Here is a 116,145-nt window from a genome sequence, read left to right as displayed (position 1 = left end):
TTCTGAGTGACTAAAATGCCAATGTCCTGTTCTTGTATGCATATATTTTTTTTAAAAGTGGCTTGTAGGACTTCATCTTTACTGCTTTTATATCTTTTAGCAACATTTTTTGCCATGCAGTTTCAGGCTGAAACAAGCCAAGTACTAAATGAGAGTCAACATCTTCCTAGGTTTATATCTTTAATAATAAGGATGACTGATACCTGAAATATATATATACACAGTACATTAGTAAATGATTAGTTATCTCCTCCCCCGGGGACAAGTTTTTTTGTATACGAAAAAAAAAAACTTAAACAAATAAAGTCAAGTCTATTAGAAAATAAATCTTCAGGAATAATCTGTTAAAGTCTTCCGGACGCGAACAAGATTAAACGTATGATGTCCTTTCACAATTTTAAACGCAAAGTCTCTAGATTCACTTATCAATGTCTATGCATAATTCATTAATCAGTTCCTGATTCATCAATGTTATGCGCAGTGCTCACAGTTAAGGCTGTCAATAAACTCCGTTCAGACAAAAAGTACGGGAAATGTGCATTATGACATCACAGTATATTACAAACCTCGAAAGTACTTATTAATCTATTTATCAGTAAAATTAACTTATACTAATCTTTTAATTAAAAACAACAAATGCTATTACTTACAATTTTGATGTCCGTTATATCGTACACACTGAAAAATAAGCGAGATGTCGTTCTCGCTGTACTACAAAATATGACGTCATATGCTTCAAAATGACGCATTAAGTTAAATCATTGAAGGCTATCGTGCAGTTTTATAGCGAAGAAAAATAAATGTCATACATTAACGGAAAAGAATACGTGAATATTTTGTTTAAAACTAGTAGGAGTAGAATGTTACCTATATAGTCTTATTTTTATTTTGTTAAAAGTATGCATCGTATAAAGAAGCTACCTCGGTTTTGTATAAAATATCGTATATCTAAAATCTGAGTACCTAAATAAATCACTTAATTGCAAGGGCATACACTTACCTGATCCCGACAAACTTTAACATGTGAATTTGAAATATGCTATGTAGTTTAAAAACTTCTACGATCCTTGTAAAATCTTACAAATTAATTATTTTTTAATGAAATTAACCCCGTGACCTTCAAAATTATTCAACATATGCATTATAAATTACGGTTTCTACTAACAAATATTCTTATCTTAAAAAGTTCGCACCGATTTTCAAAATCTACGATATAACATCAAGTTATTTCGTAATTCAGTTGTGAATTTTGACACGATTATGCCCTTGCAATATTGAATGACCTCAAAACCACAAATACATCTGCTTGTACCATGCGACTGCCATATCACGTGACCACTATGAACATAAAATATTGTACTGTTATATATATATTTTAGAAATATATTGCATTTGAGTGACTGTTATTGATTTTAAAAAGGACATGCCAGTTTAACTAAAGTATACGTGTTTTCATCACAAAAATTTGCCCATATTTTTATTGACCGCCTTAACTGTACTGCGTGTTCTGTTGTGTTGCGGCGGGGCAGTCTTCGTGGTGTCAATAGTTCGTTTTCTCCAGCTTTATTGTGTGGCTGAAGACGGGATAGAGCACGTGGTATCCTAGACTTAGAAGGTACATCTGGTTCAGGGGTGTGGTGGAATGACTGGTCCAAATCTATTTGTGTAGGCTGTTGAATTGTCTGAGTCTGAGTCGCCTGTTTTTGAGTGTGGACTATAATAGGTGTCTCATTCAATGCAGCTGGTTGACTTAAGATTCTTGTTGGTGATAAAGACAATGGAATCTTGGGCACTTGTGGCTGTGTCGTCTTGGGTGTAGTTGGAGAGCTCAAGATCACTTCTTGATGTTGAACTGCAGTTGGTGCCATCAAAGTACCTTGTGTTTGGTTGGTTTGAAAAGGAGTGAACTTTCGTAAGTGTTGGCGGTTGCGGATAGTTACTCGGCCTGTGCCATCTACACGTATAACATACTGGTGGTATTGGCGTACTTCAACAACTGTTCCTGTACGTTCCCATCTCCTGGGATGGTTGCCTACCAAGTTTTGAATGTATACATGATCTCCAACCTGTAGTGTTGGCAGGTGATGAGTGTGTTCATTCCACCGTTCATGTTCTCTTGAATGACGTTTGGCAAGAGCCATCTCTCGATGAGACATTAACTCAGTCCATGTTTCATGTGGAGAATATCTACCCATCAGTATGGGAATGGCATCACGAATGGGTCGTCCAAACAGAATCAATGCTGGTGATGCTTTTGTCTCTGGGTCAATCGAATTTCTGTACATCAGTAAAGCTCTCTGGAATTTGTCAACATCCAGAGATCCAACAGCAGAAATGTTGTCCACCAGCATGCGTTTTACTGTCTTTACCGCAATCTCAGCCCTGCAGTTAGCGTGTGGGTTTGCAACTGATGAAAGTCTATGACGAACTCCCCAGGCTTTTAAAAACTCTCTTCCCTGCTGTGAACTGTGGACCTCCATCAGACGTCAACTCCTCTGGGATGCCAAATGTCACGAAAGTCTCACGAAGTCTCTTGACAAGTCCTTCTGCACCTGATTCAGACTTGTATACCATTGGCCAGTTTGAATACCTGTCAACAATAACTACATAGTCATTACTGTTATATGTGAAGTAGTCACTGCAAATCATCTGGAATGGATAATCTGGAGGTGTTATGTCAGATGGTGGCTGCATAGGGTTTGACTTGGTCATCTGATGGCAGTGAACACACTGGTCTCTCACCCTGGCAATATCTACTGTGATCTCAGGCCAATATACAGAGTCCATAACCCGTGCACGCATAGCGCTGACTCCTTGGTGGGCTGCGTGTAAAGCATCGAGGACTGGTTTGCGAAGAGCTGGAGGTATAACAATTCGTTGGCCCATAAGAACTACACCATCAACGGTGCATAAACTGGATGCAAAGCGGTGGTAAGGAAGCAAGTCTGTTGGTAGCTCCTTGTAGTCTTCTGGGAACCCTGCTTCCATCTGCCTGATGAGATTTACAAATGTAGGGTCTGATGCAGTGGCCTCACGAACCATGCTCCAAGTAACAACTGTGATAACAGCATTCAAGGCACAAGTGGCAGCAGCAACTGTGGAGGTGTCATTAGCTGTATCATTATCCTCTGTATGTAGACATAGACTGGTAAGTGTATCATGATAATGAGCAGTCATGTTAACTAAGGAATCAAGTTCAGGTGCTTCACCAGGTAAGTTCAGACGATCTGGTGGTCCAACAGGATACCGTGACGCTGCATCTGGCCCAAGGTTCTTTCTGCCTAGTACATGAAGAATCGTGAACCTGTACCCTAAAGTTTTCTCTTTGAGGTTGAGGAGTCGTCTGTTGTCGATGTCCGTGAGCGATCGATCGTTCAGAATCTGGAGTAGTGGCTTGTGGTCAGTTGCAACAAGAAGGTCTTTGCAACCAAGAACATAGTAGCGTGTTTGGTGAAGTGCATACACAACAGCCAAGGCCCCACCTTCAATAGGAGCATATCTGCTTTCTGCTGGATATGTGAATCTGCTGCCAACTAGACATAGTTTCCAACCGTCATTACAGCAGGTAGGGGTTTTACTTGAGCACTGACAGTACTTCTGCATCAAAAAGAATCCAATTCCGTCAACAGACCAGTCGGTAGCTAGGCATGTCATACGAGCAGGGTCAAAAAGACGAACACCGTCCTTCATCTCCTGAATAATGATCTCTTTAGATTTGTGAAATACTTCATCTAATTCATTTGTCCAGCAGAATGTTGTGGATGGTTTCAAAAGAGCACGAAAAGGTTTCATTTGTCTTGTCATGGCAAATGCATATGCTCCTTGGTTTATAAGCCCAAACCAAGCTCTTGCACCAGTAATGTCAGTTGGTGTTGGGAAGTTGCTAATTGCATCTAGGAACTTAGTACTTGGTCGTATGTTTGTTAGAGTGATTGTAAGTCCTGCAAAATTGACAGTGTCTTGAGCAAATTGAAACTTCTTTGGGTTTAATGTAATGCCATTACGAGCACACAGGTCGAGCCATTCACATGCCTGAAAAAATGCTGCTTCAATGGAGTTCGCCCACATACATGTGTCATCCACACATTTAACCTTGTCGTTGAAATTTGATATAATAGCATCAAATCGTTGATTGTAAGCGTCACCGCTGGCCATGAATCCCTGTGGAGCAACTTTGTACCTGTAGCGCCCCCATGGTGTGATGAATGTTGTAAAGTGGCGATCTTCGTCACGAATAGGCACTGAGTGGTACCCATTCCAAGCGTCTGTCACTGTTTTTTTCATACCTTGAGGGACACGGTCAGCCAGATGAAAAGGACTTGGGACATGATGTGTTTGTCGAACTGAATGTCGATTTTGTGGTTGCAGGTCTACTGTCCGCCTTGGAGTGCCATCAGCCTTGTTGGTTATCACCATTCTTGAGCACCAAGTTGTAGGTGTGTTTTGACTTACTTGTTCCAGTACACCAATGCGAACATCCCTCTCAAGATCAGCATAAACTTTATCCTGCCAATGGATAGGAACAAGTGCTGGTTTGTGGACGGCTACCGGTGTGGCATTAGGATCAACATGGAGTTGGAGAGGCTCACAATTCATAAGTGGTAGAGGTTGATGTTCACATACATTAAATGTTGTAGCACCATAGTAATCAAGAAGCCACTCATTTAGTGACTCTACATGTTCCTCTGTGGCCTTCAGACCGGGTGGTAAAGATGTGGGAACAGGTGGTGGTGAAGGTCGACGTCTAGGACAAGAGCAGGGTACATCTTCAGAGTTTTCCATAGATGCAGCAATGTTTGGAGATGTGACTGTTGATACATTAGGAAAGTTAGTGTGAATAATTCGCAGAGATATGAGTGCTTCTCTGCAAATGAAAGCTTTTTCCATGGTATCAGAGACATAACACAATAAACGTGTTGACATGGCACTGCTAGTAGCATCTTTTGTTGTGATGCTTACTGCGACTGCTCCAATTACACCAAGGTCTTCATTTATAGCTCCACGCATTACAAGTTTGACTGGAAGGAGATCCTTTTCTGTTATTCCAAGATTGTTTGCAGATTGTAAAGGTATGATTGAACTCTGGCATCCTGTATCAGCCACCATGGACATAGTGATTGTCTTTAGCTGAGAGGTGTCTTGAATGGGATCGCGGGGGTGTTAAGGAAGCATATGGAATCTGAGTTACATGTAATTCCGTGAAATCACAAATCTTAGTTATTATGTACATATTCAAATATATAAGCAACGAAACGTAGACCAAAAACAAATAAAAAATACTGAAGACAATTTTTGCCAGAAATTAGTTTGTATTACGTAGATTTACACATTGATGACGTCATGACTAAAAGTTGAATGTCGTGTGAATTTGATCGGAAAGCATTGTAAACATATTCAAAATATAACTAATCTAAGAACTCTAATAAAGTATTGTGGTGTGATTTATTGAGAATTGAACATAAGAATACTGGGGGAGATGTTAGTTTTATCAATCATTCGCTAAAAGGTATGTAAATTTGCTTTTATTTCTCGGCCAGGCTTTCCTCTGTTGTTGTTTACGATATAAAAATCCGACTAGAACAACACTACCCCGCGTATACTGAACTTGAAAGTTTATACGTATCGTTAGTTTGATCAATGCTTAAATTGAAAAGTGCTGCTAGAATCCCATGTTGTGTGTTGTTTGAATGCAATTTGCCGTTTTCCGTGCAAACTTTATAAAAGTTGGGAAGGTTTTACGAGAACCGGATGAATAACTGTTTAATAAGGAAAAACATAGGATTCTAGCAGCGGTTTTGATTAAACTGAGATGTTTTGCCTTCACTTGGTATGTTTATTTTATTTTGGAAACCGCGGGGTAGTGTTGTTCTATCTCATTTTATGTTAAGGATTATACGTGAGCTATTTATAGTTGTCACGTGATAATGCACCAATGTGGCAGTGATGTACTACCCGATTTTATTGCACTGACATCTATTTTAAAGGATAACACTAAGTTTTTGATCTTATTCAAAATAATTATTTAATTTCACGATTTTGAATACAACAGTCAAAATAAGGCGGCATATTGCCCATATGCTTCCTTAACACCCCCGCGATGTCCAAACGATGCATGGTCCTTAGGTAGGGGTGTCATGTTCACCAGGAGCATTGGGTGTGGCTTTGAAGGTCTAGCCACCCAGTGTCCATCAAATATGTGATGTTCAAGACGTGATACTTGGTTTGTCTGTTCAGATGTAGTGCACAGCTGCTCATAGATATAACCAACTTGTTCTTGTTCTGGATCTTTGGTTGATTTCCCTTGATTGGGCGGGTTCCTGTGGCCCTTGCCTTGAGCGCAGATTCTAGAAGATGCATCACGGTGGCCCCATACTACACAGGTAGTGCACTTGCTGCATGATTTGGTGTAATGACCTTTGACTGTACATTTAGCACATGTGAATGTCCAAGCTTCACAGTATCTAGACCTGGCCTTGCGATCATTCCTCTGTCCGTGAGCAGGACCACCACAAGCCCAACATTTGGCTCCAGCTGCTTGCGGTCTTTTTTGAGTATTACATGTGGCACTCATGGCACTAGCTGAATCTCCTACTGCACTCCTTGTGACTTTACCCTGCTCTTTCTGAGCAATAAATGATACAGTCTCTTCTAGTGTTCTGTCTTGGAGTCACCTAGCAGGTCAGACATAATTTCTGGGTCTGCAATACCGCTTACTAAATTGTCCTTGATTATCTCACCACTGTAGTCAAATATATGGTTGCAACCTAATTCTTTACACGTTACTTTATACTGGCACAATGACGCTTGGCCTCTGAGACTGGTCAAAAAAGTTCTGATATTTGAACCAGGTGATTGAGTCATTCTGTTCAATTTTATGCGTTGGACCAGTGTGCTTTCTTCTTTGACGGCCAGCCTTTTGATTGCCTTTAAAAGATCTGTCTCTAGCATACTGGCAACATCACCTTGAAGGTCAAGCATAATATATGTACGCAGATAAGGGTCACAGCAGTAGAAAAGGGCTGTAGGCAAGACATTGTCTGTGATCGCCATCCCTGTTTTGTACATCTTCCACTGTCTGGTGAATGCAGACCATTGATCTGGATCACATCCTGTGGCTATAGAAGGTGGGTCTAATTTTAACTTGTGCGTTGACGGTTGAGCCAGAGGTGGGTGGACGGTTCTGTCATGAATCTGTAGAGCAGTGGTTAGAGCAGCGGCAAATGCTTCATCCAGGTCCTGAGATTTCCAATTACAGCCGTCTATAGGGCACTGTAGAACTGGCATTGTAAATTAACTGTGGTTAAGCTGTTAGTTGAGTATCAGTCATACATGAGAGTCAACATCTTCCTAGGTTTATATCTTTAATAATAAGGATGACTGATACCTGAAATATATATATACACAGTACATTAGTAAATGATTAGTTAAGTACATTCTTATCCTCAAATGTACATTAATATGGCCACACATCCCCCTTCAAATATAAAGATGATTTGTGCAATGAAATCAAAGCGTGAGGAGTGGGATATCTTAAATGTGCTTTTTCGTTATTACTTATAAGAGGTTCTGAAAACAAATACTAGTGCAGAGCCTAAACAAATCAACATTTGCACCGTCTTATTCGCCCATGTTCTTTGTAGAAATAAACATCATTCTGCCCACGTTATAATGTAAATGATTCTGTTCAACATACATTTCCTATTATATTTAGCATTTCTTACTGTTAGTTTTCAACTATATACCGGTAAAATCATTTATCATGACAAACCAAAATACTTGTACATAACTATAATTGCACAAATAAGGACCATGTCATGAACTAAAGATACGATATTTCTGTTAGTCCTCGGTCATGAAAGTGCTGATGCACCCACTTAAGGCGTGAGTAAGATAAAAAAAAAAACCAAACAAATAAAATGATAGCAAACCTGATAAGGCGTTTTTGATCTAAGAAGACACAGGCCACATTAATGTAAGGTTTTTCTAACCGGCCTAAAAAGGGCAAGTTTTAAACTTTATCATTTTTACAATACACATTAAATTTTATAGAGTTGGAGAGAGTAACGAAAGGCTGGTTTCTGCTCTTAATGTTTGTGGGAACACAAATAGCTAACTGTATAGCAAATATTTGAAGAAGAAAAAAACATCGGAAAAGGCTAGTTTTTGCAGATGAGGTATAACAATTAGAGATTAAGCAATAATTAACATATTATGCCTCTGTTTGCGAAGAAAGCTGAAAAAAACCCAAAATAATGAACAATTGTAGGAGTTACAGATTTATTAATTATGAAATTAATAAATCCATAAATAAAAGTAATTAATTTATTGATAATTAAATTAATATAATGATGTATTTATTATTGTACAAATAAATTCAATAAAACGTGATACTAAAGTATCTAATAAAATATTTTATAAACTCAAAAATCTGGTCATGGTCAATTGAATAGAACAGGCAGCTATCTTGACCATGATATAAATTGCCTTAGGGTTGTAATTAAGGTTCTGACCAAATGTATAATGTATATAGGTATTCATTTGGTTTTTAGTTTTGTCTTCTTTGATTTTATTGGTTGTTGAAATTTCCCTCCAAATGCTTGGGGCTGGTTTGTTATATTTCTATGTCACATCAAATAGAGTGGAGGTTATTGATAATTTAAAAGCAGACTGTTGAAATGTAACAAACTTTACCTCTTGGTAAGTTAACGTTCCTAATTATAATAATTTTAATTAATACTTCAACATTTCATTAACAGTGAATTCTATAATTTTGCCAAATTAAAACAATAGCTCATGCATGCACAACAAAGATTTTCTTAAATTTATAAATAAAAAATTGAATAAGCATGGAGTTGCACCCCCCCCCCCCCCCCCCAATCCACTTTTCTGTGACCATGTAAAAATTGAATTGAAAATAAGGATATGGATATAAACACTGAAAAGTATACATCCCCCCCCCCCCAACGGATTAGGATTTTCAGGATTTTGGAAAGCTTCCCCCCCTTTTGATTTTGCTTGTGAAGAATTTTTGGATGAGTCTGCCCCCCCCCCCCCCACTTTAAAAAACGATGCTACGTGTCTGTATCGGAGTGTCAAAGGTTGCGAGGATAAATGATTTAATGAAATATTTTAAGTTTTTTTTAGAACAGCTACAATAATAATGACACAATAGCTTTCATTTAAAAACAATTAAGCGTACGGAAGTTTTAGCATATATATCTGCAACATTTTCACGTTACAACCATTTATTGGACGATTACTCTGGTTCACAAGCCGTTAACCATTTATTGGACGATTATTCTGGTTCACAAACCGTGAGTATTGGAGTCATGCGATTGCAGTTGATAGTGGTAGAGGTTAATTTGAAGTAAGTTGATAATAAAGTGGATGTACCTTAATTGTAAAGCTTGGTAACTCGTCCATTCGACTTATCTACGACTGAGTTTATATTGTCTTGACTGTTCATGTCGTATGTCCATCTTATTATTTCATACGCAAAATACAGTATCCCTACGTACGACTAAGTAAAAGTAGTAGCGGACGCTTTCCTCATATCAGAGGCCGCTCTCTCAATTTCTCTCATTTTTATTGTAATAAATCTCATAAGCTCAATAGTGCACTGTGAAATACAAGTTAAATAACATGTAGATAATTAATGTAGATGGGATAAATTATTCAATTGTTTCTTTTTGATTTTTCACATGTCACTTTTAAATACATTTATGTAGGTGAATTATGCATAGATCCGATTTTATAAGATGTTCTCAACCTAACTGCTGTGAATTTGTACATATAACGGCTCCAAAGGACATCAACATCACGAGAATTGAACTTGGTTCTTGCTACACAATACAGGATAAACAGCTTTATACGGTTTATTACAACAATAACCAATCAAAGCAGACTCTGTATGAGGACCGTTGCTGTAAAGGCGACATCTATGTGTATTATGGTAAGTATTATCGGTACAAACATGTTAACATCCAGATACATTGTATTTCTTGTTCATTGATTTATTTGATGTTGTCGAGTCAATTTTAGAGATGATAAATAATTATACAAGATTTGAGTGATTACTAGTTTGCATGATGAACATTTTCATTTAATACATAAATATTATAATCATCATAAAGGTACACTTGAGAAAAAAGAAGATATAAATATCTATTCTAATGACCATTTTAACCATACTGGCACTGTGCCAGTTATTGGCTAAAATTTAACGTTTTGTTTTCGTATTTCGTTATTTCGTGATATTTTTGGATAAATGTTGACATACTTTAAATGGTGATTTCCTTGTTTGTCCATCATTTAAATTATTAATTATACTCAAAACATGTTGTTTTTGTGCTTTTAGCACGCTCCGAATTTACCATGTTTTACGATTTACTGTAGATCTACCAGTTATCGGCTTTGCGATAATAACATAATAAAATCCCTATACATGTTGATTCGATTTGCTGCTTAATGTAATTTAAATTAGTATGCCCCTTTTTGGGTCAGACTAAAGGTAGTAGCTAAGGGTTATGTTACATAAACAAAACTCATAAAATGTTTTGTTTGTTATCATACGGTAATACACAAAATCGAAGACTTTTCAATACACAATATTGTGCAGTCAGGTGTTTAACTGCGCTTTGGATCTCATAGAGTTCCTTTTGTTTCTACATGTTTAATATATGAATTGATATTGATATAATGTCAAATCGAAAGAAGTCCTATTCTAGTTTTAACTTTTCACGTCACTTACCCCACTGATGAAAGTGCAAAGATGTAAATCAGCGGTAAACAATGACCATTCAAGCTCATGGTTAAATCATATTTAAGAAAGTTTTTAAGCAAACTTATAACCTTGATTGATTTAAATTACAACCCAATATTTCAAAAAATTCAAAGTACTTTGAAACAATGGAAACGCAGAAAACTAACACCTTTTGGACGATTAGTGGTTTTGAAAAATTTAATTATTCCAAAATTTAACCACCTTATTCTTACCTTACCAAACCCCAACAATGAAATGTTAAAAGAAATTGATAAAGAACTATATTATTTCCTATGGGGTGGCAAAGTCCACAAAATAAAAAAAAATATTGTCATCCAAGATTATAGACTGGGGGGATTGAAAATGATTGATTACTCTGATTTTACACTTGCTTTGTAACAAATTTTGGTCAGAGGTGTTCCTAAGTTACATAAAAATAAGTGAGACAATCTCCCAAAACACCAATCCACTTTTTGAACACATATGGTATAACCCAAGGGTAAAGATAAACAAGGAAAGTATATTTTTGAGAAGTTTTTTTAATGCTGGTTTTGTTTGCATCATTGACCTTTTTGATATAGATGGTGACTTTAGAAGTTTTGAATCTTTAATTGAACTTGGTATTAAGACTAACTTTGTTGAATATAATGGTCTAAAAAAGAATATATTAAAACGAATAGGTGAATGCAATATAAAAGAAATTAAACCAACAGTTGGACCATATATCCCAAACACATTAGCCATATTTTACAAAAATAGAAAAGGATGTAAAGATATGTATAATATATTGATAAGGGAAAAGAGGGTCCAAAATAAAGCAATACTAAAATGGGAAGAGAATGACACAATATTTAATGAGAATGATTGGTATAAAATATTTGAACTTCCTTTTAAGAAAACCCAAGAATCTAAATTCCATTGGTTACAATTCCAAATTTTACACAGGATATTACCAACAAATTATTACTTGCATAAGCTTAAACTTATTGAATCCCCTAAATGTTCTTTTTGTAAACAAGATTCTGAAACAATCAGCCATCTTTTTGTGGAATGCCCATTTGTAAAAGAATTATGGAGTGACATTGAAGAGTTATTTTTAAGAAACTACAGGGTGTCCCTAATGTTTGATAAGCAAAGTATACTTTTTGGTAAATATAAAAACTACCATATGTATAGAATACAAAACCTGTTAAGTTATATTGTAAAACAGTATATTTTCACTTGTAGACTTAAAACTTACCCAACTTTAAATGTGTTGGAACTCAAAAGGAAAATTGAAAACAGGCTTCTTGTGGAAAAATATTTACTTTTAAAGAACTGTGAATTTGAAAAATTTGAGAGACACTTGGAGAATATTATTGAAAGAATTTAGCAAGTCTTTACTATATCCCCAACTATTTGTTATTGTTTAAAAGAATGTATGATGCTTTTTTAAAAAATCTAAATAAATCTTTTTGATAAGCAATCCCTGATAGACAGCTATGCTGCAAAGCAACCATTGCCCCGTCAGCTTTTTCTCTCCGCCTTCTTTTCTCTCATAAATAAATATATGTACATGTACGTGCTAAATATTATGTTCATGCTGTTGTTTGTGTATATTATAATCACATATTGGAAAATCCTTAAATTTAGAGCTGTCAATTTATAAGTTGGTGTGCATGTTATATTTTTTATTTGCTTTTCTTCTTTTGTTTCTTTTGGTTGTGTTTATATGCATATTATTTCACTCAATGTTTTCTGTCCTTTCTCACCCCCACTAAAAACATAAAAAACAAACTTTCACACCATTGTGAACTATTATATATCTATTCTTGCATGTATATTGTATGTAAAAAAATGTTGAGATTCCAAAAGAAATGTATTATGTAAGAAAGCTGTGAAAGTCATGAATAAAAAACATAAATAAAAAAAAAAAACAAACTTATAACTTTTCTTTATTCAAAACAGACGACTGAATATTAAAAATCTCGGATAGTCGCGTGCTATTAACCAGAACTCTCAGTTTAGCCGATAACTGGCCTTAGCCGATAACTGATAATGTTTACAAATTATTGTCTAAGGTTTGCAACCAATCTGTCGTTGTAAAAAGCATGAAATTAAAGCACGCTAGGTTATGCATTATTATCCATTTGCATGAATATTTTAAACCAAAGTTGTCAAATTCAAAGTATCTGTCCGATGGTTAAATCGCCCTACACTCTCCGCCATGATGTCAATTAGTAAACTCGTTTCTGGGCACCCCGTTCTGGAATGTTTTTTCTATTAATACTAAAATCGCATTTAATTTTATTAACTTTTTTTAAATCAAAGTCTGATCCAAGGTATCTGCCCGCGATGCAAGATGAACTCGCCCTACACTTTTCGTTGATTAGTCAAATATTAACTTCTATGCAGAAGTACATGTATATACACCTCTGCGAATGTTATTGTCATTCAAATTTTAGACCACGTGGTTTTATTTGACCCTTTCAGTTTCGCAGTAAAAATCGTGCCTCGCGTTTATAGCTAGTCTATTTCACAGAATCTAGGTTCTTGTAGTCAATTATAAAATCTAGAGGTTTATTGATTTTAAACTTTATCTTCATTAAATGGCGAATAAAAAGTAGTCTAGAAATGTGACAATACAAAAATTAGTTTTTGTCTGCTGTTGCAACAACTAACATGATTAAAAGAGATCCCTTCTGAGGATTAATTTTCAATCCGCGCCTGACCTAGTGATAACATCAATAGTGAAATAGACTATACTATTTTATGCAGAATGTTCTTTGAAAATGTTTTTTTATGCAAAACAGATACCTATTATTTTTTTTAAACATGATATTGCACAATACAAGCATCAAACATTGCTATGATTTTATTTTTTATTAAACAACCCAGTGTTTATATTTTCAATCACTCTACACGTGTTTGAACACGAACGATAACTCTGTTCTGAATATCATCGTTTAATATAAATAACTGTTAGATGGTGGAATAAGACATACATCTTAAAAGCTTTCCTATTTTTAACATAAATTAAAGTAGGATATGATATGAAAAACGACCAGTACTTACATATTTTTCGATTTTATTCCGCTCGAAATTTCACAGGAATTGAACACATATCGGTGAAGTCTCGTGAACTTTCATTCGAGCACCTCTCGATTTATTACGTACTTAGCAACGATAAAGAAAACATTCCGAACACATTCGCAGGGGTGATATATTTTGATTGCGACTATCCATGACTTGGATCCGCCAAAGCGTGTTCACCACCTTACTCTCATTTTTGCTATTTCGGGCTTGTTTATCGAAATTGAAAGTAGGTTTTTGATTAATTTAACAATAACAACTCATTAGTTATAATTCAATTATACCTTACAGACATCATCACATAATAATGTGTTGAAATACCAAAGGTGTAAGCAAGTACTCTGGTGAAAATGCATTAATTTATAAGTAAAGATTTGGGTTAGGGTGGCATATTGAAACATTAATTTGGATCTTGTACAATTAATTAAACGTTAGTGTCATGTTTGTGGTATAATAAACTTAGGAGGCGTTTAGCAGTTATATTGCTAATAATGCAATTTAATAAAAATATATGCTAAGATAGGGTTCTGGAGCTGAACTGAATATAAAAAAGGGAAGATTAATAAAGGCTGAAAGAGTTACTATCATACATCATCACGTACGGATAAAAATATTGGCTGAGTTGAGGGATTTGATTTGTCGTTTCTAAAAAGTTTATAATTGAAAAAAGTCTACATAGGGATGGCGAAATATCAGACGGAAACAACTTGCAGTTTGCCACAAAGGGACTTAATTGACTTTAATTTTTTTAACATGACATTAAAATTTTTTTGTTTTGTTTTCATAATACTCATTTTTTATTCATACAAAATATTTCTGTAAAGATTATCTTCCCCACGAAAGCCCAAGAACAACTTTGCCAACAACCAGAACAGGAATACGAGCCGCGTCTTCAACCCATTCAAGGACTCCTCTCTCCACTGGTCCTCCAGAAGTGTCCATTCCCTCGGATCCCAAGAACACTTTTGTACTGGTCATCATTTTTGTGAGTTTAGCATTGCTAATACTCCTGGGAGTCTGCGCACTGCTGTATAGACGCTTCAGGTACACGTCACACATTGCGTGCAATAATAAATTATTGGCTGCAAAATAACCATCAGGCAACATTGCTTAAGTTTCAGTGCTCTCTCTTAAGCTATTTGAAAATGTCAAATATTAACTTTTAATTATGGTAGATAGCTGATATATTTAGTTTGTTTAACAAATGATTTTAAAAGAGACCACCAACATCCAATCTTGAGTATCCTTCTATGAGGTAAAAAAGCTAATCATCTAATCATACTGTGGTACATGGTTCAGTAAAAAGGATTAGAAATGTTAACCAAATGTTAACAGTAAATTTTTTATCGTTTTATCATTATAGCACGTGGTCCAGTAAAACTTATTAGAAATGTTAATCAATTGTTAACAGTACTAATTTTATTCATTTTTAATATTTCAAGGAAATCAAGGTCGGCACCGGTGGAAGAGGTAAGTACATTTGTAATGAAAGACACGAAACGTGTTTAAAGTTTAAAAATCACTTTTGTAACTTTAGGATATTTCTTGCAGTTTACAGACCATTGCGATTACTTAGTCATTGACGAATCTCGAATCACCACACACAATTACAGTGTTATTGAGGCGACAAACGGATCCTATCCACAACAAGAACACAATCCGTACACAACAATCCTGAGTTCAACTACAACTTCCATTCCTTGTCAATCAAGTGAATACGAAACTGTTCAAATAAATACTGAACCCGACAATCTGCGTGGTTGGGTACACGTACCATAGGCTGTCTAAAGATCCAATTTCCACCACCTTCTGCATAATATTCAATTTATGTTTGTTTAAGGAGGTTGGCACCTGAAATAATAGTAATGTCAATCATCCAAAAACCACTTGGATATAAAGATGAGTACCAAAAATGTTCATTTATTTTATTTGTGATCCATGTCACATGCCATTTTTTGAAAATACAGGACCCAAACAAGAATTGATAATTTTTCTCAAATTTTTGCTTAAATCTAACATGTAAATTGATAATTTGAAGAAATCAAACAAATATTTATAGTTTGAACTATTATTTAGTTATGATTTTAATACAGTATGAAGTTGGACACATGTAGTGACTTAAAAAGTAAATCCAAGTCAAAGTTTAAAAACTCTTGCTTTACTTGTGGCTTCAAAGGCCAGTACATGTATAATGAACACAACAACAGATGTTACAAAATGTTGGAGTAATCATGCAAATAAAATCAAAGTACTGAAGTACTAAAAGCCGGGCTCTTTTGGTGTGTCTTCATGCATATTGTGTAGTAAAGACTGAAAATCTCTCTCTCTCTCTCTCTCTCTCTCTCTCTCTCTCTCTCTCTCTCTCTCTCTCTCTCTCTCTCTCGTGCTTTTAATGTCGGCAAAGCGTCAGAGAGCGACCAAATTTTGTAGGCGTCTATAAACAAAAAATATGTCTGTCTAGAAGAAGTTAAAAAGTTCATCAGTTTTTTCAAATAATAGTTTGTTGGAAGAATTCTGTGAAGAATTCTGTATTGTAGCCATTGTATTGAAGTATCAGTAGTTGTCTTAAAACAAACTTTAAAAAAATCTTTCACAGAATCATTTATATCTAAGTGAATTGATAGTTCAGTGTTCCATTTTCCATTAATGTTATTTCATATGATGCATGTGCTTTTTATAAGGACAATGTGGAAACAATTCAGCACGTATTTATGACATGTTCAGAAATACCTCCTATATGGAATAATCTTAGTATGTATATTTATAGAAAAACTTTAAATAGAGTTGGCTTTAATGTTAAAAATGTACTATTTGGTGAACTTCCATTCAGTGGTTACAACAAAGTAGTTAATTTTATAATTCTGTACTCCAAGCAATACATTTTTAATTGTTCAAAACAAGACAAAAAACCTGACATTGTTGGAATGTTAACATCATCTGTCATTCAAATATAAAGTTGAAAAATATAAAGCTATCAAATCATGTGATATAACAAAATTTAATAAACTCTGGGTAAATTGGAAAAACATATTTGAGATATAATTTTAAACTTGGTAAACAACTGTTCTTATTATATATGTGTGTGTATATGCTTGTATATATATATCCTTTATGTTTGCTCTGAAGAGAATGTAGTATGTAAGGGAGAGAAAGAGTGTGAAAGTGAGAATGCCAAAAATTCTTATATATATTACCTTCTTTATGAAATCATATATGATTGTGAAAATGAACACAAAAAAAATGAATTATAAAAAAAAAAGTTCAACAGTTGCTGCCTTGAATTTTGCAACAAGCATTATATATTCAATCCCCATTTCTTCATCGCGCAGCAAAGTAGTTCATGGAAATTCATGCGCATTGTATGGGTCCAAAATGCATAGTAATGTCTTAAAAACACATTATTAATAAGAAAGCTAAAAAAGACAACTCATTCGAAATTTCAAAAAAAAGAAACAAAATGTCAACACTTTTGACAAAACGTGGCTTTTTGTGTAACTATTTGGTATAGCGGAAGCTTTACTTTGACGCTGTTTGGTTTTTTGTTTACTTTTAAGGTTGTGCTATTTATAGTAACATTGGTGATTTGCCTGCCTATAGCCAGGACACTGCTTTCAGCAGAGCCAGGCTAAAAATTATAGTAATGTCATCTTTCCAAAACTTTGCATACAAATAGACATACATTTAATGTCTCATTTAAGAATAAAACAAGCAATTTGAGATATAGCATGAAATAAGCTAATTTTAGGCCAAAATTGGAGTTATTTTTTCTTGATTTCTATGCAATATAAGCTAAATATGCCAAAATATATATATTGATAGAAATATCAAAATATTGTTTTAACATTTTTTTTTAGAACATCATGAATATATCGTAATACACAAACTATCTAGAAATTTGGTCTGCGACGAAAATTAGGAAGCTTAAGTAACAGTACTCTAAAACTACTGAGTTATGAAAATTGTTCTATTCCTTTTTTTAAAAACCTTCCACCAAAATTTGTGATTTATACTACTAGAATTAATATGTGATGCAGAATTTTCAGATTAGAGGTGCCCCAAAATGACTACCCTAAACCTAAGGAGCGAACCTCTTAAAGATGAAAAATGAGAAAAAAATATGAGGGTGGCTAGACTCCACAGCCCCCTTCCCTCCCATGCGACTTGCCTGAAAGATAATACTAATAAATAATTATACATGCATTTCAACCCTAGAGGAATGAAAATTTACTTTATTTTGACATGTCCCTATCTAATAACCGAGCAGACGAATTTTATGATTCTTGTATATTTTGAACTGCATAGTATTACTCATTTAATATAACATTTAAAACATTGTGTACATAATAAATTAAAAGTTCTTCCTTATATACGGCATTTCCGTTGTAAAGGATGACATTTAAACACATGAAAACGGCCCCGTTTTAAACAATGAATTATAGAAAATATACCATGCTTTTGATAAAATTAATCTATTACAAGAGTGAATAAATATGACACATCCTGATTAGTGTTGAGAGCTTGGGTTGTTTTTATTGCAATAAATGACACATTACCGATGATTTTGTACACCCTGTAACAGTGAATTTTGTTCTGGTTTGTGACCCTGTCGTTCCAAATAAAAATGAACAGAATGGGTGGACCTTGGTACAATAGACGATAAGTACATGTTTATGAAGTCAAAAATTGTACACTGTATTAATATTTATTGATTGCAAACAATGACAAAACTGAAATGCTATTAAAGGTGATTTGATATAACGATGTTAATTACAAATCATAATCCTCATTCAATGATAAATAATCATTTAATAACTGACTGAAAATTTGACATGTCTGAAATTGCTTCATGATACCGAGGCCTGATCTAGAGATATACACCGTTTTACCAGAATCTCTGACACAGATATTATACATTTTTAACTTTATGACCAATTAACCACGTATGCCAAAACCAAAAGTTCACTAATTTCATAATTCTGGATAGATCTTTCGTGCGTGCTTATGCACTTCTTTTCAACTAGAAACAAACCAAAAAATTAAAGATTTTATAATTTGGTAAGCAGCACAATACTGCAGCATGCCGATTTATGAACTTTCATTATTTTAAAGAGGCTGGGAGGTCAACAAATTAGCCAGCAGAATTAAAATGTTTTATTCATGTATATTTTTAAACACAGCCCTTTTTCATTACCTTGGGAGATTTATATGTTGTAAAAATAATCCAACATCTCTCTCTCTCTCTCCCAGCGTAGACAATCAAATGTTTCTTCGTCAGATGACACACACTGATACTGTAGCAGTTAATTTCAATCTCTATATACGGTCTGTCCTCGATAATGAAACTATTTATATGTTGATGCATCCACTTAAAGTGCGAGTATGATGTCAAAAAATATAATAATAGTGATGGCAAATATCTCTTTTCCTTCCGCGACAAGCTCCTGCTAATCTAAGAAGACAGAAACCACTTCAATGTGAGGATTATTTCAGCAAAAGGGTAGAATTAAAACTTTTGTTACTTTTATGATAATTTACACATCTGTAGAGCTGAACAGACTGTCGTAAAACTTGGTTTTGCACTTGATATGTTTATAGTAACACAATTATTTACATATTTATCAAAAGGTTATTATTAGCTTTTGGCCGTAGGGGTATAACAATTAATGAATAAGCTATATGTCTGTGTTTGCAAAGAAAGCTTAAATTAAATTTAATGATATAACAATGAACAACGGTGCAATGACTTTGTTACATCATGTACAATCGCCTATATATCAATCAGTATCTATCATGCAATAAATGAATATACAAAAAAACCCCCACGAAATTGATGATAAAAATTCAAATAAAGGGAACACAATTGAAAAATAAAGACATACGTCTTTGCAAGCAGAGAGTTTCCTGTCGGCATAGGTTGCAAGGATGAGTGACATAATGAGATATTTTAAGGGTTTTTTTTTTAGAACAGCTACAATTGCTACAATAATAATGGCATGAACACATTTATTTGGAAATAATTCAGCTTACGGAAGTTTTGGCATATTTGACATAATCACTAAAAGCAACCTATTATCGTGTAGAAAAACCTTATCTATAAGAGTCATGCAATTGGTAGAGGTTAACTTGAAGTACCTTGAAAGATAATGCAGTATATGAACATTAATATTACGATTTCGTAACTCATCTGTTCGACTTACCTTAGGACTTGGTTTATGTTGTCTTTACGACTTATTATCTCGTTATTACGATTTATTATGTCGTATGTTCAGCTAATCAACTCAAACGCAAGTTTGAATCTATTACGTAAGATTTAAAATAGTTGCAGATCTCTCTCAATTTCGCCCTTCTTATTGTAAAAAGTGTTTCAATCAACACTTTTTTAAAATGTACAAAAATGTCCATAAGTATATGTATTAAATATATCACTTTTTTCATGGAACAGCTACGGATACATTTGACATATTGCTATAATAAGTATAAACTTATTATGGAATATGTAGCAAGTTTGATCTATTGGATAGAGTAGATATGTAGATATGAGGAATTATTTCACGAGGAACTGTTTTTTAAAAGTTTTTTTAAATACATTTATGTAGGTGAATTATGCCAAGGTCCAGTTTCAGAAGATGTTCTTTCCCCAGCTGCTGTAAATTTGTATATATGACGGCTCCAAACGACATCAACATCATGAGAATTGAACTTGGTTCTTGCTACACAATACAGGATAAACAGCTTTATACGGTTTATTACAACAATAACCAATCAAAGCAGACTCTGTATGAGGACCGTTGCTGTAAAGGCGACATCTATGTGTATTATGGTAAGTATTATCGGTACAAATATGTTCATATCCAGATATATTGTACATTGTATTTCTCGTACATTGATTTATTTGATGTTGTCGAGTCAATCTTAGAGACGATAAATAATCACAAGATTTGAGTGATTACTAGTTTGGATTATGAATCAAACATTTTCATTTAACATTTGAGAAAAAAAGATATAGATATCTATTCTAATGACAATTTTAACCATACTGGCACTGTGCCAGTTATCGGCTAAAATTTCTTGATATTTTTGGATAAATATTGACATACTTTGAATGGTGATTTCCTTCTTTATCTATCATTTAAATTATATCATTATTAAATACTCAAAACTTGTTGTTTTTGTGCTTTGTGTTAAGCACTTCCCAAATGTTTTACGATTTACTGTAGATAGCACTTATCGCCTTTGCGATAATAACATAATAAAATCCATGTATACATGTTGATTGATACTCTGCATAATGTAATTTAAATTATAATATGCCCCTTTTTTGGTCAGACTAAAGGTAGTAGCTGGGGGTTATGTTACATAAACTAAACTCATAAACTTATTTGTTTGTTATCATACGGTAATACACAAAATCGAAGACTTTTTAATACACAATTTTGGGCAATCATGCGTTTAACTGCGCTTTGAATCTCTCAGAGTTTACTGATGAATTCCTTTTGTTTCTACATGTTTAATATATGTACTGATATTATTTCAAATCGAAAAATGTATATAATAACGTGTCACAAAGAGGTCTTATTCTAGTTTTAACTTTTCACGTCACTTCCCCCCACTGATGAAAGTGCAAAGATGTAAATCAGCGGTAAACAATGATCGTTCAAGCTCATGGTTAAATCATATTCAAGAAAGTTTTTAATTAAGCAAACTTATAACTTTTCTTTATTCGAAACAGACGACTGAATATTAAAAAATCTCGGATAGTCGCGTGCTATTAACCAGAACTCTCAGTTTAGCCGATAACTGGTAATGTTTACAAATTATTGTCTAAGGTTTACAACCAATCTGTCGTTGTAAAAAATGCATGAAAATAAAGAAAGCTAGGTTATCCAATTATTATCCAGCTGCATGAATATTTTAAACCAAAGTTGTCAAATTCAAAGTATCTGTCCGATGGTTAAATCGCCCTACACTCTCCGCCATGATGTCAATTAGTAAACTCGTTTCTGGGCACCCCGTTCTGGAATGTTCTTTCTATTATTACTAAAATTGCATTTAATTGTTCCATTTAATTAACTTTTTTAAATCGAAGTCTGATCCAAGGTATCTGCCCGCGATGCAAGATGAACTCGCCCTACACTTTTCGTTGATTAGTCAGATCTTAACTTCTATGCAGAAGTACATGTATATATTTTGATTGTGACTATCCATGATTTGGATCCGCCAAAGCGTCTTCACCACCTTACTCTCATTTTTGCTATTTCGGGCTTGTTTATCGAAAATGAAAGTAGGTTTTTTAAAATTATTTTTCACAATAACAACTTATTAGTTATAATTCAATTATACCTTACGGACATCATCACATATGTGTTGAAAAACCAAAGGTGTAAGCAAGTACTCTGGTGCAGGCATTTTGTATTTTATTTGCAAAATGCCTTAATTTATAAGTATAGATTTGGGTTAGGGTGGCATATTGAATCATTATTTTGGATCTTGTACAATTAATTAAACGTTAGTGTCACGTTTGTGGTATAGTAAACTTAGGAGGTGCATAGCAGTTATATTGCTAATAATGCAATTTAATAAAAATATATGCTAAGATAGAGAACTGGAGCTGAATTAAATATAAAAAGGGAAGATTAATAAAGGCTGAAAGAGTTACTCTCATACATCATCACGTACGGATAAAAATATTAATTTAGTTAAGGGATTTGATTTGTCGTTTCTAAAAAGTTTATAATTGAAAAAAAAAGTCTATATAGGGATGGCGAAATATCGGACGGAAACAACTTGCAGTTTGTAACAAAGGGACTTAAGTGACTTTAATTCTTTTTTTGACATGACATTAAAAATTTTTGTTTTGTTTTCATAATACTGATTTTTTATTCCTACAAAATATTTCTGTAAAGATTATCTTCCCCACGAAAGCCCAAGAACAACTTTGCCAACAACCAGAACAGGAATACGAGCCGCATCTTCAACCCATTCAAGGACTCCTCTCTCCACTGGTCCTCCAGAAGTTTCCATTCTCTCGGATCCCAAGAACAATTTTGTACTGGTCATCATTTTTGTGAGTTTAGCATTGCTAATACTCCTGGGAGTCTGCGCACTGCTGTATAGACGCTTCAGGTACACGTCACACATTGCGTGCAATAATAAATTATTGGCTGCAAAATAACCATCAGGCAACATTGCTTAAGTTTCAGTGCTCTCTCTTAAGCTATTCGAAAATGGCAAATAGTAACTTTTAATTATGGTAGAGAGCTGATATATTTAGTTTGTTTAACAAATGATTTTAAAAGAGACCACCAACATCCAATCTTAAGTATCCTTCTATGAGGTAAAAAAGCTAATCATCTAATCATACTGTGGTACATGGTTCAGTAAAAAGGATTAGAAATGTTAACCAAATGTTAACAGTACAAATTTTATTCATTTTTAATCAATATCTTTTTTCAAGGAAATCAAGGTCGGCACCGGTGGAAGAGGTAAGTACATTTGTAATGAAAGACATGAAACGTGTTAAAAGTTTAAAAATCACAATGTTACTTTAGGATATTTCTTGCAGTTTACAGACCATTGCGATTACTTAGTTATTGAAGAATCTCGAATCACCACACACAATTACAGTGTTATTGAGGCGACAAACGGATCCTATCCACAACAAGAACACAATCGATACACAACAATCCTGAGTTCAACTACAACTTCCATTCCTTGTCAATCAAGTGAATACGAAACTGTTCAAATGAATACTGAACCCGACAATCTGCGTGGTGGGGTACACGTACCATAGGCTGTCTAAAGATCCAATTTCCACCACCTTCTGCATAATATTCAATTTTATGTTTGTTTAAGGAGGTTGGCACCTGAAAAAATAGTAATGTCAATCATCCAAAAACCACTTGGATATAAAGATGAGTACCAAAAATGTTCATCTATTTTATTTGTGACCCATGTCACATGCCATTTTTTAAAAAAATATAGGACCCAAACAAGAAATGATAATTTTTCTCAAATTTTTGCTTAAATCTAACATGTAAATTGATAATTTGAAGAAATCAAACAAATATTTATAGTTTGAACTATTATTTAGTTATGATTTTAATACAGTATGAAGTTGGACACATGTAGTGGCTTAAAAAGTAAATCCAAGTCAAAGTTTAAAAATTCTTGCTTTACTGATGGCTTCAAAGGCCAGTACATAATGAACACAACAACAAATGTTACACAAAAGTTTGGAGTAATCATGCAAATAAAAAATTATAGTAATGTCATCTTTCTAAAACTTTGCATACAAATAGACATACATTTAATGTCTCATTTAAGAATAAAACAAAAAATTTGAGATATAGCATGAAATAAGTTATTTTTAGGCCAAAATTGGAGTTACTTTTTCTGAATCTCTATGAAATATAAGCTAAATATGCCAATATATATATATATTGATAGAAATATCAAAATATTGTTTTAACATGTTTTTTTTAGAACATCATGAATGTATCGTAATACACAAACTATCTAGAAGTTTGCTATGCGATAAAAATTAGGAAGCTTAAGTAACAGTACTCTAAAACTAGTGAGTTATGACAATTATTCATTTCCTTTTTTTAAAAACCTTCCACCAAAAATTGTGATTTATACTACTAGAATTAATACGTGATGCAGAATTTTCAGATTAGAGGTGCCCCAAAATGACTACCCTAAACCTAAGGAGCGAACCTCTTTAAGTTGAAGAAAAATGAGAAAAAATATGAGGGAGGCTAGACTCCACAGCCCCCTCCCCTCCCATGCGACTTGCCTGAAATATAATACTAATAAATAATTATACGTGCATTTCAACCCTAGAGGAATGAAAATTTACTTTTTTTGACATGTCTCTATCTAATAACCGAGCAGACGAATTTTATGATTCTTGTATATTTTAAACTGCATAGTATTACTCATTTAATATAACATTTAAAACATTGTGTACATAATAAATTAAAAGTACTTCCCTATATACGGCATTTCCGTTGTAAAGGAAAATGGCCCCGTTTTAAGCAATGAATTATAGAAAATATACCATGCTTTTGATAAAATTATTCTATTACAAGAGTGAATAAATATGGCACATCCTGATTAGTGAGCTTGGGTTGTTTAATTGCAATGAATGACGCTTCGCCGATGAATTTGTACACCCTGTAGCAGTGAATTTTGTTCTGGTTTGTAACCCTTTCGTTCCAAATAAAAATGAACAGAATTGGTGGACCTTGGTACAATAGACGATAAAGTCAAAAATTGTACACTGTATTAATATTTATTGATTGCAAACAATGACAAAACTGAAATGCTATTAAAAGTGATTTGATATAACGATGTTAATTACAAATCATAATCCTCATTCAATGATAAATAATCATTTAATAACTGACCGAAAATTTGACATGTCTGAAGTTGCTTCATGATACCGAGGCCAGATCTAGAGATATGCACCGTTTCACCAGAATCTCTGACACAGATATTATACATTTTTAACTATATGACCAATTAACAACGTATGCCAAAACCAAAAGTTCATTAATTTCATAATTTTGAATAAAGCTTTCGTGCGTGCTTATGCACTTCTTTTCAACTAGAAACAAACCAAAAAATTAAAGATTTTATAATTTGATAAGCAGCACAATACTGCGGCATGCCGATTTATGAACTATTATTATGTTAAAGAGGCTGGGAGGTCAACAAATTAGCCAGCAGAATTAAAATGTTTTACTACATGTATATTTTTAAACACAGCCCTTTTTCCTTATTTATTTGATTTATTAGATTTATATGTTGTAATAATAATCCAACATCTCTCTCTCACTCTCTCTCTCTCTCTCTCTCAGCATAGACAAATAAATGTTTCTTCGTCAGATGACACATTTTGATACTGTAGCAGTTAATTTCATCGGCAATCTCTATATACGGTCTGTCATCGGTCATGAAACTACTTATATGTCGATGCATCCACTTAAAGTGTGAGTATGATGTCAAAAAATATAAAATTAGTGATAGCAAATATCTCTTTTTCCTTCCGCGACAAGCTCCTGCTAATCTAAGAAGACAGAAACCACTTCAATGTGAGGATTATTTCAGCAAAAGGGTAGGATTAAAACTTACTTATGTTACTTTTATGATAATTTACACATGTGTAGAGCTGAAGAGACTATCGTAAAACTTGTTTTTGCACTTGATATGTTTATAGTAACACAAATAATTATATACATATTTATCAAAAGGTTAGCTCTTGGCCGTAGGGGTATAACAATTAATGAATAAGCTATATGTCTCTGTTTGCAAAGAAAGCTAAAATTAAATTTAATGATATAACAATGAACAACGGTTCAATGACTTTGTTACATCATATACAATCGCCTATATATCAATCAGTATCTATCATGCAGTAAATGAATATGCAAAAAACAACCCCACGAAATTGATGATAAAAATTCAAATAAAGGGAACAAAATTGAAAAATAAAGACATACGTCTTTGCAAGCAGAGAGTTTCCTGTCGGCATAGGTTGCGAGGATGAGTGACATAATGAGATATTTTAAGGGTTTTTTTTTTTAGAACAACTACAATTGCTACAATAAATTTAGCTTACGGAAGTTTTGGCAAATTTGATATAATCACTAAAAGCAACCTATTATCGTGTAGGAAAACCGTATCTATAAGAGTCATGCAGTTGGTAGAGGTTAACTTGAAGTACCTTGAAAGATAATGCAGTATATGAACATCAATAGTACGAATTAGTAACTCATCCGTTCGACTTACCTTTGGACTTGGTTTATGTTGTCTTTACGAGTTATTATCTCGTTATTACGATTAATTATGTCGTATGTTCAGCTAGCTCAAACGCAAACTTGAATCTATTACGTAAGATTTAAAGTAGTTGCAGATCTCTCTCAATTTCGCCCTTCTTATCATAAAAAGTGTTTCAATTAACACTTTTTTAAAATGTACAAAAATGTTAAAATTAAGTTTATGTACTAAATATATCACTTTTTTGTGTCCGATACGGATACATTTGACATTTTGCTATAATAAGTACACACTTATTATAGAATAAGTTTGATCTATTGAGTAGGAAAGATATGTAAATATGAGGATCTTTTTAATGAAGAACTGTTTTTAACGTTTTTTTAGAAATACTTTTATGTAGGGGAATTATGCCAAGTTCCAGTTTCAAAAGATGTTCTATCCCAAGCTGCTGTAAATTTGTATATATAACGGCTCCAAAGAACATCAACATCACGAGAATTGATCTTGGTTCTTGCACCACAAGACAGGATAAACAGCATTATACAGTTTATTACAACAATAACCAATCAAATCAGACTCTGTATGAGGACCGTTGTTGTTACGGTGACATCTATGTGTTTTATGGTAAGTATTATCGGTACAAACATGTTTATATCCAGATACATTGTACATTGTATTTCTCGTACATTGATATCTTTGAAGTTTTATAGAGTCAATTTCAGATATGATAAATAATAGATTTGAAAAATAATGATGACTAGTTTGCACTACGAATCAATTTTTTTTTATTTGATGCAGAATTATTATTATCATAAAAAGTACAATTTCGAAATTCGTTCATATTCATAGAAGGTAAGTTTCGTTTTTTTTCCCAATATTCATTACAATGAATGATTCATGAATAAAAAAATAATTGGATTAAGGTGGCAGATCTAAGCACTATTTTGGATCGTGTACAATTCAGTCAACGTTACTTAGTTGTTTGTATTTTGATAAATTTATGAGGCACTTTGCAATATAAAAAAATATCTTATAATGCAATAATAAAAATATATGTTTAGGTAGGGATGTGGAGCTGAATTGGAGATAGAATGGGAAGGGTAATAATGGCTTACTAAGTTACTATCGTTACGTACAGATAAAAATATTGATTGAGTTGAGGGATTGAAACGGTCGTTTCTAAAAAGTTTAATACTTGAAAAAAAGTTTACTTACGGATGAAGGAATATTGTACGGAAACAACTTGCAATTTGTCACAAAAATGACTAAAGTGACTAAATTTTTTTATTCATAATACTGCTTTTCTATTAACAAATAAATATTTCTGTAAAGATTATCTTCCCCATGCAAGCCCAAGAACAGCTCTGCAAACAACTGGAACAGAAATACGAGGCACATCTTCAACGCCTTCAGGGACCCATCCCGTCATTGCGATTTTTCCATGCACCAAAACTCCTCCCCCCACCGGTCCTCCAGAAGTTTCCATCCCCTCAGATCCCAAGAACAGTTCGGTACTGGTCACCATTCTTGTGTGTTTAGCATTGCTAATTATCCTGGGGGCTGCTGCACTGCTGTATAGACGTTACAGGTAATCGCAGCACATGAGTGCATTAAAGGTTAACTTGTTGCCTGCAAAATTATTTTCACTCTCCAAATACTACTTGTAACCAATAGTCTATTGCGCAAGCCTCACCAGAGTTTTAAGTGCTTGCTCGCGATCTTTTATACTTTTAGGTAACGCCAAATATAAGTTTAGTAAAATCTATGAAAGCTTAATAGCAGTTACAATGTCATTCATTTAAAGTTTTAATTACTAAAAGATTCCCCAAAAATGACAACATAGAGACTTTAGCAAAACGTTTTCTACATGATCTAGTCATCCTGTGACACAGAACACAGTAAGACTGTATAGTCTTTGTCAAAAAACTAAAGTACATCTTTCCAAGTTGAGACTCATTTCAAAATAAATACTTCTTTTTTTTTTTTAAACAGGAAATTAAGGTTGGCAAAGGTGAAAAAGGTAGTTACATTTTTTGTGATGAACGAGATAAATATATGCAAATAAATAACGAACAATTCTTTTACATGTAAATAAATAATGAACAATCCTTTTACAAGTGTAATGTAAATCAGGGATGTATTTTCCAGCTACCAGATCATTACGAATACTCAGTTATAGTAGAATCTAGAATCACCGAGACGGTTGATGACAGCATATCGCCCACGACCACTAACTACTTTGTTTTAGAGGTGACAGAAGGACCACGTCCTCCAACAGCAAGTCTGAGTTCCAATACAGCGCCCACTCCTTGTTTATCCAGTGAATATGAAACTGTTCAACTGAATAACGAACCCATAAAGCCAAGCGAGGGTGTATATAACACATTGCGTGAAAATAACACACCACCAGATGATGTAACGGACAACTACAGTCGTTTTGAAGACTTTAATCAAGAGTATTGTCACTTACAAAGATGATCTAACAATTGAATTGAAAATCAGTACATGAAGCTTTGTAAATAGTGTGATATAGAGGTGACATAAGTGTCATTAAAATATATGACACAATATCGCTCTCTGTCATGTGATTTTTAAGAGAGTCAAGATATACACATTTAAAGCAATATAAGCTGCAATTTTTATGATGAAATGTTTTTTATACGAAAATGTTATTTTCTACTAAAATGACAAAAAATATGTTTTATAAATTTCTGTTTGCCATATTTTTGTGGGAAAAGCTGTTGAGAAGCCTTGATTTGAAAAAAAAATTGAATTATTGTCGTAGTTGCTATATATTCCTTAGAAGAAAAATCTTTCTTCGGACAAACATTAATGGGTTTTTTTTTCAAGTCTTATTTATCATAAGAGCTGTAGTTATTTGCAGACTTATCATACTAGCAGGTTTTTGCAGCAAAATAAAATTCTAAATAATACAGCTCATATTGCTTTAAGCATTGAATGCTTATTTTTGGACGTCGTTGGTCTTGGAACACACCAAACGATGCAGATAAATTGAATACCGCGCGTTAGGCATTCAATGCTTATATTTTAATTCATACTGATGTCTATTTGTATGGCATAATTGTGTATCGTCGCTTTAAAGCCATTATATTAACATCTACCAAGTATTATTCCCTCTATTTCTTACAGAAACTTATAGTTAATTCATAGCTCTATAGGAACAGCCAGACTGAAATCTACACGCCCCGTTTATCGATTTGACGAAATCTACAGCGACTGAAACTGAAAAGAAAGTGACAGGACCAAAATTGACACGCCCTGTTTATCGATTGGTCCAAAACTACAGCGACCTAGAAAAAATCACGGACTGCACGAAATGATCATGAGGATGTCAAACTCAAAGTCTCACAGGAGACGATTTGGCTGTTTCTTTTAGCTAACGTACTTGTGTAAATTCACAGTAATTTAGTTAATTTTACTTACTTTTCATAAAATCAATTTAGCTAAAAGAAAGATGTTAACATAAACAATAAAATGCTTTCTTTGATGATTCATGCTGGTTATGAAGGTAGCGACCATTGCAGAATTTTGTTTTACATAATCCGCCGACGCGGGTTATGTATTTTTTCTGCAATGTCGCTACCTTTATATCCCGAATGAATCATCAAAGAAAGCATTTTATTGTTTAAATAAACGTTCTGTGACAGAGTCATGAAAGATTCAGGGAACAGATTTTTTTCGCTTCCGCGACTAAAGATATGGTGCCCGAAACATTGTCAAAGTTTTTTAATTGACGAATAGATGATTTAATTAACGATTTTTTAAATAAGTATATATATTTAATTGATTATGTAAGTTTGAACGTTTCATTTAATCTAACAATAATGCATAATTATATATATATATATATATATATCTACTCAAAACGCATGATGACGTTTATATTTGTGCGCATGAATTCGCATTAAGTGTATTCAAAGAAAATTGAACATCGCAGATTTCCAAAGCGATCACAAGGGAAAGTACACACTAAATGTAAATATTGTTTTATGAAGTATCTATTTCAGCAATTTATGAAGTTTCATACCATTTGATTGGAAAGAATCTTTGCTGTCAGTTTTTAAAAACAGCCTGTATTGTTATTGAAATGACTCTTAACTACTTGACATCTAGTTTTTTGTCCACAAATTAAAACATTCAATGTCGTTACTAATTCTTTCCATCCAACATTCAGTGGTTATGTGTTTTCATCAGCGCATTCAAATGTAATTGTTTTAAAATTATTAACTCGACAATTTGCAATTTTTTTTTTATCAAAGTTGATGTAGTTTGCTCAAAATTAATTATTGCATTGGCAAGAACAACGTCATTTCTTTGCAAGTGTAAATTTCGTTGATTTACAAGGCTAACGATTTACCGATTTATTGAGTTACATTGTTATTCTATATACCTACCTCTATTTCTTAAGAAACCGATCGATGGTGATTGATAGATCTATTGAACGTGAGAGGGTTAAACTCTACACGATCCAGTTTTAACCAGTTTGTCGATCGGTTTAAACCTTCAATATATATAAACGGGCTGCACCAAATAATCCTGATGATGTCAGACTCAAATTTCTTATAAGGCTGTTTATTTTATCTAACGCAGTGTTGTACATAACAATAATTTAGTTACCTCTGCCTACTTTACGAAGAATTTTAAGAAATATGTAAATAGAAACAAACAAATAAATAATATGCTTTTTTGGCGATTCATACCATTTACAACGGTAAAGCGACTTAGCAGAAAAAATACTTAACCCACTTACTTGAAGTATGTAACAATTTTGCTACTTTCATTTGCGACATGAACCACCAAAAAAAAGCATTTTATTGTTAAAAAGACGTTTCTAACATTTTCTCCATTACCAGAAACATGTTTAATAAAATCCAAAGAAAAACTCAATACAACTGCATTCACTGACCCAAAGACAGATAATATTAAAAAAAATCATAAAACGGTAGTATTTAGCGGGCACACTATTTAAACAATAAAATGCTTTCTTTGGTGATTCATTCGGGATATAAAGGTAGCGACATTGCAGGAAAAAAACCATAATCCGCGTTAGCGGGTTATGTAAATCTTTTTCTGCAATGATCACTAAAGCATTTTATTGTTTGTGTAAACATTTTTCTTTTAACTGATTAATGAATTGATTATGAAAAGTTAGTAAAATTCTCTTAATTACTGTTAATGTACATAAGTACGTTAGCTAAAAGAAACAGCCAAATCTCCTGTGATACTTTGAGTCTGAAATCATCATGATTTCGTGAAGTCCGTGGTTTTTCTAAGGTCGCTGCAGGCTTCGAACAATCGATAAACAGGGCGTGTCAATTTCAGTCCTGTTAGTTTCTTGTCAGTTTCAGACGCTGCAGATTTCGACCAATCGATAATCGGGGCGTGTAGATTTTCGTCTGGCTGTTTCTATAGAGCTATGAATTAACTATAAGTTTCCGCAAGAAACAGACGAAAATAATACCTGGTAGATGTAAATAAATACTAATAATTCACAAAAATATAGTTTACATTGGAATATTCGATGGAAATTTACAGCACATGAAAACTTTTTTAAGAATGACCTGATAAGGTAAAGTTATAAGGTCTATGTACCGTTGACAGTGATTAACCTGGTTTCCTATTATCATATGCATTAGATATTGTACTGTTCAGACTTCGATTGATCAAGGACTAATTAACGCAAAGAACGCAGCAAAAGTGTATAAAGAAACACCAACAACCGATGTAAAAATAATTAAAGTTACGATTAATTCAGGTTTGCATTTTAAAACATTAACAGAGCATCTATAACAGTTTTGGAAATGTTTTTTAAACAGCAATATAATTTAGATAACATACTTTCTTTGTTAGTGTAGGTGTCGTTATTCAGTATTATCTTTTCTGAAAATAGCATTTGTCATTATGACGTGGCATCCTTTCCTTTAAGAGTAACATATCCGAAATCATCTCTACACGGAAAGGATACTCATGTGTCGCACTTCTCAGATGACCTCATTTTTGTTGAAGCTTGACCGCTTAATCACGAATAAAGACCTACAATACGGTAATTGGGCCTCTGGGGTTCTTTGAATTCAACAAGATGCCCTTCGGACTTGTAAAGGCACCAGCTACTTATCAGCGACTTCAAGAAGAATGCCTGGGAGATTTACATCTTAAGTCCTGTTTTATCTACCAAGATGATGTCATCATTTTTCTTTAGCTTTAAAGTGGTCAGTCACTGAAACGTTTTCAGACTATCTGACCGGAGCCAAGTTTGCTGTATTTACGGATAACAACCATCTGACGTATGTGCTCACCACTGCTAAGCTGGGTGCTACCGGTCATTGATAGATTGCTTCGTTATTATCTTACAATTTTAGCATCACGTATAAGCCAGGTAAGATGAATACTGATGCCGATCTATTGTCTAGGTTGCCAGGTAAGACTGACAGAGAAACATTATATGCAGATGCCATTAGAGCCATCACGGCCATAGGAGAGAAGCAGAAGCAGCCGTACATTACTACTCTTCCAGCATCTCCAGCCAGCTGTCACCAACTACAGACAACTTTCCCTAATCTAGATGGAAGACACATTGACTTGAAGAAGTTGCAAGTGGAAGATGAGGTTATATCATCAGTGACACAACTCATCAGAGATGGTGAAAAACCGAGTCTAAATACAGCTAGGAATGAGTACGAAGCCATACTACACCAGAACTTTAAGAGACTAGGGATCAAAGATGACCTCCTTGTTCGACAGATCAAGACGCCTGAAGACAAGTATCAGTATGTCATACCTCGAGAGGTTAGTCATCTTGTCTTACAGTATCTTCATAATAACAAGGGTCATCCTGGCCGCGACAGGGCTTCTTCCTAAGTCAGAGAGGAATTCTACTGGCCGAAGATGCATGCAGATATAACACAGTGGATGTGACTGATGTATCAAGTTCAAGACACCCAACAACTAGAGGGCTGAACTTGTGAGTGTCACCACCACCCAACCACTAGAGATGGTGTGTATGGATTTCATGACCTTAGAACCATCCAAAGCGAACATTCAGAACATTTTAGTTCTTACAGATCACTTTACCAAATATGCGGTTGCAGTGTCAACGAAGAATCAGACTGCCAAGACGACAGTGGATGCTATTTTCAATCATTTTGTAGTTCACTATGGCCTCCCGCAAAGACTTCATTCCGACCAAGGAGCAAACATCTGCAGCAAGATCATCACAGAACATAGTAAAATCACTGGAATTTCAAAATCAAGGACTACACCGTACCATCCAATGGGCAATGGAATTACAGAGCGTTTTAATAGAACTCTTATTTCCATGTTAGGCACTCTAGATCCAGAGCAGAAGCACAACTGGTGAAATTACATCTATCCTCTAGTTCATGCATACAACTGTACAGCCCATGACTCTACTGGATTTTTACCTTACTTTTTAATGTTTGGTAGAGAGCCTAACCTTCAAGTTGATTTAGTTTTTTGTATCAGTAGGAAGGAACAGTCAAACTCTATGCCATTTTATAGAGAAAATTTTAAAACAAAAATCTACAAGAAGCATATAAACTGGCAGAAACTGCTACCAAGAACTCTCAAGCCAGACAGAAATGTCACTATGACACCAGAGTCCGAGGAGTTACCTTAGTAGAGGGTGATAGAGTTCTGGTCAAAATGGTGAGTTTCGATGGAAAACACAAAATTCAGGATCGATGGGAAGATCATCCATATATCATCCTGAAGCAGCCTAATAAAGAAATACCAATATTTAAGGTCCGTAGAGAAGATGGTCAGGGGAGGATCAGAGTCCTTCATAGGAATCTACTACTGCCGATTGGGACGAAGTTAACTTCTCCCGTGCCAGCTCCCAGAACCAAGAAACTGCGGACAGTCAGAGATCAGAAAGTAGAAGCTGAAGAACCCCCTAATCAACACAACACAGATGAGTCTGATGAAGAGAATGATTTTCTTTATTTTGCAGGACAACCCCCTGTAGTAGAAGATGAGTCTGATGTGTTAGATGATGGGAGGAGCAGTGATGCTGGCACTGTCACTGATGACGATCAGGATAGTGTCCAGAACTTCGAAGAAGGGTAGCGAGAGGACGATCTCAAACAGTCGACGGATACTGATGACCCAGAAGTTAGTACACATGTAAATAACAATAATGATGTTGTTATTCCTTTACAGATTGTAGATGATCCTGATAATGATGTTAGAGACCAAGAAGATGAATCTGATGAAATTCCAGAAAGAACACCAGTAAGACGATCAACACGAACGAGGACTAAGCCTGAATGGATGAATAGTTATATTTGTAACCAAATTCAGTCCAGTAAATGGAGAAATAGGGCTTAATTTTTTTCACAGATACCTGACAAAGCCAGCAAATTGGATAAGGAGACTTCCTCCACATTGCTAAAGTTGCTGTCTGATGACTAAATTTTTTAATTGTAAATACATGTTTTATATTCCAGTTTATTTTTTTCAGATGGGTACAACGGAAGGAATTATATTTGAAAAAGTTTCTTTTTGAAATGATGCGGACATCATTTTAAAAAGAGGGAGAGAATGTAATAGTATGAGATTTATTTATTATTATATTGATAAATCTAATTACAGTTTTGATATTAATTAGTTAAGATATATTTTAGCAATACATGTAGTTCTATATTAAATCGCCCAGGTACAACACCTAGGTTTACCTGGCTTAAGTTAATTAAGGCCCTTAGGATATATGGTCCTTATATGGTCAATCAAAAGGTGTGTTTTTACAGAGAGAATCTATTGGTTTTTAAGTTTGTATAGTTGGGTTTCATTGGTCAATGGATTCCCCTCCAGAAGTTCTTTGTGTTTTAAGTCATTCTTCATATTAAAGCTAAGGAGACAAGACTTAATATTTACGACTTAGAAAGACCTTTGAAACATATAGACTTTACTTCATCTCATATAGGTAAGCTAACATTAATTATTTCTAACCATAACAGAAGTGCTAATATTTAATTAATGGTACATATATCCTGTAACTTAGCAAATCTAATTATCCTTTTCCACTTTTTTAGTTAGAGTGATTTTTTAGTGAAAGAATATTTATTAAAATATATTGAGCTTCAAGAACTAGAGGTAATACTAGTGAAAACCTTATTTTAAAGTAATCTGTATTTTAGTATTACTTATGAAAATATATATGTAATTTGTAGTGTCTCTCTCTGTTGTGTAAGCTATAATAGCAAAATGCACACTCATAGGGGGTGGGACTGCCCATTCACATATGAATGGTATGGATTATTGCGTGGACCCTGAGGTCCACGCAGAAAATATATAAGCGAGATTAAACCGGATGCTATGGGGAAAATTCAGCCTGCGCATGAGCTAGCCTGGTTCCTGTGCGAAATGGGTAGCTCAGGGAACAAGGCTAGCACACGTTTATCTGAATCGGGATCGGGATTCCGTGCCATATGCACACATAAGTTCAAAGGCGCTGTAATTGTAAAGTTGTCGGTAAACAGTACAGAAACAAAGTATTCCTTTAAAAGAAATGATCGGTATGTGATATGAATTGTCAGTATTATGAAATAAGTTAATGTTATGCCGAAACTACAACATGCATCAACTATAGTCTGTCCCAAGATATTTTTGCCGCATATTTTCTTAAATTATTCAATATTTATAAATACCTCTTGGTTCAGACGATGTTCATTCAATAGTATGAAAAAATCCCAAGATTTCCCCTTTGAAACGCCCCCTCTAGCTTGTCGGGTATCAGTACACGGCTAAAAATAAAAAGTCTACGAGGTTTTTCCATTGCCAAGGAGATGAAGACGCCCGGATGATAACGTTGAAAAATTGCGCGAGGGGTCCCGAGTATTTCCGAATGGAGAAAAGATGTCAACATTCCCCATTATAAATCTCCGTAGGAAATCTGTTTTCGTTCCTGTGAATTTTTACGAGGGAAAAATGATAATGTGTGAATGAAGTTATCTTGGGAATTTTCCCTTCCATCGATTTTAATTGCACTTCAGTCACAGGTATGTGTATTTTTATCAAAAATTGTTCAAATATGCAGCAAAAATAACTTGGGACAGACTATAGCATAATTTGCTATGTTTTGTTGTTTTCCGAATACACATGTAACTTAACTTTACTTTTATAGTAGGCGAGGCTAGAGAACTTCCGGATTAAATTTTTTTAAGCATTAAAGTATGATTGAATAATTATGTCACTGTATAAAAGTTAAAATCTCAAGAAAAATGCATCAAAATATGAAATTTTTAATTTACACAAAGCTGTCACTGCATAGTTAACAAAGTAGTGTGAATCGTAATGTGTGCGCAAATAGTAGAATTCACCGAATGCCTGATACTATACATACAAACTTCATTCATAGATAGATCATAATTATTTTAGAAGTATGAATCCTTTCAATTCTGAGATAAAATGTCAGGGCTATACATACATGTATACGTAATACAACGTACAAATTTAGTGGTTAAAAGCAGGGGGCTAGAGTGGGTGGAATCTCTGAAAATCTTAAGGCTTTTACGTTTTCGTTGGAAACACATGCAAATGGTCCACGTATTGTAGTCCTTTTTTAAAGGACAGCACCTTGTGTTTTATCATTATTATTATAACGTATGTCAAATTTAAAGACATCTCATATATAGCTGTAAAGCATTCTTATGACCTGTATGGATAAAATGTGTAATTACATATATAATTACATTTAAGAGTTATTGCCCTTTAATAAGAGTAAAATATAACTGTGTTCATAATGTATTTTATACATATCACTTACTATTGTTATATTTTAGTTCAGGGCATTCATTTATTTATCTGTTATCTATTTATTATACCTGTAATCGCAATAATAAATGGATGTCCAGAACCGTATACAGTGTTATATATTAAGTATAGAACCAGAACTGTTTCGTTCTGACTTTTTAAAGGAAGATACAAAAAAGCGATAGTGTGACAAGAATCGGTTAAAGATTTTCAAAACTCCTATTCCGTTATTATATACACTTGGCTCAAAAAATATCTACGTCCAGCCGAGTGCTCTTAAAACAAATTTGTCCGCCCGTACCAAAAGATATGAGTCTCGGGCGGTCAGGCGGACGGTTATTTCAAACACTGGTAAACCCTGATCAGAAGTATACCCTTGAAAGCAGAGGCTCTATGTGTATTCAGAATATACAAGGGGCAAGAATTGTAGGCAGTAAGATGGTAAGATAAAAGACGGGTCTGCTTCAGTGCGTACAGTTGACCCCAAAAACAATTCCTGACTAAACCCAAAGTAAATCCCGAATGCATGGACGTAAATTTTTAAAAAACTGACCCAGAGTAAACCTCAAGTAAACCCCAAAAGTAACCCTAGGGTTTAGTTGGGGTTTACTCTGGTATTAGGTTGGGTCTGATCGGTACTGCTCTACTGTACAAGTATTACAGTAACCGGTACATGGAATTACCGAAATGACAGAATTTACAGAAATGACACCTGAAATTACCAGAATGACACTACAATCTACAGAAATGACACTTTAAATACATTAAAATGGGGATATATTATAGCATTGAATGATTTATTTTTGACGTCGTCGTGTCAATAACTGCCGTCAGGTGAGCAGACAAATTGAATAACGCGCGTTAGCGCGTTATGATAATTTGTCTGCTCACCTGACGGCAGTTATTGACACGACGACGTCAAAAATAAATCATTTAATGCTTATATTTACATTCCCTTAATGAAGAAATCAATTGTTTACTTAAATAAATCGATATAAAGTGCAGATCACGGAGGGAGTGAATAAGTAACAGCAAGAACAGCTGTTTTGTAAAACCGGTTTAAACTGGTTTTCACATAGACTGTTGAGATGAGATCGACGAGCATGAAAATATAATCCACGATAAATAACTCTTGAAATGTTGCTTTTAACAATAAAGTCAACTTTTTTGTTGAATAATTATAAAACATTGTGTTTTGACAACATTCATGAAATGCATTTTTTAACCGATAATATAGAAATCACTGTTTGAGAACTACTTATGTAAATTACTCGTAAATTCATACGCAGTGAATAGGTGTTGCATTTAGAGGCATTTAAACATCACGGAATGACTTTCATGAAAAATATATGATAGACAGCCACATTGTCTTCGTATTTTTTGATTGACCCTCGTATAATACTAAATTATGGGTAAAACAGGTAGAAATGGAGAATCCGATCACAGCAAATTCTTACGTTGTCACTGATAAAGCTATGTATTTTTTTCTCTGCAATGCTAGCTTCTTACAAAATGTACATAATGACATCCACACGAACCACGTGATAAAATAAAAATAAAATGAAATGACAATCTTTATGTGATGATTGAATAATTATATCCATATGTGCGGCCATTTGGTAAATGTAAACATTTCCTATGGTTGTAGAGATGACACCAATGAATCCTCTTCGCATTTTTCAGATTTTTAAATCTTCAAAATAAGTCTGTAGCTGCGCAGTTCGACAGCTGTTCTGAGTGATTAAAAAAGGCAATGTCCTGTTCTTGTATGCATAATTTTTTTTTAAAAGTGGCTTGTAGGACTTCATATTTACTGCTTTTATATCTTTTAGCAACATTTTTACCAGTTTCGGACAGAAACAAGCCAGTTCAAAAAAAGTTTACATTCTTATCATCAAATGTACAAGATGGCCGCACATCCTTTATAAAATAAAAGGATCATTTGTGTAATGAAATCAAAGCGTGAGGAGTGGGATATCTTAAATGTGCGTTTGGGTTATTACTTATAAGAGGTTCTTTAAACACATACTAGTGCAGAGACATTTGCACCGTCTAATTCGCCCATGTTCTTGGTAGAAATAAACATTATTCATTTCCCCACGTTATAATTGAAATGATTTTGTTCAACAGACATTTCCTATGAAATCCAAGCGTTTCTTACTGTTATTTTTCAACTATAATCATGACAAAACCAAAATACTTGTACATAACCATAATTGAACAAATAAGGAGCATGTCGTAAACTAGATATAGGAAATTTTTGTTTGTCCTCGGTCATGAAACTACTTATATAAGTGCAGATATACACGTACCCACTTAAAGCGTGAGTAAGATGAAAAAATAAAAAATAAATACCATGATAGCAAATCCGACAAGCTTTTTTTGATCTAAGAAGAGACAGGCCACATTACTGTTAGAGTACCGGTATTTTTAACCAAAAAAGGGTAAGTTTTAAACTTTTATCACTTTCACCATACACATTTATAGAGTTGGAGAGACTACCGAAAGGCTGGTTTGTTTCTGCTCTTAATATGTTTGTAGGAACACAAATCCAAATATTTGAATAATATCGAAAAAGGCTAGCTCTTGGCTGTAGAGGTTTAACAATTAATGAACACGCTACATGTATATGTCTCTGTTTGCAAAAAGCTAAAAATAATGAACAATAGTAGAACTTCTTCATTACTTCATGTACGCTTGGTTTTGTATCAAACTATCAATACATAAATGTATAAAAACGTCGAAAGTGATAATAAAAATTCAAAATTCAACAGTAAAGCACACATCTTCGCAAGCCAAGAGTTTCCTATCGGAGTGTCACAGGTTGCGAGGATGAATAATATAATGCAATATTTTAAAGATTTTTTTTTTTAGAACAGCTACAATAATAATGGCACAACACAATTCATTTTCAAATAAATAAGCGTACAGAAGTTTTAGCTTATTCAACATTTTCACTTTACAACCATTAATTGGACATTACACTGATTCACAAACCTTAACTATCGGCGTCAGGTGATTGCAGTTGACAGTGGTAGAGGTTAAATTCAAGTAACTTGATAATAAAGTGCATGTACTTTAATTGTTCAGCTTAGTAACTCGTCCATTCGACTTATCTACGTTTATATTTTTGACTTATCATGTTGTATGTCCAACTTATTTTCTCATAAGCAAAACTCAGTATCCCTACCTACTACTTATAGTAAAGATAGTAGCAGATGCTTTCCTCATAGCAGAGGCCGATCTTTCAATTTCACTCATTTTATTCAAATACATTATTCAATTATTCTTTTCTTTTTTTATTCTTCACTTGTTACTTTTAAATACATTTATGTAGGTGAATTATGCAAAGGTCCAGTTTCAGAAGACGTACATGTTCTAACCCCAGCTGCTGTAAGTTTGTATACATAACGGCTCCAAAAGACATCAACATCACGAATATCGAACTTGGTTCTTGCCCCACAAGACAGGATAGACAGCTTTATACGGTTTATTACAACAATAACCAATCAAAGCAGACTCTGTATGAGAAAAGTTGCTGTCATGGCCACATCTATGTGATATATGGTAAGTATTATCGGTACAAACATGTTTATATCCAGATACATTGTACATTGTATTTCTCGTACATTGATATCTTTGATGTTATTTCGAGTCAATTTTAGAGATGATAAATATTCACAAGATTTGAAAAATAATGATTACTAGTTTGCATTATGAATCAAACATTTTAATTCTATACAGAAATATTATTATTATCATAAAGGTTAACTTGAAAAAAAGAAGATATAAATATCTATTCCAATGACCAGTTAACCATACTGGCACTGTGCCAGTTATCGGCTAAGATTTAACGTTTTCTTTTCGTATTTCGTTATTTCGTGATTTTTTTTTTATAAATCTTGACATACTCTAAATGATGATTTCCTTGTTTATCTCTCTGTTATATAAAATCATTATTAAGAACTGAAAACATCTTGTTTTTGTGCTTTTTAGCACGCCCCGAGTTTGCAATGTTTTACGATTTACCGTACCAGTTATCGGCTTTGCGATAATAACATAATAAAATCCTTGTACATGTTGATTTGATACTCTGCATAATGTTATTTGAATTATATTCAAGAACGTTTTCAAGCAAACTGACTTTTCTTTATTCGAAACAGAAAACTGAATTAAAAAATCTCGGATAGTCGCGTGCCATAAACCCGAACTCCTCTCAGTTTAGCCGATAACTGGCCTTAGTCGATAACTGGTACAGTGCCAGTAAGTATAATTTCGATCATTTTAATAAAAGGCAAATTTCGTTCTTTTTTAATATTCAATACAACTACATGTTATGATTTTTAAATAGAATAATATTTGGGTTAGGGTGGCATATCGAAACATTATTTTGGATCTTGTACAATTCATTAAACGTTAGTGTCATGTTTGTGGTATGTTAATAGGTAGGTATCTAGAGATGAATGAAGATAAGATAGGGAACGGACTAATGAAGGCTGAAAGAGTTACTATCATAAATCATCACGTACGGATAAAAATGTTGGTTGAGTTGAAGGATTGGATTTGTCGTTTCTAAAAAGTTTATTTAATTGAAAAACAGCCTACATAGGGATTGCGAAATATCGGACATAAACAACTTGCAGTTTATCAGAAAAGGGACATAAGTGACTTTAATTTTTAATGTGACTTTAAAAAGTTTTTAGCTCATCTGAGCTGAAAGCTCAAGTGAGCTTTTCTAATCACATTTTGTCTGTCGTCCGTCTGTCTGTCTGTCTGTCCGTAAACGGTTTACATTTTCAACATCTTCTAAAGAACTAGTGGGCCACTTCAACTAAACTTGGCACACATCACCCTTATGCGAAGGGAATTCAAAGTTGTAAAAATTAAGGGCCACGCCCTTTTTCCAGGGGAGATAATTAGAAATTATTGAAAAATTGTGAGAATTTTTCAAAAATCTTCTCAAGAACGACTCGGCCAGGAAAGCTGAAACTTAAGTGGAAGCATCATCAGGTAATGTAGATTCAAAGTTGTGAAAATCATGACCTCTTGGGGTAGGGTGGGTCCACAATAGAGGGTCAAAGTTTTACATAGGAATATATAGAGTAAATCTTTAAAAAATCTTCTTCTAAGAAACTAATCTGTCAGAATAGCTGAAACTTGTGTGGATGCATCCTCAGGTAGGTAATTGTTAAGGTTCGTTTTGAGAACTACAGTGCTCAACATGTGATATTACTATTAAATCATCGTGTTAGAAAAGGGACTTATGATTATAAACATAAGAATATGCCGGGGGAAAAAGGATTTTATTTATACAGGATCTACATGTATTATTGTACATTGTCCAGATAGTTTGTATCATGACTCCATTAACGATCTCCGATCCTCAGCAAAGTTCGATAACTCTAAATTATCCGGGTTTCTTTTATTCGTACAATAAATCTGACTTTAAACAGACAATTTTAGTTTAGTAATCTATTGCTAGTATAACCATTAGTTACACAACTGCATGTTTGGCGTAGTGGATCCACGGAGCACTCCCACTTATATACATCTTGGTATAGAGTTCGAGCCAATCGATGCACCGGAAATTTGTTTTTAACTCAACTTGTTTCCTTATTCCATTATATCCATCGTAGACAAACTCACAATTACTTTGAAAAATGCATTGATACTCTCTAAAAAATTCATTTTATATCATTTCATTTGTAAAGGTTGAAAGAAAAATATCATTCTTATTATGAAAAAAAATACTTTGAGGCTGAGGATCGGAGAATTGCTGATTTTATCATATTTATTGTTCCTCAGGTGAGCGATGTGGCACATGAGCCTCTTGTTTTTTGTTTTCATAAGACTGATTTTTTATAAATTATTTTTTGGGTAAAGATTATCTTCACGATGCAAGCCCAAGAACACCACTGCCACCAGCCAAAACAGGAATACGAGCAGCGTCTTTAACCCCAGGGACCCCTTCCTTCACTGGTCCTTCAGATGTCCCCAAGAACACTTTTGTACTGGTCACCATTTTTGTGAGTTTAGCATTGCTAATTATCCTGGGAGTCTGCGCACTGCTGTATAGACGCTTCAGGTATACATCACACATTGCGTGCAATAACAGTTAAATTATTTGGCTGCAAAATAACCATCAGGCTATACAGGTATTGCTCAAGTTTCGGTGCTATTTGGAATTGTTATACTTTCATGTTAAATACTGAAATCTGATTGGTTAAGACGCAGTTAATAATATTTACTATTACCCTCAGCGTTAGCAACGCACTTGGCAACGGGTAACATTAAAAAATGTTACATGCGCGAAAATTATGCGCGTACGGTTCGCTGTAGAATTCACGTTATTCCTATATAAAAGCAGTAAAATTTTCTTAAAAATTTTAAAAAAGACAGTATAACAAAATAAATAGTGCCTGTTTGGGAGGATAACAGTTGAAATTGACACCCCTCGAAAACCATTGTCAACCTCCGCTTCGCGTCGGTTGACAATGGTTTTCTCGGGGTGTCAATTTTAACTGTTACCCTCCCAAACAGGCACTATTTATATAATGTCACATATATGTATCTGTTAACACAACGAATTTTTACATGCGGATAAATTATACGCATACAGTTCGCCGTAGAATTCACGTCATTTCTATAAAATGGCATTAAAATTTTCTCTAAAATTAACCTCCGCTTCGCGTCGGTGTTGACAAAGGTTTTCTCGGGTTGTCAATTTCAACTGTTACCCTCACAAACAGGCACTATTTATATATTATGGTATATTTAGTTTGTTTAGAAAAAATGTCTAAAAATGATTTAAAAGAGACCATCAACATCCTGTCCTGAGTATCCTACTTTGGGGTGAAAATGCTAATCATCTAATCATACTGTGGCACGTGGTCCAGTAAAACTTATTAGAAATGTTAACCAAATGTTAACAGTAAACATTTTATTCATATTAAATCAATATCTTTTTTCAAGGAAATCAAGGTCGGCACCGGTGGAAGAGGTAAGTATATTTGTAATGAAAGACATGGAACGTTTTTAAAAGTTTAAAAATCACTTTTGTAACTTTAGGTTATTTTTTGCAGTATACAGACCATTGCGATTACTTAGTTATTGAAGAATCTCGAATCACCACACATATCTACAGTGTTATTGAGGCGACAAACGGATCTTATCCACAAGAAGAACACAATCCGTACACAACAAACCTTAGTTCCACTACAACTTCCATTCCTTGTCATTCAAGTGAATACGAAAGTGTTCAAATGAATACTGAACCCTTGCCATTCAAGTGACTGAACCCTTGTCATTCAAGTGAATACGAAACTGTTCAAATGAATACTGAACCCGAAAAGCTGCGTTGTGGGGTACATGTACCATAGGCTGTTTAAAGATCCAATTTCCATCATCTTCTGCATAATATTCAATTTAATGTTTGTTTAAGGAGGTTGGCACCTGAAATAATAGTAATGTCAATCATTCGAAAACCACTTGGATATAAAGATGAGTACCAAAAATGTTCATTTATTTTATTTGTGACCCATGTCACATGCCATTTTTTGAAAATATAGGACCCAAAAAAGAAATGATAGTTTTTCTCAAATTTTTGCTTAAATCTAACATGTAAATTGATAATTTGAAGAAATCAAACAAATATTTATAGTTTGAACTATTATTTAGTTATGATTTTAATACAATATGAAGTTGGACACATGTAGTGACTTAAAAAGTAAATACAAGTCAAAGTTTAAATATTCTTGCTTTGCTGGTGGCTTCAAAGGCCAGTACATAAAGTTAAAAATTTTTGGAGTAATCATGCAAATAAAAAAATTATAGTAATGTCATCTTTACAAAACTGCGCATACAAATAGACATACATTTAATGTCTCATTTAAGAATAACACAAAATATTTGAGATATAGCATGAACTAAGCTAATTTTAGGCCAAAATTGGAGTTATTTTTTCTTAATTTCTATGCAATATAAGCTAAATATGCCAAAATATATATATATTGATAGAAATATCAAAATATTGTTTTAATATTTTTTCTTAGAACGTCATGAATATATAGTAATGCACAAACTATCTAGAAGTTTGGTCTGCAATGAAAATTAGGAAGCTAAAGTAACAGTACTCTAAAACTACGGAGTTATGAAAATTGTTCATTTCCTTTTTTAAAAACCTTCCACCAAAAATTGTGATTTATACTACTAGAATTAATTAATATGTGATGCAGAATTTTCCGGTTAGAGGTGACCCAAAATGAATACCCAAAACCTAAGGAGCGAACCTCTTTAAGTTGAAGAAAAATGAGAAAAAACATACGAGGGAGGCTAGACTCCACAGCCCCCTCCCCTCCCATGCGACTTGCCTGAAATAAAATACTAATAAATAATTATAAATGCAGTTCAACCATAGAGGAATGAAAATTTACTTTATTTTGACATGTCCCTATCTAATAGCCGAGCAGACGAATTTTATGATTCTTGTATAGTATTACTCATTTAATATAACATTTAAAACATTGTGTACATAATAAATTAAAAGTACTTCCCTATATATACGGCATTTCCGTTGTAAAGGATGACATTTAAGGTGGCTCTATACACCCACAGTTTATTCAAATTTTCAATAGAAGACCACAAAACATATACTTATCAAATATTAAAATGACGATAGGGATACTATAGGTATTTTTAAAGAATTTTTTAATGTTTTTTCGTGTTTTTGTAAAATATTTTTTAAAAAGACAGCTATCAACAAATTGAGAGAAATTATTGTGTCATATGATGGATATTTCCTTCGGACACATAAAAAAAAAATATAACACTTCTTAACATTCAAAAATGTTATTATTGCAATTTTTTTTAGTATTTCCCCAAAACAAATTTTTTCATATTTTCTTACTCTGATGACAAATCATCTGAAAAAGTTGCTTGATGGTATCAGAAAATGTATTTTAATAAATGTGAAATAAAAAATTGAATGAAAATAATTGCAAATAAACACAAAAAATATTTAAAATTTTATTTGGTATGAAAGTTCCTCATGTAAGGGTTATCGTTCTGTAACGTGTCGAGGGGTCCGTACCTAGTCAATTCTAGGGTCTGGGTGTTGAATATAAAAAAAATATCAAACAATAATAATTTTCCTCTCTAAAATGATTAGTGATTACAATTGGCCTACAAATATTTACAAAATGGCCTTCCCTTACTTAGGGCAAAATCACAAATGAATCTGGTCGGCCGGGATTGAAACTTTATTAATACCACGAGGTAAACACTATTATATGCCTTATTCAGGCGGTAGTGAATACCCGCGGCACGCCCTAGCTGGATAACCTACTGAAGAGGTAAACCCTTAGTAGAGGCAGTCACTGTGTTAATGCCTTATGCAGGACGGACAGTATACAACCTCTTACTAAAGGCGTATCCCTTCCCTAATACTACTAGTAGAGTATCAGCGACGACTAACTAGGCTTACCTCCAAGAGGACAGCCTCTATAATAACCAACTAGTGGTTAAACACGATTGGTCCTATAATAATCAATGTGGTAAGCCTCTCTCTCAAGGCAACCCACCTACCAAATCGTAATTTAGTCTCGCAATTCCTCTCCGTTGGAACTCTGCTAGGGAAGAGAACGCTGCAGCTGCGATGCGCTCGTTTATATACCCTCTGTGGGTCACGTGACAATCTCCGCTGGTTGCTAGGCGACAATACAAACACAGCTATCATGTGCCGTACGCATGATTTAACATTACATAACATAAAATCGTTACACTACCCACGCCTTCGATGACATGCGACCCGCATGTAAATAGAATGTGAAAATTACCAAGTTATATTCATTTAGCATAAGTACTCAAACTACAAAGCTTCTTATCTTTGCAGAACAAATAGAAAATTTTCCTTAAAAATGCATTTCAAATGATTTACATATCAAACACAACTTTTTCTTCATCACTCTGTGTGGACCTTGCATAGGTTGGACTGTCGTGCATTCGATGGTCTGCCGCCTGAAAAGCATCCAACTCAACAGCATGTCTCACGGCATCATTGAGATCAATGGGCCTTGCTTGTCGAACCCTTAGACGCATGTCTCTATCTCTCAGGGCGTCTATAAACTGCTCTTTGGAAAGCGTCTCTTTTACCTCAACTGGTGCTGTTGGGTAGGCAAGATTGGTAAGCCTCCTTATATCCTGACCTAATTCAGGCAATGAATCTGAGGCTTTCTGTCGTCTCTCACGCAGTTGAGCTCTATAGAGTTCTGTCTGATTTGTCGGGGAGAACCTCTCTTCAAGCGCCTTGCACAATAGTCTGTAGTTGCACTTGTCACCCTCTGGTAGGTTTCCTAAAACACCCTGGGCTTGACCCCTCAATGATACCGCCAAATGCATCCCCATGTCTGAAACAGACCATTTGTTAAGGGCGGCACAAATTTCAAAATGTAATTTGAAATCAACCCAGGATGAACTGCAATCAAACTTGTCTGCCTTAACACCTGAACGGACGGGCTCATTGTCGTCCTTTTTCTGACGCCTGCGTGTTACATTGTCCTTGTAAGGCCTTAAGTCATCAGGGTCATCAATGGCTGCAGAGTCGATATATGGTGTACTTGATACACGTTGCTTGCGGCTTGTCAGCTCATTGAGGTTTTCCACAAAACTAGGCTCGTCATCTCCAAGAAAACTGGTTGTCTTCTTTAATTGCTTAGGTTTCGCACCAGAACTCTTATATGACTTTTCACCCAGTAATGTGGTGTGCCTGCTGTCAGGTATGCCTGAATCTCTGGCGTGCGATTTCTCAGCTGTCTTAGGCAACCCGTCATGCAACTGCCGCAATTCTTTTTCTAATGCGCTCATCATAATTTAAAATTAAACACAATACAATCAAAAGAATTTATTCCGACCAAAATTCACATAAAGTAATCAGCTAATAATTAAACAGTTACCCAGATCCCACCGCGCTGCCACCATTTATTTTTGTAACGTGTCGAGGGGTCCGTACCTAGTCAATTCTAGGGTCTGGGTGTTGAATATAAAAAAATATCAAACAATAATAATTTTCCTCTCTAAAATGATTAGTGATTACAATTGGCCTACAAATATTTACAAAATGGCCTTCCCTTACTTAGGGCAAAATCACAAATGAATCTGGTCGGCCGGGATTGAAACTTTATTAATACCACGAGGTAAACACTATTATATGCCTTATTCAGACGGTAGTGAATACCCGCGGCACGCCCTAGCTGGATAACCTACTGAAGAGGTAAACCCTTAGTAGAGGCAGTCACTGTGTTAATGCCTTATGCAGGACGGACAGTATACAACCTCTTACTAAAGGCGTATCCCTTCCCTAATACTACTAGTAGAGTATCAGCGACGACTAACTAGGCTTACCTCCAAGAGGACAGCCTCTATAATAACCAACTAGTGGTTAAACACGATTGGTCCTATAATAATCAATGTGGTAAGCCTCTCTCTCAAGGCAACCCACCTACCAAATCGTAATTTAGTCTCGCAATTCCTCTCCGTTGGAACTCTGCTAGGGAAGAGAACGCTGCAGCTGCGATGCGCTCGTTTATATACCCTCTGTGGGTCACGTGACAATCTCCGCTGGTTGCTAGGCGACAATACAAACACAGCTATCATGTGCCGTACGCATGATTTAACATTACATAACATAAAATCGTTACAGTTCCTAAGTCCCAAGGCCCAAACACCTTGGGGACTTTTCATTTCTGAGTTGAAGAAAATTTCCTAAATATAATGTTGGAATGATAAATACATGCATATTTCATTAAAGACTTTGCCCTGTATAAGTGAATATATTCGCTTTAGTGCAAAACTAAGTCAAATAAATAAAGAGGAACATTGACTAGGCTAATAGAATTTATGTATCCCAACCTGAGAGAAATTCAAAGCAACCCTCTCATCCCCGTTAGGTGTCGATATTAATGTGCATTAAAGTATATTATAATTGAAATATTTTCACCTGTTTAGAATTTTCTTTCACGGTATTCAACCAAAAAATACGTTTTAGAAATTTTTGGAAAGTTAAAAAATTTATTGTTCTCAACGGGAATCGAACTCATGACCTACTGGTTTGTAGTGAACCCACTAACCCACTGCGCTACGGTGTAACATATCGATGATGCTAAAGAAACTCTTTAAAAATTCATACTTGATTTTATTGTTTATTTCGATAAATAATACCACACAACGTGAAGGTGTCACATACCACATTACTTGTAAGTAATGAATTTTCCAATTATCAAATTAAATCTATCCATTTAACACATTTGTCAAAATAGAGGTTCCCATACAATTCACCTCAGTTTAAATCAGCCAGTACCGGAAATGCATGTTTCCAGATTTACTTTTTTGCGTACTGCGTCATCAAAAAGTGGTGTATAGAGCCACCTTAAACAAATGAAAATGGCCCCGTTTTAAGGAATGAATTATAGAAACTATACCATGCTTTTGATAAATCTATTACAAGGGTGAATAAATATGGCACATCCTGATTAGTGTTAAGAACTTGGGTTGTTTTTATTGCAACGAATGACGCATTACCGATGATTTTTGTACACCCTGTAACAGGGAATTTTGTTCTGGTTTGTGACCCTGTCGTTCCAAATAAAAATGAACAGAATGGGTGGATCTTGGTACAATAGACTATAAGTACATGTTTATGAAGTCAAAAATTGTACACTGTATTAATATTGATTGATTGCAAACAATGACAAAACTGAAATGCTATTAAAAGTGATTTGATATAACGATGTTGATTACAAATCATAATCCTCATTCAATGATAAATAATCATTTAATAACTGACAGAAAATTTGACATGTCTGAAATTGCTTCATGATGCCGAGGCCAGATCTAGAGATATGCACCGTTTTACCAGAATCTCTGATACAGAAATAATACATTACATCTTTTACAGTTTCGTTTTTTAATTATATAATTCTGGATAAAGCCTTCATGCGTGCTTATGCACTTCTTTTTAACTAGAAACAAACCAAAAAATAAAAGATTTTATAATTTGGTAAGCAGTAAAATATAACGGCATACCGATTCATGAACATTAGCCAACAGAATTAAAATTTGAATGTTTTACCATATCTTTAAATACAACCTCTTTTCCTTACCTTAAGGAATTTATATTGTTGTAAAAATAATCCTAAGCTCTCTCTCTCTCTCTCTCTCTCTCTCTCTCTCTCTCTCTCTCTCTCTCTCTCTCTCTGTCTGTCTCTCTCTGTCTCTCTCTCTGTCTGTCTGTCTCTCTCTCTCTGTCTGTCTGTCTGTCTGTCTGTCTGTCTCTCTCTCTCTCTCACACACACACACACACAAGCATAGACAAACAAATGTTTTATTCGTTTGATGACACATTCTGATACTGTAGCAGTTAATTTCATCGACAATCTCTATATACGGTCTGTTCTCGGTCATGAAACTACTTATATGTTGATGCATCCACGTAAAGTGTGAGTATGATGTAAAAAAAATATAATAATAGTGATAGCAAATATCTCTTTTCCTTCCGCGACAAGCTCCTGTTAATCTAAGAAGACAGAGGATTGTGAGGATTATTTCAGCAAAAGGGTAGGATTAAAACTTGTTACTTTCATGATAATTTACACATGTGTAGAGCTGAAGAGACTATCGTAAAACTTGTTTTTATACTTGATATGTTTATAGTAACACAAATAATTATTTACATATTTATCAAAAGGTTAGCTCTTGGCCATAGGGGTATAACAATGAATGAATAAGCTATATGTCTGTGTTTGCAAAGAAAGCTAAAATTAAATTTAATGATATAACAATGAACAACGGTTGAATGACTTTGTTACATCATATACAATTGCCTATATATCAATCAGTATCTATCATGCAATAAATGAATTTACGAAAAAAAAACCACGAAATTGGGGATAAAAATTCAAATAAAGGGAACAAAATTGAAAAATAAAGACATAGTCTTTACAAGCAGAGAGTTTCCTGTCGGCATAGGTTGCGAGGATGAGTGACATAATGAGATATTTTAAGTTTTTTTTTAGAACAACTACAATTGCTACAATGATAATGGCATAAACACATTTATTTGAAAATAATTTAGCTTACGGAAGTTTTGGCATATTTGACATAATCACTAAAAGCAACCTATTATCATGTAGAAAAACCGTATCTATAAGAGTCATGCAATTGGTAGAGGTTAACTTGAAGTACCTTGAAAGATAATGCAGTATATGAACATTAATAGTACGATTTAGTAACTCATCCGTTCGACTTACCTTTGGACTTGGTTTATGTTGTCTCTACGACTTATTATCTCGTTATTACGATTAATTATGTCGTATGTTCAGCTAATCGGCTCAAACGCAAGCTTGAATCTATTATGCAAGATTTAAAATAGTTGCAGATCTCTCTTAATTTCGCTCTTCTTATCATAAAAAGTGTTTTAATCAACACTTTTTTAAAATGTACAAAAATGTCCTTATGTATATGTATTAGATATATCACTTTTTTCTTGGAACAGCTACGGATACATTTGACATATCGCTATAATAAGTATGCGCTTATTATGGATTATGTAGCATGTTTGATCTGTTAGATAGAATAGATATGTAGATATGAGGAACTATTTCATGAAGAACTGTTTTTTAAAGTTTTTTTTTAAAAAAATACATTTATGTAGGTGAATTATGCAAAGATCCGATTTTATAAGATGTTCTCAACCTAACTGCTGTAAATTTGTACATATAACGGCTCCAAAGGACATCAACATCACGAGAATTGAACTTGGTTCTTGCACCACAAGTCAGGATAAACAGCATTATACAGTTTATTACAACAATAACCAATCAAAGCAGACTCTGTATGAGAAAAGTTGCTGTTATGGCGACATCTATGTGTATTATGGTATGTATTATCGGTACAAACATGTGCATATCCAGATACATTGTACATTGTATTTCTCGTACATTGATATCTTTGAAGTTTTATAGAGTCAATTTCAGATATGATAAATAATAGATTTGAAAAATAATGATGACTAGTTTGCACTACGAATCAATTTCTTTAATTTGATGCAGAATTATTATTATCATAAAAAGTACAATTTCGAAATTCGTTCATATTCATAGAAGGTAAGTTTCGGTTTTTTTCCCAATATTCATTACAATGAATGATTCATGAATAAAAAAATAATTGGATTAGGGTGGCAGATCTAAGCACTATTTTGGATCGTGTACAATTCAGTCAACGTTACTTAGTTGTTTGTATTTTGATAAATTTATGAGGCACTTTGCAATATAAAAAAAATATCTTATAATGCAATAATAAAAATATATGTTTAGGTAGGGATGTGGAGCTGAATTGGAGATAGAATGGGAAGGGTAATAATGGCTTACTAAATTTCTATCGTTACGTACAGAAAAAAATATTGATTGAGTTGAGGGATTGAAACGGTCGTTTCTAAAAAGTTTAATACTTGAAAAAAAGTTTACTTACGGATGAACGAATATTGTACGGAAACAACTTGCAATTTGTCACAAAAATGACTAAAGTGACTAAATTTTTTTATTCATAATACTGCTTTTCTATTAACAAATAAATATTTCTGTAAAGATTATCTTCCCCATGCAAGCCCAAGAACAGCTCTGCAAACAACTGGAACAGAAATACGAGGCACATCTTCAACGCCTTCAGGGACCCATCCCGTCATTGCGATTTTTCCATACACCAAAACTCCTCCCCCCACCGGTCCTCCAGAAGTTTCCATCCCCTCAGATCCCAAGAACAGTTCGGTACTGGTCACCATTCTTGTGTGTTTAGCATTGCTAATTATCCTGGGGGCTGCTGCACTGCTGTATAGACGTTACAGGTAATCGCAGCACATGAGTGCATTAAAGGTTAACTTGTTGCCTGCAAAATTATTGTCACTCTCCAAATACTACTTGTAACCAATAGTCTATTGCGCAAGCCTCACCAGAGTTTTAAGTGCTTGCTCGCGATCTTTTATACTATTAGGTAACGCCAAATATAAGTTTAGTAAAATCTATGAAAGCTGAATAGCAGTTACAATGTCATTCATTTAAAGTTTTAATTACTAAAAGATTCCCCAAAAATGACAACATAGAGACTTTAGCAAAACGTTTTCTACATGATCTAGTCATCCTGTGACACAGAACACAGTAAGACTGTATAGTCTTTGTCAAAAAACTAAAGTACATCTTTCCAAGTTGAGACTCATTTCAAAATAAATACTTCTTTTTTTTTTTAACAGGAAATTAAGGTTGGCAAAGGTGAAAAAGGTAGTTACATTTTTTGTGATGAACGAGATAAATATATGCAAATAAATAACGAACAATTCTTTTACATGTAAATAAATAATGAACAATTCTTTTACAAGTGTAATGTAAATCAGGGATGTATTTTCCAGCTACCAGATCATTACGAATACTCAGTTACACAAGAATATAGAATCACCGAGACGGTGGATGATAGCATATCGCCCACGACCACTAACTACTTTGTTTTAGAGATGACAGAAGGACCACGCCCACCCACAGCAAGTCCAAGTTCCAATACAGCGCCCACTCCTTGTTCATCCAGTGAATATGAAACTGTTCAACTGAATAACGAACCCAAAAAGCCAAGCGAGGGTGTATATAACACATTGCGTGAAAATAGCACACAACCAGATGATGTAACGGACAACTACAGTCGTTTTGCAGACTTTAACCAAGAGTATTGTCACTTACAAAGATGATCTAACAATTGAATTGAAAAACAATACATGAAGTTTTATAAACAGTGTGATATAGAGGTGACACAAGTGTCATTAAAATATATGATACAATATCTCTCTTTGTCATGTGATTTTTAAGAGAATCAAGATATAAACACATTTAAAGCAATATGAGCTGCAATTTTCATGATGAAATTTTTTTTATACGAAAATGTTATTTTCTACTAAAATGACAAAAAATATCATGTTTTATAATTTTCTGTTTGCCATATTTTTGTGGGAAAAGCTGTTATCATGAGAGCTGTAGTTATTTGCAGACTTATCATACTAGCAGGTTTTTGCAGCAAAATAAAATTCTAAATAATACAGCTCATATTGCTTCAAGCATTGAATGCTTATTTTTGGACGTCGTTGGTCTTGTAACACACCAAACGATGCGGATAAATTGAATACCGCGTGTTAGGCATTCAGTGCTTATATTTATATTCATACTGATGTCAATTTGTATGGAATAATTGTGTATCGTCGCTTTAAAGCCATTATATTAACATCTACCAAGTATTATTTCCTCTATTTCTGATGATGTCAGACTCAAGTTTTTTATAAGACTGTTTATTTTTATCTACCGCACTGTTGTACATAAACAATAATTTAGTTACCTCTGCCTACTTTTCGAAGAATTTTAAGAAAGATGTAAATAGAAACAAACAAAATAATATGTTTTTTTTTTGTTATTCATACCATTTACAAAGGTAAAGCGACTTTGCAGAAAAAAACATAGCCCACTTACGTAAGGTATGTTATTTTTTGTTTGACAATTTAGCTACCTTCATTTGCCGCATGAACCACTAAAAAATTTTTGTAAAAAAAACGTTTTGCGTCATTCTTACATTTTCTCCATTGCCAGAAAAATGTTTTATATAAAATCCAAGGAAAACACATTACAACTGCATTCACTGACCCAAAGACAGATAATATAAAATATCATAAAACGATAGTATTTAGCGGGCACATTATTTAAAAAATAAAATTTTCTAAGTTGGTGATTCATTCGGGGTAGCGACATACATAATCCGCGGTAGCGGGTTATGTAATTTTTTTTCTGCAATGATCGCTAAAGCATTTTATTGTTTATGTTCAAATCTTTCTTTTAACTGATTTATAAATTGATTATGAAAAGTTAGTAAAATTCACTAAATTACTGTTAATGTACATAAGTACGTCAGCTATAAAAGAAACAGCCAAGTCGTCTCCTGTGAGACTTTGAGTCTGACATCGTCATGGTTATTTCAGGCATCATGGCAGGCTTCGAACAATCGATAAACAGAGCGTGTCAATTTCAGTTCTGGCAGTTTCTTGTCAGTTTCACCTGCTGTAGTTTTCGACCAACCGATAACCGGGTTCGTAGATTTCAGTCTGGCTGTTTCTATGGAACTTTGAATGAACTATAAGTTTCCGTAAGAAATGGAGGAAATAATACCTGGTAGATGTAAATAAATACTAATATTTCAAATACTAACAAAAATATAGTCTATATTGGAATATTCGATGGAAATTTACAGCCCATTAAAACTTCTTTAAAAATGACCTGATAAGCAAATCTATAAGATCTATGTCGCCAAGACCTGAGAAAGACCCGTTGACAGTGATTAACTTGGTTTCCTATTATCATATGCATTAGATATTCTACTGTTCAAACTTCGATCGATCAAGGACTAATCAACGCAACGTAAGCAGAAAAAGTGTATATAGAAGACACCAACAACCGATGTAAAAATAATTAAAAGCTGCGGATCATTAAGGTCATTAACAGTGCCTCTATAACAGTTTTTTGGAAAGGTTTTTTTAAACAGCAATATAATTTAGATAACATACTATCTTTGTTAGAACAGGTGTCGTTATTCAGTAAAATCTTTTCAGAAAATAGTACTACTTGTCTCTTTGGTGCTTTGTCATTATGACGTGGCATCCTCTCCTTTAAGAGTAACATATCCGAAATCATCTCCACACGGAAAGGATACTCATGTATTGCACTTCTCAGATGACCTCATTATGTTGAAGCTTGACCGCTTAATTACGCATAAAGACAACAATACGGTAAATAACATTTTTCTTAATTTTTGTATAATTATTTCACTCATTAAATTTGTCATTGTAAAAATTACTAAATGTTTTCCAAAAATTAAGATTAGAATTATACATAATACAAAATATACTAACTCTTAATAGTTGAATATTTTTAAATAATTAGCGACGTTATAAATTTTATATTCGTTAAAAGGAAAGGCTTACGTCGTAATCTTAAATGTACCAACTCTACTGTTTTACATCGTATATGCTCTTTTAATGAATCCATCAATTATGAATGACACTAAGTCTTATTTATTGGAAATATTTATCTCGAATTTTAGGTCATGGAGGAAAGATACGAAACTACACAGTGTTCATATGAAAACGACTGCAGAAAATGTTCTTCGATTTACATGGGGACTCCCGGAAATCTATATATTACACGTGTGACAGAAAATTGCTATGTTAGTCACATAACCCCTCAGAATAATGTAGCCGTCTTTTTCAATAACAATCGAACTTCTCAACACTTCTTTGGCGACCGCTGTTGTGAGGGCGAAAGACAAGTTTTCTTTAGAATTGGTATTTTTTCTTTTCCAAACTTAAACAATTAAACATTTATTCTATAATAAAGCTGTGAATAAATAAATAAAAAAAAAATAAATAAAAGATACTAATTTAGGGTGTAAAAATATTTTTCAAAAAGTATGTTCATCAAATTCTTTCAGAAACTGTTAATACGGGTGTTGAAACGACAAAGGAAACATTTCAAGAAACAACAGGCGTTTATGTTCCTAAAATAACGATACCAGAAGACATATCATCGTCTGATATCACGCCATCAACATGGTTGCCAATTTTACTTGGAACATTTGGATTTCTGTTCCTACTGGCTTTTATCTTAATCATCAGAATGTGTTGTACAAGGTATGGTTAATAAGTGATTTAGTATGCGGGAAATTGTTTTAAAGGCTGTGAATAACAGACTGCAGGGGGATTAAATATATCACAATATACGTGTAAGAAAACGGAATAAGGAACTGAAATAGAAACGCATCTGTGGTCTGCAATTTATAGAAAAAACTTCTCAATCATTTAAGCCGCTATATTTGTCACCATTATTTAGAAAGAATCAAAATATCGACGTATGTAAAATTTAAAATAATTACATTGTATTTTTATTTTTATCTGGGTTAAAAATCATAATCAAACTATATTGAAATTGATATGATTTCTGAAACAAATATTATTTCTCTTGCCTCTGATACAATTAATATCACTCCAATATAGGAATAATATACTCTAAACTTAGTTCCAAAAAATCCATAAATTCCTGATAATGACATATTTTAATAGAAAAATAGCTTGCTCTTAAATCAATCAATTTTTTAAGGAAAAAGCAAGTATTGCTCTAAGTAGTGGGCATGATACCGAATCGGATTTTTAAAAACTTTTGTTTGAATTCTAGTTCAAATAAAAACAATACGACAAAAACAATAATCACTAAACGGACATATCGGTAGTCAGAATAGACAAAATACATCAATGTTTCCAAATACTATTTTGATATGCTTCAAAAATTAAAATTAAAAGACAAAAGCTATGTTTACACAATAAAAATAGTTACATGTATGGGATATAGACCAAGTTCTCATTGCATTACGTTTTTTTAAAGGATCATGGACATGTTTTGACCTGAAAATGATCATTTTTCCAATTTAAATGTAAATAATGTTTTTTAAAGATATATCATTTAATCAATCAACATTTGAGTGTGACTGTCAGTCATCAAGTTATGAGCTAGAGATAGAACTTACATTTGTTTGTTATGTAAAAAAAGCTCAGGCCATGTTTTTGTTTACGTAGTAAATACTGAATGGAAAATATAAGATTTTTAACATTTAAATTAATGTGACAAAGACGGTCTAGATATTGTTTAATTATCCTCTTTCCCGGAATGTCCGTAAGGATTTTTCCGGCAACGTCAGTCCAGAAAGGTTTGGGACGATTACCGACAATACAATTAGCACCACCAATAAGGACCACTGTACAACTCGATCGACACTCGGCTGTACTATAACCCGATCAACACTCGGGTGGAATTCCTCAATTTGGTAAAAGTAACCGAGTAAAGTCCAATCAGCGTTTCAACATTTATTAAGGATCTGACAGCAATTTTGATACAGATCGGCGATATCGGGACGGCTGTCCGATTCCGACTAATGTACGAAAGAATTTTGCAGTATATAAAACAAAAATTATGTAACATGTGTAAAACAATTAATGAATAATAGTTCAGACCATGACACCTGAGTTTATCCCTATCGATAGTACGCATCATCTAGGAGTGTCGCCTTTATCGTACAGGAGCGGTTTTACATAATTATTTAATTTTTAATAACAAGTACATTTAACAAACGTAAGCAAACAAAAAACAAATATTGTAGGAATCTTTTTCGCTTAAAAAATTATTGTGAGCTCTAAATAAACATAACTGAACTGAATATTAAAAATACCCCATAGAAAGCAATGTGAACATAAAATATAGAAACAAAATGTGACCATGCCCCTTCAATTCAATATAATTTGCCAACTCTGTTCTTCTTAAATAATTAACCTTTCTTGTCGTAGATCAAAAAGATGCAAGACAGAAAGAAGAGGCATAAGCGATGCTGCAGTGGTAAAAATGGTGATTGCTTTTTTGTTTTAATGTCCCTATTGTTGCTTACATTATGAACAGCCTTGTCTTACGTGAAAATATATTTTTCATGATTTAAGGTAGTTGATTAGGAGATAAAACAATATACAGAGAATCATGGGCCAGTGCAATACCTTTTTCTTCTCAATCTATCTCAATCATGTTACCGGGGCTCTAATTGATTGCTAGAACAACCGTTAAAAATATTCCTATATGAATATCCTTAGTTTTGATATAATTACTGGTTACTAATAATATTAGTTTCGTATACCAACATTTGATGGACAATTCCTGTTTACTTGCAATCTTATCTTAAAAGACTGATTAATCATACTGCAAAATTCACGAAATCTTCTCACTCCCTGAAGCAGGCATGATGATATAATATAATATTAAGTCAATTAACAAAAAAACGCTACACACAGTGAAAGTATTACAAAATTCATAATGTTATACGTTCAAATTTTTCACGGATACTAGTTACCTAGTGATCGAGTTGTAATGAAGTGTTTTGGTAGGAGTTGACCACAAACTTTTGGATACGACCCGACTACACCACATTTCTTTCTGCTCTCGAACACATTATACTCTTATAGAATCTTCTATAATTTATCTTCTTTAATTTTTAGTTTTCTATTAAATGGGTTCACAAGAGTTGTCATTCAAATTACACATATATGACATAGATGAAAAATGAAGTTTTTCCTACAAGTCATGCTTTTTTTATCATTCTTATATTCTTTCCCTTCAGAACAACACACCGGAGTACTCTACCATTGAAAAGACAAACGATTCATTAAATGGTGGACAAGTATTGGTAAACTTCGGAAGAGATTGTTCTAACAGTCAAGAAAATTCTCCTTCCGATAGCAAGCATAACCTGCACGATGATGAGAATGGAGTGTATAACTCTTTATTCGAGATACAAGAGAACACAGGGAAAAACTGCGATCCATTGTACAATCACATGTGTGAATTTGATTTTGCTTACAATGACTTTCATTTTTCTGAAGAATGCACGAGAGAAATGGAAAATGCTGAATATTCATCTATAGAAATTGAGAGGGGTTAAATCAATCGTCATTAAATTATCATTTTTCGTCAGCATCTACTTTCGTGAATTTAATGATATTATAGTTTAAAGTTTACGCAAATTTTTGATAATGATCATATTAACATAATGTGTTATTAAAAATTGAACCTCGATAAACAATTACTTTATTGATCAACTCAACAACAATATCTATTGGTATTCATCAAATATGGATGAATTTACAGTACACCCTCTTCCCTCTTAGTTAGACAGGGCTGCGTTTTACAAAAGAACTTACGACTTACGACCAAATTAATGAATGCTAATAAATCACTAACTAATTATCACTAATCACTATTTTATTCTAATGGTTGTAAATATAATTATTTGTAAATAAATGGTTTTATATAAAATTTGTTTATTAAAGACCATTCTACGAATCTAGAAATATTTAAGACTTTGTCGTAAGTTCTTTTGTAAAACGCAGTCCAGATTGATCATTTTGGGGGAAGATATTGTGTGCTTGCTACAAGTATACGGTTACTTGTGTTGTTCTATATCACTGCTCTTGTGTTGCAATGGTTATTTATAGGCGTACATAAACCTACGATATACGGAAGGAATGTTGTGTCTTCCAAACTGTGAGTATATATAAATGATGCACGTAGAATCGGGGGGGGGGGGGGGCAGGGGGCCTGACCCCCCCCCCCCCCCCCCCACTATTTCTCGCAGCAACAAATTTTTTAAAATTTACATATAAAAAATTGAACTATCATGGAGTCCCCCCCCCACTTTTTTGGGAGTAGTAAAACAAAATTGATATGAAAATAAGGCTATGAGGAGTGAAATTGAAGTAATACACTACGCCCCCCCCCCCCCCCCGGATTAGGATTTTGAAGATTTTAGAAAAGTTGAATTTTTTTCATTTTTGCTTGTCAAGATTTTTTGGATGAGTCTGCCCCCCCCCCCCCCAGTTTCAAAAACGATGCTACATGTACGTGCCTGTGAATAATCACTGTTTCATACATTACCAAATTTATATTACATCTATTTCACTTGTCAATTTTTTTTCCACCAAACTTGTTTGAAACGTACAAACACACAATACTTTTCTTTTTGGCTGAAATACAAAATGTCGTATACTTACAGCGCATTTTAAGGATGTATGAGGAAACTGATCATAAAACTCATTTGTGCCGTCAGCTCATTGAGAAACCACAGTTTTTAATAGGAAGATCCGGAGAGAGCTTGTAAGAAGTAAGTTTTATAGCAAGACCTTAGTTTTAACATAATTTGACTAGATATTTTGATGTTTATATAACTCTTGACGAAATGAAACTCTTTCTTTTTTTTATTAGATAATAGACGTCTTGGAAGACATATACAGTAAATGATATATTTTTAACTTTTGAAAATTATTGTATAGGTGTAAACCTCTCTTTGTATTCGATGTCGCCTAATATAGTCCAGTCAATGAACACCATGACCTGTAATAAATTGCAGAAGAAAAAAATAAACGCATAAAAATGTTTATTATCAGCTAATTAAGGATTCATTAAAAGTTGCAATTAATAACTCGCTGCATAAATAAATTATACGAACAATTAAATTTGTCTCTACGAAATCAAGTATTACTTATTTAGCCTTCCAAACTAAGATAGCTTATTTAAATACTAAATTATGACGTCATGCCACTACAGAGCAGAATAGACTTTCAGTGTGGATTCATAACGTATCAATACTTTTTTAGACGTTTAATGACATATTCAAACGATTTTCTATCCTTGTTATTAGTTATGGGGGATGACGATATATACTAGCGGAAAAAAGAAACTGTTCATTATAAAATTTAGTATAATTTTTTCTATATCTATTGTTTGTATTAATAAAATTAAAGCAATCGATAATGGTAATGTTTTTGACAATATCGGATGATTACCGTCCGGATGCACGGACTTTTTCGTGGTTAGTGAGCACATTGTGTTTATTGAAGAATTTGTACGCACGAGTTACTGTTTGGAATAAGAACTGTAAAGGATTTGTTTATACTTTTTTTGTTATGGAAATCACTTTGGTTTCAACAAAATTTACCCCTATGTCATGCAACGACTTAACGAAAACCAATGTAATTGTGCTGTTGGAATGCTGCAAGCTGGAATGGCACAAAATACTGTAGCAAGACACGTTGGAGTTCATCGGAACACTATCCAGTCATTATGAAGACGTTTTCAACAATCTGGCAACACTAAGGATCGACCGCGCTCTGGGCGACCTCGTGTGACGTCACGTCAACAGGACAACCACATTAGACTTGTGTATCTGAGAAATCGTTTCCAGACAGCAAGTTTGACTGCCCGTAGCATTCCAGGGCTTCGACCAATTAGTCCAAGAAATGTGCGTTAACGTCTGCGCGAGCAAAACATCAGACCAAGACGTCCAGCGGTGCGCCCAGTACTGCTTCAACGTCATCGTATTGCCAGACTAGCGTAGTGCACACGACATCTGCGATTCAGAATACAGGACTGGGCCAATATTCTGTTCACTAATGAATTCAAATTTTTATTTGGATAGCAGTGACGGCCATTGAAGGGTGCATCGTCGCCTTGAGGAGCAATACCAGGACGCTTGTATTGTGCAACGTCGACAATTTCGTGGAGGTAGCGTTATGGTGTGAGGTGGAATATCAACACGTGGAAGGACCCCTCTACAAATTGTCTATGGAAATCTCAGCGGCGTACGCTATCGAGATGAAATTATTCAGCGTCATGTGATACCCTTCATACAGAGACATCAAAATCACATCACTCTGCAGCAAGACAACGCAAGGCCACACGTTGCACGTGTAGTTAGGGACTTGTTTGTTCAACAGAATGTCGATCTCTTGCCTTGGCCAGCTGTTTCCCCCGATTTGTCGCCGATCGAGCACGTCTGGGATGAAAGGGAAAGACGTTTACGCCGTTTACCAAATCAGCCAGTTACATTGGCTGATTTAAGCTAAGCTTTAACCAACATCTGGAACAAAATTCCTCAAGCATTTCTGAACACTTTAGTGGCATCAATGAGGCGTTGTTGTCAAGCTTGTTGGTGGTTACACGCGTTATTAATTTTGTTAATTTAATTTCAAATAACAGTGACTTTCGAGTGTGCTGAAATTGACGTTATCCGACGTTGACATTAATGTGTTAGGAGATGTTGTTACGAATACATGTGTTAACAGTATTCAAAAAATGAAATTTGTTCATTGTAATTTTCATATGTTTTTTTTCATTTATTAAATAATGCACAGGTTTTTTTCCGCTAGTATATAACAGACTCCAATTTTCCCACAGTATATACATGATATCTTTGATTTTCGATTTGACGAATCTTTTTCCATACTTCTTCCATGCGTCTTTGAAGTAATTGTGTAGAAAATACAAAGAAAGTTAATTTGACATTCTATACTAAATTTTGCTAAAAGTAATCCCAGTACTTATATTTAAGGTCAAGATCTAGTAAATGCTTCTAGAATGTCTATTTGGTACTTGAACCATAACGACGTCATGACGGCGTCATGCTTAAGTTGATAATTCTTTTCCCCGTACTTTATCATAATTAAAGAATTATTTAGAAATTTATTATTTTCCCGACTTTCCATTGACAATCCTATATAAAGTAATTTGATAGCAGTTTAGAAGAGGTCAACAACATTTTATATTTCGGTTTTAGAAAGACTATAGGCAGATGTTTCATTTGTCAAAAACTGGAAAATATAGCCCATGGTTATAAAGCATCATTCAAAGAATTCATATCTCAGAATTTAAAAATCTGTAAACTACTTTAAATTTTCTTTACAGGTTGATCCTAATTTGACGTCATTTTAATCAAAGAGGAATTCAATAGGTTGATTATAGCAATTTTTAAAAGAGTATGTGGGTATCCTAGGTATTTATCATTATTAAAAATGAACAAAACTCCTATATTTAATACTTATTTTATTCATATTTTATTGAAAACAAAAGTTTAAAACAATATTTTTCAATGTTCACCAAAATATATTTTAAAGCCCGATAAACCATATCAAACAAAGCTATTGTTACATGCATGAAGCATTATTGAACAGAATTTTGTCTTGAATTTTATAAACAGTAAGGCACCTTTAATTTACAAAATCTTGACCTTGATCACTTATTTTGCAATTCTTTGAACTATCTTTACATCAATTGTGTAAAACATTACGTGTTTTAATTTCATGACATCAAGGTATTCGGCTTGTATAAAAGCAGAAAATAGCAAATATGTCTTGCTATTTGGGCAATGCATTGATTCTTTTAAAATCTCATAGAAATAAAAAATTTCAAAGTTCGACTTTCTGCAACTCTTTTAGTGGGTTATGTATTAAACAAAGACACCCGGAATGGAATTCTATATTCTAATTTTACATTGAACTTTCCTTTGTTTTACGATGTCTTCGAATTGAAATTTTTTAAAGAAATTTTTTTTCTTAAACAATCCTCTGGAATACCGACACATGTATTAAAAAATTTGATGGTAAAAAAAACAACGCAGTTTGCAGTACACCAAGTTTCCCAAGTAGTAAATATATATTCATGACTTCCTCTCACTGAAAGAATGATAATCACAGAAGGCTTAAATCACCATAGGAATTTCCCCCCATTTCTCCTGTATTATCATTATCATGAGTATATGAACACATTAAAAACTCCTGTCAGAAATGTTTCTTAAAGGTACACATACTTCCTTCCGAAATCCTGTTACATGCAAATGTACTAGAATAGTTCGAGATACATAAGTGACCCTCTTAATTTTTTTAAGGACTTTGTAATCCGTCTCTATATGTAATAAAAAAGCACGCCTTGTCTTTAATGTTTGACAATAAATTATGCATGGTATTAATTGAAAATTTATAAATTTAGACGAAATAAATTTGATAATGTCACTCCAACAAGAATTTATTTATTTCTTTGCATAACATAGATATCATCATGGCGGGCTAGTCATGTTAACCTATATCAATGAGATCTCGAACCATGGCAAAACACTGTTTTATCTATGCATATAAAGAAGATGATTTATTTGCTCACGCCTCTATGTTAAATGATTATTTGCTCTCTTGTTTACGTTTAAATGATGCATAACATATCCATGGTTGATAACATTTACGAATGATAGAAAGCATAAAGAATAGATTGAAAAAAAATGTTTTCTTGTAGAATTAAGAGATTCTGACAAAGTCTTTGATTGCTTATAAAACAGACCAGAATGTGTTTAATTTTCTCTTGGTATATATTCATTAACAGAATAATTGACGTACAGTAATATTTCTCTTCCTAGCGTAATTATATAATTTATAGCATAATTATATGATATACAAATTTGCAAAACAATAGAATGCAGAAAAAAGCTAAAATATGTGACATGAAGTGCTTTTTTTTTTACAAAAACATTTTTGCATAAAGCGTCTTTCTATCAATGATTACAAATATTTTCCATATAAATTTTCAAAAGACTATAAATTCACATAATTGTGTCCATACAAATTTGACAAATAGAAATGATTCGAAGTACATGCTTTTAACTTATTTTCAGAAAAAAACCATGAAGACAATAGAAAAATCTTGTAGCCATGGGAACAGCTGTGAAGAATGCAGTATGTTTAATGTGACACAGTTTGGCATAGAGAAAGAAAATACAAGTATTCAGGTCTCTGACAACTGTACCAAATATTATGAATATTCTTCTTTTGATCCATTTATCAAAGTTTACGAGGATAGAAAAACATTAACTTTAAACGGATCTCGCTGTTGTGAGGGAACCCGCATTTTATTGATATCAAATGACGAAGGTACTCGGTCTGTTTGTCTACAATAAAACAACATGATACTGATACTGTTTAGCAAATAAGACTTTAATAAGTAAGGTAAAAGGGAAAAAAAACCCGAAATGTGAACTGACTTTATAAATAAACTGGTTCAAGGCAAATAATTAAAGCGACCAATGCTAACAAAAATTATGCTGCAGATAAGACTAATGGCCTTGTTTGCATTTCGAAAAGCTGCAAATCATCACAAAGATTTTGCTGGTTACTTTATATGCTTTTGTTAATGATTTAAGAATTAAGGAATCGTTATTTGAGAATAAAGATGTGATCAAGTACGGTTGGGCAAGTTCAAATCTATAAATTCATTTGGGCTTAATTGAATTTGATCATCCCCGACCCTAATTGATCAAGACCTTTAGTCTAAGTAGCCTTTTTACAGCACTGGTGTTGTATAGCATTGGTCACCTGAATTATATGCCTTGAACGAGTGGTCAAAAGCAAATCAAATCGGTTCGAATTTGAAGGTTTTTTTGTAACCTATTAATTTAACAGTTAATGAATTGCTATAATTTTGTGTAGGGGAGACAACAATTGACTCTGAATCGACAACAAGTGCTCTGATGGACAATATTACCGTTACAGACAATTCGAGCCTACATGTTTCTACAGTTTCAACTGAAGAAAATTTTAATGAAACTGGGCCATCTTTATTAGATCCATTAGATTCAGTTTCAAACTTGACGGAAACAATAACAATAAGTGTGTTGGTAGCGGCACTTATTGGAAAATATCGCCATCTTTGGTTCTATACTGATAATTTGTTATAAAAGGTAGGTGTTAGAATATCACTAATTTTTTTTTTTTTACAATAGTTCATTTTTCGTTTTTTATTATACATGATATCTGATATCGTTTTTACCTATTTACGTCGTATTTTCTGCTGTTTATAGAATGTCTTTCATCTTAGTTTATTTCAAAGCTATATGTATATATGCAGTATTTAACGCTGTTTTTGCTACGTTCGAATCCAGATGCTAAACTAAACAAGATCACTGCTCTAAAATAAACCATCTTTTTTTTATTTAGACGATCAAAAGTTATTCAAAAGCGATCCAATCCTGAAAACTTCGCAGAAAATAAAATATACAGTGTATGTTGTGGTTTTTAAAATTTTTTTTTAACAGGCTCAGTTTTACTGCATGCTTTAGACAAAAACAAAATCGAAATTATTTAAATTCAATAATGACAATATGACCCTTTCAATGAAGAATGACGCACACCTTTTTAAAAAAAAAATTTGTGACTGTTCACATTTCAAAGTTTATGTCAATATCCAAAACAACTTGTTTCTCAATAGTTACAGTATATATTGTTGAATTTTAAAATGTATAAATCTGTAGGAGGAAGTTGCGGAATACTCAACTGTAGAGGAATCGGCCATTCTAATGGAGTCCTTGACTCAGCACAGAAATCTACCAAAGATGGATGAAGCACCTTCTGACAATTATTTTATTCTTGAATCAAATAAAAAGGGATACAATGCTGCGAAAGTTACACACTCAAATCAATCTGGACGACACAAATCCCACGATGAAATATATAATGTATTGCATGAAAAAGATAGAAGATCTAAGGAAATGGACGAGAATGCGTACAGTCACTTTGTGGATTTTAATGACAGTGTCTACAGCAGTACAGTTCATTGATTAATGAATCAGCAATATGGACACAATGGCTATCTGATCTGCATCTTTTACATTGTAATGCAAACTTTTTCCTGCAAGGAGCGGGTCCTATGCCCACTTTTGATAACTTTACTTCTTTAACTTTAAAGGTTTAAATTTTCCAGCTGGGCTGGGATCTGGACCTCATGAACATCTGGCCATGTGTTAGAATTCAAATCAACAACAATATAGTACTATTTTATACAATAAAAAACAAATAAAAGACACCATTGTGTGTTTTTTCCACGAAAAAGTAAATAGCAGTTGGAAAATATCATTACGTCTAGGAAGAAGAGGGCACACAAAACAACCTTAAGTCTGACACATTAAGTGTCCGACAAGGAAATGTCACATAGTACAGTGTGCTTCTGTGTGTTTATATAACATTTCAAAGAGACGACCAGGATGTGACGAGAGTGGTTTTACACAGTAGAACGAGGACTTTTTTGCGTAAAAATACATTATATTTACATTTACATTGTGATAAATTATTCAAATCATCTATTTTGTATGGAGAAAGCATGAAAAAATATCTTGAAAGCTTGACTTCATGTCTCATGAAATGAGAATGTAACACTCATACTAGTATCAAGCTTAAAACGGAAATTCTATAGAAAGTTGTTAAAGTAAATGATTTATAATTGTTTTGGGCCTATGGAGAAATGTAAAATTTCATCATAACAGAAATTCTACAGGACATTGCTAAAGTACATGCGTTATCTATACTATATAACGTGAAAATATTTTTGGCTCATGGAGAAATGTGTAATTAAGTCCAGTAATGAGCCTGTCGACGTCGGGTCATAAGGTATAAACAAACTTCTCTGCTAACTACGGTGCGCCATATCATTAGTATGGACATTACCGCTCTTAATTGTTGTAACGCAGTGTCCGTGCGTGTAAACTGGGTGTGAACAGTGCTCAAACTCTCTATAATCCAAAGAAAAATACAAATCAGGGGCAAAGCAAACAAGGACCTCTACAAAATCATAGGCAGGATCAGGTGCCATGGAGGAGTAAGCATCCTCTGCTGACCGGTGTCGTATAAATTAAGGTCCGCCCCGTAAAATGGTCCGGGCGGACCCTTAATGTTAACATTTAGGGTCCGCCTTTGCTCTAAAAGGGTCCGGCCCGTATAAGAAAAGGTCCGCCTAACATTAAAGGTCCGGGGTATATTTTTTCATTTATATTTTTTTCAATTTCGACTAATTTGTTACAAAATACTTAGTAAGTGGTATTATTTTGTAATTCTTATAAAGGAGTACCTACCCGAGGTGAGTCAGTAAATATTCAGCAAATCCAGAGTTTTAATGAAAATACTTATACATGTAGCTTGGTGAACACAAATAAATCACAAAAATTGTTACTGTTTAAAACTGGATTCTCATTTTAACTATAGTTTTGCCGGTCTATCTTATATAAACAGGAAATGAAACTGATTGGTGTCATTAATTAAACAATGGCTTGAACCAGGTGTTGTATACACACACCACCCTGCAGGTGTGAGGGGTTCACACCTTCAGATGTTTGACTGTTTGAAATAATCAGGTAAACAATGGACATTTCCAACGTCATCTTTTTGCACATCTTTCCAATACGATACACGCTTAAAAACGTTACCCTTTTTGAAATCAAATATTCTTTACAATTCAATTCCAACGGTACATGCAAGCGATATCAATGCTAACTTTTATTTGCACTAGGGCACAGGGGCATCGTATCCGCTCTTCTCTCTATGACATATATATAAATAATACATTTATAGAGAAAGAGAGATAGAGTGGGGGGGGGATACGACGCCCCTGTGACTAGGGCATATTATTACAGTTGTAAGTGAAAGTTATGCCAATTATTATAAATTATTCAGTTCTTCAATCCCTCTTTCTATTTGAAACTTTATATTTGGATAGGACTATAATAATCAAGGAAGGGGAGTATCCAAAGGAATTGATTTGCTTATAAGAAATTAAAAACATACATGTAAGATTAGTAAAAAGCCCTATTCCTTCGGCTGTATATGCATTTTCCTTCTGGCAAAAACATTAAAGGGATCTGATTTTCTTCTTAGAAAAAAAATAACACAGGCGCTTGAGGACAGGACCCCCCCCCCCCCGAATTTAGACCCCTGGGGTAGTTGACACTGTTTTGGTAGAAATTCCTTTAAAGTCATGTACACAACATGCTCTTTTCATTTTCATTTGCAATGGTGGGGGGGGGGGGGTACATTAATCGTTTATTTTCCACTAATTTTTAGATACTTAAAATTGAACATGTTGTGTACATGACTTTAATTAAAAGAATTTCTATCCAAAAAAAGTCAACTTCACCAAAGGTTCAGACGGGGGGGGGGGGGTTGTCCTCGTGCACCCGTGGAAAATATTTGTGTGAAAAAGCCAAATGTTCACACTCCGGCAAAATGGTACTCTAGATTCCTGCCTGCTACCTCCACTAATATCATTCATTATTTTCCCCACATATTTCTTATTGCCATTAGATGAAAATCGATATCGTCAGACATAAAGGACAAACCTACCTTAATATTTTAAGATTATTTCAACGAAACGGACAATCATTTGCAACGAATTTCATGCGTTTGTCACATTTTTAAAAGTCATAGGATAAAACTCAATTTTAATATATTCACTACTTCTTTTACTTAACATTACACTAATTTTTAAGGACACAATGCATGTATATATATAAATGTACATGTATCTGGTCTCGCCCTTTAATTGAAATATTTTACGATGAAAATTATTTATATAAATATTATTACAGTTAATGTGTAACAACTCTGAGTACATTTTAAAAAATAAAACCATCACTGAAGTCAGTTTCATGTCCACTCCAACATTTCGCAGTTCAACTGAAAAATATCACAATAAAAATCTATAACAAACTCATTACATTCATGCATGACTATGCAGTTCTTTTAACGAGGCGGACCTTTTCTTGAACTATAATATTGGGTCCTACCTCTAAAATGAAAGGTCATCGGGTCAAAATACTGTGAATCTTTTGCAAACAGTATTTCAATGGGGCGGACCTTTTCTAAACGAGCCATAATATTACATCTAGGTCCTATCCCTAAATTAAAAGAACATCGGGGTCAATCAAAGCAAGTATCAATATGAAATTTTGTTAATTTTCTGCATTAGGTATTTCAACAAGTGGACCTTTTCTGTGCCATAACATTAGGTCCTAGCCCTAAATTAAAAGATTATAGGGATAAATCAAAACAAGTATTTATACGAATATTTATCATATGAATATTAATTATCTGCATTCAGTATTTCAACGTGGCGGACCATTTCTTTAACTTTATTATTGGGTCCTACCCACTGAAACAAAAGATCATCATTAAATTAGAGTCAATACAAGTGTCAACTTGATTAAGTATTTTCTTATATACCAATGATACCATTGATGCATCGAAGGATATGTAACTAGGCACTTCACCATCATGGAGAGAGAGAGAGAGAGAGAGGAGAGAGAGAGAGAGAGAGAGAGAGAGAGAGTTATTAATCTATACCAATGCAAGATTGCTACTCTAGACACTATCCATTTGATAAGGACGTCAATATTTTACTCCATGGAGATACAATTTTTTTCTTAAATCAACAAGGATTTTTTTTAGGCAGTTTACAAATATATTTCTGCATTAAAGCGCTTTGTGATATAGAATTTCAACATTATCGATGGAGGCGGATTTATATTACTTATAATAAGACTAGTGTTTACTTGTTTCCAAATCCTTGCTTAATTACATGTATGCATCATTATATACATATAAAAGTATTGTACGTTTGATTAAAGAAAGAGGGAATAAGTCTTTTAGAATAATGAGGTGATCGAATACTGTACCACAGTACGTACATGTTTACACTATATTGTCAACGTATACCCTCTGTTACGGTAATCCACGTCTGCGACCTTTTATTAATTATCTTAAACTTGTGATAAATCTACGTAGAGACGTATAAGTTATTAGACTAAGTATACTATCATAAGTTTCTGATCTACTGAAATGTAAACAAAGCAAAAGTTAAAAAGCCAATCTTAGTTGCGTAGAGCACTACAGCGGAGACATTTTTTCTCTCTCAGTTAAGGGGTGTAGCTGTGAATGCCTGCAGGGCTTCTTTTACCCGTGTTTACCTGTCATGAAACCCTCTGCTAATACATATACACCGGAAGAGATTTAAAAACAAAGGGACTAAATGGTGTGTACAAATAATTGTCAAAATACTCTTGGTTTTCTTTTTTTCAGATTCTTAAAAAATTGGTCAAAATATCCGCTATGAATATTTTATATTCCACAAAGTAATACGCAAATGGCCGACTGGATTATGTAAACAAAGACATATTTAAAATACAAGTACACGAGCAAAAAGAACAATTACTTTAAGAGAAATTTTAACAATGACTACGGGTAGGACCTTTTCTTATAGGGGAAAGCCGGACCTTAAATGTTAACATTAAAGGTCCGGCCGGACCATTTTACGGGGTGGACCTTAAATTATACGACACCGGTCACACCTGGCGTGTGCTCTTTGTCGTAAGCTGGAAAGCGGTGATAACTAATGGTTTAACAATAAGTTTAAAAACCTCAGTCAGCATTCGACCTAGCAGAAGATTGTATCTGTTGACAAGGTCGTTGAATCGACCATACAACTTACAAAGAGATGACTTCAATCAAGACTTTTGATAATCTTGTTTTATCAACGTGTTCGTCATTAACTTGCCTTGCTTAAGAAATTGTTCAACGTAGAGCATGCCCTTTCCTATGCAGATGATGAAGGTTTATTGTTACATAAGGAAGGAAAATGAACGATAGAAAAATTGAAGTCATCAAGTTTATTATAGTTTTGTTCTTATGTTACCATTTAAGTCTTTTTCTAGTAAAACATCTAAATGTGAAACAAATGACTCGCTGGTGTATATCAAGTCGTCGTTAGAAGGAAAGTATCAATTGTTAATTGATAATACGTCGTCGATATACCTAAATGTCGAGTTGAAGGCCAACGGAAATGATTTCTTATTTTCATGTACAAGTCTTTGAAAAAACTCTGCTTCATATGAATATAAAAATAGGTCTGCTAATAATGGAGCAAAATTAGTACCCATGGGGATTCAAACAGATTGCTGGAAGATCTGATTTCCAAAACCTACATAGATGTTGTTGATCTGAAACAAATCTAGCATCTTTTTTTATTATATCGTCTTTAGGGGACTTGTGTGCGCACTCCGAATGGCTCTTAACAAAATAGTTTTGCAAATGAGCAATGACATTCTCAGGAGAGTAAATTTACAAGATCCATTTTTATATAAAAAAACCCAGCTATCAATGATATCAAAAAGCCGGGACTTTAAATGATTGTTGGAAACAGTTGTATAGAGTGTAGAAAAGTCACAAGTGTTGACTATTGATTTTAGCATAAAAAGGTGTAACAACGACGAAAAGAACGAAAGTTGCCGTCACTCCATGTACCGCATATTTTCACTTATTTTTGCTTTATTTAAAAGATTAAATATTACACGGTTTCAGTCTTTAGGGTATTGTTTGACAAAGTGTCAAGTAACACACCATAGGTGTATGAAGGAAATTGCAGTTTGTGTTCTGTCTCAGTAATTTTGGGACAGCTGGTACGTTACAATTACATGCATGAAATCAAGTTGAGTAATTATGTGTTTACAACTCCTTAAACTCTATTTTCGCAGTATTAATTTTGGTATGTTATATAAAAGGTCTGCCCATAACAAATTTAAAGGAATACGGCATTTGCCATCTTTGGTATTAAGGAGACTTGCAATATAATCCTGATAAACACTTATGAAATTTAAGGACTTCATGTATTTCGAGAATATCCTTCCCTTGATTTACGCAATTATCATCACAATCTATATCGTTAAAGGGCAATTTATAACAATAAACAAAAGTGTCCTCTTGTAATAAGCGCACGCCCTCTTGTATTAAGCACACTTGTGTAGGTACAACACACTAATGTATGTACAGCACACTATGTATGTACGTGACGAGGAAAACGACATCTTGTAAGACTAACTGTTTTCAACGAGACGAAATAAATAATAATTCTTAAAGGAGATTTTTAGTAAACAAAAAAGAAGTAAGCAAATTTTTTTTTATTCATTTAATTTTTTTTTACCTTTAAGCAAAAACTACTTGTAGTAAGGTAGCAATGACAAATACAAAGATTGTTTTTGGTTGTAAAGTTATCGTCCACTAATCTCTGCGAGATTCGTCAAGACTGAAATTTTTTTACAGACGTCTCTTCCGAATCCCTGATTGTTGAAATAAATTAAATATTAACAAGTTCATATTTTGTGGTATTTATAAATCATTTAACAGTAGGAAACTAACATTTTCTGTTGATAGGGAATTAAAAGGATGTTCAAAGTAAAAAAGTTGATTTAATTCGGCGTACTTCTGTTGTAACAAACGGCCGAAGTTTGAGCAAATTGTACTGAATTCATAAGTGTCGCACTGGTCTGAGATCGAAAGAGACATACGTCAAATATTTTCAGTCTCGACAAATCTTGCTGAGATTACATGTATCCTGCATTATTCTGTAGCATGACTGGGGATTTTACATCGCCATGCTCACATGTCAAGTATTGTCTACGTGCATTAAATGCTTGTATTGACTTTTTAAATGAAGATTCAAGAAAAGCGATAGTGTGACAAGAATCAGTTAAAGATTCTCAAAACTCCTATTCCGTTATTATATGTATATAAACTTGGTTAAAAAAAATATCCACGTCCAGTCGGGCGCTCGTAAAACAAATCTGTTCGTCCGTGCCAAAAGATGTGAGTCTCGGGCGGTTGGGCGGATGGTTATTTCAAACACTGGTAAACCCCTATCAGAAGTATACCCCTGAAAGCAAAGGCTCTATGTTTATTCAGACTATACAAGGGGCAAGAATTGCAGGCAGTAAGATGGTAAGATAAAAGACGGGTCTGCTTCACACTTAAGTGCGTACAGTTGACCCCAAAAGCAATTCCTGAGTAAACCCAAAGTAAACCCCGAATGGACACAAAATTTCGAAAAGCTGAACCAGAGTAAACCCCAAAAGTAAACCCAGGGTTTAGTTGGGGGTTACTCTGGTGTAAGGTTGGGTTTGATCGGTACTGTACATGTATATTACAGTAACTATAATAATATTGGGATTTTTTAAGGCAGGTTTTTTCAAAATATAATTTCTTCTCATGTTTATAGGATTTCATCTTTTTCAATTTAATTGGTTAAATAATAAGAAAAATGTATCATAAATGTTCAGTGCTTGAGTAAATACACTGTCAATATTGACATTTGAATATTAAACTGTTAAACGCACCTCGTGTGGCCCGTAAACTGCTGCTAACACATTTGTATTCCCCTGTTCTACGTATGCAGAACCATCAGCCTGGCTAAAAACTCCAAGTTTACATTGAATTTTTCGCAATTCATGCGAGCGCCTTCCATCTATACGAAAACCTTGATCAAAAAGTAAATCTAACCCAGCCATGCTTATACCACAGGAAGTCAAAACCATTTCACTAAATTATGAGTAAAACAGGTAGAAATGGAGAATCCGATCACAGCAAATTCTTGCGCTATCACTGGTAAAGCTATGTATTTTTTCTCTGCAATGCTAGCTTCTTATAATAATGTACATAATGAGATCCACACGAACCATGTGAGAGAATAAAAATAAAATGAAATAACAATCTTTCTGTGATGATTAAATAAATAAAAACTTATTCATTTAAGAGGGATGTGCAGCCATCTTGTACAATGTAAAAATTTCCTATGGTTGTAGAGAGGACACCAATGATTTAAATCTTCAAAATAAGTCTGTAGCTGCACAGTTCGACAGCTTGTTCTGATTGATTTAAAAGGCATTGTTCTGTTTTTGTATGCAATTTTTTTTTAAAGTGCCATGTAGGACTTTTATATCTTTAAGCAACATTTTTTGCCAGTTTCAGGCTGAAACAAGCCAGTTCAAGTACATTCTTATCCTCAAATGTATGGCCACACATCCCCCTTCAAATATAATGAAAATTTGTGCAATGAAATCAAGGCGTGAAGAGTGGGATATATCTTAAATGTGCTTTTGCGTTATTACTTTTAAGAGGTTCTGAAAACATATACTAGTGTAGAGACTAAACAAATCAACATTTACATCGTCTTATTCGTCCATGTTCTGTGTAGAAATAAACATCATTCGGCCCACGTTATAATCTAAATGATTCTGTTCAACAGACATTTCCTATGATATTTAGCATTTCTTACTGTTAGTTTTCAACTACCGGTAAATTCATGTATCATGACAAAACCAAAATACTTGTACATAACTATTATTGCACAAATAACGAGCATGCCATCAACTAGAGATACGATACTTCTGTTGAATGTCAGACACCTCGGCCCAAAGACACCTCGGCCCCAGGACACCTCGGCCCCAGGACTTCTCGGCCAAGACAGGTCGGCCAAAATTTTGAGACACCCCGGCTCAAGCAAAAGACATATCGGCTCAGGCAGAATTAAAATAAAATTTCAATGATTTTCATGTTTTATTGTTTTATTTTTATTTTATTCAATATAAATTATATGATATATTTATAATTTGTAATTAAAAAATTATTTAACAGCTGTAATAATTTTTGTTTTGTTTTTGTTTTTGTTTTTGTTTTTTTACAATTTTTCCATTTTAATGGTAAATACCTAGTAAGATGCAAGAACTTGTGTTATATATATATATATATATATATATATATATATATATATATATATATATATATATATATATATATATATATATATATATATATATATTAATTACATATCAAATACTTGTAAAAGAAGTGGAATTATTAGAAAAAACGAGACCATTTAGTGCTAATTGTTAAGCAAACAAGAAAGTTAAATTATGAAAATGACGACAATTAAGTGCTAATAGATAAACAAACAAGAGGATGCAACACACTCCTTTGGAGTCTCAAACGCGTGTAACGGGTGTCAATGGGGGTTTAATTAGGAGCAGTTAATTATGAGACGATAACCACCGAAGACCATATATATCCTTTCAATAGTAACTATCCCATATCAGATTTACAAAATCGCCAGAGAAACAATGAACTTCTATATTCATGTCATGTTGTAAATTCAAAAATTGCAACATGACATTTAGCTAAATTGAATCAAGACACAAACCGTAGTTACGCAATTGTGGTCAACTAGCTACTGTGTAAAGTGAACCGTAAATTAATATAAGTACTTTTTAAGTAGCACTAAATATAAAAACCGTTCATACGAAATAAAAATTAATGAAGCTGCATAATATTAACTACACACACGAGATGAAAATTAATGAAGCTGCATATTATTAACGACATAAATGAATAGATACAGTAATTACCTGCCACTGTTTATAATTTAAAATGCTAACGAAAGTTTCTTTGGGCCGAGGTGTCTTGTACATACTTTTTAACTGAAAATTTTTAACTGAAAACGGGGGGGGGGGGGGGTGGCGCAATATATAACTATCAATAAAAATGCCAAAAGTTTCTTATCGCAGGCACGTAGCATCAGGGGTGGCCCGGGGGGGGGGACTTTTTTGCCCAGCAAAAAATTGAATAAAATGGAGTTTTCTGTGACCATGTAAAAATTGCATTGAAATTAAGGAAATAAACAATGAAAAGTATACCCCCTTCCCCCTCCCCCCGACGGATTTTGGAAAGCTTCCCCCCTTTTTTTTGCTTGTCAATAATTTTTGGATGAGTCTGCCCCCCCCCCCCTCAACTTTCAAAAACCATGCTACGTGCCTGTATCGGAGTGTCAAAGGTTGCGAGGATGAATGATTTAATGAAATATTTTAAGTTTTTTTTAGAACAGCTACAAAAATAATGACACAACAGCTTTTATTTATAATAATTAAGCGTACGGAAGTTTAAGCATATATATATATATATATATATATATATATATATATATATATATATATATATATATATATATATATATATATATATATATATATATATATATATATATATGCAACATTTTCACATTACAACCATTTATTGGACGATTACTCCGGTTCACAAACAGTGAGTATTGGAGTCATGCGATTGCAGTTGATAGTGGTAGAGGTTAATTTGAAGTAACTTGATAATAAAGTGCATGTACCTTAATTGTACAGCTTGGTAACTCGTCCATTAGACTTATCTACGACTGAGTTTATATTGTCTTGACTTATCATGTCGTATGTCCAACTTATTATCTCATACGCAAAACACATTATCCCTACGGACGACTAAGTGAAAGTAGTAGCGGACGCTTTCCTCATAGCAGAGGCCGCTCTCTCAATTTCTCTCATTTTTTATTGTTATAAATCTCATAAGCTCAATAGCGCACTGTGAAATACAAGTTAAATAACAAAGATATATGGATGGGATAAATTATTCAATTGCATGTTTCTTTTTAATTTTTCACTTGTCACTTTTAAATACATTTATGTAGGTGAATTATGCAAAGATCCGATTTTATAAGATGTTCTGTACCTAGCTGCTGTAAACTTGTATATATAACGGCTCCAAAAGACATCAACATCACGAGAATTGATCTTGGTTCTTGCCCCACAATACAGGATAGACAACTTTATACGGTTTATTACAACAATAACCAATCAAAGCAGATTCTGTATGAGGAACGTTGCTGTTCCGGTGACATCTATGTGATATATGGTATATATTTACATTCTACTGTGCTTTTCCATTAAATTCCGTGATGTTTAAATGCCTCTAAATGCAACATCTATTCACTGCGTATGAATTTACGAGTAATTTACATAAGTAGTTCTCAAACAGTGAATTCTATGTAATCAGTTAAAAAATGTATCTCATGAATGTTGTCAAAACACAATGTTTTATAATTATTCAACAAAAAAGTTGACTTTATTGTTAAAAGCAACATTTCAAGAGTTATTTATCATGGATTATATTTTCATGCTCCTCGATCTCATCTCAACAGTCTATGTGAAAATCAGGATAAACCGGTTTTACAAAACAGCTGTTCTTGCTGTTACTTATTCACTCCCTCCGTGATCTGCACTTTATATCGATTTATTTAAGTAAACAATTGATTTCTTCAGTAAGAGAATGTAAATATACGCATTAAATGATTTATTTCTGACGTCGTCGTGTCAATAACTGCCGTCAGGTGAGCAGACAAATTATCATAACGCGCTAACGCGCGCTACGCGCGCTATTCAATTTGTTTGCTCACCTGACGGCAGTTATTGACACGACGACGTCAAAAATAAATCATTCAGTGCTATAGTATTATCGGTACAAACATGTTAATATCCAGATACATTGTATTTCTTGTTCATTGATTTATTTGATGTTGTCGAGTCAATTTTAGAGATGATAAATGATCACAAGATTTGAGTGATTACTAGTTTGCATGATGAATCAAACATTTTCATTTAATACGTAAATATTATAATCATCATAAAGGTACACTTGAGAAAAAAGGAGATATGAATATTTATTCTAATGACCATTTTAACCATACTGGCTCTGTGCCAGTTATCGGCTAAAATTTAACGTTCTGTTTTCGTATTTCGTTATTTCTTGATATTTTGGGATAATTGTTGACATACTTTCAATGGTGATTTCCTTGTTTATCCATCATTTAAATTATTATTAATTACCCAAAACATGTTGTTTTTGTGCTTTTTAGCACGCTCCGAATTTACCATGTTTTACGATTTACTGTAGATCTAGCAGTTATCGGCTTTGCGAATATAACATAATAAAATCCCTGTACATGTTGATTTGATTTTCTGCATAAAGTAATTTAAATTAATATGCCCCTTTTTTGGTCAGACTAAATGTAGTAGCTAAGGGTTATGTTACATAAACAAAACTCATAAAATTTTTCGTTTGTTATCATACGGTAATACACAAAATCGAAGACTTTTCAATACACAATATTGTGCAATCAGGCGTTTAACTGCGCTTTGAATCTCTCAGAGTTAACTGATGAATTCCTTTTGTTTCTACATGTTTAATATATGTATTGATATTATGTCAAATCGAAAAATGTATATAATAACATGTCACAAAGAGGTCATATTCTAGTTTTAACTTTTCACGTCACTTCCCCCACTGATGAAAGTGCAAAGATGTAAATCAGCGGTAAACAATGACCGTTCAAGCTCATGGTTAAATTATATTCAAGAAAATTTTCAAGCAAGCTTATAACTTTTCTTTATTCGAAACAGACGACTGAATATTAAAATATCTCGGATAGTCACGTGCTATTATAACCCGAACTCTCAGTTTAGCCGATAACTGGTAATGCTTACAAATTATTGTCTAAGCTGTCGTTGTTAAAAAAGTATGAAATTAAAGCACGCTAGGTTATCCATTATTATCCATCTGCATGAATATTTTAAACCAAAGTTGTCAAATTCAAAGTATCTGCCCGATGGTTAAATCGCCCTACACTCTCCGCCATGATGTCAATTAGTCAACTCGTTTCTGGGCACCCCGTTCTGGAATGTTCTTTCCATTATACTAAAATCGCATTTAATTGTTCCATTTTATTACCTTTTTTAAATCGAAGTCTGATCCAAGGTATCTGCCCGCGATGCAAGATATACTCGCCCTACACTTTTCGTTGATAAGTCAAATCTTAACTTCTATGCAGAAGTACATTTTGATTGCGACTATCCATGACTTGGATCCGCCAAAGCGTGTTCACCACCTTACTCTCATTTTTCAGGCACGTAGCATCAGGGGGGGCTAGGGGGGGCCTGGCCCCCCCACTTTTTCTCGCAGCAACCAATTTTTTTTAAATTTACATGTTAAAAATGGAATGATCATGGAGTTGGCCCCCCCACTTTTTTGGGAGTACGAAAAAAATTGGTATGAAAATAAGGAAATGAGGAGTGAAATTAAAGTTATATAGTTCGCCAGCCCCCCCCCCCCCCCCCTCCCCCCCCCCCCCCCCCCACGGATTAGGATTTTGAAGATTTTGGGATACTTAAAATTTCCTTTTTTTTCTTTTCTTTTTTTTTGGCTTGTCAAAATATTTTGGATCAGTCTGGCCCCCCACTTTCAAAAACGATGCTACGTGCCTGTTTTTGCTATTTCGGGCTTGTTTATCGAAAATGAAAGTAGGTTTTTTAATTATTTTTCAAGATAACAACTTATTAGTTATAATTCAATTATACCTTACGGACATCATCACATATGTGTTGAAATACCAAAAGTACTCTGGTGCAGGCATTTTGTATTTTATTTGCAAAATGCCTGAATTTATTAGTATAGATTTGGGTTAGGGTGGCATATTGAAACATTATTTTGGATCTTGTACAATTAATTAAACGTTAGTGTCATGTTTGTAGTATAATAAACTTAGGAGGCGTATAGCAGTTATATTGCTTATAATGCAATTTAATAAAAAATATATGCTAAGATATAGATCTGGAGCTGAATTGAATATAAAAAAGGGAAGATTAATAAAGGCTGAAAGAGTTACTATCATACATCATCACGTACGGATAAAAATATTGGTTTAGTTAAGGGATTTGATTTGTCGTTTCTAAAAAGTTTATAATTGAAAAAAAAGTCTATATAGGGATGGCAAAATATCGGACGGAAACAACTTGCAGTTTGTCACAAATGGACTTAAGTGACTTTAATTTTTTTTAACATGACATTAAAATTTTTTTGTTTTGTTTTTATAATACTGATTTTTTATTCATACAAAATATTTCTATAAAGATTGTCTTCCCCATGCATGCCCAAGAACAACTCTACCAACAACCAGAACAGGAATACGAGCCGCGTCTTCAACCCCCTCAGGGATTGCGATTTTTCCATACACCAAAACTCCTCTCTCCACTGGTCCTCCAGACGTTTCCATTCTCTCGGATCCCAAGAACACTTTTGTACTGGTCATCATTTTTGTGAGTTTAGCATTGCTAATACTCCTGGGAGTCTGCGCACTGCTGTATAGACGCTTCAGGTACACGTCACACATTGCGTGCAATAATAAATCATTGGCTGCAAAATAAACATCAGGCAACATTGCTTAAGTTTCAGTTCTCTCTCTTAAGCTATTTGAAAATGTCAAATAGTAACTTTTAATTATGGTAGAGAGCTGATATATTTAGTTTGTTTAACAAATGATTTTAAAAGAGACCACCAACATCCACTCTTGAGTATCCTTCTATGAGGTAAAAAAGCTAATCATCTAATTATACTGTGGTACGCGGTTCAGTAAATAGGATTAGAAATGTTAACAGTAAATTTTTTTATCATCTTATCATTATGGCACGTGGTCCAGTAAAACTTATTAGAAATGTTAACCAATTGTTAACAGTACAAATGTTATTCATTTTTAATCAATATCTTTTTTCAAGGAAATCAAGGTCGGCACCGGTGGAAGAGGTAAGTACATTTGTAATGAAAGACATGAAACGTGTTAAAAGTTTAAAAATCACAATGTAACTTTAGGATATTTCTTGCAGTTTACAGACCATTGCGATTATTTAGTTATTGAAGAATCTCGAATCACCACACACAACTACAGTGTTATTCAGGCGACAAACGGATCCTATCCACAACAAGAACACAATCCGTACACAACAATCCTGAGTTCAACTTCAACTTCAATTCCTTGTCAATCAAGTGAATACGAAACTGTTCAAATAAATACTGAACCCGACAATCTGCGTGGTTGGGTACACGTACCATAGGCTGTCTAAAGATCCAATTTCCACCACCTTCTGCATAATATTCAATTTTATGTTTGTTTAAGGAGGTTGGCACCTGAAAAAATAGTAATGTCAATCATCCAAAAAACCACTTGGATATAAAGATGAGTACCAAAAATGTTCATCTATTTTATTTGTGACCCATGTCACATGCCATTTTTAAAAAAAATATAGGACCCAAACAAGAAATGATCATTTTTCTCAAATTTTTGCTTAAATCTAACATGTAAATTGATAATTTGAAGAAATCAAACAAATATTTATAGTTTGAACTATTATTTAGTTATGATTTTAATACAGTATGAAGTTGGACACATGTAGTGGCTTAAAAAGTAAATCCAAGTCAAAGTTTAAAAATTCTTGCTTTACTGGTGGCTTCAAAGGCCAGTACATAATGAACACAACAATAGATGTTACACAAAAGTTTGGAGTAATCATGCAAATAAAAAAATTATAGTAATGTCATCTTTCTAAAACTTTGCATACAAATAGACATACATGTAATGTCTCATTTAAGAATAAAACAAAAATTTTGAGATATAGCATGAAATAAGTTATTTTTAGGCCAAAATTGGAGTTATTTTTTCTTAATCTCTATGAAATATAAGCTAAATATGCCAATATATATATATTGATAGAAATATCAAAATATTGTTTTAATATGTTTTTTAGAACATCATGAATGTATCGTAATACACAAACTATCTAGAAGTTTGCTATGCGATAAAAATTAGGAAGCTAAAGTAACAGTACTCTAAAACTACTGAGTTATGAAAATTATTCATTTCCTTTTTTTAAAAACCTTCCACCAAAAATTGTGATTTATACTACTAGAATTAATACGTGATGCAGAATTTTCAGATTAGAGGTGACCCAAAATGACCACCCGAAACCTAAGAAGCGAACCTCTTTAAGTTTAAGAAAAATGAGAAAAAATATGAGGGAGGCTAGACTCCACAGCCCCCTTCCCTCCCATGCGACTTGCCTGAAATATAATACTAATAAATAATTATGCGTGCATTTCAACCCTAGAGGAATGAAAATTTACTTTTTTGACATGTCTCTATCTAATAGCCGAGCAGACGAATTTTATGATTCTTGTATATTTTAAACTGCATAGTATTACTCATTTAATATAACATTTAAAACATTGTGTACATAATAAATTAAAAGTACTTCCCTATATACGGCATTTCCGTTGTAAAGGAAAATGGCCCCGTTTTAAGCAACGAATTATAGAAAATATACCATGCTTTTGATAAAGTTATTCTATTACAAGAGTGAATAAATATGGCACATCCTGATTAGTGAGCTTGGGTTGTTTTATTGCAATGAATGACGCATCGCCGATGATTTTGTACACCCTGTAGCAGTGAATTTTGTTCTGGTTTGTGACCCTGTCGTTCCAAATAAAAATGAACAGAATTGGTGGACCTTGGTACAATAGACGATAAGTACATGTTTATAAAGTCAAAAATTGTACACTGTATTAATATTTATTGATTGCAAACAATGACAAAACTGAAATGTTATTAAAAGTGATTTGATATAACGATGTTAATTACAAATCATAATCCTCATTCAATGATAAATAATCATTTAACTGACTGAAAATTTGACATGTCTGAAGTTGCTTCATGATACCGAGGCCAGATCTAGAGATATGCACCGTTTTACCAGAATCTCTGACACAGATATTATACATTTTTAACTATATGACCAATTAGCCACGTATGCCAAAACCAAAAGTTCATTAATTTCATAATTTTGGATAAAGTTTTCGTGCGTGCTTATGCACTTCTTTTCAACTAAAAACAAACCAAAAATTAAAGATTTTATAATTTGGTAAGCAGCACAATACTGCGGCATGCCGATTTATGAACTTTCATTATGTTAAAGAGGCTGGGAGGTCAACAAATTAGCCAGCAGAATTAAAATGTTTTACTACATGTATATCTTTAAACACAGCCCTTTTTCTTTACCTTGGGAGATTTATATGTTGTAAAAATAATCCAACATCTCTCTCTCTCTCTCTCTCTCTCTCTCTCTCTCAGCATAGACAAACAAATGTTTCTTCGTCAGATGACACATTCTGATACTGTAACAGTTAATTTCATCGGCAATCTCTATATACGGTCCGTCCTCGGTCATGAAACTACTTATATGTTAATGCATCCACTTAAAGTGTGAGTATGATGTAAACAAATATAACGTGATTGCAAATATCTCTTTTCCTTCAGCGACAAGCTCCTGCTAATCTAAGAAGACAGAAACCACTTCAATGTGAGGATTATTTCAGCAAAAGGGTAGGATTAAAACTTACTTATGTTACTTTTATGATAATTTACACATGTGTAGAGCTGAAGAGACTATCGTAAAACTTGTTTTTGCACTTGATATGTTTATAGTAACACAAATAATTATATACATATTTATCAAAAGGTTAGCTCTTGGCCGTAGGGGTATAACAATTAATGAATAAGCTATATGTCTCTGTTTGCAAAGAAAGCTAAAATTAAATTTAATGATATAACAATGAACAACGGTTCAATGACTTTGTTACATCATATACAATCGCCTATATATCAATCAGTATCTATCATGCAGTAAATGAATATGCAAAAAACAACCCCACGAAATTGATGATAAAAATTCAAATAAAGGGAACAAAATTGAAAAATAAAGACATACGTCTTTGCAAGCAGAGAGTTTCCTGTATGCATAGGTTGCGAGGATGAGTGACATAATGAGATATTTTAAGGGGTTTTTTTTAGAACAACTACAATTGCTACAATAATAATGGCATGAACACATTTATTTGGAAATAATTTAGCTTACGGAAGTTTTGGCAAATTTGATATAATCACTAAAAGCAACCTATTATCGTGTAGAAAAACCGTATCTATAAGAGTCATGCGATTGGTAGAAGTTAACTTGAAGTAACTTGAAAGATAATGCAGTATATGAACATTAATAGTACGATTAAGTAACTCATCCGTTCGACTTACCTTTGGACTTGGTTTATGTTGTCTCTACGACTTATTATCTCGTTAATACGATTAATTATGTCGTATGTTCAGCTAATCGGCTCAAACGCAAGCTTGAATCTATTATGCAAGATTTAAAATAGTTGCAGATCTCTCTTAATTTCGCTCTTCTTATCATAAAAAGTGTTTTAATCAACACTTTTTTAAAATGTACAAAAATGTCCATAAGTATATGTATTAAATATATCACTTTTTTCTTGGAACAGCTACGGATACATTTGACATATCGCTATAATAAGTATGCGCTTATTATGGATTATGTAGCATGTTTGATCTGTTAGATAGAATAGAATAGATATGTAGATATGAGGAACTATTTCATGTTTTTTAAAGTTTTTTTAAAAATTACATTTATGTAGGTGAATTATGCAAAGATCCGATTTTATAAGATGTTCTCAACCTAGCTGCTGTGAATTTGTACATATAACGGCTCCAAAGGACATCAACATCACGAGAATTGAACTTGGTTCTTGCGTTACAATACAAGATAAACAGCTTTATACGGTTTATTACAACAATAACCAATCAAAGCAGACTCTGTATGAGGAACGTTGCTGTCATGGCGACATCTTTGTGTATTATGGTATGTATTATCGGTATAAATATGTTCATATCCAGATATATTGTATTTCTTGTTCATTGATTTATTTGATGTTGTCGAGTCAATTTTAGAGATGATAAATAATCACAAGATTTGAGTGATTACTAGTTTGCATGATGAATCAAGCATTTTCATTTAATACGTAAATATTATAATCGTCATAAAGGTACACTTGAGAAAAAAGAGATATAAATATTTATTCTAATGACCATTTTAACCATACTGGCACTGTACATGTTAATATCCAGATACATCGTACACTGTATTTCTTGTACATTGATATCTTTGATGTTGTCGAGTCAATTTTAGATATGATAAATAGTCACAAGATTTGAATATAATGATTACTAGTTTGCATTATGAAACAAATATTTTTATTTTATACAGAATTATTATTAATATACCGGGTATATAAATGAACACTTGTGAAGAAGAGATATAAATATCTCTTTCAATGACATTTTATCATATGTACAATTTCGAAATTCTTTCATATTCATAGAAGATAAGTTTCGTTTTTTTTTTTAATATTCAATACAAATAATGATTCGAGAATAAAATAATAATTGCATTAGGGTGGCAGATCAAAGCATTATTTTGGATCATGTACAATCCATTTAACGTTACTTAGATGTTTGTATTTTGATAAACTTATGAGGCACTTTGCAATTATCACAAAAGTGACTAAAGAGACATTAAATTCTTTTACTCATACGACTTTTTTTCTATTAACAAATAAATATTTCTGTAAAGATTGTTTTCCCCATGCATGCCCAAAAACAACTCTGCGAACAACCACAACAGGAATACGAGCAGCGTCTTCAACCCATTCAGGGACCCCTCCCTCTTCTGATCGTCCAGAAGTCCCTACCCCCTCGGATCCCAAGAACACTTCGGTACTGTTCATCATTCTTGTGTGTTCAGCATTGCTAATTATCCTGGGGGTCGCTGCACTGATGTATAGACGTTACAGGTATACGCAGCACATGAAGTGTATTAAACATTAACCTACTTTCTGCAAATTTTTTTTACTCAAAAATTACTTCTTGTAACCAATTGTCTATCGCGTAAGTCTCAATACTGAGTTTCAAGTGCTCTCTTTTTTACTTTTTGGTAATGCCAAATGTAAATTTAATTTTTAATCTTTAAAACTAAATAGCTGATGTATTGTCTATATTTAAAGTTTAAATCACTCAAAAACATTGCCACAAAAAGAATGAGAACAACAAAAAAGAAACTTTAGCAACGCGTTTTTAACCATTCTGTGACAAAAACACCGTGAGACTAGTACTGTTTAGTTTTTGTAATCTAAACTTTATTTCATCCTTCCCAGCATTTCAAAATATCTCTTTTTTTCAGGAAATTAAGGTTGGCACCGGTGAAAAAGGTAGGTACAATTCTTTGTTAGGAATGAACGACGCACATTAATACATGAACATAAATTATGAACCATTCCATTACAGTCAAAGTGTAATGTAAATCTGGGATACATTTTCCAGCTACCAGATAATTACGAGTACTCAGTTATACAAGAATCTAGAATCACCGAGACGGTTGATGACAGCATATCGCCAACGACCACCAACTACTTTGTTTTAGAGGTGACAGAAAGACCACGCCCACCCACAACAAGTCCAAGTTCCAATACAGCGCCCACCCCTTGTTCATCAAGTGAGTATGAAACCGTTCAACTGAATATCGAACCAGAAAAGCCAAGCGAGGGTGTATATAACACATTGCGTGAAAATAGCAAATTACCAGATGATGTAACGGACAACTACAGTCGTTTTGCAGACTTTAATCACGAGTATTGTCACTTACAAAGATGATCTAACAATTGAATTGAAAAACAATACATGTACATGAAGTTTTGTAAATAGTGTGATATAGAGGTGACACAAGTGTCATTAAAATATATGAAACAATATCGCTCTCTGTCATGTGATTTTTAAGAGAGTTAAGATAAACACATTTAAAGCAATATAAGCTGCAATTTTTATGATGAATTTTTTTTTATACGATAATGTTATTTTCTACTAAAAAAATATCATGTTTTATAAATTTCTGTTTGTCTTATTTTTGTGGGAAAAGCTGTTGAGAAGCCTTGATTTGAAAAAAATTGAATTATTGTCGTCCTGTACAAAAATTGATCTGCTATATATTCCTTAGAAGAAAAATCTTTCTTCGGTCAAATATTAATGGTTTTTTTTTCAAGTCTTATTTATCATAAGAGCTGTAGTTATTTGCAGACTTATCATACTAGCAGGTTTTTGCAGCAAAATAAAATTCTAAATAATACAGCTCATATTGCTTTAAGCATTGAATGCTTATTTTTGGACGTCGTTGGTCTTGTAACACACCAAACGATGCAGATAAATTGAATACCGCGTGTTAGGCATTCAATGCTTATATTTTGATTCATACTGATGTCAATTTGTATGGCATAATTGTGTATCGTCGCTTTAAAGCCATTATATTAACATCTACCAAGTATTATTCCCTCTATTTCTTACAGAAATTTATAGTTAATTCATAGCTCTATTGAAACAGCCAGACTGAAATCTACACGCCCCGTTTATCGATTTGACGAAATCTACAGCGGCTGAAACTGACAAGAAACTGACAGGACCAAAATTGACACGCCCTGTTTATCGATTGGTTCAAAACTACAGCGACCTAGAAAAAATCATGGACTCCACGAAATGATCATCAGGATGTCAAACTCAAAGTCTCACAGGAGACGATTTGGCTGTTTCTTTTAGCTAACGTACTTGTGTACATTCACAGTAATTTAGTTAAGTAAGGTTTTCCGCTCTCAGCGGAAAACCTTACTATTATTCTGAAAATTTTTCAAATTTCTTATTATTTTTTTTTCTTCTAGACGCCAACTTTGATCCTTAATATCTCGCTCGTTTGTTCACCGATTGTTTTGAAATTTTGAGGACTGATAACATGCCGCGTGATGTTGTCGTTGCATATTTTAGTTGAGGAAAATCCATATCCGGTTTTGAGTTATTCCCCTTTTAGTAAAATTTAACGACTTCTTTTGTCCAGGGGGGTTTAGCTATAACGATGACTGGCAGAGTCTCAAAGATGGGCTGGTTTGGAAGCTAATACATTGAATTTGTGCGAGATATATTTTATTTATTATTTAAATGTAAATAAAAGGGGTGGTATAGATGTTGAAACAAAGGTAAGAAAAACATTCAAAAAAATTCGCGTATTTTCCGTGTTAGTTTTCTACCTGATAAAAATTTGTTATAACATGTATTTTAAAAGTTCTTGGTCTTACCCAGACCTTTCATTCGGTATACCGAAAAAGGGGCTGGCCCCTATAATTAGGGAGTTAGAGGTGTCCAAAGTTTCTTGTCAATAACTTAAAAGGGAATAAAAATTTCTAATGCATTATTGAAGCAAAGTTGTAAAGAAATTAATTTTGAATCCTTCCATAGTATTCAATTTAATGTTTTCGTAATTTATAGTCAGTATTTGCAGAAACAATTGTTGTCAGTTCGGTCCATTTTTGTGGGGGTGCGCACGTTTATGAGGTTAGGAAAGGACTATCTTCTTGTAATGCACTAACTGATACATGTAGCGCGCAAAAATAATTCCACATAAAATTCCCAAATGTTTTTATTCATATGTACATTTTCATTTCATAAAGATGAACCTCTCTGACCTTATTTTTGTTGTTTGTTTCATAACTGTGCCCCTGTCTATATTTAGATGCATTACGAGACTCAGGTAACCGATCGATAGGAGAGTCGCTAGCTGTATTCATGGCCGTCGCCTAGACGACAGTGCATGTTCTTGTAGAGCTGGACGTTCACGTTTAACGCCCCACTGTGTTACTTTGAATTGTTTCAGTACTGGGAGATGTGTTAATAAAATGGTACCAATACATGGTAATTAAACTCAAATTTTCTACAATACGTATACACGGCCGTCTTATAAAGCACAATGTGTATTACTGACATGACAAATGTACGCGAACGCGGGATTGCTCCCGATAGAACATTTCTTTTAAAGCAAAAAAAAAAAAATACTGATTTGCGATGGACATAATATAATTATCATCGTGGAGATGATTTAAAAAGTGAATGTAATATTCGTATACGATAATATTTGAATTCTAAGCCGCTAGTTTTAAGTTACGATTATTAGGGATATTAATTATGACTTGCCCCGCGTTTCACGTTTTTTACTTGCAAAACATCTACAAACGAAAATACCAAACAACCTTCAGCAGCAAATTATAAATTATTTATTCCATACACAATTCTAAAGAGGTAATTAAATAAATTTTATAAATGCTTTATACTTGTACTCGCTATCTTTCATGGAAAAAAGTGGCATGGAAAAAATGTTGTTCAATGTTCATCAAATACGCTGTAGCCTTAGCAATCGAAAATAATTAACAAACTGTATATTGATAGATTGACATATCAACAAACATTCAGACCCGCAATGTGTTTTTTTAACAAGTTCTATAAAATGTTGACCTAATGACTGAATTATTTACCGTTTTCCGTCTGCGTTATTTGAATCACGTGTGTACGTTATGTGTAGCCATATAGATGAACACTTTAAGTGTTTAATTTTTAAAAGAAATTGTGTACATGCAGAGCAATGCAATGCTAGGACAATTAAATTTCAACAATGTATATGGTGAGGCCGGTCGGACTGATACTGGTTCTGCTTGTTCTACAAATAGCGAAAGTTAGACGAAGTATTGGGGGTGTTATATTTTAAACAAATTTAACCGCCGGTTTTGTACCGTATGGAAGCTCATCACTTCTTGCTCGCTAAACCGTTAACAGAGTCAGAATATGGGTGACGAGTCCATATACTAAGCCTGTTTGACAAAAAAAATATTATTTATGGATTTTTAATTTTGAAATGATATTTGACTTGATCAATTTCTACGCCGTCTTTGCCTCCTACGCTCACTTTTGACTCGAAAGTACTATTGTATCAACGCGTTCGGAATATTTTCTTCAGGTTCCCACGAATTATCTGTACTACTAAAACCTTCCCACTTTATTCGAAAATATCTTTTCCCGCGCATAATTTCGTCCTTAAGGATTTTCTCTACATTATATCGGCGTTCATCGTCGTCCGAACTCTCGTTTTCCGCGTCGGAATTATTCTCGACATTCTGCTCATCATTCTTCTCTGACGCTGTCGACTCATCATCGCTAGAACTCACCTCCTCATCCTCTTCTTGGAGCGGATCTAGTCTGTTTGTAGGGCGGATTTCAGGATCATGAAAAGGTTTCAGATCATCCGCATGCGCCGCAGACTTTAACTCAGTGTTATTCTCACACCATCTAAGATTGTACGTGTTGTTTCTATTGTCTGCAATAATGTAGAAAGGACCAATCCATTTGTCACAGAGTTTAGGAGACAGACCAATCTTTTTCTTCTTAGTCCTTAGCCATACTTTATCGCATATGCTAAATTCTGGGGGTACCGCTCTTTTGTCATGCTGCGCTTTGTACTTTTTTTGGGCTTCCTCAATATTTTGCGCCGCTAATTCTCTAGCTTTTCTGAGTTCTGCATGTAAACTGTCAATGTACGTTTTGGCATTTTCGCCGACAACTTCTGCAGGGTTCAAAGATGTATCTAGGGGTGTTCTGCATTCTCGTCCAAACATTAGATAGTAAGGGCTGTACTGGGTGGACTCTGTAGTTATCGTTGTATTCATAGCAAACGTGATAGGGTCTAGCAGTCTTGGCCAACTTGTTTGTTCTGCATCAGTGTAAGTTCTAAGTTTAGTCAAAATGGAACCATTTGCTCTTTCTACTGCTGCATTTGTTTGAGGTCTGTAACTCGACGTTTTTAATTTTGTAATTTCAAAAATCTCGGTCAAAACTTTTGACATAAATTGTTGTCCACGATCTGTAAGAATTGAGTCGGGACTGCCATATTTACAAATAATTTTTCGAAAGAAAATATCTGCTACTGCAATAGCCGAAATATCTTTAAGGGGAAATGCCTCTGTCCACTTTGAAAATGCACACGTGATAACTAACGCGTGCGTGTATCCCTCTGGACTTGTTTTTAACGGGCCTAGCAAGTCAAGATGAACTCTTGAAAACACATCGTGTACTGGTAGAGGTCTGAGGGGAGCTGGGTGTTTATGTTTGTCATCCTTTGCACGCTGACAAGAAATGGACGTTTGAACATACGCGCTAATATCTGCATGTAACGACGGCCAAAAGTACTTGTGGCGTATTGTCTGATATGTTCTATCTTTGCCTTGATGACCTCCGAGCAAGGAGTCGTGATAGGACCTTAACACGTAATCTCGCAGCTGATGTGGTACAGCTAGTTGTTTGACTAGTCTATCGACGCAATGACCTCTACCTTTTGGATAATAAAAATGATACAATACACCTTCATCTAGTACATAGTCTTGAGATTCTAGAATGACTCTCCTGTCAACACGTCCTCTGTTTGGTAGTTCTTTATCTACTATGTACGCAATAATGTCTTCAAAATCAGAGTCATTCTTTTGAAATTCTATCAACTCCTCTTTCGAGACTGTTGATATCTCATTCACACAAGCCAGTGGATCAAAATCTGTGTAAATGGCCTCTGCCTGAACCTGCATGTTCTTTGTCTTGATCTCACCCTGGATCATAGCAATGTTTTGTTCTTGTGGATACTCACGTCTACTGAGAGCATCTGCATTTGAGTGTATTCTACCCTTCTTATGAGTAATATCGAACTGATAACCCTGAAGGAATATAGCCCATCTATCCAATCTGCTATTTGTTTCTACCTCTTTCAATTTCTTTACAAACGTGATTGCACTATGATCTGTGAAAACCTGAAATTTCTTATTTGCTAAATAAATTCTATAGTGTTTGATTCCCTCTACTAAAGCTAGGCACTCTCTATCAGATATCGACCAATTTCTCTCGGCCGGTCTGAGTGCGCGTCCACCGTAAGCTACAACGGTCTCTCGCCCTTTAGCATCTTTCTGTCCCAAAATGTAAGAAATTGAAAATCCCGAAGCATCCGTGTACAAAATAAATGTTTTATTGAAATCAGGGAATGCCAAAACGGGTGCTTCAGTAAGTAGTTGTTTGAGTTTGTCAAATGCCTTTTGACACGGTTCGTCCCAACAAAATTTTGTTCCCTTAACAAGTAGCCTATTGAGGGGGGTAGCAATGTCTGCAAAACCGTGAATGAATTTGCGGTAATAATTCGCAAGTCCCAAAAATGCTCTGATGTCAGTTGTATTTTTCGGTTTTGGGAAAGATTTGACAGCTTCTACTTTTGACATATCTACAGAAATTCCATCTTTTGAAATAACATGGCCTAAATATTTCACTTCCTTGACAGCAAAATTACATTTTGATGGTTTGAGGCGCAAATTTGAAATAAATGTTCATCAAAATTCTTTGAGAACATGAGAATGTCGTCCATGTAAACTAGTGAATACTTCCAGTTTACATCACGAAGTACATCTGACATCACAGACATAAATGCGCTGGGACTTCCCTGTAAACCAAAGGGGATGCGCTTGTATTGGTACAAACCTTCATGACATACAAATGCCGTTTTGTGTTTTGTTCTGGGGTCTAGATTTAATTGCCAATACCCAGAGAACATGTCAAGAGGTTTGAAAATTTGCGCATTGCTCTCTCCCAGTGTGTCAATAATATCTTCCATGCGCGGCAACGGAAAATTCATTGGTTTTGTTACCGAATTTAACTTCCGGTAATCTACGGCAAATCTGTAATCTCCGTTTTTCTTCCGAACAAGAACTACGGGACTTGACCATTCGCTGGTTGACGGTTCAATTATGTCGTTGTCCAATTGTTCCTTGACTTGGCGCGAAATTTCCGCGCGTCCTCGCGGGGATGCGCGGTACGGTCTTTGTCTAATCGGATTAGCGTTTTCCGTGTTAATTATATGCGGATGGCGATTTGATTGACCTAACTCTGATAAATCTTTGGCAAAGACGTCGCGATTTTGACCAAGCATATCTAAAAGTTTTTCTTTTTCACTAATTGACAAATCACACTTTGAACAATCAATACCCATGTTAATTGCTTTTTGAGCGTTTGAAGTTTTGCCTTGCTTATCTGAAAGTGACACACAAGAAACCTGTTTGTTTTCATTTCCAATTTCTGAAGTAACATTTTCAATTTCATAGAATTTGCGTACAGATAAGTCTTTTGATAAGTTAATTTCTGAATTAGTCGGGTTCATAATTCTTGCTACAGATTTGTTGTCTTTCATTTGAACCAAGCAACTTGCTCCTACAACCGAATGAGTACCAGTCAGTGCGGAAATGAATTCCGCACTGACTGGTACTCATTCGGTTGTAGGAGCATGACCGGCAACCCTAGCTTTGACCTTGTTTAGATGTTCATTGCTAGAAACGGACCCAACAACTTTTTGTTTTTGACGGGGCTTCGAACGTTTGAATTTGGATGGACACATTCTTGCAATATGCCCGATTTTCTTGCATAATCTACACATTCTAGTAATACAGCGACTTTGTGAAGGAAAATGGTCACACTTACCACAACGAAAGCAGGGTGTTCTGTAATGTTTGGGCGGTTTTCTCTGTTGATTTGCACAATGAGACACATTTGTATTAAAAGACACAGATTCGCACTTTTGATATGGTAGCACATTTTGAAAATTTTGATTTACACACACATTTTCTGAATTTTGATAAGGTGGCACTATTTGATTTTCTTGATCACAAACTTGATTCACACACTCTGTATCACGAAGCACTTTATTTGATATTTCGTCGACCCTTTTCTGCAGATTTTCAAACACCGAATTGATCGCTTCCACTTCACTCGCCTCCACTTTCTTCTTTCTTCTCTCTGCAACCTCAGCAACTCGGAGACGCTTTTCTATATCCTGTGGTGTATTCCCGTCGTCATGTCCAACGGCGTGCATGATGTACTCTGGACGGGTATGGAACATGAATTTATCCATCAGGAATCGGTCAGGCAATTGGCTTCTCCTTGCTAATTCTGTGACGTCATTCATGTAGTCTGTAACATCTTCGTCTTTGCGTTGTTTGCGTTCAACAGCTTCATCGTATGCTACTAATCTGTCCGCATTTGTAGTTCCATACTTTTCAAGAAATGCCCTTGGTAAAGTTTCTTTATTCGCTTTCATTTCTTCTGGTAGATACTGATACCATAGTAACGCATGTTCATCAAATAGTAGAGGCAGGAACTGTAATATTTCTTCATCGTTGTGTCAAGTTGTCGTCAAGTTGTGTCGCTTTTGCAAACAAGTTAAACTGAAAAATCCATTTTTCGGCATTTTCTTTAAAATTCCCTTTAAACTTGGCTGGCGCGAATTTCGAAATATCCATATTGAACTTCATCTTCACTGCGTTTCAGGCGTTGTCCGTTCAGTTGTCCGTAACTTTTCGTCCTACCGTTCTTATACGTTTCCTCATGTCTAGGTTGAAATGTCTATTTTTCCTGTGAGAGGTACATCTTTGGGAAATCAGGATACTCCACCAATTATAACCGCCGGTTTTGTACCGTATGGGGTATTTTCCGTACCGGGCGATTACTAGGGAATTAGCTCAACACTCGCTGTATTTTCCACATTTATTCCAGTTAATAACACAATTATACAAACAGTTACTCTCCACTCCGTACACATTAAAAAGGGGAAACTCGCTTTCAAATAATTCTAACTTAATGTTAACCTACATATGACAGTGAGGGAAAACGTAACGGATTAGACGGACGACTTGTACCTTGACTCTTAACCTCTAACTATCGAACTCTGACCCTCTACTCTCTTAGACTAACTCCAATCATCTCTAAAACATATAATAATATTTTACTGGCGTGGCCATCTAAATAATTGACATGTATAAATCATCCAATCAGAGAATATTTCTTTATCCCTAAACTGACCATCTCCCAGGTAAACGCCCATTTATTCAACTGCGTTAATCCGCTAATTGTTATGTAATTGCATTAACTCTATTAGTGTCAAACATACATTTCTTAGCTGAAACCATTGGCCTTCAATCCTGTCCTTCTATTAAGTATCTTTCCCAAAGCTACACTTGATTACTTTGATGTCCTATTTCTTTGTTACAGTTAAGGCGTTTGATAAACATTAATTTACATTCTATCACATCACAGTCAAGAGGAATTTCATTAAGAAGAGTGAATAACGTTAATTTACCAACAAGCTAAACTATAGAAAATATTCGGAACATGTAAAATATACATTTTACATGGTGATACAAATATAAGTATTGCTTTCTTAAAAGCTTGCATTACTCAACTTAGTATATTATTGGAAGCATTCTTAGTTACCTAAGCTGCATATATGTACCAATGACAATGAACTTTATTCTCAATAAACTGTGTTTACAGTGTAGAGAAGATACAGTACATGTACACGCTCGGTCTGTATCCCGGAAAAATTGACTACCATCCGAAATTTTTCATACAAGGTCTACACACTTGCAGCTAACATTACCTTTAAAAATACATTTTAGAATTTGCCGCTGTTTATAAATTCATTAAAAAGACGCGCAGAATCAAGTGGTAATATGTCGTTTGATATGGGATTTATGACGTCTATTTATATTGTTTTCATTAAAATTATTTCAAGCTTGTGGGTGGAATGAAATCAGTTTCACATGTTATATGACATAAAGATGTCCTCTCCCCACCTTTTCTCGCAGCAACTATTTTTTTTAAATTTACATACAAAAATTGAATTATCATGGAGTTGCCCCCCCCCCCCCATTTTGGTAGCATGTAAAAAAAAATGGTATGAAAATCATGAAATTATGGGTGAAAGGACGACTGCACTTATGGGCCCCGGTGAAAAGTGAAAAAATGAAGAATCAAATTAAGCATATTTTTTTCCCTAAGATTATCTATTGATATCTATTCCATAAGAATTAACAAGTTTTAGCGCTGAAATTATTGTTTATGAAAAGCACGAAGCTTTAAAACATAGTAGGGGTCAGCAGACATTCGTGATTTTGTATTATAATAGTAAATCGAGGACAGGCATTCATTTTAAAGCCTTTGTTTACTGTCAGCCTAACCGAGTACAAACTTGTGGAAAAGACAATATACGCATTATACAATTAGTAAACTCCTGTGAAAGTAAGAAGTTTGTACTCGGTTAGGCTGGTACCTAAAAAATCAAAAATGTATGAAAATTTCAAGGTTTTTCCTATAGCAAGCGAAATCTATTACCTGCGTGACCCATGTTTGAACTCACGCATGGAATAAATTATTTCAAACAATCACGTGGTTTCTATCCAGGTAAACGTTTGTCAAATGTGCTCACTGTAAATCATTGACACGTTTTAGATCGCTTTCCTTCATCTTTGTATGGTCAGGAATGTTTGTTTGTCACTATGGTAATATGCAACTTCAAAGCTTCATTCGATTTTTTTTTCAGACGTAAAATAATGCATAAAGTATAATTCAGCAAACGCGCCAATCGATCCACCAACAGAGCAATGTTGATTTGAATGTCTCCTCCCTCTGATTTAAATAGACACAATTCGAGTAGATTCGGTTCGATTTTTCCGTATTTAAATTATTTATAGGCATTTAAAAATCCTCAATTTTTTTAACTGTATTCTAATTTTGGTAAATTTAAGCGTGCATATAAATCAGAAGTATCCATGAGTGCTTAACTATTATGAGAAAAAAGCAATTTGATGATATTTTCTACATATAAACGGCACTGAAAAAGGGCCCATTCTCTATAGCTTAAGTGCACTTGTTCTTTTGACAATTTTGAAAAATTCAAAATTCTTCTTTTTTTCTTTTTTTGCTTGTCAAGATTTGTTGGATGAGTTTGCCCCCCCCCCCCCCCACTTTCAAAAACGATGCTACGTGTCTGGAAATTACTCATTTCTTTATTCCCTTCTTTAATAAACAAAACAAACCAACAAACATAACCGATCCAGATAAATATAATTACATGTATCAAAAATAAACTTCAAAAACAAACTACACATTCATCCATCACCCACAATATTTGTCATTGTTGTAGACCCGTGTAACAATCTGTTAAGTAGGTGCTTGCACGACAAGGAACCCCTTGCTAATCTACATTTTCATTAACGCATACCAAGAAAAAATATATTTTGATTTAGTTTTGAATTTCTTTTGATGTAAAAAACAAGAGGCCCAGGGGCCACATCGCTCACCTGAGCAACAATTGCCTTAATTCTGATCAAATTAGCATTACAGTATCAAAATATCTTGACAACTGAGTACAGTAGATCTTGCTAAAAAAATTGAAAATCTGCCAATTTTTATCAACCTCTTATTTTTTGGTAAATACCAAGCCCCTTTTGTTGTTGTACCTGTAAGAAGATTTGTCTCTATTCCTATATACCCCCCCCCCCTCCCCCCATTTCATGGCCCCATTTTTCTCTAGGGAATCATGGTTTCATCAGACTTAAATCTGCATAACCTTTGCTTTCACACTAAGTACTGAGTTTTGAACCGAACACTTTCCCAGAATAGTTTTAAAGATTTTCTCTTCATATTCCTATGTAAAAATTCAAACCGCCATCACGGTCCCGCCCTATCACTAGGGACTGTGATTTTGCAAACTTGAATTTACACTACCCGAGGATGCCTCTACACAAGTTTAAACCCTTTCTGGCCAAAAATTCTTTAAAAAGAAGATTTTTAAAGATTTTCTCTATATATTCCTAAGTAAAAATTCATCCCCCATTGTGGCCTCACCCTACCCCTGGACTATTATTTAAACAAACTTGAATCTATACGATCTGGGGATGCTTCCACTCAAATTTGCTTTCCTGGCCTAATAATTTTGAGAAGAAGACTTTTAAAGATTTTCTCTATCTATAAAAATTCATCCCCCATTGTGACCCCGCCCTACCCCCAGGGACCATGATTTGAACAAACTTGAATCTACACTTCCTAAGGATGGTTACATGCCAATTTGAGATTTCTTGGCCAAATATTTTTGAGAAGAAGATTTTTAAAAGATTTTCTCAATATATTCCTATGTAAAACTTGATCTCCCAATTGTGGCCCCACCCTACCCCCGGGGATCATGATTTGAACAAACTTGAATCTACACTACCTGAGGATGCTTTCATTTCAATTTGAACTTTTCTGGCCTAATAGTTTTTTGAGAAGATTTTTAAAGATTTTCTCTATATATTCTTATGTAAAACATGATCCCCCTATTGTGGCCCCACCCTACCCCCGGGAACCATGATTTGAACAAACTTGAATCTACACTATCTGAGGATGCTTCCACTCAAATTTGAGCTTTCCTGGCCTAATAGTTTTTGAGAAGACTTTGGCTCAGGTGAGCTAAAAAAGGTTAAGTTTACAATGCAATAAGTTGTTAAAGTTGGTTTCTGGAAGAAGAGACTTTGAAAATTTTCTTAATAAATATTGAAATTTTTTTTAGTTTTTTAATCTTTAGTTTTTAAGATCTGTGTACAAACATAGAATTGTGAGCAAATCTCTGTATCTTGCTTATAATTCGAAGCTTAACACTCAAATATGGTTAGTAAATAGAAATTGTAAACAATTATATAAAACACAAAAAACATGCACTATAACAAATAAAGAACACAATTTATTTTTTCGAAATGAATCATATATATACATGTACATGTATATACCTACATATTTCCGACAGCGATATCAAACTCTATTTAAACTGAATAAACTCGAGAAAATGCCGAGCATCTCAACAAAACCTATTGCATTGATATACCATTACGCAAAATATAATGCCGAATTACCGATAGAATGAATTGTATTTCAGTACTTTTTTGATACATCAGATTTTGCTTAATTTGCGCAGGTAAACAGTTAACTGTTTGATTTACCGAAGTCTCTGTTTGATTTGATACGTAAAAATCACGAAATACAGACGATAGTTCCCAGGTTACAAAGCATAAATAATGAAAACGAAACGAAAATCAGAACAAGCTAACACCAACGTCATGTGTGAAAACTGTCAACGCATTGAAATATTTAGCCTCAATTTACTTCACAAAATCGGCACAAATACATTTTGCATGTTTCAAAACTCTCCCTTCATTCGCGAACTGTTGCACAACAAGCAAATTCATCATAGTCAGATCGACCCTTTTTCGTATAATGTCATGGCTGCTTTAAACAAAGAACCTCGTTTTAGATGTATGGAATACGAGTCTTGGTAAAATGGGTACGCAAACCTGGGCCGTGGCAAAATAAAAGCCGGGGCAGATCGGCAATCGTCAATTCCAAATACGCATTATTTTGCAGCAATATTTACAGCAAATACAAATATACTGGTCCATCAAATATCCTGAAATTTTAATGAGATTGGCAGATTAATAACTGCCAATCTTTTGTTTTGCCCAAGCCAAGTCTTGTCTACCCATTTTACCGAATGCCGAATCCGAAGCTATTAAACTGATTGAAACACGCCTTTCCTTTATTATTATTTTCGTAATAACTCAGATTTGAAACATAATTAGACCGACGGACAAAAAGTGATCAGAATAGCTCACTTGAGCTTTCAGCTCAGGTGAGCTAAAAAAGAGAAGAAATTGGTTCTCAGTCTCTCTTTATGCCTGTTTGTTAGCGGTTAATCCAAGTTCATTTTGAATATCCTTTTGTAATTTAAAAAATGCGATGTAATTTTTTTTTTTCATGCAATATTTCGGATAAAGCAATGAAGAGTTGTTTCTTGAAATTTTATTAGACCATAAAATTGTAAAATGCTAACATTGAAAATTGTGCCCGATTTCTTTTTTTTTTAAGGTAAAACTTTATTGATTTAAAAAATGATTCTTTGAGACAAACAAATTGACATAATCAATAAAAGTTTGACAATCTCTAACTGCAGGTCTGTAGCTTTTAGTCTGAAAAAGAATCGGATGGACGACCTAGGACACAGATCGTTCATCCAAATTTCTTGAAAATTGCCATTTCTTTCGTACGCGGACGCAATACTCACCTAAATGGTTCGTATCTTAAGTTTTAAGTTTTAACTGCTTTGAAAGATAATATTGGTTTTCTGATAATTATGAACACGAATAATTAAATAAAAATGGTTAAAATTACAGTAAAATTACCGGCACCGGTCTTCTCCATGCGCGGATCTAGAAGGGGAAGGGTCCCTCCCCCCCCCAGCGAAATTTCTTTCAATTACGTGTACATTATAAACTTACCAAATATGCCTCGGACATCCCTTGGCAAACTCAAAAAACCGTCTGACTTTTCAACCCCCACCCCGGACAAATTTTCTGATCCGCGCATGTTCCCCCTCCTCGAAATACAAAATTATTCTTCAAAACCCCCTGTAAAATTTCCAGGATATCCGCATATATACTAAGAGATTCATTGGCGCTTGCGTTCGATAAAAATGCGTGTAAAACGTTTGCCAATGGTCTTTTAACCTTCGTACCGGGCATAACCATAGTCCCACTCTGTGAATAAAATGCGGCGAATCAAGCTAGAGACAACGTGTTAAGATCTGTATTTGCTTATAGACATGTACTATCATCGTGCAAAAGGCACTGTTCAATTATAATTTTTTTTTACTTGTAAAATTCAACATCTGTTTCGTATATTTTTTTTCTCACAGTTTATTTCTTACAAAGTTACTTTTTTATTTAGTGATTGACACTTTTCAGACTTTAAATGTGATTTCAAAGAGACAGAGTGTCATGTCTCAGGGACTGTTTATCTCTTAAAACAACATTGTGCAATTATCAGATTTTCATTTCTTGGACATCAAAGACTCATTGAGTTTATTTAATTATTTTATATCTGTGAACCTTTCACTCAGCTTACTTATATCATTACCTGTCAATTTATACTCATTGTTAAGCTTCTTATAAATAGTTATGTACAATTGTCAATGCGCAGTCTGGAATACGGCGGCCAGCCCCGGCTACGTCCGACTCTCCCAGAGTCTTGAGTCCGGAGGCCACTACTGGCCATATCCGACTTGCTTGTAACATGTCTGTCTGTTAAATTGTTATAATGTTGCCATCGTTGAGTCTCGTCCAATTAATGTGGAATCCTGCATCAATTGCCTGTTTATTTCTCTGGAATTGTATACTGGTGGACCTTCGGGAATACGGCAAACCTACCCTTCGTTTTAGCTTACAGCCCACAGCGCGCCACAACCTTATACCTTATAGACTTTACGCCAACATTCCCTCACCTGGTTCGTACTGCACACGACCGATGCAGATCCAGACGAATTCTCTAGCACCGTAAAATCTACGCGGTCACAGAAATATTATACAATTATTTGATGCTTGAGCAGTCAATAGATCAGAATATTTTTCCCGAGGTGCAGGGAACAGCTCAGTATGATCTGCCCGAGGCATTAAATAATTGTTTTATTACCTAATTCCTTTTTTAGTTTTCGGGGTTTAATTTGCATATTGCAGATGGTTTTTAATACAATTTGCATATTGCAGATGGTTTTCGTGCCATTATGCAATATACTTAGATATTTTTTTTCATCTTTTACATGCACAGAACCTGTTGCATGCATTACAACATCTCAATTTAATAGTAGTTTAAACAAAAGAAGGGGGCTTAAACCCATTAGATTTTAAATAGTCTTTTACCTTATTTGAGGCTTTAAAGCTGTTGATTATTTGATACTCCATTTTGATAACATTGAATTTGGTTTCACCAAGTACTAAAAACAACGTCTATGTAAAGGAATATACATTCCCGGAGAACTATCGAAAGGATGTAACATTAACATACCCGCGTTCTGAAATACGTTGCCGGTCCAATAGATTGCAGTCTATTGACCGGCGGTCCAATAGATCGCAGTCTATTGACCGGCAGTTCAAAATAGACGCAAATATTTAATTGGTATTAAAACAACAAAATCCGTTTGATTACGTAATAAAATACTTTGTTTCTCAGTGTTTGTACATCTGATATTGTACTATGGTCAGCTTTAAATTTTTTGTAATACGTCACAAGTATGACGCAGCTACGAAGGAAAACCTAATCGTTGTTTGCAACGAGCTCGTCTCTAGTTTTACTTACTCTTCATAAAATCAATTAGCTAAAAGAAATATGTTAACATAAACAATAAAATGCTTTCTTTGATGATTCATGCTGGTTATGAAGGTAGCGATCATTGCAGAATTTTTTTTACATAATCCGCTACGCGGGTTATGTATTTTTTCTGCAATGTCGCTACCTTTATATCCCGAATGAATCATCAAAGAAAGCATTTTATTGTTGAAATATACGTACTGTGACAGAGTCATGAAACATTCAGGGAACAGCCATATTAACAATTGATTTTGTTCGCTTCCGCGACTAAAAATATGGTGCCCGAAACATTGTCAAAGTTTTTTAATTGACGAATAGATATGATTTAATTAACGATTTTTTAAATTAGTAAATATTAAATTGATTATGTAAGTTTGAACGTTTCATTTAATTTAACAATAATGCATAATTATATATATATACTCAAAACGCATGATGACGTTTATATTTGTGCGCATGAATTCGCATTAAGTGTATTCAAAGAAAATTGAACATCGCAGATTTCCAAAGCAATCACAAGGGAAAGTACACACTGAATGTAAATATTGTTTACGAAGTATCTATTTCAGCAATTTATGAAGTTTCATACCATTTGATTGCAAAGAATCTTTGCTGTCAGTTTTTAAAAACAGCCTGTATCGTTATTGAAATGACTCTTAACTACTTGACATCTAGTTTTTTGTCCACAAATAAAAACATTCAATGTCGTTTTTTTTTTTATCAAAGTTGATGTAGTTTGCTCAAAATTAATCATTGCATTGGCAAGAACAACGTCATTTCTTTGCAAGTGTAAATTTCGTTGATTTACATGGCTAACGATTTACCAAGATATTAATGAGTTACATTGTTATTCTCTATTTTTACCGAGTAATTTCTCCTTTATTTCTTAATATTTACATTTTAATAAATTTTAAATTTACAAGTAATTTACATAAGTAGTTCTCAAACAGTGATTTCTATGTTATCGGTTAAAAATTGTACTTCTTAAATGTTGTCAAAACACCATGTTTTATAATTATACAACAAAAAAGTTGACTTTATTGTTAAAAGCAACATTTCAACAATTATTTTTCATGGATTATATTTTCATGCTCGTCGATCTCATCTCAACAGTCTCTGTGCTAAACAGTTTAAACTGGTTTTACAAATCAGCTGTTCTTGCTATTACTAATTTACCCCCTCCGTGATATGCACTTTATATCGATTTATTTAAGTAAGCAATTGATTTCTTCAGTAAGGGAATGTAAATATAAGCATTAAATGATTTATTTTTGACGTCGTCGTGTCATTAACTGCCGTCAGGTGAGCAGACAAATTATCATAACGCGCTAACGCGCTTTATTCAATTTGTCTGCTCACCTGACGGCAGTTATTGACAGGACGACGTCAAAAATAAATCATTCAATGCTATAAGAAACCGATCGATTGAGATTGATAGATCTATAGAACGCGAGAGGGTTAAACTCTACACGACCCAGTTCTAACCAGTTTGTCGATCGGTTTAAACCTTCAATATATATACGGACTGCACCAAATAATCCTGATGATGTCGAGACTCAAATTTCTTATAAGGCTGTTTAGCAAATTTAGCAAAAGTGTATAAAGAAGACACCAACAACCGATGTAAAAATAATTAAAGTTACGATTTATTGAGGTTTGCGTTTTAAAACATTAACAGTGCCTCTATAACAGTTTTTGGAAATGTCTTTTTTAAAACAGCAATATAATTTAGATAACATACTATCTTTGTTAGTGCAGGTGTCGTTATTCAGTATAATCTTTTCAGAAAACAGTACATCTTGTCTCTTTGGTGCTTTGTCATTATGACGTGGCATCCTCTCCTTTAAGTGTAACATATCCTAAATCATCTCCACACGGAAAGGATACTCATGTATTGCACTTCTCAGATGACCTCATTATTGTTGAAGCTTGACCGCTTAATCACGAATAAAGGCCTACATTACGGTAAATTACATTTTTCTTAATTTTTGTATAATTATTTCACTCATTTTATAATTAAATATGTCATTGTAAAAATGACTGTTTTCCAAAACTTAAATTTAGAAATATACATAATAAAAAGTATACTCGGTCTTCATAGTTTAATATTTTTAAATAACTAGCGACATTGTAAGTTTGTATTCGTAAAAATAAAAGGCTTACGTCGTAATCGTAAATGTACCAACTCTACTGTTTAACATTGTATATTCTCTTTTAATGATTCTATCAATTATGAATGACACTGAGTCTTATTTATTGGAAATATTAATCTCGAATTTTAAGTCATGGAGGAAAGCTACGAAACTACACAGTGTTCATATGAAAACGACTGCAGAAAATGTTCTTCGATTTACATGAGGACTCCCGGAAATCTATATATTACACGTGTGACAGAAAATTGCTATGTTAGTCACATAACACCTCAGAATAATGTAGCCGTGTTCTTCAATAACAATCGAACTTCTCAACACTTCTTTGGCGACCGCTGTTGTGAGGGTGAAAAACAAGTTTTCTTTAGAATTGGTATTTATATATACTTAAAAATTTCAACATTTATTCTATAATGAAGCTGCGAATAAATAAATAAATGAATAAAATAATTTAAGGTGTAATTTTTTTAAAAATTAAATATGTTCATTAAATTCTTTCAGAAACTGTATATACGGGTGTTGAAACGACAAAGGAAACATTTCAAGAAACAACAGGCGTTTATGTTCCTAAAATAACGATACCAGAAGACACTTCATCGTCTGATATCACGCCATCAACATGGTTGCTAATTTTACTTGGAACATTTGGATTTCTGTTCCTAGTGGCCTTTATCTTAATCATCAGAATGTGTTGTACAAGGTATGGTTATTAAGTGATTTAGTATGCGGGAAATTGTTTCAAAGGCTGTGAATAACATGAATATTAAAAATACCCCATAGAAAGCAATAAAATTATTAAAAATAGAAATAAGAGTGTGACAATGCCCCTTCAATTCAATATAGCCTAATTTGCCAACACTATTCTTCTCAAATGATTAACCTTTCTTGTCGTAGATCAAAAAGATGCAAGACAGAAAGAAGAGCCATAAGAGATGCTGCAGTGGTAAAAATGGTGATTGTTTTTTTTTGTAATTTTCCTACTGTTGCTTACATTATGAACAGCCTTGTCTTACGTGAAAACTTATTTTTCATGATTTAAGGTAGTTGATTAAGAGATAAAACAATATACAGAGAATCATGGGCCAGTGCAATATCTTCTTCTTCTCAATCTATCTCAATCATGTTACCGGGGCTCTAATTGATTGCTAGAACAACCCTTAAAAATATTCCTATATGAATATCCTAAGTTTTGATACAATTACTGGGTACAAATAATATCAGTTTCGTACATCAACATTTGATAGACAATTTCTATTTACTTGCAATCTTATCTTAAAAGACTGATTAATCATATTGCAAAATTCACAAAATCTTCTCACTCCCTGAAGCAGTCATGATAATTTAATTTATGTCAATTAAAAAAAACCGCTACACACCGTGAAAGTATTACAAAATTCATAATGTTATACGTTCAAATTTTCCACGGATACGAGTTACCTAGTGATCGAGTTGTAATGAAATGTCTTGGTAGGAGTTGACCACAAACTTTTGCATACGACCCGACTACACCACATTTCTTTCTGCTCTCGGACACATCATACTCTTATAGAATCTTCTATAATCTATCTTCTTTAATTTTTAGTCTTCTATTAAATGGGTTCACAAGAGTAGTCATTCAAATTACACATATATGACATAGATGAAAAATGAAGTTTTTCCTACAAGTCATGCTTTTTTTTTTATCATTCTTATATTCTTTCCCTTCAGAACAACACAACGGAATACTCTACCATTGAAAAGACAAACGATTCATTGAGTGGTGGACAAGTATTGGTAAACTTCGGAAGAGATTGTTCTAACAGTCAAGAAAATTCTCCTTCCGATAGCAAGCATAACCTGCACGATGATGAGAATGGAGTGTATAACTCTTTATTCGAGATTCAAGAGAACACAGTGAAAAACTGCGATCAATTGTACAATCACATGTGTGAATTTGATTTTGCTTACAATGACTTTCATTTCCCTGAAGAATGCACGAGAGAAATGGAAAATGCTGAATATTCATGTATAGAAATTGAGAGGGGTTAACCAATTGTCATTGAATTATCATTTTTCGTCGGCATCGATTTTCCTGAATTTAATAAAAATATAGTTTAAAGTTTACGCAAATTCTTAATAATGATCATATCAATATAATGTGTTATTAAAAATTGAACCTCGATAAACAATTACTTTATTGATCAACTCATCAACAATATCTATTGGTATTCATCAAATATGGATGAATTTACAGTACACCCTCTTCCTTCTTAGATAGACAGGGCTGCGTTTTACAAAAGAACTTACGACTTACGACCAAATTAATGAATGCTAATAAATCACTAACTAATCACTAATCACTATTTTATTCTAATGGCTGTAAATATAATTATGGAAATCAAAATAGTTGTAAATAAATGGTTCTATGTAAAATTTGTTTATTAAAGACCATTCTACGAATCTAGAAATATTTAAGACTTTGTCGTAAGTTCTTTTGTAAAACGCAGTCCAGATTGATCATTTTGGGGGAAGATATTTTGTGCTTGCTACAAGTATACGGAGACTTGTGTTGTTCTATATCGCAATGGTTATTTATAGGCGTACATAATCCTACGATATAAGGAAGGAATTTTGTGTCTTCCAAACTGTGAGTAAATATAAATGATTCTGAATAGTCACTGTTTCATACATTACAAAATTCATATTACATCTATTTCACTTGTAAATTTTTTTTCCACCAAACTTGTTTGAAACGTACAAACACACAATTCTTTTCTTTTTGGCTGAAATACAAAATGTCGTATACTTACAGCGCATTTTAAGGATGTATGAGGAAACTGATCATAAAACTCATTTGTGCCGTCAGCTCATTGAGAAACCACAGTTTTTAATAGGAAGATCCGGAGAGAGCTTGTAAGAAGTAAGTTTTATAGCAAGTCCTTAGTTTTAACACAATTTGACTAGATATTTTGATGTTTATATAACTCTTGACGAAATGAAATTCTTTCTTTTCTTTTGATTAGATAATAGACGTCTTGGAAGACATGTCCAGTAAATGATATATTTTTATCTTATGAAAATTATTGTATAGGTGTTAACCTCTCTTTGTATTCAATGTCGCCTAATATAGTCCAGTCAATGAACAACATGACTCGTAATAAATTGCAAAAGAAAAAAAAATAAACGCATAAAAATGTTCATTAACAACTAATTAAAGATTCATTAAAAGTCGCAACTAATAACTTGCTGCATTGATAAATAATACGAACAATTGAATTTGTCTCTACGAAATCAAGTATGACTTATTTAGCCTTCCAAACTAAGATAGTTTATTTAAATATTAAAATATGACGTCATGCCACTACAGAGCAGAAGAGTCTTTCAGTGTGGATTCATAACGTATCAATGCTTTTTTTAAACGTTTAATGAAATATATAAACGATTTTTATCCTTGTTATGATTTTTTTTTGGGGGGGGGGGGGGTGTGACGATATATAACAGTATATACATGATATCCGTTATTTTCTAGAATTAACTTTATATTTGAATTGTTGCATAATGACATTTTTAAAACCTATTTGACAAATCTTTTTTCCATACTTCTTCCATGCGTCTTTGAACTAATCATGTAGAAAATGCAAAAAAATTTATTTGACATTCCAAACTAAATCTTGTAAAAAGTAATCCCGGTACTTATATTTAAGGTCAAGATCTAGTAAAATGCTTAAGTTGATATTTCTTTTCCGCGTACTTTATGATAATAAAAGAGTTATATAAAAATGGATTATTTTAACGACTTCCCATTGAAAATCCTATATAAAGTAATTTGATAGCAGTTTAGAAGAAGTCAAGAACATTCTATATTCAGGCTATAAAAAGACTATAGGCATTGGGGATGTTTCATTTGTCAAAAACGGGAAAATATAGCCCATGGTTATTAAGCATCATTCAAAGAATTCATATCTCAGATTTTAAAAATCTGTAAACTACTTTAAATTTTCTTTACAGGTTGAACCTAATTTAACATCATTTTAATCAAAGAGGGGTTCAATAGGTTGATTAGAGCAATATTAAAAGAATATATGGGTATCTTAGGTATTTATCATTATTAAAAAATGAACAAAACTCCTACATTTGTTACTTATTTCATTCATATTTTATAGAAAACGAAAGTTTAAAACATTATTTTTCAATTTTCACCAAATTATATATTTAAAGCCCGATAAACCATATCAAACAAAGCTATCGTTACATGCACGAAGCATTATTGAACAAAATTTTTTCTTGAATTTTATAAACAGTAAGGCATCTTTAATTTACAAAATATTGGCCTTGATTTCTTATTTTTTCAATTTTATCAACTATCTTTACATTAATTGTGTAAAAATTATGTGTTTTAATTTCATGACATCAAGGTATTCGGCTTGTATAAAAGCAGAAAATAGCAAATATGTCTTTCTATTTTGGCAATGCATTGATTCTATTAAAATCCGAATGAATCTTTATCAATTGCAAAAGGTAAACCTATATACTGGAAAAGTAAAACAGATACCAAAAAGTGCACGTGCAAAAAACATATATTTTAAAATATTAAATTACCGGTATTAAATTTCATAGTTCGACTTTCTGCAACTCTTTTAGTGGGTTATGTATTATTTCTGCGATGTCGCCACCTTCATATTCTGCATGAATCACCAAAGATAGCATTTTATCGTTTAATTAAAAAACAACAAAAAAAATCGACCAGGTTACAAGTTTTGCTATTTCTATTACTTTTAAACAAAGACATCTGGAATGGAATTCCATATTCTAATTTTACATTGAACTTTCCTTTGTTTTACGATGTCTTCGAATTGAATTTTTTTAAAGAAAATTTTTTTTTTCTTAAACAATCCTCTTGAATACAGACAAACGTATTAAAAAAACTTGAAGGAAAAACAACGCAGTTTGCAGTGCTTCAAATTTTCCAAGTAGTAAATATATACGTGACTTCTTCTCACTGAAAGAATTATAATCACAGAAGGCTTAATCATATTAAAGAATTTCCCCCTTTTTCCTGCATTGTCATTATCATGAGTATATGAACACATTAAAAACATGAAATCATTATCAATATTCTATTCAAACGGAGTTTGGAATATTATTCTGGTTTCTTGAATCAAATTAAAGGCTATAGATCCATTGCTTCGGTTTGTTTAGATAACATTCCTTAAAACATTATTAATTTGTTAGGTTCCGTTCCTAGTTGTTTAACGATTATGACTAAAGTCATTTGATTAACAATCAAAACTTGTAGTCAATCCTACCGATATAAAAAGACACAACATATTATAACGATTTTATTACGAGACCTCCCCCGAGAACCTATTGAGGAAATATGCTGAAAATGTAAATACATGAACATGTTTTACTGCAAATCTGCTTCAAATGCATGAAAATAATATAAAGGCCGACCTTACAGTAGGTATGACGCCGAGCTATTCTAAAACCACCTAATGAAACTCCTGTCAGAAATGTTTCTTAAAGAAACACATACTTCCTTCCGAATTCCTGTTACATGCAGATGTACTAGAATAGCTCGAGATGCATAAGTGACCCTCTTAATTTTTTTTTAGCACTTTATAATCCGTCTCTATATGTAATTAAAAAAAAGAAAAGCACGCCTTGTCTTTAATATTTGACAATAAATTATGCATGGTGTTAATTGAAAATTTTTAAACTTAGACAAAATAAGTTTTGATAATGTCACTCCAACAAGAATTTATTTATATTTTTTCATAACATAGATATCATCATGGCGGGCTAGTCATGTTAACCTAAATTAATGAGATCTCGAACCATGAACAGAACACTGTTTTTTCGATGCATAAAAAGAAGACGAATTATTTGCTCACGCCTCTATGTTAAATGATTAATTGCTGTCTTGTTTACGTTTAAATGATGCATAACATATCCATGGTTGATAACATTTACGAATGATAGAAAGCATAAAGAATAGATTGAAAAGAAATGTTTTCTTGTAGAATTAAGAGATTCTGACAAAGTCTTTGATTGCTTATAAAACAGACCAGAATGTGTTTAATTTTCTCTTGGTATATATTCATTAACGGAATAATTGAAGAACAGTATTATTTCTCTTCCTAGAGTAATGATATAATTTATAGCATAATTATATAACATAAAAATTTGCAAAACAAAAGAATGCAGAAAAAAGCTAAAATATGTGACATGAATGTGCTTTTGTTTTACAAAAACATTTTTGCATAAAGTGTCTTTCTATAAATGATTACAAATATTTTCCATATAAATTTTCAAAAGACTATAAATTTACATAATTGTGTCCATACAAATTTGACAAATAGAAATGATTCGAAGTACATGCTTTTAACTTATTTTCAGAAAAAAACCATGAAGACAGTAGAAAAATCTTGTAGCCCACGGAACAGCTGTGAGAAATGCAGTATGTTTAATGTGACACAGTTTGGCATAGAGAAAGAAAATACATTTATTCAGATCTCTGACAACTGTACCAAATATTATAAATATTCTTCTTTTGATCCATTTATCAAAGTTTACGAGGATGGAAAAACATTAAAATTTAACGGATCTCGCTGTTGTGAGGGAACCCGCATTTTATCGATATCAAACGACGAAGGTACTCAGTCTGTTTGTCTACAATAAAACAACATGAAAATATTTATTTCTACTGAAAATTCTGCTGATACTGTTTAGCAAATAAGACTTTAATAAGTAAGGTAAAAGAAAAAAAAACCCCGAAATGTTTTCTGTCTTTATAAATAAACTGGTTCAAGGCAAATAATAAAAGCGACCAATGCTAACAAATATTATGCTGCAGATAAGACTAATGGCCTTTTTAGCATTTCGAAAAGCTGAAAATCATCACAAAGATTTTGCTGGTTACTTTATATGTATGCTTTTGTTAATGATTTGAGAATTAAGGAATCGTTCTTTGAGAATAAAGATGTGATCAAGTACGGTTGGGCAAGATCAAATCTATAAATCCCTTTGGGCTTAATTGAATTTGATAATCCCCGACCCTAATTGATCAAGACCTTTCGTCTAAGTAGCCGCTTTACAGCACTGGTGTTGTATAGCATTGGTCGCTTGAATTGTATGCCTTGAACGAGTGGTCAAAAGCAAATCAAATCGGTTCGAATTTGAAGTTTATTTTTGTTACTTATTGATTTAACAGTTAATGAATTGCCATAATTTTGTGTAGGGGAGACAACAATTGACTCCGAATCGACAACAAGTGCTCTGACGGACAATATTACCGTTACAGACAATTCGAGCCTACATGTATCTACAGTTTCAACTGAAGAAAATTTTAATAAAACTGGGCCATTTTTATTAGATCCAAACTTGACGAAAACAATAACAATAAGTGTGTTGGTAGTGGCACTTATTGGAATAATCGCCATCTTTGGTTCTATACTGATAATTTGTTATAAAAGGTAGGTGTTAGAATATCACTTTATTTTTTTACAACGTCTTTCATCTTAGTTTATTTCAAAGCTATATGTCTATATGCAGTATTTAACGCTGTTTTTGCTACGTTCGAAACCAGACGCTAAGCTAAACAAGATCACTGCTATAAAATAAACCATCTTTTTTTTATTTAGACGATCAAAAGTTATTCAAAAGCGATCCAATCCTGAATACTTTGCAGAAAATCAAATATACAGTGTATGTTTTTTTTATCAGGCTCAGTTTTACTGCATGCTTTAGACAAAAACAAAATCGAAATTATTTAAATTCAATAATGACAATATGAGCCTTTTAATGAAGAATGACGCACAACTTTTTTTTTTAAATTTGTGTGACTGTTCACATTTCAAAGTTTATGTCAATATCCAGAACAACTTGTTTCTCAATAGTTACAGTATATTATGTTGACTTTTAAAATGTATAAATCTGTAGGATGGAGTTGCAGAGTACTCAACTGTAGAGGAATCGGCCATTCTAATGGAGTCCTTGACTCAGCACAGAAATCTACCAAAGATGGATGAAACACCTTCTGACAATTATTTTATTCTTGAATCAAATAAAAAGGGATACAATGCTGCGAAAGTTACACACTCAAATCAATCTGGACGACGCAAATCCCAGGATGAAATATATAATGTATTGCATGAAAAAGATAGAAGATCTAAGGAAACGGACGAGAATGCGTACAGTCATTTTGTGGATTTTAATGACAGTTTCTACAGCAGAACAGTTCATTGATGAATGAATCAGCAATATGGACACAATGGCTATCTGATCTGCATCTTTTACATTGCAATGCAGACTTTTTCCTGCAAGGAGTGGGTCCTATGCCCACTTTTAATAACTTTACTACTTTAACTTTAGAGGTTTAAATTTTCTATAGGACTGGGCTGGGATCTGGACCTCATCTGGCCATGTGTTAGAATTCAAATCAACAACAATATAGTACTATTTTATAAAATAAAAAACAAATAAAAGACACCATTGTGTGTTTTTTCCACGAAAAAGTAAATAGCAGTTGGAAAATATCATTACGTCTAGGAAGAAGAGGGCACACAAAACAACCTTAAGTCTGACACATTAAGTGTCCGACAAGGAAATGTTACATAGTACAGTGTGCTTCTTTGTGTTTATATAACATTTCAAAGAGACGACCAGGATGTGACGAGAGTGGTTTTTCACAGTAGATCGAGGACTTTTTTGCGTTAAAATACATTATATTTACATTTCACATTTTTTTGCTGGTAAATTGTGTTGAAAGCTACGGCAGTTATAACACTGTACACACAGGGTACTCAAAGGTTAAAATGAAAAGTTTTATTAAAACGTTACAAACGTTGAACGCTGTGAAATGCAACGTCACAAACGAAAATCAAAGTTCATGCTGTGGCTGTTACTATGGTTCTTCCATTAATTTGAACTTACCCATAGGATAAGATAGGAATCTTAAGGTATAAATCGCATTTGCAAACAAGGCAAGAAGTTAAAAAAATGTAAATATAAGCATCAAATCTTGATTTCTTGAAGTATACAGTCTCATAACTGCAGCGATGTGTGCATACAAATTTTCATAACGCGCTAACACGCATTACTCAATTTGTATGCACACACTGCTGCAGTTATGAGACTGTATACTTAAAAAAAATCATGATTTAATGCAACAATAAGCCAACCAACCAATACAATTAGATATAAAATCATTTATAGTTTGTTTTGCAGAAAAAAGCGAAACAATGCTTCCCCTATTTTGAAAAAATAATGATAAATGCAAATTCATACAAATGTTTATGGAAGCGATATGCATTGTGATAAATTATTCAAATCATCTTTTTGTATGGAGAGAGCATGAAAAAATACCTTGAAAGCTTGACTTCATGTCTCATTAAATGAGAATGTAATACTCATACTAGTATCAAGTTTAAAACGGAAATTCTATAGAAAGTTGTTAAAGTAAATGCTTTATTATTGTTTTGGGCCCATGGAGAAATGTAAAATTTTATCATAACAGAAATTCTACATGAAATTGTTAAAGTACATGCGTTATATATACTATATAACGTAAAAATATTTTTGGCTTATGGAGAAATGTGTAATTAAGTCCAGTGATGAGCCTGTCGACGTCGGGTCATAAGGTATAAATAAACTTCTCTGCTAACTACGGTGCGTCATATCATTTGTATGGACAACACCGCTCTTAATTATTAGGATAGGAATGTTGCAACGCAGTGTCCGTGCGTGTAAACTGGGGGTGAACAGTGCTCAAACTCTATAATCCAAAGAAAAATACAAATCAGGGGCAAAGCAAACAAGGACATCTACAAAATCATAGGCAGGATCAGGTGCCATGGAGGAGTAAGCATCCTCTGCTGACCGGTCACACCTGCCGTGTGCTCTTTGTCGTAAGTTGGAAAACGGTGATTAATAATGGTTTAACAATAAGTTTAAAAACGTCAGTCAGCATTCGACATAGCAGAAGATTGTATCTGTTGACAAGGTCGTTGAATCGACCATAGAACTTGCAAAAAGATGACTTCAATCAAGACTTTAGATAATCTTGTTTTATCAACTTGTTCGTCATTAACTTGCCTTGCTTAAGAATTTGTTCAAACGTAGAGCATGCCCTTTCCCATGTATATGATGAAGGTTTATTGCTACATAAGGAAGGAAAGTGAACGATAGAAAAATTGAAGTCATCAAGTTTATCATAGTTTTGTTCTTATGTTACCATTAATGTCTTTTTCTATAAAATATCTAAATGTAAAACAGATGACTCAGACTCTGTTGTGTCTTTTATTTCAAACTCGCTGGTGTATATCGAGTCGTCGTTAGAAGGAAAGTATCAATTGTTAATTGATAATACGTCGTCGATATACCTAAATGTCGAGTTGAAGGCCAACGGAAGTGATTTCTTATTTTCATGTACAAGTCTTTGAAAAAACTCTGCTTCATATGAATATAAAAATAGGTCTGCTAATAATGGAGCAAAATAAGTACCCATGGGGATTCAAACAGATTGCTGGAAGATCTGATTTCCAAAACCTACATAGATGTTGTTGATCTGAAACAAATCTAGCATCTTTTTTAATTATATCGTCTTTAGAGGACTTGTGTGCGCACTCCGAATTGCTCTTAACAAAATAGTTTTGCAAATGAGCAATGACAAGGAGAGTAAATTTACAAGATCCATTTTTATATATAAAAACCCCTGCTATGAATGATATCAAAAAGCCGGGACTTTAAATGATTGTTGGGAACAGTTGTATAGAGTGTAGAAAAGTAACAAGTGTTGACTATTGATTTAAGCATAAAAAGGTGTAACAACGACGAAAAGAACGAAAGTTGACGTCACTCCATGTACCGCCTATTGTCACTTATTTTTGCTATATTTAAAAGATTAAATATTACACGGTTTCAGTCTTTAGGGTATTGTTTGAAAAAGTGTCAAGTAACACACCATAGTTGTATGAAGGAAATTGCAGTTTGTGTTCTG

At 33.7% G+C, this 116,145-nt stretch overlaps 8 protein-coding genes across 18 annotated transcripts; all 8 read left to right on the top strand.

The window, feature by feature from the left end:
• The first annotated feature begins 9,096 nt into the window (after positions 1-9,096).
• On the top strand, positions 9,097-15,964 carry LOC128187149 (uncharacterized). The gene is made up of 4 exons (XM_052857378.1): positions 9,097-9,952; positions 14,659-14,878; positions 15,277-15,304; positions 15,386-15,964. Exons 1-4 carry the CDS (start codon positions 9,736-9,738, stop codon positions 15,611-15,613), a joined length of 693 nt encoding a protein of 230 aa, XP_052713338.1. The 5' UTR covers positions 9,097-9,735; the 3' UTR covers positions 15,614-15,964.
• Positions 15,965-19,176: 3,212 nt separating this feature from the next.
• On the top strand, positions 19,177-24,949 carry LOC128187146 (uncharacterized). Its single transcript, XM_052857374.1, has 5 exons — positions 19,177-19,331; positions 20,431-20,654; positions 22,738-22,957; positions 23,289-23,316; positions 23,397-24,949. The coding sequence occupies exons 2-5, from the start codon at positions 20,438-20,440 to the stop codon at positions 23,622-23,624; spliced, it is 693 nt and encodes a 230-aa protein (XP_052713334.1). The 5' UTR covers positions 19,177-19,331; positions 20,431-20,437; the 3' UTR covers positions 23,625-24,949.
• Positions 24,950-25,754: 805 nt separating this feature from the next.
• Positions 25,755-46,275, top strand: LOC128187147 (uncharacterized). The gene is made up of 5 exons (XM_052857375.1): positions 25,755-25,952; positions 40,743-40,972; positions 43,289-43,490; positions 44,378-44,405; positions 44,488-46,275. Exons 2-5 carry the CDS (start codon positions 40,750-40,752, stop codon positions 44,695-44,697), a joined length of 663 nt encoding a protein of 220 aa, XP_052713335.1. The 5' UTR covers positions 25,755-25,952; positions 40,743-40,749; the 3' UTR covers positions 44,698-46,275.
• On the top strand, positions 26,527-29,186 carry LOC128187143 (uncharacterized). The gene is made up of 4 exons (XM_052857372.1): positions 26,527-27,238; positions 27,947-28,202; positions 28,607-28,634; positions 28,763-29,186. The coding sequence occupies exons 1-4, from the start codon at positions 27,022-27,024 to the stop codon at positions 29,090-29,092; spliced, it is 831 nt and encodes a 276-aa protein (XP_052713332.1). The 5' UTR covers positions 26,527-27,021; the 3' UTR covers positions 29,093-29,186.
• Positions 46,276-50,788: 4,513 nt separating the features above from the next.
• On the top strand, positions 50,789-54,279 carry LOC128187145 (uncharacterized). Its single transcript, XM_052857373.1, has 5 exons — positions 50,789-51,013; positions 52,110-52,333; positions 53,042-53,297; positions 53,700-53,727; positions 53,856-54,279. Exons 2-5 carry the CDS (start codon positions 52,117-52,119, stop codon positions 54,183-54,185), a joined length of 831 nt encoding a protein of 276 aa, XP_052713333.1. The 5' UTR covers positions 50,789-51,013; positions 52,110-52,116; the 3' UTR covers positions 54,186-54,279.
• Positions 54,280-54,417: 138 nt separating this feature from the next.
• LOC128187140 (uncharacterized) lies at positions 54,418-60,004 on the top strand. Its single transcript, XM_052857359.1, has 5 exons — positions 54,418-56,261; positions 56,576-56,816; positions 56,963-57,161; positions 58,866-58,923; positions 59,684-60,004. The coding sequence occupies exons 1-5, from the start codon at positions 56,217-56,219 to the stop codon at positions 60,002-60,004; spliced, it is 864 nt and encodes a 287-aa protein (XP_052713319.1). The 5' UTR covers positions 54,418-56,216.
• A 1,031-nt stretch (positions 60,005-61,035) lies between these two features.
• LOC128187141 (uncharacterized) lies at positions 61,036-113,636 on the top strand. 11 transcript variants are annotated; one of them, XM_052857370.1, is made up of 7 exons: positions 61,036-61,222; positions 63,802-63,872; positions 111,546-111,606; positions 111,718-111,801; positions 112,387-112,621; positions 112,790-112,853; positions 113,088-113,636. In XM_052857370.1, the coding sequence occupies exons 3-7, from the start codon at positions 111,555-111,557 to the stop codon at positions 113,391-113,393; spliced, it is 741 nt and encodes a 246-aa protein (XP_052713330.1). In that variant the 5' UTR covers positions 61,036-61,222; positions 63,802-63,872; positions 111,546-111,554; the 3' UTR covers positions 113,394-113,636. The 11 variants fall into 11 exon arrangements, 10 of the variants coding, with proteins under 10 accessions (XP_052713330.1, XP_052713331.1, XP_052713325.1 ...); XM_052857371.1 differs by having other exon boundaries at positions 63,802-63,889; XM_052857365.1 differs by having other exon boundaries at positions 111,546-111,801.
• Positions 82,280-87,794, top strand: LOC128187148 (uncharacterized). Its single transcript, XM_052857377.1, has 5 exons — positions 82,280-84,606; positions 85,707-85,930; positions 86,702-86,921; positions 87,308-87,335; positions 87,448-87,794. Exons 2-5 carry the CDS (start codon positions 85,714-85,716, stop codon positions 87,775-87,777), a joined length of 795 nt encoding a protein of 264 aa, XP_052713337.1. The 5' UTR covers positions 82,280-84,606; positions 85,707-85,713; the 3' UTR covers positions 87,778-87,794.
• Positions 113,637-116,145: the final 2,509 nt, after the last annotated feature.

This window comes from Crassostrea angulata, chromosome 6 (assembly GCF_025612915.1).
Source record: "Crassostrea angulata isolate pt1a10 chromosome 6, ASM2561291v2, whole genome shotgun sequence".
Lineage (NCBI taxonomy): Eukaryota > Metazoa > Mollusca > Bivalvia > Ostreida > Ostreidae > Magallana > Magallana angulata.
This window is presented reverse-complemented; position numbering and strand designations above follow the sequence as displayed.

Coding starts and splice junctions, on each gene's coding strand:
- LOC128187149 (XM_052857378.1), top strand. CDS start 9,736: ATGCATAGATCCGATTTTATAAGATGTTCTCAACCTAACTGCTGTGAA. Junction 9,953..14,658: donor CGACATCTATGTGTATTATG/GTAAGTATTATC, acceptor ATTTCTGTAAAG/ATTATCTTCCCCACGAAAGC. Junction 15,305..15,385: donor GGTCGGCACCGGTGGAAGAG/GTAAGTACATTT, acceptor TATTTCTTGCAG/TTTACAGACCATTGCGATTA.
- LOC128187146 (XM_052857374.1), top strand. CDS start 20,438: ATGCCAAGGTCCAGTTTCAGAAGATGTTCTTTCCCCAGCTGCTGTAAA. Junction 22,958..23,288: donor CTGCTGTATAGACGCTTCAG/GTACACGTCACA, acceptor TCTTTTTTCAAG/GAAATCAAGGTCGGCACCGG. Junction 23,317..23,396: donor GGTCGGCACCGGTGGAAGAG/GTAAGTACATTT, acceptor TATTTCTTGCAG/TTTACAGACCATTGCGATTA.
- LOC128187143 (XM_052857372.1), top strand. CDS start 27,022: ATGCCAAGTTCCAGTTTCAAAAGATGTTCTATCCCAAGCTGCTGTAAA. Junction 28,203..28,606: donor CTGCTGTATAGACGTTACAG/GTAATCGCAGCA, acceptor TTTTTTAAACAG/GAAATTAAGGTTGGCAAAGG. Junction 28,635..28,762: donor GGTTGGCAAAGGTGAAAAAG/GTAGTTACATTT, acceptor TGTATTTTCCAG/CTACCAGATCATTACGAATA.
- LOC128187147 (XM_052857375.1), top strand. CDS start 40,750: ATGCAAAGGTCCAGTTTCAGAAGACGTACATGTTCTAACCCCAGCTGC. Junction 40,973..43,288: donor CCACATCTATGTGATATATG/GTAAGTATTATC, acceptor TTTTGGGTAAAG/ATTATCTTCACGATGCAAGC. Junction 43,491..44,377: donor CTGCTGTATAGACGCTTCAG/GTATACATCACA, acceptor TCTTTTTTCAAG/GAAATCAAGGTCGGCACCGG.
- LOC128187145 (XM_052857373.1), top strand. CDS start 52,117: ATGCAAAGATCCGATTTTATAAGATGTTCTCAACCTAACTGCTGTAAA. Junction 52,334..53,041: donor CGACATCTATGTGTATTATG/GTATGTATTATC, acceptor ATTTCTGTAAAG/ATTATCTTCCCCATGCAAGC. Junction 53,728..53,855: donor GGTTGGCAAAGGTGAAAAAG/GTAGTTACATTT, acceptor TGTATTTTCCAG/CTACCAGATCATTACGAATA.
- LOC128187140 (XM_052857359.1), top strand. CDS start 56,217: ATGTTGAAGCTTGACCGCTTAATTACGCATAAAGACAACAATACG. Junction 56,262..56,575: donor CGCATAAAGACAACAATACG/GTAAATAACATT, acceptor CTCGAATTTTAG/GTCATGGAGGAAAGATACGA. Junction 58,924..59,683: donor ATGCTGCAGTGGTAAAAATG/GTGATTGCTTTT, acceptor CTTTCCCTTCAG/AACAACACACCGGAGTACTC.
- LOC128187148 (XM_052857377.1), top strand. CDS start 85,714: ATGCAAAGATCCGATTTTATAAGATGTTCTCAACCTAGCTGCTGTGAA. Junction 85,931..86,701: donor CGACATCTTTGTGTATTATG/GTATGTATTATC, acceptor ATTTCTGTAAAG/ATTGTTTTCCCCATGCATGC. Junction 87,336..87,447: donor GGTTGGCACCGGTGAAAAAG/GTAGGTACAATT, acceptor TACATTTTCCAG/CTACCAGATAATTACGAGTA.
- LOC128187141 (XM_052857365.1), top strand. CDS start 111,555: ATGAAGACAGTAGAAAAATCTTGTAGCCCACGGAACAGCTGTGAGAAA. Junction 111,802..112,386: donor ATCGATATCAAACGACGAAG/GTACTCAGTCTG, acceptor AATTTTGTGTAG/GGGAGACAACAATTGACTCC. Junction 112,622..112,789: donor CTGATAATTTGTTATAAAAG/GTAGGTGTTAGA, acceptor TTTTTTATTTAG/ACGATCAAAAGTTATTCAAA.